This window comes from Cupressus sempervirens, chromosome 7 (assembly GCF_028749045.1).
Source record: "Cupressus sempervirens isolate cs-2001-9-10 chromosome 7, ASM2874904v1, whole genome shotgun sequence".
Classification (NCBI taxonomy): domain Eukaryota; kingdom Viridiplantae; phylum Streptophyta; class Pinopsida; order Cupressales; family Cupressaceae; genus Cupressus; species Cupressus sempervirens.
The window spans coordinates 917018174-917162352 of NC_143124.1; the positions used below are offsets into that span (position 1 = coordinate 917018174).

General features: G+C 34.1%; 1 protein-coding gene across 1 annotated transcript; it reads right to left on the reverse strand.

Moving 5' to 3' along the window:
- Window positions 1–46073: 46073 nt before the first annotated feature.
- Window positions 46074–80033, reverse strand: SFR2 (Glycosyl hydrolase superfamily protein). The gene is made up of 10 exons (XM_089793522.1): window positions 79712–80033; window positions 79298–79589; window positions 78744–78882; window positions 77958–78124; window positions 75280–75501; window positions 74866–75040; window positions 74389–74622; window positions 74133–74282; window positions 73679–73808; window positions 46074–46803 (listed from the first exon to the last, which is right to left on the reverse strand). The coding sequence occupies exons 1-10, from the start codon at window positions 79878–79880 to the stop codon at window positions 46529–46531; spliced, it is 1953 nt and encodes a 650-aa protein (XP_089649648.1). The 5' UTR covers window positions 79881–80033; the 3' UTR covers window positions 46074–46528.
- Between the last annotated feature and the right edge of the window lie 64146 nt (window positions 80034–144179).

The window sequence follows — 144179 nt, forward strand, 5'->3', positions numbered from 1 at the left end:
TTGATAAGAGATGCAAAAGTGTGTGAGAGTGAATACAAAGCTAAAGGAGATTGCTTGCACAGATACTGTTGATATTGATAAGTGAAATCTGAGCAAATGGCTTAAGTTTTGTTGAAAGGAGAAGATTGATTGCTTGAAGGCTTGCCAAGAGAATCTAGAACAAAGATGACAATGTAGAGCTTATCAATGAATCAACACATGAACCAAACAATGATTTGAACTTGCAAAGCGAGTTGTAATCACATAGATTAAAACCCTACTATTTTTTTTCTAATCATTGTGAAAAAATTGTATTGAAATCCTTTTTATAGAGGTTGACCTAACAGTCATTTGAAGGACTTAGCAGTCTATGTAAATACTTTAACAAGGTGACATTCTAAATGGAATGATCAAAGTCCTCTGACAAGGCAACTCCTAACAAGGTGATTAAATCCTCTAACCAGGTTTGATCCAGATTATATAGAAGATCTAATCTTTTTGAAAATATTTTTCATTTTTTTTTATAGTATTCTATATCTTTTTTATTGGCATTTTTGGAGGTCTTCTGCTCAAAATTTCAAGCCAAAACTGCAATCCATCCCTAAAACTAGGTAGTTGTAGGCTCTCTATTTTAGGAACTGAACTAGGTTTTTAGTTCTTCTTTCCAATAGCGTAAGTGGTTTTGAATTCTGAGCTACAGGTCAAAATTTATGACCTCGACAAGTTGGGGTAATTAGACACCTAGTTTTAAATAGTTTAGTTTAATTTGTTCTTTTCTTAATTTTAGCGACATTAACATTTTGAATTCATGGTTATGGTGGCTATTGATATTCTATCATTGTATATATTATTTCAATCTTAATGAATAAGATGGCCTTTGGTTTGCATACAAGTCTTTTGAGTTTTTGCAAGAATCTCCAAAATTTGAACATTGATATCACAGGTAAACAATTCACCAGATATCATGTTTGCAGCCCACTTCTTCAATTTAGATCAGTGGTATCAGAGTGGGAACACTCTTGTATTGCAACTAATACAAGAACCTCGTATCAAAGACAAGGATTTGCTACAAGAAATCTGTCAAAATACCTTCCTTTGCGGTGCACAAAACCAAAGATGTCAGATACTTTGGCAGACTTTGTGAAGAAGATTGTGAAAGAGGCTTTGGCCAAGTAGCAAGAAGATATGATGAGTAATTTTTTAGAAATTTTGAAAACCCAACAAGTGCCAAATTCAGTAGCACCATTTCATGGGAACACCCCTTTTAAAGTATAGGTTAACTTTGATAGCCGAAATTTTGAAGGAAAAGTCAATGCTGATGCTATTGATAATTGGTTATCCAAGTTAGAATGATATTTCTCTGTAAATAATTTTTTTGATGGGGAAAAAATAACATTTTCCCTCTTGAAAGCTGAAATTCATGTCAAACTAGCATGGGAAACAAGAATATTGAATAAAGAAAGTGAGGTAGGAGAAGAGTTGTAAATACTATCATAACAAACCCACTGGGGGGGAATTTTTGGCATACATAAAAGAAGCATACTTGCCTGAAGGTGTATATGAACAGAAATATATAGAATGGCAGTTGCTTTGACAAAAGAGGGACCAATCTATGCAAGATTACACCAATACATTCCATGTACTCTCTGCAAAACTTGGTATAGAAGATTCAGAGAAGCATCAAATTCTAAAATATCGTAGTGGGCTTCATAGATACATTCAAACTAAAATGGAATTCTTGAATATTGAAACATTGGCAACTGCTTACAAATATGCTATAAAAATTGAGTTAAAACAGAAAGGAAAAAGGGATCACTTTTCAAATAATAAGCCAAGGGGTGAAGGCAATAATAAATTTAGGGGGAAAACAATGAGGAAGGACCCTCCCTCAAATCCACCCAAGAATATGTGGTGGGCTACCAAAAAGACACAAACATATACAAGCATGTGGTGTGAGATATATAGGATTCCAACTCATAACATAAATGATTGTCGAAGAATTAAGAATTTGATGATAGAAATACGAGGAGAGGAAGTTGAGCCTAAGTCTACACCAATGGAAACTCTTGAAAATGAGTTGGTAATAGAAACAAAACCATATGCTATTGTTGCATTAGTGAAAGTAGTTCCATGAGAAGATGAGGATAGATTGTCCCATTCACAGATGTGGGTTGATGAAAAGCCTCTACATTTTATTGTTGATAGTGGGAACCAAAAGAACTTAATTTCTATAGAGATAGCCAAGAGATTAAGTTTTAAAATGACAAGACAACCACAACCATACTCTATGGGATGGGTTAGTAAAGGAAAAGATATTTAGATAAATCAACAATGTCACCTATCATACTCAATAAAACCATTCAAGGATGAAATAATCTATAATGTAGCACCTTTAGATGTATGTGATGTTTTGTTGGGACAACCATACATGTATCAAAGGCATCAGGTGCATGAATTCAAACCAGTCAGTGTCACAATAAAGCTTGGTGGAAAAAGATATTGAATACCAGATGTATGCCCAACTCAAGCTACTTCTTTAATTATTGCTAAATAATGTAAACGTTTAATTTCTCAAACCAAAACTTTTGTACTCCTCATGATTCATTCTAAGAAAAAAAAGTCAATTGTTCTTACCACACATACTAAGGTGGTGACCACATTAGACCAAAAAAAGGAGATGGATAAAATCTTACAAGAATACCATAGTGTGTTTAAATCACTAGCAGGGGTCCCAACATACTGCCAACTCAAGCATTCTATTGATCTAATTCTAGAAACACTATTGCCTCATGAACCAATATATAGGAGATCAATTTTGGAAAATGATGAAATTAAGAGATAGATTCAGGAATTGATTGAAAAAGGACATATTAGGCTAAGCTCTTCACCTTGTGGTAGTCCTATAGTTTTGGATAGATAGAGAGATGGGACATGGAGACTTTGAATTGATTACAGAGAACTCAACAAAATGAATGTGAAAAACATATATTCAATTGCTCGAATTGATGACCTTTTGGATCAACTTAAGGGGGCTAAGTTCTTTACAAAAAATGTCTTGAAATTTGGATATCACCAAGTACCAATTAATCAAACAGATGTATGGAAGACTGTATTCAAGTCCAAGGAAGGTTTTTTTGAACGGTTGGTTATGCCTTTTGGCCTAACAAATGCACCGGTCACATTCATGAGGTTGATGAATGATGTTCTTAGACCCTTCATTGATTCTTTTATAGTTGTCTATTTGGATGATATCCTCATATTTAGTAAAACTTGGTCTGAACACTTGCAACATGTTCAACAAGTACTCTTGAGTTTGTAGAAACATAAACTTTATGCCAAAATGGACAAGTGCTCTTTTTATATGTAAAGTATCTAGTACTTAGGGTACATCATTGATCGTGAGGGTTTTCACATAGACCCTATAAATATACAAATAATCATAGATTGGCCACCTCCTTAGAATTTCATAGAACTTTGCAGTTTCTTGGGCCTAGCCAACTTTTATCGCAGATTTGCATTTGGTTTTTCACATTTATCATGGCCTCTTAATTAGTCACTCAAAGGTGGAACACAAGAAAAATTTTAGTGGACAGAAGAAAAACAAAAGGCATTTGAGGATTTAAAACTCAAACTATGTTCAGCTCCAGTTTTGTTTCTTCTAGATTTTCAACAGTCATTTGAAATAGAAATAGATGCATCAGATTATGCTCTTGGTGTTGTAATCATGCAACATGGGAATCCAGTTGCTTATCATAGTCAGACATTTTTTGAAACAATTTGCAGGTACCCCACCTATTATAAGGAGTTGTATTCCATTGTTCACGCCAGACAAACAATGGAAGCACTATATTTTGGGAAAAGAACTATGATACATACAAATCATAAACCTTTGCAATTCCTAAAAACACAAGGGAAGTTGTAGAATGATAGGCATCAGTGGTGGTCAGCTTATTTACAACAATTTCACCTCAACATTTGTCATAAAAAGGGTAGCACTAATAAGGTAGCAAATTGTTTAAGTAGGCCCCCAATCATTGGTTTGACAATGGTGTTTGATTCATTTCTTCCACCAAATAGAAACTTGGGCTCAACTATATGGTAAGGATCTTGATTTTTGTAACATTTACAATGCAGCCTTAGGAGGGAAGAATGTTCCTGACTTTTATATATAGGATGGGTTACTTTTTTATATTAGTCATGTATATGTCCCCAGTGAAGAAAGAAAGAAATTGATATGGGAAGCACACTATAGCTAGGTGGTAGGACATTTTGGTATTGGTAAGACTACTACAATCCTTCAAAAGTATTTCTTTTGCCAAAAATGAAACATGATATCATTTCATATATAAAATCTTGTGTTGCTTGTGCAATGGTAAAGCATGTAAATTGTAAATTGATCCTCTATCTACCATTACCTATTCCTGAGAAACCATGGCATTTTGTTTCAATGGGCTTTATGTCTGGGCTTCCAAGTAGTAGAAGGGGAAATGACTGTATATATGTGGTAGTAGATAGATTTTCTAAGATGGCTATCATGGTGGCTTGTAAAAAAGTGATTTCAGCAGAGGAGACTAGTAAGCTATTTTTTGAACATGTTTGGGTTCATTTTGGGTTGCCAAAAAGCATTATTTTAGACAGGGATAGTAGGTTCCTCAACAATTTTTGGTCTTCATTATGGACTAGAATGGACACCAAGTTGACAAAGTCTACAACATTCCATCCTCAAATAGATGGCCAAAAAGAGGTAGTCAATAGAATGATTATCCACATTCTTTGGATGTACCATTCCAAACATCCACGTACATGGGATGGGAGCTTGCCTTATGTTTAGCATAGCTACAACTGTGCACTCCACACTACTATAGGACATAGTCCATTTGAGGTTTGTCTTGGGTATCAACCATTGGCACCCATAGATGTATCACTACCCATCTTGCAATATAGTCAGCTACTCAATACTAAAAAGGAGGTAGATAAAGTAGAAAAATTTATTGAGAAGGTCAAACAATCACATCAACAAGTTCATGATATTTTAGAATAGAGCAACAAGAAGTATAAGGAAAGACATGATCAGCATAGAACTCCCCATCATTTCAAGGTTGGTGACAAGGTATGGCTACATCTTCAGAAGGAGCACCTCTAAGGACCTTATCAAAATCTTTGTCTTATTCGATATGGGCCATATACCATTAAGAAACAAGTTGGTGAGAATGCTTTTGAACTTGATCTACCACAGTTTTTGGGAATACATCCAATTTTTAATGTGGAATTGTTGCAACCCTATTTTCCTCCATTATTGGACATCTCTCAAGCTGCTAAACATATTCATGCTACTAAATTGAATCCATCCACTACTATGCCATTAGAGTATGATCATGTCACTGAAGTCATGTTGAAATCTTTGAGAAATCAGAAAATTCCGCTATATAGGGTGGTTCCAGTTGGTCAATTCTCTCATCAAGGAAAATGGTTAACCAAGGAATAGGTTGTAGCACAACTCCCTCATTTATTATAGAATATTGATGCAATGGGGCCCATTGCCTCTTAAGTAGGGAGGAATGATCTAGATTATATAGATCTAATCTTTTTGAAAGTATTTTTCATATATATTTTTTATAGTTTTTCTATATCTTATTGTTTGGCCTTTTCGGAGGTCTTCTACTCAAAATTTAAAGCTGAAACTATAATCAGTCCCTAAAATTGGGCAACCATAGACTTTTTGTTTAGGGACTAAACTAGGTTCTTAGTTCTTCTTTCCAACATCATAAGTGGTTTCAAATTCTGAGCTACAGGTCAAAAGTTATGACCTCGACAAGTTGGGGTAATTAGACACCTAGTTTTGAATAGTTTAGTTTAATTTGTTGTTTTTTAAATTTTAGCAACATAAACATTTCAAATTCATGGTTATGGTGGTTGTTGATGTTCCATCATTGAATATATTCTTTCAATCTCAGTGAATAAGATGGCTTTTGGTTTGCATACAACTCTTTCGAGCTTTGGCAAGAATCTCCAAAATTTGAACATTGATATTGCAGGAAAATAATTCACCAGATATTGTGTTTGGTGCCCACTTCATCAATTTAGATCAAGGTGACATTGAACAATGTGTATTGTAAACCTTTAAAAAAGTTGGCTCCTAACATAGCTCACTTTGAAAGAGTGAAAAAGTGGTGACACATTGCTGAAGGCTTTTCCCAAATTGGGTTTCCACATAAAATCCTAGTGTCAAACTTGTGTTGAATGATTTATATGTTTTACATTTGTTAATTTTAATATTAAGCAAAGTATGTTATGTTTGAGACAGTAATTTCATTAGTATAGTAGAGACCCAACAACAAGAAGATAAGTTGAATAGTTAGTGTTTCACGTTTAATTTTCCAAATGGAATGTATGGACCTTGAATAACTAATTCAGCCCCCTTTTTAGTTATTCTAAAAATTTATAACAAATGGTATCAGAGTTTAGTGCTTATAGAGAAAAGTTTGAAGGTACTTAAAGATAAAGATCATGACTCACAAAAGAGACGTATCAAAGTTGAACAAGGAAAATAGTCCTACATGGAAAACCTTGATGAGGTTGAATATATCCAGTATTAGTAATGTTGATATCAACTTTGTGGACAATGAGTATGTGAAGGTAAAAAATACTCCTCAAATAGCTAAACAACTGAAGCAAAACCAAGAACACAATCAAGCAATGTTGGAGATTGCCTCAACACTAAGCTATGTTGAGTTTGATGACTTAAAGGATTGTGATAATACAAAGAAAATGTGGGACAAAATTGAAAAGTATATATGGAGGTGATGAAACTGTCTTGAGAGCCAAATTAGAGAGTCTAAGAGGTAAATTTGAGGACATGGTAATGATGGAAGGTGAGAATACAGTACAATATTGCACAAGAGTCAAAGAAGTATTGAGGATTGTACTCCCTATATGTGCCATTAGAGTGTCTAAAATTCAAGAGTTGAGGTGCACACCAGGTAACACCTTGGAAGGTGTAATTGGTAGACTTACTACTTTTGAGATGTCTAACTTTGATAACTGCCCACATGCTACTATTGAATCTGCCTTGAAGTCATAATTGGTTCTAGAAAAAGGAAAGGAAAACATGTGAAGAGTGGCAGTGATAGTTATGATGATGAGATTGATGAACTTGAAGCCCTTATTGCAAAACAATTTGGAAGAGGAAAAGGCAAATACAAAGGTAAACTACCTATCGTTTGTTTCTCATGCAAGAAAGTCAGTCATGTTGTTGCTAGGTGTGCTAACAAAGAGGATAAGGATGAAAGGAAGGAAAATAAGTACAAAGGAAGAAGAGATGATAGAGACTACAAGAGAAACAAAGATGACAAAAGTAAGAAATCTTGTTATATTACTGAAGAAGAAACTAAGGATGAATCTGAGTGTAATGATGATGAAGTTTTCTATGTTGCTACGAAAGAAGATTCTAATGAAGATGAGAAAATTACATTGGTCTCTTATGTTAAAAAAAAGTGACAGATGGATAATTGAGAGTGGATATTCAAATCATATGACTGGTGACAAAGAAAAATTTGAGGATATTGGTCCATACCAAGGTGGATGTGTTAAATTTGGTAATGATATTCCATGTGTTGTAAAAGGTAAAGGTACTATTCAACTAATTGACAAGATAAAATGTGATAATGTTTACTGGGTTGAGGGACTTAACTATAATATGTTGAGTGTTTCATAGTTGAACAAATTAGATTAAAGAGTCAAATTTCATAATAGAAAGGCCAAGATACATGATGATGATGAGCAGCTGAGATTTATCTAATGAGACATGTTTGTTTGCACAACAAGAAGATGTTTGGTTATGACACAAGAGGTTATATCATGCGAACTTTGAAAATTTGGTGAATATTCGTAAAATGAAGAAAGTAAGAGGGTTGCCTAAACTAAAGAAGCCTACCAATGCTATGTATAAAAAATGTCAATTGGGAAAAACAATCAAGTCTAGTTTTAAGAGAAAAGCATACACTTCTAGTGATATTTTGGAATTGGTTCATACTGACCTATGTAGACCTATTGACATTCAAAGCTATTGTGGAGATAAGTATTTCATTCTATTTATTGATGATTACTCTAGGATGATGATTGTGATGTTCCTTAAAGATAAATATGATGTTTTAAAGTTATTCAAGTGGTATTTAGCCAAAGTTGAAAAAGAAACAAGGAAGAATCTAAAGTGCTTTAGATTTGACAGAGTGGATGAATTCATTTCAAATGAATTCAATACATTCTACAATGATAGAGGAATTAAAAGAAAAATGTCAACACCAAGGACCCCTCCTCAAAATGGGATAGTTGAATGGAGAAACAAATCAATAATGGTCTGTGCAAGAACATTGATGATGGAGAAAAGTGTATCAAAGAAGTATTGGAGAAAATTTGTTAGTACTATTGTCTATACCTTGAATAGATTACAAGTCAAGAAAGGTACAAATGCTACACCTTTTGAACTATGGTATGGATATGCTCCTAATGTGACATATTTCAAAATATTTGAAAGTAGATGCTATATACTTAAAGACAATAGGAATGGAAACTTGATGCAAAGAGTGATGAAGGTATATTCCTAAGATATTCCACCAAGAGAAAAGCTTACAAGTGTTTGAACTCTAACACTAACAAAGTTGTGAAAAGTGCAAATGTGAAAATTGATGAGTTTGCAAAAAGAAGTGACATTGCATGAAAAGAAGAACTTGAAGATTACAATGCATTCATATATATGGATGATGGTGCTTCCAAAACTCCAAATGAACAAGAAAATCAAGCTACAGTTTCCTAGCAAACAGGAAATGATGTAGTGCAACAAATTGTTGAGTAATAGTTAGTGGGTATTGAGCAACAGACTAAAGATGCCAATTCATAAACAAGCAATGTTGATCATCAAATAGAAAATGTTGAGCATGTAGAACATGAATCAAAACCTAAACAATAAAGAGGAAATGAGCTTGAGATTAGTTTCCAAGATGAACCTGTAGAAGAACATAGAAGGAAACCACCTATGCTAGAAAATTGTGTAAGAAGACATCAAAAACCTGAACAAATCATTGGGACTCAAAGATGACACATTCTTACTTTAAGAATTTGGGCCCAAAATAGTAAAAGATGCTTTATACAATGAAGATTGGAATCACTCAATGAATGAGGAAATCAAACAAACTGAGAAGAACAATACTTGGACTCTAGTGCTAAGACCTACAAACAAAAATATCATTGGAACAAAATGGGTTTTTAGAAACAAACACAATGAAAATGGTGAAGTAACAAGAAATAAAGAAAGACTGGTATGCAAAGGATATGCTCAAGAAAGATTTGATTATGGGGAAACTTTTTCTCTTATGGAAAGACTTGAAGGAGTCAGAACTTTGCTTGCATATTTAGCCTACTAGAATTTCAAGTTATATCAAATGGATGTTAAAATGTGCACTTTTTAATGGTATGCTTGAGGAAAAAGTGTACATTGAACAACCTAAAGGATTTATAGGTCCATACAAGAATAATATGGTATGTAAACTAAGAAAAACCCTTTATGGATTGAAATAAGCCCCAAGAGCATGGTATGAAAGACTACATAATTATTTGGTGAAGATTGGTTTTGAAAGGAAAAATGATGATAGTAATCTATATTTGACGAATGGTAAGAAAAATAAAGTACTTATATCTAAAATATTTGTTGATGACATTATATTTGGAGGAAGAAAAGCATTGTGCAAATCATTCACCGATGAAATGAAGAAGGAATTTGAATTGTCTATGTTTAGTGAAATTAAATTCTTTGTTAGATTATAAGTATGTCAAATAAAGTTTGGTATTTTCATTACACAATCCAAATCCATCAAGGAGATACTAAAATCTTTTGGAATGGAAGATTAAATACCAATGAGCACACCTATGTCTATAGGACATAATCTATCTAAGAATAGTGAATCTACTGATGTGAACCAAAAATTGTACAGATCCATGATTGGAAAATTGTAATATATTGTTCATAGTAGACCTGATATTGCATTAGTAGTTGAGATAGTTGGTAGATTTTCAAAAAATCCTAAGGAGAATCACATGATGGTAGTGAAAATGATAATGAAATATTTAAAAGGTACAAAAGACTATGGGTTGTATTATAAGAGAAGCAATAGATTTGAATTGAAGGTATTCACTAACTTAGATTGGGACAAAAATATTGATGACATAAAAAGCACTAGTGGAGGTGCATTCTTTCTAGGAAAGAGATTTATGCCATGGACAAGAAGGAAATAAATTGCATTTCCCAATCAACAGTTGAAGCTAAGTATGTGGTAGTTACAGTGAACTGTTCAAACATTATGTAGATAAAGCAATTACTAAAATGTATGAAAGAAGAAATTATAGATCCAATAGTTATCTATTATGATAACATAAGTGCTATTAACATTTCAAAGAATCCAATGATGCACACTAAGACAAAACACATTGCTATCAAGTATCACTACTTGAGAGAACTAGTTCGAGACAAAAAAGTAAAGTTAGAATATGTGCACACTAAAGAACAAATTGTTGACATCTTCACCAAAGCCTTATCTAAAGATGCTCATGAATATATTAGAGGTAAATTAGGGGTGATTCCCCTAAACAAATATACTTAAGGAGACAAGATGCATTGCATCAAATGTGCTAATCTTAATATCTTACACATTGATGCAACACAATTTTAATCTCAGATTGGTTTTGAGAAGGAAATGAAAAAATACTTAGTCATTATCTATCAATGTTTTAGTGCAAGACAAGTGATCAGAGCAAGTTGAGCAATTAGTGTGAGTTGAGTGATCAAAGCATGATGAGCATCAGTTGCTAGACAATACATTTTGAGCAATATACTTAGTTAGTGTCATGTACCAATATGTACCAAGCAGATAGTATGTGTCAAGTCACTCATAATCCAAGTAATCTATACATGCTGAGTGATTTAGGAGTTGAGTAAATAGTGTATATTGAATCATTTAGAAGTCAAGTTACAATATTGAGAATGTAGTGATGACCAAGCATCAAAGCCCTCAGATGTCAAGTGAATAGTTTTGGACATAGTTGTTTGTAATGGCACAAAATTCTATGTAAACCATTTTTGGGTCGACATAACGATTATTTTATGATTCTAGAAGATAAAGATCAAGTCATAGTGAGAATCCATATGCAATACATGCAACCAATCAGATTAAGGGATGTTTTAAGAAGCAATATGGATCAACCACAACCATTGATTCTAACCTAACCCTAGTCCACCTATGTTTACTTAAGGATTCAAACCCTAAAGAGTTTGTATGTGAGGAGAGAAGGTGTGAGAGATGAATGCTAAGTGTAGAGAGAGCAGTCAAGGTAGCTATGGAGGTTATGACAATGACATGAATTGTAGAATCAGTTAGAGAGAATAGAGGAAAGTAGAGAGAGGATAGAGAAGACATATTTGATCAGAAGGATCAAGGATTTATTAGCAAAGAGAAGATCTGACATCTAGCAACAGAGTGCTAATCGAAGGATCATGGTGCTAAATCATTTTAATAGGTGATGCAAAGAAAATATCCTAACAGAGTAGTCTTAATAGACTTGTGTAAATCTCTTAACTGAGTGCTTGCTTTATTGTAAGTTTAAGTCATCTAATAAAGCACACTTTTAACAGGGTTTTGAAATCCTTTAATAGGATGAGACCTAACAACCTTTGTAAGCCTTTAACAAGGTAGACCCCTCACTAGGTAGATCATAGTTTATGGTCAAACTCATTGTAACAATAATTGGCTACACTTTATAGTTGCAGTGGTGGAGATTTGTGGGTGTCATCCCCACCCTATTTTTACCTTCTCATTGGAGGCTTTCTATGAGAAGGTTTCTAGGTAAAAAAATTATTCTGTCATGTGTTATTTGTTTCATGCTATGGATGAACATGTGTAGTTAGATATTTTAGTTTAAATGCTAAATTATGAGATGGATGTATGGTGAATGTTTTATGGTTAAAGTTTTGAAGTGTCGATTCACCCCCTCCCCTCCCTCCTCTCAAATTTTACTTTCCCATTATTATTTCCAACATACAACTCTACTTTGGGAAATGCCTAAGGTAGATAGTCAAGTACAATATAACAGATCAGTCATAGAGAAATGACAAAAATCAACTAGACATGCAGAATCTACATAATTCAAATGTATGAAGAAATTGAAGCTAAGAAAGCTAAGTGTCTTTGGCATTGTTGTCAAAGATATATATATATATAGAATGGGAGATATACAAAAGTCAAAGAAGGAGAATGAAAAAGAAGAGAGAATATAAATAGAGGGAGAGATATATCCAAGACGGATATCTATTATTTCAGAGGGAGAAAATTAGTAAAGAGAAACAAAATGAAACTAAGGATATTGATCACTCATGACTCATGATAGTGAAATATTTTGGATTGTATGGTAACAAAGTTAGATACATTGAGATATCGAGCTATTGCTAATATTGAGATGTTGCCATCAATGTTAAAGAGGGAGATTGTTGGAAACTTATAATTGGATCAATTTTTGTTTTTTCATTGATCTCAAATATACTGATAAGAAATATTGCTACCTAATATAAATGTAATATATATTTGATTGATGAAGATGATTTGAGAAATTTCTCATAACAATAACACCTAGAGGAAAGGTTGAGTTGTGAAAAAGGAAGCTACACTAGACATTTGATTAGTTATAATTTTATAAGACAAAGTTATTGTTTATAACAAGAAAGTTAAGCTAAGTCGAGCAATAGAGTAAAAGGTTAAGGAATGTCGAGTGATGCTAGTGTCAATCGAGCCATTGTAAGTGCCAAGAAAATCTAGTGTTGACTGATCATTAGTATCGACCGAGAGAAATAGTTGATGTTGAGCTAGAAGAATTATAGTGACTGAGTAATTTAGTGATGATCGAGTGTGAGAATTTAGAGATTTTCAAGTAACAGTGTTGAGAATGAATTTGAAGAAATCGTAATCCCAAGTTAACTCAGTTGATTTCTTGGGAGATGTAAAAAGCATTGAAGATAAGATTGATGAGTTGGATAATTATATTCAAGGTGAGGATTAGGTAAAGACCTAATAGATGGATTCCAAAAAAGTTTCTAGAGGATGATCAAGAAGTTGGATAGATACAATGAATTCTGTTGAACCTAATAGTAAACCCTGAGATTAATGGTGATCATGGAAAATGACAAAGAAAGAATTACCTATTTAAAGAGGTATAGAACCAAACTCAAAGAGAGTGAGAGAGTGATGCACATAAAGAAGAAGGTTGATCAGAGACAGAAAAGTGCATGAAAGTGAATGCGAAGCTAAAGGAGATTTCTTGCACAGATGTTGTTGATATTGATAAGTGAAATATGAGTAGATGACTTAAGTTTTTTGGAAATGAGAAGATTGATTGCTTGAAGGCTTGCAAAGTGAATCAAGAATAGGATTACAATGGAGAGCTTATCAGTGAATCAACACATGAACTAAATAGTGATCTAAACTTGCAAAGTGAGTTGTAATCATACAAATCAAAACCCTACTTCATTCTTTCTAATCATTGTAAACAATTTGTATTAAAATCCTTTTTACAGAGGTTGACTTAACAGTCATTTGAAGGACTTAACAGTCTATGTAAATCCTTTAACAAGGTGACATTCTAAATGGAATGATCAAAGTCCTTTGACAAGGTCACTCCTAATAGGGTGATTAAATCCTCTAACCAGGTTACATTTAACAATGTTTATTGTAAACCTTTAATAGGGTTGGCTCCTAATAGATCTCACTCCAAAAGAGTGAAAACATGGTGACATGTTGTTGATAAATTAAGTTTCCACATAAAATCCTAGTGTCAAACTTGTGTTGAATGATTTATATGTTTTACGTTTGTTAAAGTTAATATTCAACAAAGTATGTTATGTTTAAGACAATAATTTTATCAATATAGTAGAGACCAAGAAACAACAGGATAAGTAGAACAATGAGTGTTTTATGTTTAATTGTTCAAATGGTACTTATGGACCTTGAGTAACTGATCCAACCCCCCCCCCCCCCCCCCCTTCCTCCTCCCCTACAGTTATTCTAAATATTTTTAACAATTCCATCCAAAAGAAAATAAAAACTCTTGACACATTTTACAATAGTAAATTCAAGGTTGTTTCCCCTTGACCCCACCCTATATTAAAATAGGGAGTGTGCCTAGGGTACAACCCCAAAAAATCCACAAGGGGCATTGCCACTTGACCCTAGGCATGGGAGAACTACCCTCAAATCCCTATAGAAAAATATAAGGGGAAGCCACACCAAATAAAGTGGGAAAAAATTAACCTCTCATTTTGATTAGGCTCCAAATAATAAAAATCCCTAGGAGAAAAGTCATATGGGAAAATCCTAGGAATATGATTAAACTCTCTGAGGGAAGATTTCCAGAGCATATAGAGAAATCTTTAAAAGAGGAGGGGAATCTTGTTAGGATTAGACCATAGACAGAAATAAAAATTGCATGCAAATATAACTAATATCAGAAAATAATAAATCACATAGAAAAAACACAAGACACCAAGATTTAACATAGTTCACCCAATCCCTGGGCTATGTCCACCAAACAACAAGTCTAATATTATTATGACTTAGTGATTACAACCTGATTACAATCTATAATCCCTTACAGGTCAATACTGCCACAAGAACCAATTTTTGCATCACAACTATGAAACAATCCCTAACCACAAGCTCTTTTATACAAGTATTTTTACTGCTTTAGGGTTATAATTAATAATTACATGTTGGCCCAAAATCTCAATAAAATAGGGCCCAAAAAAAATTTCTGCGAGCCCCAAAGAATTTATGAAGTATGTACAGTACTTTCTTGATCAATCACCACAATCTAACAAATCTTGAGTTGGCATCACCAACTAACCAGTTAATGGCCAAGTGGGTGCACCTACCACCACCCAACCTAAGGGAGAACCTCATAAAAAAAATTGTGGAAAAGAGGAGACCAATGAGTCCAAGAATGAGAATCACCCCGCTTGTTAGAGCCACTTCTACCACAACATTGACCACAAGAAGCGGAACAAGCACCAGAAGTCGAGGTATCTAGAGGACAAAAAACTTTATCAACCTACACCTGAATTTGTAGCATAATAGAGATATATTAGTATCTTTTCTCCAAATTGAAAATAAATCTATGAAAGTGTGCCAAAGTTGTGGGAATGAGAATTGAGGATTGCCACCTAGGAAAAACATTTTCCAAGAAAATATGGAAAGGTGAAAGGGGGAATGGAAATTGTGAATCCAAACCCAGTGATTGAGGTTGATGACAAAAAGTATAATGAGAATGAAGGCCCAAAGGTAAGCCCTAAAATAGAATACCAACTAAAATGTACAATTTTGGGCTCTCTAATACTAGATTAGATAGTTATAAAATGCAATCTCCAAGTAGAATGAGAAGATGATTCAAAATTTCCATCATTGGAAAATGACAAGAGAGCCATAAATAACATTTCCTTGACCAATACCACTGAATAATTATGTCTTGAAAACATCTCTAGTCCTTCCACCATGGAGCACAATTTATCACCCCCATGAAAAAGAAAAAGGCAAAAAAGTAATTCAAACATGTCTCAATCTTGATGAGTTAGCTTGAATTGGGTTTGAGCATCTTCCCAAGTGCGAAGAGATATTGTGGATCTACAAATGAAGAGGAATCTCTTGCATCTAAATTAAGGGTTTCTACCAAAGATTATGTTGTTTAGAAAAATAAATACCATCTCATCTTACAACAAAAGACCCTTGAATTGCATCAACACTAGTATGCAAAAAAGGGTTAGAAAGCCTATATCTCTCTAGGATGGTTAGTGTAGAGGGTATCCAAAGGAGATGCAATGCCTCAAAATAAATTTACATGCCTCATCTCATGTAATATTATGAACCACCCATTTGACACAAAGATCTTGGCCTTGCCTATTAGTTTGAACCCACCAAAATGGCAAGGGAGACAATAATACTCTCAAGCAACATGACAAAAGCCATGGTTTTGAGTATATGAGGCCTATAAGAAATCCCTAAATAGACATTATAATTTTCATAGGATTATTTGGAAGGAGGCTAGCATGATGAATAGTAAACACGTGTCATTAAAATGATATTTAAACAAACTTGAAATCTGGTTATCTAATAGGCCAACTTGATTGAGCTATTTTGGAGAGAACCAACATTCCATACTTTTGTACTAGATACATGAAAGGAAAAGGGAATTGCCAACATAAAGACTAGTAGTATTAAAGGGTCTTATGCCATTGAATGGTTCAATTAGAAGCAAGACAAGAAGTCTCAAGGAAATTAAGTGCTTGTTGAACAAAATCATCAACAAAGTGGTCATTGACAAGTTAAGAGGGGGAATCAGGCAATGAAATGGCAAAAGCTAACAAGTAACCAAAGTCTCCATTAACTAAAACATACAAATATTGAAATGGACCTATGCAAGCCAAATGTAGTAGAACGATTTTCATTTACAATAATGTAGGAATTGGCATTAGCAAAATGTATATAGGCAACATAACAAGAATAAAAGGCCACTCAATTTGGTATATGTTTTTACAAATAAATATAGTTTGTTCTAGATAAATGATATGGGGAAGAAGATGGAAGATTTTATACGAGACATTAAGCAAAGTGACGGGACACCAATTACAAATATCCTCAAGATCACCAACCTTAGGTATGAAGTGTATGTTTAATCCTAAAGGTTTGACCTTGAAAAACCCCAAAGGCTTCATAAAATCCACATTGGAAACTATCATAGCTAGGCGATTTATCATATGCCATTGAGAAAATTGCCTCCCTAAGGTTTTCTCACAGAAGGCTCTTTGAGAGTTTGTGAGACGCTTGAGGACATGGGCTAAGCAATTCTCTTAAGCCTTTTGAAAGGTTGTGTGGAAGCCTGAGTAAGAAAGACTTGTTTTTAATGAGAACAAAATATCTAGAAGTTTAGTGTATTGTCCCATTCCTGTCCATAAGAATTATAAATATAAGAATTTATTAATTATTAATAATAAATAATAAATTTTATATATATATATAATCTAATGAATCTCATGCATAATGATAATAATAAAGATACTATAATTAATAATTAATAATAACAATTAAAATGTTAAAAATATAATCATAAATTATAGAATCATCAGACAAAATATTGACAGGAAGAAATGAAAGAAATGGCATATAATCGTGAAAGATTTGTATTTTAGTAATACAGACGATAATCCATTTGGGGTATTCTAAAACATGCAATATAGGAGGAAGATTTAAACATCATTTCTAAGCATCCATTCATCAAATGCATATAAACAAGGAAATGGATTCGAACAAGATCGGTGAACAGACTTGAACAACCCCGATTATACAATGATGTACCAACCATGAACATACCAAAAGATACATAAAATATAAATTAAGAGACAAAACATAATTATATATTCTTTTCATATTATCAAACAGATAAAGGAAAATACGATAAGATGAATAATATGGGCATCTACTAAGACTTTTATCAATTATATATGATGAGGAGTAAGTAACAATTTTGGCATCAACCAAGAGTGATTCCCAAATCTGATTTATCCTGTCATGTTTGGAAAAAGTCTTATTGGAGGAATTTATCAATTTGTGAAAGAATTTCAAAATAAACTAGCACATCATCAAATTAAAAAGAACTTGTTTCTTTTAGAAATATGACCAGACAATCAATAGTTTATGTATATGATACAATTAGCTCACAACCCAAATCAATATTTTTTTCACAATTGACTCACAAAATTTAAATATGTAATTAGTATTTTATATAGACACATTCATAAATCATTTGTATCAAAGCAAGACATTATACCAGAAAAATAATGCTATAGGTTGTACCAAGTGAATAGATTGGTGAGTGACGCATGAATTAAAAAGAAATTAAACAAATACGTATATCAAATTTAGAGTGAGGAATTATATACAAAAAGCATTTATAGACTAGTGGAAAGAAGAGTTTGATTGTAAAAATGATTGTGACCTTATTGTGAAAGAGTCAAAACCAAATTATAACATTCTTCATATACTTTAAATCAAAAAATACTAAGAAGATATAAACATTAACACATTTGGGGTCGATTTCTGATGAGAGTTCATTAAAATTTTGATAGGCAATTGTCGACTATCAGCGAGCATCGAAAAAGACACTCATCACTATTCCTTGGTTAGAAGTCTTGACAAATAAACATGTCATAATTTCAATGACATATACACTAGTATAGATATCTTAAATAAATCTATCTAAAGAAATGTTGATAGATATCCACTAAAAAATAACTAGTATAGATATCTTAAATAAATCTATCTAAAGAAATGTCGATAGATATCCACTACAAAATAATTATACTTTATTTTACTACATCTAAAATTATTTATATTTCATTTATCTCCATTTATTTAGATTTTTGCTAACTTAAGCTTTTAATTTTAATTTCTAAAACAAGTCTCCAAATATTATAATTTAAAAAAATGTTTTATGTGGTATTTATTAAATTATTTTTAAAAAGTATATTTTATTTATAATAAGATTTAAACTTTTGACATGTAGATGATTGTCAAATTTAACCTAGAAGAATAAAAGTTAACATTAACATACTCACAACATCCCACTCCACCCATTCTGTCATTGTAGAATGCCTATCGGCATTAATTATAATTTAATTTATTACATCTAAAATTATATATATTTCATTTATCTCCATTTATTTAGTTTTTTACTAACTTAAGCCTTTTATTTTAGTTTCTTAAAAAATGGATGATTTATATCTCCAAATATTATAATTTAAACAAATATTTATGTGGTATTTATTAAATTATTTTTAAAACTATATTATGTTTATAATAAGATTTAAACTTTTGACATGTAGATGTTTATCAAATTTAACCTAAGAGAATAAAAGTTAAATTAACACACTCACACCATCCCACTCCACCCATTTTGCCATTGTAGAATGCATATCGACATTAATAAAGGGCTTTGGTCATCACAAAAGCAACGATGACTTTATGTTTTTCGTCAGAATTCTAACGAGAATCCCAAACACATATGCCAATGAGGTTGTTTTACCTATGACAAAAAGAAAAATTGCAACTACAGAAACCTTGTTGATACTATGACAAGGTTCATTAGAATTTCTACAAACCTAGTTCATCAAAATTGTGTCGAACACCATTTTTTTTATATAGAAAATTTTTGTTTATTTTATTAGCATAGCTTTTCTTGATGAAATTCATCAGCATAACCAATGAGGTTGACATAAAAAAAAATTTATTGTGACAATATAAATTTATACTAATGAAAAAGAAAATATTTCATCGAGTATTGCTACAGGAAAATAAATGTTATTTCAATAATGTTTAGTTTCATTGATAAAATTCATCGCTAGAAGACATCAAATTACCCATTGGATATCAATATAATTTAAAAAATTTAACCTGATTCTGATGAAGTCCATTAGGTATTGACATAGAAAATTAAATATTATTTCGACAATGTAAAGTTATGCCGATGAAGAAAACAAAATATTTCATTGGGTATCTCCATAGGAAAACAAATGTTACTATGATAATGTATAGTTTCACCGATAAAATTCATTAGCATAATGTAACGCCCCACTCGGGATCCGAAAAGAAATAAACCTAATATGTTACAAAGTTTATTGAACTATTTTTTTAATTTCATAAATTAATAATTAATAATTCAATAAACTTTGTAACATATTAGGTTTATATCTTTTGGGTTCTTGAGTGGGGCGCTACATCTGGTATCAGATCCTGAGTTTCAACATTGGGAACTCTGGCATATTTTGTGCCATCAGTTAACAAGTAGTTAAACTTGCAATAAGATTAAACAACAAGACTTATCAACATAAAATATATAAAAAACAAAATTAGAAACAATAGAACTATGAAAATAAAACGTGGATTCATACACATGGTGTTTCAAATGCTATTTTGTGACTATATATTTAATTTTTGTTATCTTAGTAGCGATAGTCAACTTCCAAGAGTGAGCAAGTCTAAAAGGGAGGAGGATGTAATACTCCCAATTTTCTATCATTGTAGACTTAGTTGTTAAATTTCTATATGACTCTTCTAGACATGTGTTAGCCCTTATTTGATATTTGAAATGCAATACTGTCATGCTCTAAATTTAACAAGGTAAAACACAAAAAAAAATTAAATTTTTTTTTAATGTGTATTATAGATTTTATGTATGGGTCTATACTTGTTATGAACGTTCTATTGAATAGTAAGTTGTACGGACAACAATAAATATATCTTCTCGAGGGTGTTGAAAACTTATTAATTCGACCACTAAATTTTGGAGATGATAAGGCTAGTGGATGAAACATAATTTATTTCATTCAAATTATGGATTTTAAGTTTTCTATGAGAGGTCACCCGGTTGCTTAACATTGATTGCAATACTAAGTTATAAGGATGTTATAATTATAATCCTTTCACCTTTTATACTCCAATTAAGACATCCCGTATATGCAAGTGAAGTTCAATTTCTCACCTTAATGTAGTTGCAATGGTTCTAGGGTTTGTGAACACAGAGATGTTTAATAATTGTCCTAAATATTTTGCATACTAGTCACCTTATCACATACATACTTTTCCCGTTTATCACCCATTTTCATTTATTTACATATATATATTACCTTAATGAATTTCTTATGTCCTACCCCTCTTCCAACCTATATCAATATAATACAGTACTAATTAGGTATTTTAGTTATTTATTTGGTTATAATTTAAGTTTATTTATTTATTTATTTATTTATTTATCTGATTTTGGTTAAGATTGAGTATTAAATATATTTATTTGATTTTTTTTTAAAAATAATTCCTTATTTATTTATTAATTATTCAATAGTACCAATAACCCAAAATGACAGAATAAATCAATGCATTTAATTAATTTTGAATAATTATGATATGTCACAAAAGGGCATAAAATTTAAAGACTAACATTGCTAACCATCATAAAAAAAAATTCTCTTTAATTAAAATCCTGGTAATATCCACTAATATAATGAATTCTTAATCATCCCATTAAACAACATACTTTATTAGTTTAATTAACCCTTAATTTCACTTCCATCTATTAAATTCAATATCACAAATTTTCTATACCTAACTTTACCTCTACCTAACCATGACTTGAAATAACAAAACAAATAATATAAACATACTTAAAAAAATTCATTACCTATCTATTTCTATGCCCCATCCAACTTAATAATTCTCTAGTATTCCTTTTCCCCCCAAATAAATTATCAAGAACATAGGGTCATGTGCCCCATCTGGTCTTTTTCCAAGATGTTGACAAGATTACCTTTCTTGCTAATAAAAATAATTCTGACAACAAATAATTTAAAAGCTTTTTACTTGCTAAGGAACACTCCCCAACACCCACCTAATCCTCCACTCTTCCCGAACACATGGGTTCTCCTTTCTAGGCGTGAGGGGATAAAAAAAGTTAATTTGCAAATGTGGTAAGGACTCCTCCTTGCTAGGCACCTAGGGAGAGAAGCAAACCATGTTAGACAAGAAATTATCTTTTCACTTTTTCATACACTTAGGGCTTAACCAATGTGAGGCAGCCTAGTGGGGACCACCCCCAACTTTTTCATGGGTTTTTGTTTTATCTTGTTTGAATATTCTTGGTACGCCTAGGTAATGGAATATAAGTTTGGTAGTTATATACATAACACCTTTATTTATTTTTCTTAGTTCAAATTTGTAATTATGTATAATTTCTCTTGCTTAATATACATATATTTTCCTTTGGTTTTGTGTGAGAGTGACTTGAAAGTCACGTGACTCTTATGAGTCCTTATGTGCAATAGTCATAGGATAGTTATTTGTTGCATTATAGTTTTCCCATAAATGTTCTTTTATTAATATTTTATGGGCTAGATTCTAAGTATATTCTTTTTAATATTTAATTGCTTTGTAATAGGGGAGTGGATTATTTTCACTCCCCTTACATTTTCTAGAGAGGAAAAAGTGTGCCTACAACACTCTTTTTTGATCGATTTTTAAGTCAAATAGTATGAGGACCTATTTTCTCCTACTCTCACCTTAAAAAATTGGGACTATGTGTTGTCCTTGAATTGGTTTGATTTTCCTACTAACTCTTTAATTTGTAAGTTTGTGATTTTTATAGTACCTACCTTATCTAAGGATCTATTAAAATTTGAAGTCCCGATGAACAATTTTTTCATACAAATGCAAGGAATTATCAAAACATAATAAGTTTCCTTTCATTATTTTGAATGCATAACATATAAATTTCAAATGCAATCTTCTATGTATTAAGTATGAGTTAACTATATCAAAAGGATCTAACAACTATGAAATTTTCCACCGATTGATTTATAACATGTCCCATTTACATGATTCTTCCTACTACATCAAATTACAAAATGTGAAAGCTTGAATTGAATATCTCTTACAAGTAACTATATACAATCTCTCAATCCTTTCTTACACATATCAACTTTATACAATTATATACAAATTCTCTTACATCATACTGTAGGAACAATAGAGACTTGATATCACAACACGTTTGAGATGACATGGAACATTGGCTCTCATGATACACTTGATTTTTTTCAACTTTTCAAGGGTGAACCCCTAATATCTTCAAGCAATCCATCTTCACAAAACCTGCATACACACACAAACTAGGAACTATGGAGGCTCACCTCCCATCCTAGGCTTCTATAAATCCACCCATCGAGCAGGGGAAACAAGATACAAACGGGTTACATACATACATCACTTGCCATTGCATGAGCACAACACATAACACAAAATAATTCCCTCTCATGGCTTGCACAATGATTCACCATTGGAATCATCTCACATTGGGTGAAGGTGGACTCTTCAAAGAGGAGATGCGATAACCAAACACAAAAATCATATTACAATTGCATTTTCCTTTCAAGGGCATCATAAAGATCTCCTCCTTCTTACATATAAACCCCTTGTACCTCTCAAAACAACAAGGTATATGGCTTCAATGGAGCCCATACTCCATGAAAGAAAAAAAACTCCTCATCATGAGGTAAATCTTCTCAACTACAATGTTGAGCCCAACTAATCCCTTCACCCAAGGTTTCTCTTCCCTCCCAAGGGTGAGTGAAACCTTCACACCCATAATCACATTCAACATTCAAATCCAACAAAGAAATCAAGGAAAAACCAAGAAATCTCCAAGAACACAATACACATTCCCATTTCCACAACACAATACCAAAGTCCATAATGCAAGATTTACAATACAATGCATGCTCCATTGACAAATCCTCCATACTTGCAGATTTATTTTGCCATACTAAAAGAAAGATAAAAAAGGGACCACGTTTTGATACACCAACCTTGGTCCAAGATAAAGGCAATGAGAGTTGTAGTAGAGCTCCCTTAATCTCCCTCCAAAACCTTAACTATCTCTAAACTTAGAGAGTGGGTGAAGAACCCACTTATTTGACCAAGACTCTCTAATAAGGCCTTCCCACTATCTATTTTAGCAAAAACACCTAGCCACTTCCTCTTAAAAACTTGTCTCCTCTAAATTTGCTATATTTGACTTAGTGGGAACATGGGAGAAAACACATGTGACAACTCCAAATTCGAATTGGTAGAAGAATGTGTAATGGACACCCACCGGTTATAACTTCATGAAAGAATTTGCAAGAAAGCTCTGATACCACTGTAATAGACACCCAGGAATGCTCAAAAGCTGAACCAAGGCTGAAATTATATTAATGCTAAGAATGTTGCAATCAATTACAAAGAGAAGTACTCCAAAGGCCAAACCCTAAGGGAATGACGTCTAGAATGTTACAATAGAGAATGAACGTCCTCTATTGACCAAAAAGGAGTGTGGTTCACACATCCAAGCTCTTATCAAATGCAAGTCATAATCATCCATGATCAGAAATGAGACTTTCAGCCCTATTTATCCTTTTCTTCATCCTTCTGGAAGGAACTAAAACATTAATTAATTTCAAGAGCTAGAAGCTTCCTCCTTCCAATAATTAATGCATACCCTAGAAATTCCTCCCTGGCAATAATTAATTAAATTACGAGAGGCTTTCGTCCTTCCAATAATTAATACATACCCTAGAAGCTATTAATACAAAGTCACATTTTAATTTTAATTGAATGACTTTAATTTTCTTATCCTCCACTTAGACTTTGGAGAACGTGATGGTATCATTACAAAATGCATGGGTAAAGGGGCCCCCTAGGCTGTCTAGGCACTCACATGACCAAAATTAGGTCACTAACTTGATATACTATCACATGGTTAACTTATTTTAACCTAAAAGACACCTTGGGACCACCTAATGACTCCTCAAAACCCTAGCCAAGTCCAAATTCGAATTTCCTTTGGTTGTGACCCATCCTACCCTTTGTCAAGTGGGTTTACTTACTCATTAACAGGGTAATTAGTTTTAGGATAAATTTCCATCATGTTCAAAACCCTAAATGACATGTCAATTACACACAAAATTCACAAGTGTCAAGTGACACATAAATCACACTCCACATCACCATGACATGCCCCTAATGCATCTTAATGATTAAACATTTCCACATGCAAACAAACTCACATTTACGAAGGAAAATACTTTCACAACGAGGCTTTTGAATCTTCCAAAGATTCGCCTTGGTTAAACTGTGTTCACAAAGGTTTGGAACTTGTTTCCCCCAAGAATTTCCATTGTTCCACTTCCTGCACATAAACTTGAGCATCAGTAGTCCAAGGAGAACGTATAAAATGCATATAATTTCATATTTCAAATTCAATTTCCTTCCCTAGTCATTTCAAATAGTTCGTTTGAAATGTTAAAATATCACAACTACATATCATAAGTCATCATAATCAAATTAACATTTATCTACATATCATAATTATTCATCTGCATATCATAAATCATCATAATCAAATTAACATTTATCTACATATCATAAATCATCATAATCAAATGAACATTTCGCATCACATCCAAATCTAATATTATCATGTCATAAAACTGCATCTATATGTGTTCAATCATTTCATACACAATATCAAGTTCTTAGTGCTTATCATAATGTAAAACACTACTGAAGTATCAAAATCAATTGATAAAACAATCCACTATCCATCTAAGTCTCGAATAGCTATCAAAATACCAAGGTTTCAAATATCAAAATGTAAATAAAATATCTATGCTATGACAGGTCGGGGTGAGGCCTCACAAATACTTTGATATGTTGAGTAATTGATTATGTTAGGTTGTAACAATTCTCTACTTGCAGTGATGATGTTTTAGTTACTCTTAGTTAGTTAATAAAATTACTTTTATGATGATGCCATATGGTGTATCTTAGAAAGATGTTTATTATGTCCTCATGATAATGAGATATTCATGTTAGAAAATGATGTTATTTATATTTAGGACTTATTATTATACTTATCCTATACTTGCATGTGTGTGTGTGTGTGTGTGTGTGTGTGTGTGTGTGTGTCTATTTTACATTTATGTTTGACGTGCTTGATATGGTTGAGGGAGGGAGTTGTAGTCACATGCTAGTCAAGAACTACATGATGTACCACTCTCTACCATTGCATGTTTAGCTTAAATATATATGCCCATGTACATGCTCGTCTTTTATACAGATTTGCAACCACCATGCATCAACTTCCCTAAATTGTCAGGATAAGTGTACCTTATTGCAATAACTCAATAGTAAGATTGGGCAGATAAAATTCAAGTCCAATCCTAACCATAGCCTAATTACTTGTCTTGAGAAGGACAATTTACATCTAACTTTTCACCCTTTTTAAACCCATGAGTTTATCTTTGCCTATTTTGTGATATTTGCCTATGTTGTTTAATTTTGAGTTTTGGTAATGTTGCTTTTATGTGGATTTGGCTATGTGATTTATTTGGTAAATGATTTAATTATAATATTTGGGTTAATCATATAATATTGAAAATTATTAAATATTATTTGATTAAAAATAAAATATTGAGAATATTTAATTAATTAAATATGTACTTTAGTTTAAAATATTTCATTTAAAAATATAATTTAAGAAGTTGGGTAAAAAAAGAATTAAAAGATTAAAGATTTAATATAACTTTATTATAATTATTTAATTAATAATAGTTAAATTAGAGTTGTGTGTAAATAATGATCATAAATTATTATTAATAATTTAAATCATAAACTACGCTTTGAATAGTGCTTGCACTAATTAATAAAGTGGAGAAAAAGAAAATAAAAGATTATTATAATTAAAAATCTCTTTAAGTGTGCATAAAAGAATTAAACAATTAAAATATTCATAATTTTAATAAAATTATTGACTTTTAGTAATTGGGAATAGAAACCCTAGTTAGGGCTATGGTTCTTTATTAGAGGGTTTATGGTTCATTTGAGGGCAACATAGGTTTAGGGGAGCAAATTTTGGAATGGAAGCAAAGGAATAATTGGAAACTTCAAAGGTTTTTGATTAGCAAGGGTTTCACCAGATTGTCTAGATTAGTAGCAACACATTAAGGTAGGATTGAAACCCATGGTAATAAATTCATTTGAAAATATTTATATTCTTCATGTTCTCTTGAGTGTTTGCAATTTGGTTGTTTTATTTATTATAGTAACTTGGATGTGCAAATGATAGAAAATTTCATATCTAACTTGGAAGAATTGGAAAACTTGTTATTATCAAACCCAAATTGAAATTTCACCAAAAAAAATTGGAGAGAGAAAAAATACATTGAAGGGAGAGAATAAAATATATTGTTCTTTCATGTTTTTAGAAGATCAAAGGCATGTGAAAATAATAATTGCATGTTTTATTTTTATTTTATAAAAAATATAACTTAATTTTTAGATTTATTTTTAAAAAACCTTATTTTTATGATTAATTATTAATTTTAGAAATTAAAAAATATTATTTATTTATTTTAAAAATTAAATAAATAAATACTACTTACTTTCTTATAAGTGGGTTTATCGTATTAATTTTGGTTAAACTCATAGTGAGTTATAACTTGTTACATATTTATTAAGGCTAGTGGAGTTATAAATTAATAAATATATAATTATGAGATAATTATATTTTAAGAGAAGATATAGTGGAGCTCACTATATAATCATCTAGTTATGAATATTTAAATATTATGAGAGAAATTTAAAATAACTTAATTATTATTATAATTATAACTTCAAGTTTGAGTTGTATATTGAATTAAAGGAAAGTAAATATTAATATTAGACTTAAATCATTCATGATTTAAGATTATTTTAATTAATAACATGATAATATTGCATGGTATCTATGCACAAAGAGATTTGACATTTAAATATTTATTTATTTAAATAAGCATATTAGCATAACAATTTATATTAACATGTATATTATTACCTTATTTTTAAACACATCTTTATGACCCAAACTAAAGAAGAGAAAATGATGGAATTAAATCATATGCTTGAAGACTATGTGTTTTCTTAAATATTCTATTTATAGTCCGATGACGTTTATTTTTATGATAGTTTTCTTTGTGGGCTGTTTAGTTGGCCAAGTTAGGATGTGCACTAGACGTGTTTTTGAGATTTCTTTTATGATTATTTAACTAGATGCCATGATGTATTTTTTTTATTCAAATTGAGACTTATTTTATGAGATGTCTTTTGATGAGCATTTACAAGAACTTGGCTGAATTCGATCAATATTACTTGTGTGGTATGAGACACAATTGTGACTTGGGAGTTTTGTGAAGGGAGTCTAGGTACATGTCTATGGAAGTGGCTTGCAATGGGGATCAAGGCCCAAAGTGGCTGCCAAGATAACTCATTATAAGTTGTGTAACAACTGATAACATAGTAATTAAAAATCTTGCCTCACCCATGCCTTGAGATAAATTAAAAGATAAGTTAGATACTTATCCACATACATGCCTTGAGTGCTTGTATAGGTTAAGGATGGGAATGGGATGACACCTTGAGAGGTATGACTAGTTTCCTCATCTTCACGAGAAGGTATTCTAGTTTCACATAGAGTCACTGGGGGTCGAGGTCCTAAGAGACTACTAGGGTTAGAGTTGGTTCATGTGATGACACTCCATAATATGTAGCCTGAGTCTCGTTCATGATTTCTTTATATTTGCCTCTAGTGGTGTACTTTTTGGATGTTACTTTTGATGGTGTATTTTTGTGAGTTATACTTATTGATTGGATGTCAGTTATTGTTGGCAACTGACTTTTATTGATGAGTGTCAATTATTCATTGGTGGTGTTTTTATTTTTGGAGTTAGTGATTGGTTATTTACTTTTATTGATGACAATTATTTGTTGGTTATTGTGCTTGTGGCACTTGACATCAATTTGGAGGTGACTGTATCTTTTTGGTTTTGATATTTGATCTGTACTTGGATTCTAATGTTGATTTTGGTATGTGATGTTGATTTGGATGAGTGTCTTTTTGACTTTGGTTATCTTTTATTTATTAGTAGTTTATGTACCCTTAAGGTAGATTTGGCTATTAGGATCCCTTGCCTAGGATTGTTTTATGATTTGATTATCTATGTGTGGATCGTACATTATCTCTCCTGGATGGTGAGATCTGGAGCCTGATTAGGTGACCACACAGTCGGGAGGTAGTAACTATTGAAGTTGATAAACGATCAACCCTACAGCTTCCAAGAATCACCTGCATGCAAACACCTATTACAGAAGAGAGAGGCAAAAAGCTATGGAGGCAGGAATTGCCAGATCCATAGATGAGACATACTTGATGAGCAAAAAATAGATTGCTATTATCAAAAGTGAATTCTCAAGTTAAGTTTACAATAAGAGATCATCCTTATAAAGGAGATCAAAACCCTAAAAAAGGTCTAACCTAGGTTGCATCAAAATAATTAATAAAAGAAATTAATTATTAGATGCCTAAAGTTTAGCTTAAGAAACTAGAGTTAATTAGGAAATATCTAATAACTCTAACACCCACCCTTAAGATAAACTTAGGGAGTAGCTAAAAACCTAGAAACTACTGCTAAAAGTAGAAATGGGTCCCAGCAAACAAAGCCTGATGAGGTACCCAAGCACAACCAAATCTCTGAAAAGAGGAGAAATAGAGAAAACCACATGGGAAAAACTCTACTCCAAAAAGAGATGGAAAACATGCTGAAAGAAACTAGTGAAGGACTGAAGAAGCCTCCAAACTAGGGAATGTCCCAGAAGATAGGAACAAAGATGATCATGTAGAACACCACTGAAGCGTGTAGAAGCTGCAAAGCTCTGTCAAAAGTAACTGCTGATCTGAAAGACCTCCACTGAAATAGAACCTGACCAGGTAGAGAAGACTATAATCTGCATCGAATCAGGAGGCACACAAAGGCAAACAACTAGACTCGAAGATACAGATGGCATGAAACACCAAAGCCTGAAGAGCTGATCAATCGAACCAAGGAAGCATGAGAAACAACAGAAGAACCCCCCCTAATGCAGACAAGGGTGAGGTGACAGGCACCTGAAAAGTGGGCCAAAAGAACTGCATGTCAAGGAACCACGATCAAGATGCACAAAATAGTACATGTGTGTGTACTGAGGTGATCAATCTCAGACACGTCATGAGGCTAATGTCACAGAAGGGACACTCACTAGACAAAGGAAGATGGCAAACACAGGCAAAAACATCAACCCCCCATGGCACTTTATCAAAGTAGTGCATGTACAATAAGGCACAAGATATAATGAATCCCAAGAATACAGTAATCTGTATGAGTGTCCTCAGATGAAACTACTCGAATCAGAAGGCAAACAAAGGCAAACAACTGAAACGAAAATACAGATGCAGTATGGCACTTTATCTCAGTGCGTTTGCAATAATGCATACAAATGATGGCTAAAGAGATCAGAAGAGACATAAGACTAATACAGTAGATAGTACAAGTCATGAAGAATCATCTAAAGAAAAGAAATCGATCCTCGGACCTTTCCAACGATATAAAGAATTCTCAAATTGGAGATCGGATGCTCAAGATATGCCTCCCGGAGTGCAAAACTATACCCATGACTTTGACATCATAAAAAGCTATTAAAACAGCATCAAAACTGAAAACTAACTATACCACTATGACGGGCTCGGAACTAGCTTTTCGACAATATCTTGTTTGCAAAAAACGGAGTCCGTTTGCCCAAGATATGAGCAAAAAAGCAAAGGTAGGTTCAAATAGAGGTCGAGGAGGTGACAAGAGTAGTGATGCAGTGCTGATATCAGCAGGTGACGAGCCCAAAGTTGACGGTCAAATGGCCGTCAAGGCAAAAAAAAAATGCCATAAAATGACCCCTGTTGAAAAAAAATTCAACCGCCGGAAACAAAAGCCGAACAAAGGGCCGGTGCCGGATTAAAAACCGGTGGCCAAGAAAAAGAACATGTTTGGAAAATTTGGCAAACCGCCGTTCCAAAAAACATAGCCATCTGCCAAACAAATCAATCATGGCGCACATCAGAAGATGACGTGGGAGCACATGAGGTTGATGAAATAGAGAAGTTCAAAGGCCCAAAAAATGGCGCCAAATCTTCGATCATAAAATGTTTTATCTCCAAGTAAACACGTGAATCATCGAGAACAATGCCAAAACAATGCCTTGTGGCAGTTGGATGGGAGAGCCAAGGAGTCAGCAAAACAACTCATGAAAGAAAAATATCCACCCTTGAAACTGCCAGAATAAACCAAATTATGGCTCATCAGTAAGCCACGTGGACCATGGGCCCAATTTGTCAAGACGCTTGGTCTATGGCTAAAATCGCCAATCCAAAAAATGGGATAAACTGCCCAATGAATGTCGATTATCCACTGATGTCATTTGAAAAGAAAGGCCCAAACCACTGAACAAAACAGTTTCATAAACCAACTCAAGTTTTTCAAAGACTGGGCCATTGGACGAAGATGGAGGCACAGTGCTCAAAATTTGGGAGCGGAGGTCAAGGAGGTAATAAATCTTGAAAATGCCAAAAAATATGCCATTAATCCATATAACCCATAAACTGTCGAAGAACAAGCTGAGATGTTAGATTAGATGGCAAAGTCATAGGAGATTGGCACAAAATGGAGAGGGAAGCTCGAAAAAAGAGCCGTTGATTAAGGCACTGCTCCCAAATAAAAAACATTTGTAGGACCACAATCTATGTGGAAAAACAATCACAAACTCCCACGTGGCCTTACCATGACAAAGGGCGGTGATTGCACACAGAAGCCAAGGCACGAAGGAGATCGATCCTACAAATTTGGCGCTATCTCCAAAGACCAAAAGCAGATGAAGTGTCTTAAGAGATTGCCGTGGGTGACGCCAAAGAGTGGCCGATGAAGAGCCAAAAAAAAAGTCCAAATCTGCTCTATTAATTTGCTAATCTCCCAAGTTCAGATCCATCACTTGATTGGGGTGCCCGAATAGATGTTGATAACCACTTGGAGAGGGAAAGCGCCATCTATGCTGGCAGAAGTTAACGAAAAGCCTAGGATGGGCCTTTGAATGAAGAATACACTGTCAAGGTGGAAAGTTTAGATCAGACCACAAAGCAAGAATGTTCTTTGTAAAGCAGTCTCCCCTAAACACAAGCCAATCTTCCCTTCAACAAATGCAGCCATGAGCAGAGTTTCCATCATCAAAGGTGGTGGCGCCACCCAAACCAAGGGTCATTTCCCAAAAAAATAAAATAAAAAATGCTCTTCCAAAAAACCAAGAACTGCTGGACCATATGCCAATAACCACTAATAAAACCTCCCAAATCCAATACAAAATCTTCTGAAAGCTACAGATCTGAAAAACGATGCCAAATCTCTCACAAACAGAACAGGGGCATGAAGATCTGGAGCTCTGATACCATGTTGAAGTTGATAAACGATCAACCCTACAGCTTCCAAGAATCACCTGCATGCAAACACCTATTACAGAAGAGAGAGGCAAAAAGCTATGGAGGCAGGAATTGCCAGATCCATAGATGAGACATACTTGATGAGCAAAAAATAGATTGCTATTATCAAAAGTGAATTCTCAAGTTAAGTTTACAATAAGAGATCATCCTTATAAAGGAGATCAAAACCCTAAAAAAGGTCTAACCTAGGTTGCATCAAAATAATTAATAAAAGAAATTAATTATTAGATGCCTAAAGTTTAGCTTAAGAAACTAGAGTTAATTAGGAAATATCTAATAACTCTAACTGGTCAGGTTCTATTTCAGTGGAGGTCTTTCAGATCAGCAGTTACTTTTGATAGAGCTTTGCAGCTTCTACATGCTTCAGTGATGTTCTACATGATCATCTTTGTTCCTATCTTCTGGGACATTCCCTAGTTTGGAGGCTTCTTCAGTCCTTCACTAGTTTCTTTCAGCATGTTTTCCATCTCTTTTTGGAGTAGAGTTTTTCCCATGTGGTTTTCTCTATTTCTCCTCTTTTCAGAGATTTGGTTGTGCTTGGGTACCTCATCAGGCTTTGTTTGTCGGGACCCATTTCTACTTTTAGTAGTAGTTTCTAAGTTTTTAGCTACTCCCTAAGTTTATCTTAAGGAGGGGTGTTAGAGTTATTAGATATTTCCTAATTAACTCTAGTTGCTTAAGCTAAACTTTAGGCATCTAATAATTAATTTCTTTTATTAATTATTTTGATGCAACCTAGGTTAGACCTTTTTTAGGGTTTTGATCTCCTTTATAAGGATGATCTCTTATTGTAAACTTAACTTGAGAATTCACTTTTGATAATAGCAATCTATTTTTTGCTCATCAAGTATGTCTCATCTATGGATCTGGCAATTCCTGCCTCCATAGCTTTTTGCCTCTCTCTTCTGTAATAGGTGTTTGCATGCAGGTGATTCTTGGAAGCTGTAGGGTTGATCGTTTATCAACTTCAACAGTAACTTCTTACGATTTGGGTCCCCCTCAAATTGGCAGTTATTAGATGTCCATTGATACAATTGTATCTTCTTATTCTTGTCTTGGAGGCTTCTATTCCTTTGATGTATCTACATATTATGTATCTTGTATTTTGAGATCCTACGAGATGTATTGTCTATTGATGTACTTATATTTATTATTCCATACCCTTCGGCATGTGCAATGGATGATGTTACATGAATGCACTTTATCATATCAATTTTTTTTATTTATGTGTATATTATATTATGTATTTGTTTATTCATTTTATGATTATGAAAATTGTACTTGAGATTTTAACTAATTAACATAAACTTCTCAAATGTGACTCAATGTGAAGGAACCCTTGAGCTATAAAACATATATTATATTTGCATTGTGTAATTGATGTGCATGTGTGTATTGCTTCCGCATTGTTACTTTGATATTGTTTAAACTTTTTTAAAAATAGTTTAGTAAATGTTGTATCGTGTTTTTCTTTTTCTTTTGAGTTTCCCAAGCAGGGCCGTACACATAAGACATATTGAATTACGCATTGCGAATTGGTATAATTTTAATTTTTTTGGAGATTTATTCCAATAAGTCCATTAGGTATCAACAAAGAAATTAAATTTTATCATGACAATGTAAAGTTATGTTGACAAAGAAAACAAAATATTCCATCAAATATCAACAAGCAAACTTAATGTTCCCCAACTTTGTAAGCTATGTTGACGAGTGGCAATTTTTGAAATGAAGATGGGGTTATTATCAACATGAGCGATATGGAATGATGGCTTGGTGAAGAAAGTTTTCTTCATATGAAAATAATGATATTCTAATTCATTATATTAATTTTCACTCACCTCTTAGGTTTCTTTTTCAAAAATTTGATCGTATTTTCACATCAAACTTAATATCAATAGAATAGTATGAGCAACATTGCAAAATCTTACATTTTGCAATGTGCAACAACATGTTTTCAAAGAGTTAGTTGGTCTATTAGGGATCTATAACCATCAAGAAATATTATTGAAAAGGTGATTTTTGTTGAATGAAGGGAATAGTGTCAAGTTAGAGGGTTATTTCTCAAGTTTATCAAAGAAACCTCAAACTATCATCTCTTTAAAGCATGTAGAAAGATAGAAGTAGATGAATTTTTAGGTTTGGATATGCAAGGAAGTAATTGGATCATGTTGGTAAGGAAGGGGCCATAACAAAAATTCCATTGTATTGTATTAGGTTGAATGATTAATAAAAGATTTTATAGTTTGAAGTTGAAAACGTAAGTAGTTATAGTAACAATTATGTTTTTCCTTGCTTTCATGCATTTTGTAATGTGTTAATAGATTTATTGATGTCATGGATCGATTTAGAAACTTAGATTGTTGAATTAGGTTTTTCTTGGATCCATTCTTGTTGGTAGCCATTAAATATATTGAGAGTTTGATTGAGTTTGGCTAAAACTTCTACAAAACCTTTTGTAATAGAGTACCTCATGAGTTTCTGATGATATCTAGAAAGGTCACCGTCCAAAAATTACCAAACTTTGGTATGTTAAAGTAGATTCATGTATCTTTCAATTAAATTTGGTCTTTTACTACAAGATTGTGGCATGTGAGAGAACAGTGATACCCTAGTGGGACAAACACAGTGAATTTATTATTTTTGGAAAGTATTGGTAGCATCGGAATGATTTAATATTTTGGAAGGGCTCTTAAATGTTTTGTAATGATTGGAAAATCTAAGGGCTGTTCTTTAACCTTAAAAGATTATAGAACCAATGATTTCAAAGCAATGTTTTAATTATGATCATAAGTGTTCCTAAAAAACTTGTAAACTGTCACTAAGGAACCATAGAAACTAATTATGAAACCTTGTTTTTTGGGAAGTCTTGAGATCAATACAAAGTATGAATAAACATGTTTGGTCAAAAGGTAAAGAATTATCTTGTTGATAATGTCTTCTATCATGGTGAAGGGGTTTTTACAATAGTTATAGGACTTTGAGCAATGACAATCATGTTTGAAACCTAGTCGCTGGTAAGTAAGAGTTGTATAAGGGAATAAGTGTCTAAAGTGTATAAATGGATATGGTTTAATAGAAATGTGTGTTGTTGTTTATATTTGGGGAAAGGTAGGAAACTAGTAAATTTTTGGTTATGGCAGTGACCTTATGGACAATATTGATTGAATTTCAAGACAATGCAAAGGGAAAGATACATATGTTGATTTATTACTAGAAATGCGAGTGCTTGCGAGATGAATAGGGTTGATGAATATAAGAAGTCCAACCCAAGACCTAAAATACCTTAAGATTGTACTCATAAAAAGGATCAAATAAAACGTCTTTGGAAAAAGGATATAGGAACTAAGGATTGATTGGGCAATGTTATGACAAAACATTCTAATATTGTGATGGGATGATAATGTTTTAACCGATATGATGATTTAAGGTTGAAAATAAGATATATTTTGGTGACTTGAGGTTGTTATTGATGTGTTCATATTATTGAGTAACCTATCATGGTGCCATAAGAGATACTAATAAATTGTGAAGAAGATTGATTTGAACAAGTTGAAAAGCCTCTAATATGTTATTTTATGATGTTTTCCTGATTAGATCAACATGATCCTAGAAGAATGAGTATTTTTCAAGATTCTCTACATCACTTACAATAGAGGGCGTAAATAGAGAAATAATAAATGGAATTGGTACATTGAAATCCCATGGTCTAGCAAAAATATAGGGGATGGTTGCAAAATTCAAGGAACAATGTATTGAATTAGCTCTTATGATTTAGTTCTACCATTGCAACTCCACCCCATATTTGAGATTAAGGTTAAATTTTGAGGAGAATATTAGTTTATTTATAGAGTCTAGAGACATAGGTTTACTATCACAGGCAATTTAACCACCATCAAATCAACTAGGTCTAAACTAGCCATATATTGATATAATAACCAATAAATATCATATTAGTTCACATGAATTCTTCAAAAAGGATTTTCATCATCAAGACTATATTTGGGGTTCAAGTGTTATCACATTCTAACTTCAAGGATAAGTTGTATAATGACCACTACATGGAAAACATGAATATACATACACCAAAATACACAAGGATTTATTATAACCACCATTTTATTTTTATATACTATGAATTAATAAGAAGTGGTAATCCAATCCTTTGGCACACAGATGTGAGCTACAAAGTATTATTTGAATACCATTTTATATTATCAAATACCTTGAAAAAATTACCAACCCTCTTGAATTGAATGAGGTTTACTTAACCTTATGCTTCATAGGGCTATATTAGGTGAAACAACTTAGTCTATTGCTATGAGCATTCCTATAAAGGAAATACTGTGGTTTTTAAAAATCATTGGGATTGGTCTTGTAGTTAAAAATCAAGAATTCATCATGTTAATCCCAATGTACTACTATCCTCATAGAAAAAATCTCATAAATTTATTGATCTCAAATAATCAAAATGTGTGTGTGTGTGTGTGTGTGTGTGTGTGTGTGTGTGTGTGTGTGTGTGTGTGTGTGTGTGTGTGTGTGTGTGTGTGTGTGTGTGTGTGTGTGTGTGTGTGTGTGTGTGTAGAAACTTTCATATGGTGCTCTAGGGAACCAAACCTAGTATTGAAGGTTAACACTTATATCCGTAGGCACATAATTACCTAATGCATTGGTAGCATTTATTTTCTTTAAAAAATTATGAAATTAAGATTCAATGCATATTATTCATTAAGATTAACAATGGAGCATAATAAAATATTGAAAAGTGTGTTACCTTTTTTAGATTCTCTTTGTTTCAAGAATAGTTTAATATTATCTAATTAACATGACCAACTATGTGAAGGTAGAAGCTCAATTGACCCCCTCACCCCATATATCACTCTAAGTTCCTCATTAACATCCAACATTCATTCTTTCTTTCATCAATTAAGAAAACATTACATCTGTTCATTGTCACATAACATTCATTAACACATAACATTCATCAAAACTCAGTAACATATAACATTGATCAACATTCATTACCTCGTATAATTCTTTAACATTTATTAACACATAAAAAAATTATTTGCTAACAAATTAAATATTACAATCATTTTTTAAAAATCTAGGTAAAGACTAAGTTGAGCATCATTGTCTTCATCATTTTTCCCCTTGTCAATTCTTGTACCCTCTACTCGTGATCTTAATGCATGTCTAGCCCTATACTCATGACACAAATTCTTATGCAAAGGGGATACGCTGCAATAACAAATAAATGGGTTCAATTCATAAGATTTATTATTATTATTATTACAAACATTTTATTAATTAAAAGAACATTGTAGGGGTGTTCTCTACATTATATTACCTTGATTAATTATATTATATTCCAACTGCCATAGGCAAGGTTTCATTCTTCATGGTTTTGATGTAGTCTTCTTTCTCTTTGCAAATGTGTTTTTCAATATTTTGGTACTTATGATTTTGTGGAGGAAGTGCCTATACTCATCAAAATTCTACTTCCCTAAACTTTTTGAATGACAAGATTTAATCTTTGGACCACAAACTAGACAAATAAAATGTCCATTTATTTGAAAACCTATAAGATAATGTATTATTGGATTAAATATGTTATTTTTATAATTACAATTATGCACAAGTTGAATATTATAAAATAACATAAAAATGTGTTAGCCTCGAGGCATCATGAATTGTCCATACAAAAATTGCATGGAGTTGAAATTGTCTTTGTCATATTGGTTTAGAGACGTCATACATAGTGACACCACTCCATAACTCCAACAACTCGTCGATAAGAGGCTCAATATATGCATTGGTATCTTTCACTTGGTAGTTACCTAGTTGAATGAACAAAAACATGACATAATTATTATAACAATTTTACTACAATATTTGTAAGTTAATATAGATGAATATTAAAAAAAGGAAATACCTAAAACAATAATTACCAATATTATGTGCTCCTAAATATTGACATCCATAGAGGAATGTTGTTGTTGATAACAAAAACGTGCCAAGCCGAGCAAGTAGATCTCAACTCTCCAAATGGATTGACACTGTCCATTGTCAATGAAAGTTTGAGATTGCAAGGTTCTTTAAATTGTGGTCATTTTTTATTTATGTCCGTAGAAGCAAAACCATCTACAAGCATTTGAATAATGTCATCTCAACTTCTATTGTGTGCATAGTAATCCATAAATTGCACCAAGCTTTCACACATAAGTAATTGTTACAAACATGGAATAATGAGAATATAACACATAACCTTGTAAGATGCCTTTATGTTAGCTAATCTATTTGATATCCAGTGATATGAAATTTAGGCATTTTGTTCCAAATTCACGATGTTTATGATATATAATATGATCATTGGGACATGCATATTTTGTTTGATACTCCAATTCAATATCTTTTATAATGGCATATAATTCTTGGTATGATCGAGGTAGAATATTTGATGTTGGTAACAAAAACTCACTTGACAATCTATAACGAAAAATAATTTGTTAATATAAAGAATATTAATGGTACACATTTGACCCTTTATTTACTATGATGAAATAACACCAAAAATGAATTTAAAAACTGACATATATGACATCCATTTACATACGTGAGATTGTTATGTTGGATAAACCATTCATAAGCTTCAATTTCACTAACAACAATACAATAAATAGAAGATTTTTTTGGAAGACACCATAAAGGGGCTTGTATGCCTTCTCAAGTAGAGGTAAATCATGAACAATATCAAAGTCATCTTGATCATCATGACCATCATGATCAACTATGCCAATACTAAATGTTTCATGGATTAATGTATTTGTACCATCAATTTCAATTGTATTTTCTAATGCACGGTCATCTTCTTCCATAGGATCATTATCTTCAGCTTTGATATTCACACCTCCATGTTGCTCCACTTGGAAAACCACATTCTTTGGGTTGTGGTAGTTCATACCATGTGCCTTAGGGAACCCCAACTATATAAAAATGATCAATATAGATAAATCATGCTTATCAAGTGATTTCTTAAGTATATAAATTAATAAAATGATATAATGAACAACTTACAAATGGAAAATAATTGTGCCCCTCTTCAACGTGACCATGTTGTCTACAATGTTTCTCAGTTGTTGTGATTAAAACTCTTCTAGTCTTTAAGCCCTTAAATTATTGTAGGGACAATAACATTTTCCATCACCTTTTCTTTTCAAGCTAGACCACAATCCAACAATTCTCTCCTTATTTTGTTCTGGTCTGATATTATCTGACATGATTTTTCTTTACAGGCAAAAAAGTTGGTCTATAGAAACTTCATGTCTTCACAAACAAGATAAAATAATGTCACGCATACATAAATCTTCTTAGAATTAGCTATATAGAACTTGAAATGTTACTTGTGAACTGATGTTTCAGTACAATATGCCAAATTGAAATACTTGAACATAGAAAAGTTGCAAAACAAACTAAAATCATTAAACATTCATCACAACAACATAGTAGTCATGCACTCTAGGAGAACCTAAGGTGCAAGGCATACCACGAGTTTGTGAGTTTTAATATGAAAAAGTATAATGTTTTTGATGTATCAAGAGTCATTCAAGTCATAATTTATATATTTGACAAAGCAATGTAATGGTTCGGGAAAACGTTTTTCAAAGTTATCAACTAGGTCCTGATTAAGTCCATGAAGTCAAAATAATGTAAAGGTTTGACGAGGGTACACATATGATGTAAAATGAGTCAATTAGTCCATACTAAGGTGTTAGAAGGGTCAATGTCAAGTTTAAAGTCATTTTGTGCAAGATGTAAAAGTTGCTCTAAAAGTTGCAACATTGCAAGATCTAGATTTTAGCAAGTTGCATTTAGAAGTAGTCAAGAGAATTAGTTGGTCTATGGTGATTGGGAAAGTTGAAAACTATCAAGAATATTATAAGAGGCTTGTTTTGGTCAAATGAAGTCATGGTGTTAGACCAAGAGCATTTGGAGGAAGTGTGTTAAAGGACTTCTATTAGTTCCTTTGATTGACACTCTTGCTGCAACATAAAGGGGACAATTAGGAAGAACCTTGGCATTCAACAAATTAGGAACTCTCATTGTCCCAAGTGAGCAATGAATAATGTACAAGGCTGCACTGGGGAACTCTTGCTCCCACTCGACACTCTGCGCTTTGGCCATGGCCCCTTCTAGCTTTTCCTCGGTGGATCCTCTTATTTTTACGGATGTGTTTGCTCAGTCGACTTCTTCCAGAGTTCATTCAGGGTTTAGGGCTGCTTATGCTACTGGGGGAAAATCTTTTGTGAATGTGGCAGATTTCGAGGCTGCAACCCATGGTTTGGGGATTCTAGCTATGGATTTTCCAGTCTTGTCCTCGGCTGCGAATCGTGTCTCAGTTTGCAGTTTGATCCATTCAGTTTTGGATGACATTATCACCGATGAAATTGCTCTTATGATTGAGGACTTCTCTTAGAGGATCGCTATCTTTAGATTTCGTGGATTTTGGCCTTCATTATAGGCTCTTCATGCTTAGATATCCAAGCACTGGGACCCTTTGATTTCTAAATCTATCAAGATTTTCCTTGTGGCTGGGGGATTTTTCATAGTAAAATTTGATGTTGCTGATGATAGGAGGGCTATTTTATGTAGTCGCTTCAGCTGGGAGGATTGTTACCCTCTATTGACCAAACCCTAGCACGATGGTTTTGATCCTACAATAAATTTTTTTCTCATTTGCCTCTTTGGGTTAGACTCCCTAATCTTCCCTTTCATTTATGGCTAGATTCAATTCTTGAAGCTATGGAGAGATGCCATTGATGACTTCCCAATAATGGACTCCAAATCATCTGATATCTTAAATACTACTTATGTTCATGTCCTTGTGGTGGTGGATATATCGAAGGGACTAACTGGGAAGACCAAACTTGAGATCCCTAATGGTTCTTGGATTCAGACTATAGACTATGAAGGAATTCCTTTCGATTGTAGGGTCTACTCTCGGACTGGTCATGTTGCTACGCGCTATCCTACAGAAGTTAGGAAATCAAAGAAAAGACCTTCTTGGTGGTCTAGGGCTTTGGTTCAGCATTACTCTGTCCTTAAAGATGATGCTCTTAAGGATGCCCCCTAATTATGGATGTAGTTGGTGTCAACCTACACAAGTTGAACCAAATCTTGATCCGATGACTGTTGTGGTTACCCCTCCCTTTGCGATTTAGGTTCTATTGGAGAAAGATTCAGATGTGATCTTGTTTAGTTCTTCGGTTGGGTCAGATGGTGAAGCTTTGGTTTGGGAGAAGGAGGCTTCTTGGATGTAGGAAGGGTGGACAAAGGTTAATGGTAAAAAATACAAATATTCCCAACAGTCCTCGAACCATCTTCTTAGATCTCACTCTTTTGGGAGTAGGAGGTCTTAATTGTTTTGAGTTGTAATTGGTGGCAGAAATGTACTATGACATCTGTAGGTCCACCTTGGTCACCTTTTGTTGGTTGGTGACCTATTTCTCCTTTTGTTTGTGGTATCTTTTGGTCGGACTCCATTGAAAATCTTTTATGTAAAGGGTTTCAGGCAACCTTCAAAACCTGTTTTCCTTAATAAAAAAACAAATTAGGAACTCTTGAAGCAAGGAAGGATGACTGGAAGGGATGGAGTAACACCACCATAAAGGTTTTATAATGTACTATAATGAAGGATGAATAAAGAAATTTGATAGTTGTGTGTAAATTTGGTTCATAATTATGTTAATAGTTCTAATTCCAAATATTATGATGTTTTCTTGCACTTGAATGGATTGTACAGTGTTTTGTTATGATTTGGTTGTGAGGAGTAATGAACCTACTTCATTTTGAACCTATTCCCAAGTCTTCTAAAATTGGAGGTTGATTAGAGAATGGACTAGATAATGTCTGCTAACAATGTAAAATTGTCATAAACTAAGACAACCCATTTCCTAGTACATTAATACAAGATAGACAAAGGAATGGATTGTTCTCATCATGTAATGGAATGATGTTGTTTGTCGAACATTACAATGATCAATGGCAGGGATAAGAACGGAGTTAGTATCTTGTGTCAAAGTTTAAATGTCAAGTATTGACAATAGTATTTCCCTATTTAGATAGAAAAAATTAGAGTTGGAACTTTATGAATATGACATGATCAATGTTGTGATGCAATGATGCATTACAAGGGTGAGATGACCATCCTATATCTTGAAGAAGTGTTTATGATCAATCATGTTGACTAGAGTACCATGAGGACAATAAAGTGTTTGAAGATTGAATGATCTTTTCAAGGGCATTGCAAGGATAGAATAAGATCTTTTGATAAGTTTTTTGTGAAACTAATAGTGTTCTTGTGAAGGTTAATGTATCTTTTGTCGCAGGGAATAGGTTTATGAAAAGGATGGACACCAAGGCCTAAAATAACTTGTTTTATTGAGCTATTGACTAATACAATAAGTCTCTTGGAGTAGTATGTTGAATGTTGATTGTTGAAACCCATTTGTATTAATGTTATGGCTGTTGAGATTTATGTATCATACTAGGGACAATGATCCCCATGATGCGACATAGATTGTTGAGATTTGATAGAGGAACTTGTCATATATGGTTCCATATTAATAGATAATTGAGTTGTTGGAAAGTTGCTTGAAATGCCTCTAACAAGTTGTTTGTATGTAGAAGTTTGGATGGATCAACAAGATCAACATACAAGTTACCCCAACTCCATACCCAATTTGGGGCCTTGACAAACATAAACATTAAAAATTTTACACTATGGATGGTCAATGCATACCCTAAACAAAGGTTTTGATAGTTTTCTTTCAAGCACTGATATCTTTGCTAATATCTAACGAAAAAGGATGCCGCAAAAACCAAAATAATGTTATTCCAGTGCTCTAAGAAATCCTAGCAATGGATGTTCCAAATGATATAATCTAAATTGTAAATCAACATTGAAAAAAAAGCTGTTATTACTGACAGAATAAGAAATATGCAGAAAACTTAGTTTTTATTGATTCTAAATCTTCATGTGATCTTTTTGATGCCTTTGGGTGTTCTTGTATTATGTGTCTGCTAAGTTGGCAGTACACATCAAACACAATGATCAAGATTAGATGATTTTTCAGCCAATGGTGTTTTTTCTTGTCTTCTTGGCCACACACTATTAATCACACATCAATACACTAAATTAATCTACTTATTATGCTTGTATAATGTGGGCCCTGTTTTTGTTGTTATTACACCAGAAGACAATAAAGAAGGAATAGATTATTATTTGTCTTACTAGGTTCATGACGACATGCTTCACATGTATTTGATGGATCAGCAGGTGAGGTAGGATAATATTTGTACTCAGTCGAGTTTTCATATAATAATGGGTATCATAATGCTCTTGTAAACTTTTTCTGCTTCTTTTATACTTTTGAACAAGATGCCAATATTTATTACGATTAGACTTCTGAGCTCATTAATTCTTCCTTTCATTCTTTCTTTCTCAGTTAAATATATTTGTATCTTGTCATTTAAGGCTATTACCTAGACTACATGAGTGGAAGCCAAAGTGGTTATGTGATCATATGCTTTTGATAGTTCAAACGAATGTCATTCACTTTCCTTTATTTTCTTCTCAACATCTTGCATCTCAGAGAATGTTTGGGACATTCTAAGGTGTCCTCAACTCAAAAGGTTTGTGATCCAGAGGTATGCAAGGCATTTTTTAGGTCTTGTAGTTGAAGTTGATGGTGTTCTTAAGGTTTGACAAGCACGATTTTGGCAAATCATATAATTTGGATGGATTAGAGTGTTTTTGTGACCTTCATGATGCCTTTGGGTGTTCTTGGATTATGTGTCTGCTAAGTTGGTAGTGCACATCAATCATGATGATCAAAATTGGAAGATTCTTAGTCAATGGGGGTTTTTCTTGTGTTCTTGGCCAACTTGATTAATAAAACATTTTATGGATGAATAGTAGCTCTACTTTCCTACCTTATATAAAGGGGTACCCACTAAAGATTTCCATTCCCATCCAAGACTAGGATCTCCTAAAGGAATATCAATATAAATTCTAACTGTTGATCCCCATAAATTTGATAAGACTTCTTTAGTTCTAGGAGTACGAATGATACTATCTATCACATGGTACCCCCTCCCAAGAATCTTCCCAAAATAATGTGTGCTCTCCTAAAACTATATCCCAAAAAATAGTGTTTGAAATGATATTTTTGCACTCTAGAATAAAGTTGCATACCCTCAAGCCCCTAGGATGGTTGCATGTCCTAAAGATATTGCATGGTTCATTACTTTGAAGATATCTATTCAGCAAGATTTTAAACCATTTCTTATCATAGTAGTGATATATGTCCCAAACTAACTTACTTCTAATGCTTTATTTTTCATATTCAGATTTATAATTTCTAAATCACAAACTTAAACGGTCCTAAAAATCTCATCCCACCTAATTAGATCTATTTTCTAGTTTTATAAAACCCCTTGTCAGAAGAAAGTTCGCATCTATTTTTCTTCTTTGACTTTAGCTCTTTGAATTAAAGCAGACATGACATTTGATATGCAGAGATAACTATTAATACTACTCTAAGCATAAAGACTTACCTAGGTTTTACAAGATATTGTAGACATATCAGTTAACTCACCTATGACATATCATGATTATCAATTACTTTAAGTATATATCAATAATCTATTCAAGATAGAATGTATCTATAATTTGTAATGCTCATTGGGGCTAAACTTAATTTTGAATTGTTGCCATCAATAAAAATTTATGGTCTAAAAGCAATTTTGAGTATCATGAACATTATAAATTATGGGAATATTTAATCTAGAAGATACAAAAGGATAGTCTTATTATATATTAGATTAATGGTTACAACTAAATATTATAAACTTGACCTTTTTAAACCCATCAATTATTTCCACCTTTGCACTTCTCATTTCTAAGATTCGTCAATAATATTTTTCATCAAGAAAAATATAATATTCTGCCAAAAATTCTTAAGGAACAATTTTGACATCATCTCTTACTCTATCGTATCTTTAAACTTTGCCAAATTTGATTCTAGTGTATTCATTAAAGACCTTTCAACTTCACCAACAGACTAAAAATCCATTAACCTTAATATCTTTTTCAAGAAAATTTCATAAAGTATTCTCTACTTTTAATATCTATTTTATATTGACATAACAATATACAAAACCGCAATTCAATAAAACCAGCAATTCATGCGTAGATAAAAAAATTGTTAAGAGTTTCATTATGGGCAGTCTACCATATCAAAAGAAAATAAACAAAAATTCCTGCCAATAATTGGAAAAGAAGGAAAATAGATATTTATAGATAGAAAGGAAGGATACAAAGAGAGCTAAAAAGAAAGAATGATATTTTATTATAAGGATAAATAAATGTAGAATGATAAGGAGAGTTAAGGGGAATTTTTAGAATATTAAAAAATATATATTATTTTAAAATATATATAAATAATTATTATTATTATATTATATGAATGAACTACTCATTTCTAACAATTCAATTATAAGTTGAAATATTTAATTTAAAAAAATAAATTGTTGATTACTTTTTTCAAATTACTAAAACATCTAGTAAGTTTGAGGGGTAGTATTAGTTTTACAATTTGTAAAATGACATTTGAAAAATAAGTGCAAGATTGTAAAATAATAACTAGGGAAATATCATTTTACAATTGGCAAAAATAAACATCAATGTAAAACTAATAAATATTTTTAAAATAATAAATATAAAATATTTAATTCTATATTTGAACATGGTAATAAACGATAATTAATATTGATTAGACAAAGATAAAAATGATTATTATTTTTAGATTTAATCAACTTGTAATAAATGAAAAATGTGATTTATAAAATAATTAAAAAAATATAAAATTTAAAGTTTCTTTTAATCTTTGAATTCTATGAATTCTATCAATTGATTGGTCAATTGAATATAAGCAATAGTATAGAACTAATAATGCCGGATATCTTCCGCACACATAAGATAATTAAGAACCGGGTGAAGTTTCTGCCCTTATTCTGATAAAAAGGTGAGTTCTCTTAGAAATAAAAATGATTAAGATTGGAGTTGCAGTGGGTAGTATATTACAGGTTTCATGATCAGAACTGTATCTTTTACACCATTGTATACTCAACGTGCTAAACTAGTCTCTCAAATGTTTGGTTTCCGAGTGATTAACATTTATTCCAAAGAATAATTGAAAACTTGAAAATAAGCAGTTTTACATATTGCCATTTTGACTTAACATCGAAGATAACAAGCAATAAGAAATATATAAGATCAGAAAGAGCGCTGTAACCAGTGAACAACCACCAACTGGACTTGTTGTCATGCGGCAGATTGGTTAATGACCATCGAGATTCCTGTCGAACAACTGAGGAACTCCAATTATGTAGTTATTGTAACAGAGCTATTTAGATCTTATGTTTTGCAGAATTATTAAGCGACTGCTGCAGGCAGAAGTTCTTCTCTGAGTTCAGCACTGATGTCTGGGAGAGATTTTTCCTTCGTTGGTACAGTAGAATATTGAAGAGCCAAATTGCCACCCTCAGAGCTCTTGTCCCGTTTTCTCTTCTTTGCTATCTTCAAAAACAAAATAGCCAAGAGGAATCTGCCAAAACGGCTTAGTGGGTCATGAAGATCATCAACTTGATAATGGCCAAATCTCCAGTCACGCTGAATGAACGGCCTGTAAACTGGAATATCCAAACCTCCTGCAGAAGCAAAAGCCACATTTATCTAGGGTCTTAAGCCTGAAATTTCATAAACCATGGAAATCTACATTTGAAATTTCAATTATGGTCCTCGCTGCGTAAATTATATAATATCTTGAATCCTTGGAATCTCTCTTTATTTCTCTATTTACTTGAATTGACATTTTCTTCTTGCCATAAATGTTTTATATATCTATTTATTCATTTCTTGACCCCCAGAAGAGAAGGGATTTTAGTATTTTACAAGCGTCGATCAGATTTTCAAGATCGCCAAGATGTTGCAATGAATATTAAAGATGTAATGATGCAGACCGGCTAGTATAAAAACCTCTAGTTTCAAATAGAAGAAAAGAATTTAATATTCTCTGAATGATAAGAATGATGAGCATACAACGAGAAGAAAAACAATTAAATGCATTGTGATTTGGCAGGTGAATACAGATAGAGATTCGTATAAATATTTAAAACATGGACGGAAAATTGAGTCCAATGAATATCATTTTAAAGGTATTCTTGTCTTGTGCCCGAGAGAGACTGATTACAGCACTGTTGCAAATTATGTGGCCTGAAATGAAAATCAAGACTGTAGCCTTACCATTCAGAAACTTTCATCAAGGTGAGACTCAATGACTCTTGTCTGATTGTATTGATTTTTTTATAGAAATTTTCCAGAGTACAGTTTTACTAAACAATTCTGAGCTCATCCTTGGCCTACACAGTGACAAATATTTATCATACATGATACATATGACCCTACCTAGATTGTTTTTATAAAGATAAAAAGGATTTTATATCATCCATTTTGTTTTGCTATCCAATATGAGAGCACAAGTCTATGTTGATACCTCTTTGACTAAGAGCAAGAACTGAGGGGCATGCATTCTGCCAAAGTTTCCTAGGGCACAATCTAACCTCATACTCTATATCATACCTCCAAGGATTCAAACCTTAGTGACAAGCATAATCAAAGAACATACCATTACCCTCCCCAATTGTGTTCAAACAATTAAGCTACAGTCGTTTGATCCAACTTAGATTGATTTCATCTCAAATGGAAATTATCATTGCCTTACGAGCCAGAAGGGACTTTAATACTGTAAAGGCCAAAAAGCAAACTACTATTGCAAATATCATAATCATATATCATTTTAAATTCAAAGCTTGTGCTTGGTCAGTCGGAAATGATTTAGCCCCATACTGGAGACTTTCCAATTTCTCTATCTTAAACATAGACTGACTTCTCCCATCGCTTCTCCTACCCTCGAAGTGGCGTTAATGCAACCATAAAGTGTCGTTCAAAAGCATTTCACAAGGACCATGACACCCTCCAGGGGTGGTCTAATGCTTTTCCATCTCAAAGACCAGAAAATGGCAGTCAAGGATACTTTCCTACCAAACAAAAAAAAGGATGTGATCTAAAGATGGACGAATGTACGTGGGTGCACTTGGCATTAGAAGAGGAAGTAAACTGGCTCATGTCCAGCCAAGAATAAAGAGTTACAAGTGGGTTTATGGGAGCTTACTTGGCCCCAAAACTTTAGAAACATGTGTTTATGACCGGTGGGAACTGTCAGGCTGAATCAACATCATTATAATGCCCTAAGGCCATTTCATGGCCAGCATTTCCTCTAGTACTGAAAAAAGAACCCATTTTTCAAGAGGGGCCCTGGTATTTGAAGAAAGATGGCTCATTCATGAAATCTTAACCCCAGATTTCAACCCAACAGATGGTCTAACAAGCTGAGTCTCAGTTTAGATGCATATCCCTCTTTGCCAAGTGATTTTTGAGAGGACTTCAGTGAGAAGGATAAAGAACACCATCAGAAAACCATAAATCCCTTGGAACTTTCTGAGTGAATTATGGATTTAGATTATACAGCCCTATCCACATTGGCCTTGGAGAAGCCTCTACCAGACAGAATGTAAACCCCGAGTGGGAAATTTAGAGCTTTACATCTGTTAAATAAACTTGTATAGATTCCTAAATGTTAGAATTCCTATGAGGCTGAAAATAGATATTTTCAACTCTATAATTCAATTTGATTAGCCAGTTGATATAGGAGGCAATATTAATTTTGCGAGTTTACAGCAGTTTGATTTTAAATAAAAAATTGTTTGGTTTTATGTTTAATTGATTGTCTATTTGTGTAGAATTCTTGGCCGTAACAATCCCAAGTTCTAGGTTAAAGTTCAAAGGGAATTTAAATTATTAGCTGCAACATAGGTGCTGGGTATTTATCATTTCATGTTTGTTTGAGATGCGCATAGGTCAGATGGCTCTTCACAACTGATTTTCTTTTTACTACAATTGTTCCACATTTCTTCCTGAAATGATTATTCCAATTTATTTTCCCTTACAAAGAATTAATGTTTCTCCAGCCTGAGCAATCACAAAATCAAAATTTCCTAATGCCATATATATGCCGGAGAAGTATTAGTAGGGAGATATTTCACAAAGTTGTTTGAGTTATCAAGAAGCTACTTATATATAATAGGTTTAGAGTGTCTGTCATTTCCCAATTAAGATGTTATAGTGGGCTCCTCACTGACCCTGTTTTGACTAAGGGCTGTCATACTTTATGATTGTTTATATAGTACTGTAACCTGGGGACATATTTGGTGGGTAAAGTTTTACAGGTCATTAAATTGTTCTTTATCCTCAAGCAATGAAATACATGGATACCTGAATTTGATAAAGTTTTAGTGTCAGATGTATATCTGTGTACAAGCATTTCTCCTAGAATGTTCTCTTTGTTAAGGGTGACAATCATCTATATTGGTTCAAGGTCTGACTGATCTTCTTGAGTGCCTCAAGTCTACTGTCCGGCCTTATGATAGTCATACTATATCACATTTTATATGTTATTTAGAACGATCAATGGGTAATGTCCCCTTCCTAATTTGCCCTAGAAATTTCCTTATATCATAATTGCAACAGATTAGGGTTAGGGTTACATTGTAATGAATAAATCTTTCCTCAATAATACGATCTTAGATTTGGATCCAGCAATCACAACATGAAAGACATATACCATATACATAAAGATACTCTCTCTCTCTCTCTCTCTCTCTCTCTCTCACACACACACACACACACACACACACATATGAGTTAGTCAAACTGCATAATACAGAGTATAAATGCATTTGAGGAAGATACATGATGGGTCCATCTGAAGCCATTTCTACACCAAGCCTATGAGTGGACGTCTACAACAACCCTCTTGCTTGGCGGCTTGTACCTAATTTTCCCGACCATGTCTCATTTCCCTGTAGACAATCACCATCTTGCAGAGTCAAGCAGAAGTTGTAATGGGTTACTTGACCCTATAAATGTCCTCTTTGTCAAGCCGCAATGGTCCTTCTAAGATGGCCTACTTACATGCTTGTTCACCACCCTTCTCTTACACCTCCAGTTCTCTCTCTCACAAGGTGGATATCAGACAGTATGTCTATCTATTCTCTATCATAAAGGCATACACTTAAGCACTAATTTCACACGTAAAGATGCATATATGTATTTATTACAGAATTGGAAGATATGATGTGAGTATTATTTATATCAAGATGTTGAATGTATGGTTAGATTACAATTCCTCAACTGCTATCTGTTAATGGACTGTATTCTCTTGTCTGATCTGATATCATCCATTGATACTGGATGCTATATTAGTGGTCCAATTTGCTTCAGTCATTAATATTTCTTAAGGGTTGCTAAACTGCAAATCCAACACTTGTATTTCTGCAGCTGTTGTCTAATGCTTATATCTTCTGAGATGTGTTTGCTAACTGCTACTGATAATGCTAATATCTAAAGGTTTATTGGATTGATTCATGATGATTGAGAAGAGTGAGACTGATATCAGAAGATGTGTTCATTGATTGACTGAATGAGTTCTTTTGATGGTATGACTTGACGTATTGGCAAGTAATGATTAAGAAATTAGTGATTAGACGATTGATAAGTGATGATGTAACTAGAGCTGGTTTGATTTAGTGATTTTCTGATTGACTGTTTGCTCGATTTGATAATTGCTTGGTGGATTGGGAATGATGAGTGGCAAAAGAGTCTTCAATGCTTAGAATGAATTCTCCTTTATATTTTATTGGTAAAAGAGTCACCATGCTTCATATTAGTGTAAATAATTAATTATTATTACACTTTACTTAAGTTTACTTGGGATGATGCATTTTTATATTAGTTGTCATGTAGACACTTAGGAATATGCATAGACATATGAGTTGTCTTATTGACAACACAAGAGTTAGCAACTTATTTGAGCACATGGTGTCTACAACATCTCTTTATGAGATACACCTATGTAAACTTATCCTCTCATCATCACACAAACTCCTATGCTCAATGGAGGATAATCCACTCTTGGTGGACCTATACTTAGTTGTGATGTTTATCTCTTTGCTGACTCCTAGTCATTCTAGTTGCCTTTATATACAAGGCACTTCTAGTGTGTATTCATCTGATGTCCAATTATCTCATATCCAATTATCAGATATCCATTATCATCTTGATCATTATTGAGATTCTCATTTGATCATCATTAGTCTCTTTTGTGCAATCTATTGAGCTTCTTGATCTTGCCATTGAATTATTGCCATAGGCAAATCCTTACAAGGTATCAGAGATATACCAAATTCTTACATGGTATTAGAGCCACGAGAGCTTCATTGCAGAGCCATTGGAAAGATTTTTTTTGTAGGTCAAGATTGGAGCTTGGTGGTGCAAATCAGATATTGGTATCACATTCAAAAAGTCAAAAAACCTCCAAATCGACTTTTGTTTCATCAAAATCGGACATCTAAGGTGAAATCTAGAGTCAATTGATTTTTGGAGGTGCAATGGCGGCGATTCAGGAAAAATAATTATAGAGGTGATTTTCAAACAGCAATATCTCCATCATACGGACTCCTTTCGAGCAATTTTTTTTGTTTTGGGGTAGAATTTCATGATCTACACAACATTGGTGCAGGTTGTTTGTGATCTCTGTTCCTAAAGTTTTCTGCAAATCGCAAATCTCGATTTTTGCAACTTCAAAGGCTTAGTTCGGGCTCATCTGGACACATATCCAGGTGTTTTTTTTAAAGATTGCATGACTTTTTATCTACTTTCTAGATCTAGTATCAGTTTGGAGTAATTTTGAGTAGACATAGTACTTTCAAATTTTGGTCTCATTTTGGCCTATTGGCACTTGTAATTACTTAGATCCTTGAGAGGTCTTGTGTCTTAACTTGTTGAGTCGATATAGCTTCATATTTGTTGTTGTAACCAGCAAAATAAGAAGTCCACTTAGGCCCTAAATTGGCAAGTGGCCATTGTAATCACACTAAATATAAAGTGTCAAATCATGCATTGGGGCGGTTTGTTTGATTTTTTTTTTCATTTTGGGGATGCATACATTATTTGATCTCATGGAGTCATGTCAAAAGTGTCACTTTGGTTTAAGATTCAAATTGACAAAAAGGAACTATCAGAAATGGAGTGCTTTGAGGATTCATCATCTAAGAGAACATAAGAAAGTGTTTCCTTATCTATATTCGAAGATATTTTCCACCTAATATTAATTAGGGACATCTTTCTCTTCTTCGCTTTATGTATAATAGTATAAGTAAGGAATCTTTTGCTCCTCTTAGTAAGGCAAGTAGTCCTCATGACATTTGGATGTGTCTTTGGGAAGTATATGGAGATCCATGAGTCCCTCCATTACCAGAGGACATTCTACCTCTAGTCACTCTAGTTGTGGTACCTACAACTCCAGTTGAGATCATACCTCCTCATGCTCCTGTTGCTTCTACTGATCTAGTTCCAACCACAGATGCTCCTGATTCAGTGTAGCAGGAAACACCATGTCTTCCTATTTCAGCTTCATGGCATGACTTCCTTCCAAACATTGCAGTGTTGTTTGTGGAGACTTACATTGAAGATGTGGAAGACATTATTGATGACATCCATCTTCTCTTTGTCGAAGAGAATTCTTTTTCACTTGTGGCTAGATTCGGTTCTTGAAGCTATGGGAAATGTCATTGGTGACTTCCAAATGGTGGACTCCAAATCATCTAATATCTTAAATACTACTTATGCTCACATCCTTGTGGTGGTGGATATGTCGAACGGACTAACTGAGAAGATCAAATTTGAGATCCCTAATGGTTCCTAGATTCAGACTCTAGACTATGAAGGAATTCCTTTCCATTGTAGGGTCTGCTCCAAGACTGGTCATGCTATTGCACGCTATCCTACGGAAGTTAGGAAATCAAACAAAAGACCTTCTTGGTGGTCTGGGGCTTTGGTTCAGCATTCCTCTGTCCTTAAAAATGACACTCTTAAGGATGCCCCCCTATTTGTGGATGTAGTTGGTGTCAACCTGCACCGACTGAACCAGAGCTTGATCCGATGACTGTTGTGGTTACCCCTCTGCGTTTCAAGTTTTGTTGGAGAAAGTTTCGGATGTGATCTTGTCTAGTTCTTCGGTTGGGTCAGATGGTGAAGCTTTGGTTTGGGAGGACGCTTCTTGGGTGGAGGAAGGTTGGACAAAGGTTAAAGGTAAAAAATACAAACATTCCCAACAGTCCTTGAACCGTCTTCTTAGATCTCACTCTTTTGGGAGTAGGAGGTCTTAACTGTTGAGTTGTAATTGGTGGTAGAAACGTACTATGACATCTATAGGACCACCTTGGTCACCTTTTGTTGGTTGGTGACCTATTTCTCCTTTTGTCTATGGTATCTTTTGGTTGGGCTCCATTGAAAATCTTTTGTGTAAAGGGTTTCAAGCACCCTTCAAAACCTGTTTTCCTTAATAAAAAACAAATTAGGAACTCTTGAAGCAAGGAAGGATGACTGGAAGGGATGGAGTAACAACACCATAAAGGTTTTGTAATGTACTATTGAAAGATGAATAAAGAAATTTGATAGTTGTATTTAAGTTTGGTTCATAATTATGTTAATAGTTCTAATTCCAAATATTATGATGTTTTCTTGCACTTGAATGGATTGTACAGTGTTTTGTTATGATTTGGTTGTGAGGAGTAATGAACCTACTTCATTTTGAACCTATTCCCAAGTCTTGTAAAATTGGAGGCTGATTAGAGAATGGACTAGATAATGTCTGCTAACAATGTAAAATTGTCATAAACTAAGACGATCAATTTCCTGGTACATTAATACAAGATAGACAAAGGAATGGATTGTTCTCATCATGTAATGGAATGATGTTGTTTGTCGAATATTACAATGATCAATGGCAGGGATAAGAACGGAGTTAGTATCTTGTGTCGGAGTTTAAATGTCAAGTATTGACAATAGTATTTCCCTATTTAGACAGAACAAATTAGAGCTGGAACTTTATGAATATGACATGATCTATGTTGTGATGCAATGATGCATTACGAGGGCGAGATGACCATCCTATATCTTGAAGTAAGTGTTTGTGATCAATCATGTTGACTGGAGTACCATGAGGACAATCAAGTGTTTGAAGATTGAATGATCTTTTCAAGGGCCTTGCAAGGATAGAATAGGATCTTTTGATAAGCTTTTTGTGAAACTAATAGTGTTCTTGTGAAGGTTAATGTATCTCTTGTCGCAGGAATTAGGTTTATGAAAAGGATGGACACCAAGGCCTAAAATAACTTTTTTGTTGAGCTATTGATTAATACAATAAATCTCTTGGAGTAGTATGTTGAATGTTGATTGTTGAAACCCATTTGTTTTAATGTTATGGCATTTGTTGAGATTTATGTATCATACTAGGGACAATGATCCCTATGATGCGACATAGATTGTTGAGATTTGATAGAGGAACTTGTCATATATGGTTCCATATTAATAGATAATTGAGTTGTTGGAAAGTTGCTTGGTGGATTGGGAATGATGAGTGGCAAAAGAGTCTTCAATGCTTAGAATGAATTCTCCTTTATATTTTATTGGTAAAAAAGTCACCATGCTTCATATTAGTGTAAATAATTAATTATTATTACACTTAAGTTTACTTAGGATAATACATTTTTATATTAGTTGTCATGTAGACACTTAGGAATATGCATAGACATATGAGTTGTCGTATTGACAACACAGGAGTTAGCAACTTATTTGAGCACATGGTGTTTACAACATCTCTTTATGAGATACACCTATGTAAACTTATCCTCTTATCATCACACAAACTCCTGTGCTCAATGGAGGATAATCCACTCTTGGTGGACCTGTGCTTAGTTGTGATGTTTATCTCTTTGCTGACTCCTAGTCATTCTAGTTGCCTTTATATACAAGGCACTTCTAGTGTGTATTCATCTAATGTCCAATTATCTCATATCCAATTATCGGATATCCATTATCATCTTGATCATTATTGAGATTTTCATTTGATCATCATTAGTCTCTTTTGTGCTATCTATTGAGCTTCTTGATCTTGGCATTGAATTATTGCCTTAGACAAATTCTTACATGGTATTAGAGCCACGAGAGCTTCATTCCATAGCCACTAGAGAGATTTTTTTTGCAAGTCAAGATTGGAGCTTGGTGGTGCAAATTAGATATTGGTATCACATTCAGAAGGTCAAAAAATCCCCAAATCGACTTTTGTTTCATCAAAATCGGACATCTGAGGTGAAATCTAGAATCAATTGATTTTGGAGGTGCGATGGCAGTGATTCAAGAAAAATAATTACAGAGGTGATTTTCAAACAACGATATCTCCATCATACAGAATCCTTTTTTGGAGCAATTTTTTGTTTTGGGGTAGAATTTCGTGATCTACACATTGGTGTAGGTTGTTTGTGATCTCTGTTCCTAAATTTTTTTGCAAATCGCAAATCTCAATTTTTGCAACTTCAAAGACTTAGTTCGGGCTCATCTAGACACATAATCAGGTGCTTTTTTTTTAGAGTGCATGAGTTTTTGTCTACTTTCCAAATCTGGTATCAGTTTGGAGTAATTTTGAGTAGACATAGTACTTTCAAATTTTGGTCTCATTTTGGCCTATTGGCACTTGTAATTAATTAGATCCTTGAGAGGTCTTGTGTCTTATCTTGTTGAGTCCGATATAGCTTCATATTTGTTGTTGTAACCAGCAAAATCAAAAGTCCATTTAGGCCCTAAATTGGCAAGTGGCCATTGTAATCGCACTAAATATGAAGTGTCAAATTATGCATTAGGGGGGGTTTGATTTTTTTTTCATTTTGGGGATGCATACATTATTTGATCTCATGGAGTCATGTCAAAAGTGTCACTTTGGTTTAAGATTCAAATTGACAAAAAGGAACTATCAGAAATGGAGTGCTTTGATGATTAATCATCTAAGAGAACATAAGGAAGTGTTTCCTTATCTATATTCGAAGATATTTCCACCTAATACTAATTGGGGACATCTTTCTCTTCTTCTTCGCTTTATGTATAATAGTATGAGTAAGGAATCTTTTGCTCCTCTTAGTAAGGAATGTTGTCCTCATGACGTTTGGATGTGTCTTTGGGAAGCATATGGAGATCCACGAGTCCCTCCATTACCAGAGGACATTCTACCTCTAGTCACTCTAGTTGTGGTACCTACAACTCCAGTTGAGATCATACCTCCTAATGCTCCTGTTGCTCCAACTAATCCAGTTCCAGCCATAGATGCTCTTGATTTAGTGCAGTAGGAAACATCATGTCTTCTTATTTCAGCTTCATGGGATGACTTCCTTCCAAACATTGCAGTGTTTTTTGTGGAGTCTTACATTGAAGATATGGGAGACATTATTGATGACATCCATCTTCTCTTTGTTGAGGAGAATTCTTCTTCACTTGTTGCGAGGGAACACTCTGACCCTCAACCACTTGATCTTTCTTTTGAGACTGACATGATTGTGGACATTTCTTTTCAAAAATTGGAGGACCCTTACTTCAAAGGAGACATATCAGTCTTTGGAGATTGTATTCCAGTTTCCTCAGACATCATATCTTTTGAGGATTCTTCCTACTAGTTGGGGAGCATTCTCTACTACACCTATGGCACCACTTCTTCCTACAAGAAGGAACATCATTTAATTTTCATGGTGCAGCTTCTTCAGTCATCAAGGAGCTTCTTTCATGGGTGTGCATTCATCATTGAGGGGAGGCTACATTGCTTCTCTTCCCATATCTTCCTATAAGGATGATTCCTTGTCTTTGGAGTTTGATTCACTTTCATACATGGACACGTTACCTTGTTTGCCACCTTCTTTTGGGCATTCACCAAATTGGCTTGTGGCATCTACATTCATCAAGGACTTGTCAACATATGAGCAAACTTCAGAGGCAGCATCCATAGCATACTACATATGGATTCCTCATCCATCTTCCTATCCACAATGGGAAGTATACTTGCACCTATACTTGGTGTATCTTCTTTCTAAAGGAAGAAATGTCATTTGTAGGCATTGGATACTTTTTTGTCTTCATGACATCCTTGCAAGAGATTATTCAATATGGAGGGATACCATCATGTATTTTTTCTTATGGGGGATATATGCTTGTACATGCATGATGTATGTCATACTAGGGGGGTCTTGGTTACTCCATCCTTGCATGCATCTTGTATTTCTTCATCTCTCTTTTTGGAGGAGGTTTTTCCCACGAGGTTTTCCCTCTTTCTCCGTTTTCAGAGAGATTGCATTGCATAGCATTGTATATAGAGCATTGCATTTGTACATGGGTACCTAACATGGCCTAGTAGTCGGTACCCACATTGCATCTTGCATTTAGCTTTGTGTGCGTAAGTGCATTCCCCTAAGTTGCACTTAAGGGGGTGTGTTAGTGTAAATAATTAATTATTATTACACTTTACTTAAGTTTACTTAGGATAATGCATTTTTATATTGGTTGTAATGTAGACACTTAGGAATATGCATAGACATATGAGTTGTCTTGTTGACAACACAGGAGTTAACAACTTATTTGAGCACATGGTGTCTACAACATCTCTTTATGAGATACACCTATGTAAAATTATCCTCTCATCATCGCACAAACTCCTGTGCTCAATAGAGGATAATCCACTCTTGGTGGACATGTGCTTAGTTGTGATGTTTATCTCTTTGCTAACTCCTAGTCATTCTAGTTACCTTTATATGCAAGGCACTTCTAGTGTATATTCATTTGATATCCAATTATTGGATATCCATTATCATCTTGATCATTATTGAGATTCTCATTTGATCATCATTAGTCTCTCTTGTGCTATCTATTAAGCTTCTTGATCTTGGCATTGAATTATTGCCTTGGGAAAATTCTTACATGGTATCAGAGCTATACCAAATTCTTTCAGAATTGAGTCACCACTTTTCATTGTTGCTTAGAGAATAATATATTATTCTGAAATTGATCTTCCTTAGATGTCCTCAAATGAAACCTTCTCTTCTTTATATCTTCCGATGTGGGGGGAGAGTTGCACCTCTTTATCATGTCTGCCCTCCTGCAATGGTCACAACCTTCCACAATCGCCACCTTTTGGACAAGCATTTTTCTTCATAACTTAATCCTTTTGAACAAGTTACTTCCTTATTTTATTTTCCATTAATTATTTCTTGATTTACACCTTCAAGCTATGTCTTCTCTTTATAAGTCTCCTTTAACTCTGCACATACTTTCCTTATATTCATATCGGCATATTCTTCTATCTCTGCATATACATTTCATTTATGATTGCATCTATTCCTCTTATATATCTGCATATAGTACTCTTCTCACAATTTTGTTAAAATTTCTTCTTACAATTATGCATTCAACCTTTCTCTGAAGATCTTCTCTTCATCTCCAAGTGTAAGTTTGATATAACTATTGCTCCTCTCAAATGCACTCTACAACTTCCTAATATATCTTGCCAAGTGTGATGTGTCTTCCACTTTCTGAATTGCTCCTCAACTAATCTTAATTTTTGTTCTTTATTTCTAATTCATGTTTATTTTTGAATTTTTCTCCAGTTCCAACGTACTCATTCCATATTGTATTTTCCAATTTTCTCTGCTCCATCTATGTCCCCCTTCAAAAATGAGCTATTCTCCCTTTTATATCTTATGTTGAGGGACTAACAACTTTTCCTTACATGCCATTTGACCTTTCATTGAACTTAATCAACTTGTGTGTGTGTTTACGTGACTGGTGATGTTGGCATGGCACGCCCCCTGACTCCATGTGAAAAACTTTGATCCGGAGCTATGAACTAGTGAGACCACAAATGGGGGATGTCATCCCCACACTTCAATTGTTCAAACCCATGAGCTCAATGGAACAGAAAAGGCACAAGGTTTGCGAGCAGAGTAACCTAACAAAAACACAAGGCCTCTGAGCACATTGGCCCAACAAGATTTTGAACCTTGGCGGTTGCTTCACCAACAAAGTGTTTAAACCATGACACTAAATGTCTGAAGACAAATTGTAAGAATAATTTTTTATTATTTGTTTTTCTTTAACTATATATATATATGGACACACACACATCTACAAACTTAAATATTTTAATTTTATTCATTATTATCTATTATTTAATCCTATTTTAGAAAGGGGAAATTACACAACATCTCTAGGTCCAAGAAATTCACACAAAAAACTCCAGTCACCAGAATCATAATGTACATGTTTTTTATTATAGTAGCAAAGAAAGGGCCTTGATCCCTCACAAAGGCAGTTCAATCATTGAGCACCAGTTGTATCCATAACAATTAAAGATTCAATCTAGTTCGTGTTCTTTGTGTTATTCTCACTTTATATGTATTTTGCAATTGTTAAAAGTATGTCCCTAGAATGGAGATGAATTTGAACCCAGAAATTGCTGTTTAGGAATCACTGTGAATCCTCTTGCTGTCTCTAGTGATCTCCAAAGACTGTCTAATTGTAATGTCCCTTTTTTAAGGATTCACATAAATTTAGTCCTGAAACAATGGTTGCAACTTAAGATGAGAACTGCATTATCTTTATGCTATTAACTTATAATAAAATTGCCAACTGTAAGATACGTTTTGCAATAATTCTGGTTTAGGACATACACACCATTAATCACTAGAAACTTATATTAAGGCACTAAATATAAGAAACCATAAGAACATTCAAAACTACATACATATTATCTTATTCAATACAACATATACAAAACTGCTATTTTGATAAAAGCATATTATCTGTAGTCAATCATGCTAGGAATTTATTGGGATATTTGCAAACCATATCCTCAAAGATAGTTGTCCTTTTATTGTGAGAGCATGGGTGGATTCACCATGGTGGTGTACTTGAGAAGATCCTCAAGCCTAGTAGCATGATTGAATCCTTGATTCTCCACACTCTTTGACCCATGAAAATGGCAGGATCTCAGGCCCACTTTGTTCCCATTCCACCTTTGAGGCTAGCCACCCTCCTCGATCAAGCTCAAAATAACTCATTCACCTCCCAACCCACAAGCATGGTATGACCTCCAATCCATCCATCTTGGGGTGTTATGCTTGATGAAAACCCCAAGTGCAGAATCATGATTGGATTCTAGTCTTCAACACCCCTTAGCACACAAGCACGGCCATATCTCTTATCCATCCATTTGAGGGCAGCTTGCTTGATATCTTGTGAGCTTGGAATCCTCCATATTTGCAAGACATTTCTATAAATTCAAAATAGATTACTAAAGGTATTTGCTAGGATATTTCTAATAATATACCTCATGTTATTTCTATTCCAAATAGATGCCTTTCCCAAATCATTTCTTCTCCCTGATATCTTTAAAGTTGGAGGGAGGGACACATCTTTTCATAAAGCCCAATCCATTCACAAGAGTTGAACCTCTTCAAAACTTAGAGCTGCCATATACTTTAATTATAATTTGTTAGTCATTGTGCTTGACTAATTTTAGTCGGCCCTTTTTGAAATAACTAATTTCTCCCTAATACTAGTTAGCCCTCCTCCATTTCTTTGCTGCCACCAATGTTTAATTGCTATTGGCGTGAGTGTGATAGAATTCCGCACTAAAATTACATCCATTACTGCATACAAATTTTAGATTTTCATATTGTAGTAGTCTATAACCTCAAATTTACACCTTCGTGAAGAAAGTAGCTTCTTGCCAAAGACAATTCCTTCATGGTAACCTTCACTGACAAATGACACGTGTCACTACAGCGGACACTTTCCATGCACCTTTTCTTTTGTTACCCAGCCTTCCTCGTTGGGTTGCCACGTGTCTCCCTCTTGCTCACGACGCTCCTGACAAAGCGCGGTCTTAATTGACCTCGATGCATGTCCAACTCGCCAAAAGCCTCTTGGAGGAAAAGGGTGGTCCCCAAAGATAATTCATCCATCCGCCACGTGTCCAATTTCCCACAATAATGACCTTTCAGCACTCGGGCCAAAAGACCGTGCCTTATGTCAAATTCAAAGAATCCCTTGAGTGGCGCACATCTCCAAACAATAGTCACCCTCGGAGTACATCTACACACCATAAGTATTTGTGTTGCATCGATGACAAAAGCATGATTTTAAGGCAAAGGTCGCATTCACTCAGAAGTGGCAGTCACCAAATATGGGAATAGGAATCGACTCCTCAGCGCATAACACAAATCTAAATAGTTCAATCCTATAGGAGCCGATAGTGGAAAGTGACTTATTAGTCCTACTAGGGCGGCATCATCGTTTTCATAACTAAGAATCATTTTCAAAATCACGAGGCTTTCTCCTTTATCGCGCTATATATCCTCACATCTTTGTAAGAAGAACAAGACTCCAATCTCTTAAAGGATCGAAATGTTGAAGTTGTTAGCTGCGATAGAGATCTTTATATTTGCTATTATAAAATGGAAATATGCCTGTTATGACCGTTATGGTCATCTTCCGCTGAAAGAGATATTTTGTGAGAAAGTTTAACTTAATATCTATTATATACAAAAGGCATGTGTTATATGTATGAAAATGTGAAGTGTTGATGTATGGAAATATGACGGGTCTTATTTTTGAGACTCAAAAAGACCTTTGTGTAAGATGAAGGGTCCTATGCAATCTATTTATAGGATTGCTTGGTATGTTGTAAAATAAGTCAAGTGAAAGCCTTGTACTTGAACATTTTTATTATCTATAAAAGAGAATTTTGCTGGTGTGGCTGGGTTTTTCCCTTCAAGTTGAAGGGTTTTCTCAAGATAAAAGTTGTGTTCTTTATTTCTAGTTTTGTTCTTCTTTTGCGCTGTTATCAATTATTTTCTAGGTCAAACTTAACATGGTATCAGAGCCAGGTCGATAATAACTCATAGAAGTATGTTGAAATGTTTTTATTTTGTTGGATTCAATCTTGTTGCATTCAAAGTTCTATCACCTTCATCAAGCAATCAATCTATTCTTCAAGTGGATAGTCATTCTGTATTGTTATGGTTCAAAATGAGGACTTTGTCTTCTTGTTTTGGATCAGAATAGCAATAGGAAGTTTAATTCGTGGAGTCAACTAATCTTTTGGGCATGTCAGAGGAGAGTTATTTCGAAAGCCGAGTATAGCAAGTTTTTATTACTGGATGTGGACATCCATCTTGGGTCAGAACAATACTCCAGAAGGGAAGATTATCATTCTTTCTGAATATTCATGATGAGTTTATGGTATCATGTCATTAGAAAGTGAAATAGGGAGCCGCGGGCAATGAAACCTCTGTCTATCTTAAAAAGCATGCAAGGCAGTGGAAAAGTCAGCAACATTGGTCATATACCATCTTGCACTGCCCTCTATTACCTTGGCATCTTCAGCCAAAGTCGCTCCTCGTAGGGTCAAGTGCAAAGTCATGGTGAAGGAATTAGTGTTGGTCACAACAATCAAATATTGGGTATTGGTGCCCCTCTTTGTGGTTTTTTTTATCGACATCTTATGTTACTTTCTTCTTCTTTTCTTTCTCTGGCATCTTCCTTCGATGACCTAGCATCACATGGGGTGGACTTCCAGTTAAAATGCCAAATATTATTTATTTCCATTAATTGCATCATGTCTGTTTGGACATGTGTTTTTCATCTGTCGATTCTCTTTTACATTGAGAGATGAAGAGGCATTGTCTTCAGTCCTATGCACATATCGTGCAGTAAAAAGGGAATATTTGGTGAGAGTCCATATCGTGTGCATATTTCCACATCAATAAAGCTATGATCTTCTGAACAACAATTTATTTATCAAGTCTCATATTCTGTAGATAAAAAATTAATATTTCTAGTGTTGGGAAAGAAAATTACAAAACTTGTTGGAGTTCCTTGTCAAGGGTGGATACCATTCTTAGGATCGAACAGTTCGAGATCAGTTCAAGGCCCTGGTTAGCCTCAAGGTTATCGAGATACATTATTTCTTGGCAAATATGTTCTACAATCTATAGTTGCAATTAGGAAGTTGTGGCCGTGACTTGTGATCTAGGAGCTTGTTTCTGGGGCATACACCATTCTAGCTGAGATGCTTGTCATTTAGAGCAGGACATAGGTTACTGGTCTTCATAAATCACATATGTGAATTTGCAATGGGGACGCCAGCATATTCAAAAGTGGTAGAACATTATTTATTATAGGATATTATAGCAACTGAAAAAGGAATAACCTTGTTTCGGATTTGTGTGAATGATTGAGTTACTAGCTAACTCGTTTTTATAGATCATTATATTTCTAATCATGCCTTTGTTTTACACAGTTTATCCACAGCTTTGGAGGCCTGCGGTGTTTTCCTTCAAAAGCTAACCTAATAGGTGGATTGTGATGAAGATTGGATGAAAAGTTTTATGATTTTTTTATAGCAAAATTTGTATTTGATGCCATGAGCATTACATTGGTTGTAGAGACACAAGACATAATCTCTTGTGTGTGTTTATTTGTGTGCATGTTGAGATTAGATCTCAAAGAGAAGTATTTATGATTATCTCTTGAATATATATTTTAACATAAATAGTTATGAGTTATTAGTATCTCTCATGGTTGTAGGGTGCAAGAAAGAAGCAATGAGATGAATACTGCCTTGGTGATAGTCTATTCAGCTTCAGAGGGAGATTACGTGACAGAGGGAGATGTCTAACCCTTTGCAAGTTTATGCAATGGTCAGCCATCTTATTATGGTGATTAAAGTTGTCGCCACTGAGAGGGAGTTTCTACTAAGAGAAAATCTCAGTTATTAAAAGTTGTCCTTGCTGAGAAGGAGTCTCTGTTAAGAGAAAATCTCAGTTATTAAAGTTGTCCCTGCTGAGAGGGAGTCTCTGTTAAGAGAAAATCTCAGTTGTCCCTACTGAGAGGGAGTCTCTATTAAGAGAAATCTCATTTTTCCCTATTGAGAAGGAGTCTCTGTAAAGAGAAAATCTCAGTTATTAAAGTTGTCCCTGCTGAGAGGGAGTCTCTATTAAGAGAAAATCTTGGTTATTAATGTATTCTTCTCTAGGAAAAGTTTGAGGTGAAAGCCCTCATTCCACCCTCTGCAAATAGGCACACTAGACCACCCTCTGCAAGTAGGCATGGTGGAAATGTATTCTTCTCTAAGAGAAGTTTGAGGTGAAAGCCCTTGTTCCACCCTCTATGAGTAAGCACGGTGGACCACCTTGTGCAAGTAGGCATGGTGGAAATGTATTCTTCTCAGAGAATTTTGAGGTGAAATCCCTCATTCCACCCTCTGCAAGTAGGCATAGTGGACCACCCTCTACAAGCAGGCATGGTGGAAATGTATTCTTCTCTCAAAGAAGTTTAAGGTGAAAGCCCTCATTCCACCCTCTGTGATTAGGCACAGTGGACCACCATCTACAAGTAGGCATGGTGGAAATGTATTCTTCTCTAAGAGAAGTTTGAGGTGAAAGTCCTCGTTCCACTCTCTATGAGTAAGTATGCTAGACCACCCTCTGCAAGATGGCATGGTGGAAATGTATCCTTCTCTAGAATAAGTTTTGAGAACTTTTTTTTTTAAATATCATTCTACCCTCTGTAAGTAGGCATGGTGAAAGTCATGCATGTGACTCCATTTTTGTGTTTATAAAGTAACTATGGTGAATTATGTTATGCTGAGATAACATTAACATATGTTTTGTGATGAGAATATATATCGTTGACATTTTTGGTTGCAGCTATGTACGCCTACCTCATTGAAGATCTCTCTCTTGCTAAGAGGGAGTGTTGAAGTTGGTAGTTGCGATAAAGATCTTTATCTTTGCTATTATAAAATGGAAATATGTATGTTATGACCATTATAGTCATCTTCGGCTGAAAGAGATATTTTGTGAGAACGTTTAAGTTAATATTATACAAAAAAGACTTGTTATATGTATAAAAATGTAAAGTATTAATGTATGGAAATACGAAGGGTCTTATTTTTGAGACTCAAAAAGACCTTTGTGTGTAAGATGAAGGGTCCTATGCAATATATTTATACTATTGCTTGGTAAATTGTAAAACAAGTCAAGTGAAAGCCTTGTACTTGAACATTTTTATTATCTATAAAAGAGAAATTTTGCTAGTGTGGCTGGGTTTTTCCCTTCAAGTTGAAGGGTTTTCCCAAGATAAAAGTTGTGTTTTTTATTTCTAGTTTTGTTCTTCTTTTGTGCTGTTATCAATTATTTTCTGGGTAAAACTTAACACGAAACTCTTCTTCTCCCTTGGAAGTTCTTTCTAGGAGGAATGGAATTAATGTAATGATTCTTGTATTTGTGTAATCATACATACTACTACTATACCTTTAACTATGCCCCAGAATTATGAATAAGGTTAATCATGCACTCGGCTCTTTGGTTTATTCTATAATTCGATTCACTTTTTGTACTTTTAGTGCTTGCAAAACTTTAGTTTAGATTTTGAAATGCTTGTTTCCAGATATATTATGTCTGCGTTGCTTCTCTTTTCATGAAATCGTCATTCTATGCTTTACTTTATGTTGCCATAGTAGTTATTTATGAGCATATGGGTATCTGAAATGACTAAATCGCATAGGCCTTGTGGTTTCTATTCTGAAATCACATGTGTGATATAGTCTTGGAGAGTCTATAACTTTGGCGAATCGCCTCTTGCAATTTCATCTTTCCAGTCTTTTTGTTACCCCAAGCACAAAGAGTCAGCTTCTAAAATCCTGAAGGTTGCACTGTGGTACAAATTAGGTCCCCAACACCACTACTGCTTCTCATAGATCTATTATGCCCTATCGGAGGCAACTTCGGTTCGGAAGGCAATTCGAGCTGTCAACATAGTGCAATCTTGTATCTCACTTATTCAAATTATAACCTGAAAACAAATCTTTAACATTGATTCATTGGCTAGCAATTAGAAATTTCTCGGCAAACCAATAGCTTCTTGTTTGGTTAAAACTACAATTAGGGTCAAACCCCAAGGATTTTATAATATAGACCTTGAATTTAATTATCTTGATTATATGGTTATATTAATCATGATTGGTTATTTGTAGTTTTGACTTGATGATATTATGTGTGTTTTGACGACAATTGCCATAGTAATAACTAATGTGTTTATTATCCTACGTGAAAATTCCTATTGCAATCATTGATTATTAATCTCCCTATCGAAAATTAATTCACAACTAATAATGAAAAATAACACAACCGCAACTTCACCAATCAAAATACAAAAAAAAAATTTGCAACACAATATTTTTTGGACAAATTGTCCCAGGAAAAACCCCTAAGGAAAAACCAGTTATGCAGATGAGAAATATATTAAACTTCAACAAATTAAGAGATACAAAATTCCTTCTCTCTTACTAGCAAAACTTTGACAATCTCCCAATTCCTCTTGCTGATATTTCCCCACTGCTATCCCCAATGCTATCACTACACCCTTGCTAACATTGCAAGACTATTTGCTATCATTGCAAATTTGTTTGCTAACACTACAAATGCTTCTACAAACTTATGTTCTCCAAATGCCCCCCAACCCCCTTTTATACTACTCTTTGTTGGAAAACCAACGACCAAGATTGATTCTCAATCAACGGTTGAGATTAAAAACATCCCAACAACCAATAAAAAAATTGGTTTCTAGTTGCTTCCAAAAGATGTCAATTAATTAACCAATAATTGTCCCTACTCTTAACTAATTTGTTAGGAAAACAATTATTTACTAAATAATTGCATATGGATGAATAGTTGCCCAAGCTACCAAAACTAACACTCCCTCTTAGCGAGGAGGTTGTTCTGCATGACACCCAACTTATCTCTAAAGAAGAAGAATTTTTCCTTCTAGAATGTCTTAGAATATCTACTACCTCCTCTGTAGGTATGTATTGTAGTTGAACAATCCCTTGTTATACACAATCTTTGATGAAGTGATATCTAATGTCTATATGTTTAGACCTATCATGAAACACTAGATTCTCAGACAATTTGATGCAACTCTGATTGTCACAGTATATCACAGTAGTCTCAACTCTGACCAAACAAGGCTACTAGCAACTTCCAAAGCCATATAGCTTCACACGTCACCATACTAGCTGCTATGTATTTTGCTTCTACTAAACTCAAAGCCAGAGACTTTTGCTTCCTATTGAACCAAGAGACAACTCTTGATCTCAAACAGAAGCAACACCCTGAAGTGCTCCTCTTGTCTATTGTACTTCTTACCCAATCTACATCAGTATAGCCTATCAACTTGATTCCTTCACCTCAAACATATCTGATCCCATACTAAACTGTTCCATGCAAATAGTGCAACACATGCTTAATCATTGTCCAATGCACTCTCTTTGGCTCAACCATGAACTGACTAAGAGAGATTACTACAAATGCTATATCTAGCCTAGTGTTGACCAAATACATGTGCAAACCAATCAACTGCCTATATAAGGTGGGATCTACATCCTTCTCCCTAGATGTATCTACCTTCCTCCAATTCGTGATCGTAGGTGTAGACATGGCTCCATCTTGAACCTCTTCAAGATCTTGACACAATATCTCCCTTGACCAAGGAAAATCTCTACATCTGTCTACCATACCTCCATGCCAAGAAAGTAGTGCATGAGTCCCAAATCCTTCATCTCAAACTCATCTGCAAGGTCCCTCTTGCATTCCTCTATGAGCCCTAGTGAACCTGTAAGAAGCAAGCTGTCCATATATAGAACAGGAATAAGAAACTCACCCCCAACCATCTGCCTCACTCTTCACAAAGCCCATTTCTTGCAAGTATGTATCAATATGTTCATACCATGCCTTAGGAGCCTACTCAAGTTTGTACAAAGCTATCTTCAATCTGCGCGCATGGGTCTCTTTGTTGTGTGTTACAAGGCCTTTTGGTTGTTCTATGTATACCTTCTCCTTCAATTCACTATTAAGTAATGTTGCCTTGCCATCCATTTGATGGATCTGCCATCCCATCTATGACACAAATGAGATCACAGCTTGTATAGAAGTATATCTGGCCATTGAAGCAAATGTCTCCTCATAGTCTATTCCCTCTTCCTGAGAGAACCCCTTTGCCACAAACCTTTCCTTGTGTTTCTCAATGCTACCATTTGCATTGTGACTTATCGGATAGATCCAACATGATCCAACTATTGCCCTATCTGTTGGTCTAAACACTATCTCCCACACACCATTCTGCATTATTGACGTATATTCCTCAACCATAGCATCTCGCCATTCCTGATGTTGTGCAGCCTTCTAATAACTGGAAGGCTCACTATCTACCGATTGACTGACTAATGCAACATAATCATTGAACTTGGGTGCTTGTCTCCTCTGTCTCATACTCTTCTTAGGAGCTCCCACAAACTCCTGAGTATTCGTTTGTACCTCATGGTTCCTGCAACTACAAAGGATGACATATGAACCTCTATGTCTTCTTGATGCATTTCCTATTGCACCAATTGCTCCCTATTCTGTGAATCTTCACCACCTGAGCCTATGCTTGTACTAGTAACTCTACTTGATTTTTTGCCCTTGACTTGGTCTTGGAGCTTCTGTTGGTTGCTCACTTTGATAATCTATTGGCAAATCTCTAGACCTTCTAAATGCCTAGTTCTCCATGAAATTGACATCACGTATGCCTATAATTCTTCTAGTCCTTGGAATAAATATCCTATATGCCTTTGAGGTTCCACTATACCCAATAAAGTACCCCCTCTCTGTAGTCTGATCTAACAAGTGATATGTGTATCACTTGGAATATGACAATATGCCAAACTTCCAAATATCCTGAAGTGACAAACATTTGGCGTCTTCCCTGTCAAAGCTTCCTCTAGTGTCATCTTCCCTAGTACCTTATGTAGAATCCTATTTTGAATATAAACTACAATACTGCACACCTCTACCCACAAGTAGTGTGGCATGTGCTAGTCATGTAACATAGCCATTGTTGCCTCCAATATTCAGCATTTCTTCCACTCAGCAACTTCATTTTGCTGCAAATTGTAAGGAATAGTCCACTCCCTCTTAATTCCTTCCTTGGGTCAAAACTCCTGGAAGTCATTTCCTTTGTAGTTGCCTCCATTATCGGATCAAAGAACCTTTATCTTCCTTCCCGTCGAATTCTCCAAAAGAGCCTTGAACTTTAGGAAGCGACTAAAGACCTTGTCCCTAGTCTTCAAGAAGTATATCCAGGTCTTCTTGGAGAAATCGTCAATAAAAGTAACATAGTATGTCATATCCTCTAAGAGACTTCATCGACGTTGATCCACATACATCTAAATGTACTAGATCAAGAACACCCTCAAATCTGCCGTCACTCCTTGGAAAAGATGCTTTTTTCAAACTTCCCCAACACACATCCCTTGCATATATCATCATGCTCTGTGGTCACCTTTGAAACACCTGTCAGTGTCTCACAAAGCAATTTAAGAGCTCCATGATGAATATCGCCCATCCTCCTATGTCATAGCTCTCTAAGATCTCTAGGATTATTGTTGCTCATGAGAGCCTTAGGAGTATCAAACTGCAACCTATAAAGATGACCACTCCTAACTCCAATAGTTATGGGTGATTTCCACTCCCTATGCTTGATCAACACGTCCCTCTAAAGAGTACATTATACCCTTTATCCTAAAGGACAAATACAAAAATCAGATTAATACCTAAGCCTGGCACATGCAACACATCATGAAGTGGAATTATCTTTCTATTCTCCCTCTGAAACTGAACAGTCCCTTTCCCAACTAGGTTGAGTTTGGACATGTTCCCCATAGAAATCTGGATATTAGTGTCCTTATAACTAGAGAAGTACTCTCTAACTCCTGTCATATGAAATGATGCCCCACTATCTATATAAAAACACACTTTGAGGTTGAGCTAACCATACAAGCTATGAGTGCAAACTCATCTTCCAATCTACTAGAGAGCTCTTCTGCACTTGTCGAAGCTACGACCTGCTTCTTTCCCTTCTTTTGATTCTTCTTCCTTTTAGGGCAATCACTGACATAGTTACCATACTCGTGACAACCAAAGCACTTGATCTTAGATAGGTCCTTCTTCTCACTTTGAGAATTTGATCCTTTGCTAGAACCCTTCCTTTCCCACTAGGGCAACATTTTCCTATTCCACCTCAATTGCTTGACTCTTGTTGGCCCCATTGACAAGACTTAGTCTAAACTCCTTTTGAGTGAAATCACCCCATAGTCGATCCCATCTCGGTAAGGTGTCTCGTCCACTAACAACTTGAACAAAGACATCCCACTGCTTGTAAACCCATTTAGGGCTATTTGTACTAGCTCATCATCACTGGGGCTATCTCCAACAATGGCTAACTTATACTTGACAAGTTTAAGCCTATTGAGGTAACTTGTGACATCTTCTCCCTTGTTCATCTGGTTATTCTTCAACTTTTCTCTGAGAATCAGCTTCCTGTTAGTGGTAGCATTCTTGGTACATATTTAGAATGTCATCCCACATTTTCTTTGCTCTATCTAGCTCCAAGATATGTGGAACAATATGGTCCTTGACACCATCAAGGATTATCCTCCTCGCCTTGGCATCGTCCTTGTATGCTGCATGTTGTGTTGCATTTGTAGGTACAACTACAACACTGGTAACATAATTCTTAATACCATTCTCTTCCAACAATAAATAAAGTTTGGCCTTCCAAACACTAAAATTTGAGGCACCATCTAATTTGTCCTAATCTCTCAAACTAGTTGAAGCCATTTCAAGGGACAAAAGCAATAATAATTCTAAATAGGTCACACTAGGTTTTGTAAACTTTCAATTTTCTTTCCTAGGGCAAATCTTTTCTACCCTCAACACTAGTCTGATACCATGTGAAAATTCCTATTGTAGTCATTGATTATTATTAATCTCCTACATTATAAAGATTATTTAACTGCCAAAAATTAATTCACAACTAATAATGAAAAATAACACAACTGCAACTTCACCAATAAAAATAGGGAAAGAAATTTGCAACATAATGACAAAATATTTTTTGGACATATTGTCCCTCGAAAAACCCCCAAGGGAAAACCAGTTCTGCAGATGAGAAATATATTAAACTTCAACAAATTAAGAGAGAACAAATTCCTTGCCTCTTACTGGCAAAACTTCAACAATCTCCCAATTCCTCTTGCTAATATTTCCCCACTGCTATCCCCAACGCTATCATTGCACCCTTGCTAACACACCAAGACCATTTGTTATTACTACAAATAACACTGCAAATGCTTCTACAAACTTATGTTCTCCAAATGCCCCTTGACCCCCTTTTATACTCAAAGTAACACCAATACTAGGGTACATCGGGACAGCAGGACAAGTTTCTGGGACACGAGGAAAATGGGCCTCATTTTCGGGACAACAACAAGGGGAGGACAGGGTGTGGAGGGGTATTGTATAGTATAGATACAAAACTTGAACTTGAAGTGCTAGTTATGAAATGATGTTTCAATAGAACATACAAAATTATAATGCTTGAACATAACAAAATTGCAACATGAACTAGAACCATTGAACATACAACATAGCAACATATTACATACCCAATAATAACATTCAAAAATCGAAATTCAAATAGAGATTCAAGTACCCATCCCAGCAGCAACATGGTTGCGGAATGGTAGACGTGGGGTACTTGGGTACTCAAGTACCCGGTGCGGGGACATGTTGGGGATGGGTGCTTCAAGGTTTGGGAGGGGGGTGCAAGTCCTCGTGTTACACTGTTTATACTACTCTCATTGGAAGACCAATGGCCGATATTGATTCTCAATCAACAGTTGAGATATAAAACAACCCAACAACCAATAACAAAATCGGTTTCTCATTGCTTCCAAAAGAGATCAATTAATTAACAAATAATTGTACCTCGTCTAACTAATTTGTTAGGAAAACAATTATTTACTAAATAATTGCATATGAACGAACAGCTGTCCAAGCTACCAAAACTAACATGACTAACTCATATTTAAATGCAAAATATTGTCCTTGAAATAATGGTTTTAGAATATTCAATATTGTCTATTTCAGGTTATAATAATGATTCCAACCCTATGTTTAAGATTAAGGCAACCAGAGTTATATTTATTCAGATTCGTGATTATTAAATATAACATGTGACTCAGACTAATTTATCTCAGACATAGATGTAGTTAGAATAATATCCTCAAATAGGTTCCAGATAATTAGATTAATGTTTTGAATCGGAATGTTTTATAGATGCATAATTACGTTTTTAAAAATCCTTGGATTACCATGTAAAACAAGATTTCTTGATAAATTGATAGGAGTGCGCAGACAATTGCTAACACGGACAAGGCTAAATCGAGTAGATTGGGTTACTCTATTTCACAAGAAATCCATTAGTGTCCAGTAAAGGTGCATGCAGGCCAACAAAGGGAAGAACGAAGAAGTCATGTGTCAATTGTGACAACAGCAATAGAATACAGATTGCTTGATATTAATGACAAACAGCAATCAAGGACTGTGTACCCAAACTTGTAAGACTGCAAATCTAGAAAGAATTCTCACAAGAAAAAAGGTGTCTGGAGAATGTTGTGCATTATGAATTGGACCAATAACTTGTCATCATAACAGCCGGCAAATTGAGAATTGGAGGTATTTCAGCTAACAGGCAAAATTGACAACCCAAGCATATCTCTAGACAAAAATCAGTCACATGGTGCCAGAATTGCATGGATCAGAAAGTCTGCGGGATAAAATGATTTTAGGAAAGAAGGAAAATCCGTGACAATTATTCTGAGAAATTAGTATGCCAGTCAAACCAGCCATTGAGATCCTTGAAGAAAGAGTTTAAAGAATTGCTATAAGTATTTAGTGAAACCAATGGAGAAGGCTGCTCAAGTTAGGAGATGTAGATCCAAAGCAAACTGACTTGGAATTTTCTGTTGCCACACAATCTCCAATTTTGAGGAGTCCAATAGCCAACATACTTTTACTGCAAGTAACATTCAAGTTGCTTGTGGTTCTTCTAATCTACCCGCTGCATCTAATATTATTGATGATGATGATGATATTGGTCCAAATAATCTGAGAACTTATAAAAACTAGATGTAGCTTATCATGTTGGTCTTTGTTGGATCCATAATCTTGACTATGCCCAAAGCTCGCTCAGTTGGAGAGAATTTACATAAAATCGCCGACTTCGATTTTTTGAACTTTAGAATGAACAGATGTTGTTGAACATAACTTTCAAATATTTTCCAACGTGGACACAATACATAGCAATTCTGTTGCATTAAAGGCTTATCATTTCAGTTTTCTAAATTCACAAGCACCGATTTACTTTTAGACTTTTAACAACCACTAGTCAAGTAAAGACTTCATCGATCGGCTCTTTTGTATTTTGAATCTACATTTGCACAAGAAGAGAAAATCATAGATCAACAGATTCCTGTATCGATAAAAGATATGTTGCAATAAAACATAGATTTAGTCATTTCCTTTAGTCTCTAATAAAATTTATACTACTTATGATCATTTGAAACAACACACGCTTTCAGAACAATACCAGAATACATAAGACCATGATTGTCAACTGCCCTATAAAAAGGTCGTGTCTTTCCCTGCACAGCAACAATCTGAAGTTCATTCCATGCAATTTCTCTCTGTTGCCGTGTCACTTCCCCTGTTTTAACCACCTGCACAAAATCACAGACTTGGAAAAGATAACACTTGAAATTTTAAAAATAAAAATGAAGATAAATAATGTATCTTTATAGTGCAGTTTTATAAAATGCCAATTGAAGCATTTTGGTGCAACAACAGAAATTCAGTTTTCCACTATAATACCATTTTCCTTACAGCATTTTTGGACCTTCTTTCTGAAGTAAAATCAATGAAATTACTTGCATGAGCAACAGGAGAGACAGGGTATTCACTCCATTATGAATTAATTACAAAGTTTTCAGCCCCTATATATAGTTTTATCTTATTTGTTCACGTACACATTATGAAAAGGATACCTCACTGAAGAGAAAATAAGATGGTCGAGGAATCCGAGAAAGGTTGTTAGCACGATCAACAGCCACCAATCCAAACTTGGGACCATAACCATCTGCCCATTCCCAATTGTCAGATATTGTCCAGAATACATAGCCAAGAACAGGCACACCCTGAAATACGCCAAGAGTAAGTCCCAACAAGAATAGCTTCATTATGTCAACTTTCAAGCAACCTTACGTATAAAGTATAAATTAAATTCCTCGTGCCCATAAGAACCTTGTCCATGGCTGCACGCACAGCCAAAAGATGTTCCAAAATATAAGGTCGACGAATTAAATCAGTTGTATCAGAAACACCATTCTCTGTAATGATGAAAGGAAGATTCAAATGTCTATATCTCTCATGAAATTTAAGCAGCATCCTATACAAGCCATCTGGATAAACACCTCGTCCAGATTCGCTATATTCATCATTCTCCACTAGCTTCAAGCCTGGTGCTGAAACAACTTCCTGAAAACAAATCAAAAGGCATGGAAAATTAGGTGATTTGTAGTCCCAAACATATCAAAACTAAAATTAATTATTTGATATTGTATTCTATTATAGCTACAAGCAACTAGACTCTAAAAAGAACATATGTACCTCACGATAGCAATCAAAATTTGATTCCGAGTAAATCAAGAACTCACCAGTTCAACTAGCTGTTAAAAAAAAGCTAAAAGCAAGCAAATTGCTCTAGAGATCAGGAAATACCTGGCCATAATAGTTTATACCAATAAAATCAAGTTTGTCACAGATGGCATCCACAAATGGAAAGAGAGTCAAATTATTACTCAAAACAACTGCTGAAAGATCAAAAAGCCCATAAGGTCGCATGAATGAAGCATGATGTGCTATACCAACTCTTGCTCCCAAGGATGTAGTTTTGCTGTCAATATCAATATCAGAAATCCTTTTAGAAGATGCCCACAAAAAACTCTAAATTATATTTATATTGAAAAAAAGTGGAAAATTAACCTTCTTTATACACCAGGAAAAAAACATAAATGAGAACTCTGCAAGATGAAATGAATATATAACACTTGGAGAAACTCTACATCTTCCCTGTGACCCACGTGTGTGTCTTTTCAAGCTGCAAGTTAGTATAAGGTAATAGGAGAGAGATACCTAAACTCGTGGATGTGATCAAAAGCTTCTGAATGTGCCACAGCCATCCAGTGCATAACTTGATTAAAAACACCTGTAGGCATGGCAGCAGTGGCAACCTCAATAAAATCAGGGTGACCTCCAGGCCAGGATCCAGCACAGTAAGTCAACATTGCAAACACATGTGGCTCATTAAATGTTATCCAGTAGTCAACTAAACCAGCAAAATTTTCAACTGCTAGCCTGCATTTATAGAATTCATAATAATAGCAACCAATAAGTTAAGCGCATAGACTAATTCTTTACCAAATTTAAAAGGTTGGCCAAGTGAAATTGACCTTATGCATTCAACAAACTATAGTTTGAGTCAATATTATTGATGTCATTAAAAGCTGAATCAATTTTAGTTCAAACAAATAAGAAAGTGATGTCAATCATCTAAAATATTATATTAAGCTTTTACTCCAATTCACATCAAAAACATATTATATTAAGCTTTTCCTTAAATTCACATAAAAAACTTATAAATTAACCATTTCAAAGTTACGAAGACATCAAGATTGAGCAATTATACCTTTATTTTGAGTATGCATATGCTGGTAGTTCAGATTAAGAAATCACCATAGCAAGGCCGGAACTTTTATTCCCAGCTCGTGCTACTATAGTTTTGAGAGTGATTAAAGACCATATAAATCTTAAATTTCCAGAGGATCATTTAAAGAAATTTAATGTAATTGGTGTTCAATGCATGCTTATAGAGTACAAGAGCCTGTACAAAGAAAGCAATAAACAAAATAATGTCCACAGATGACCAAGGTCATGCTGGCTCAACTTCAGTGAACCAGTCGAGGGTGAAATAGAGAGCTAAAAATACCTATCCAAAATTCTTTCTTAAATCCAACCCAGTAAAAACTTTACTCTCATTGTGAACGAGAGATGAGGGTTAGGTGCTCCAGGTGATGGAATGGCAAATGTTGATTGAAGCTCACGAACTATTATAGAAAAGGGAGGGAAGTCCTAGCACCATACTTGTAAATCTATCATGTGCCCTGCCCCCCTGCCCCACTTAATAATAGAAGCTCCACCCTGCCCCCCTTAATACTAGAAGTAAATCTATCACATGCCCTGTCTATATCTGATATCTCTGGTGGAAGGTGGTTCAGTTCGAGCATCATAGTCCACTAACTGCACAGAGTGTCAGGAAAGCCCTACCTCTATCTGGAAGTTCACCATGCCCCTTGTCCCAACCACTCATTATAATTATAAGAACTGGGGAAAGCCCCTACTATAGATAGCTGGGAGTGGACTGCATAGTGAAATAAGAACCAAGAGGTATGCAAGGGAAAGATGGATCAATAATTAAACAGTTCTCTTGTAGGAAGCATTCAGGACTGCCACATCATTGGTTGCCCCTTCATTTACAAAATGAATTGTGTCCTAGTAAGAGGCATTTGTGTCCTTGAAAAAATCAAACTAAAATAATCATGGGAGCATCAATGAAAAGCTATTATAATAAAGATGTATATGCAAGTGGATCTGATTGCTTTTTCCTTAGGAACTGAGTGGATTTCCAAATAACCAGAATCTGATACACTCGGTCACTTTACTGAAAAGATTACAAACATTTATCACTTATAAAATTATAAACAATTATCAGTAATTATTTACAAATGAAACTTACGTGCTTATATATGTTGCATTTAAGTTTCAATACACGGCAGCTCATTATTGTGATCTGAAGTCAATGGTGAGAGATAAAATCAATCTTGTTATGCTTAAAAAGGGGTGACATCTGATAGAGGAAAAATTTAGTATCGAGCATTCCAAATAATATGAATGATAATGCAGCTATATTTATCTTTGACGGGAAAGGAAGAAAAAGCCTAATCATAGGACATATCTATTCATAATCATATGAATATTTAGCCCTTTAGTATTCCAATCAAGCATTATTATCAAACTATTGTTGTCTTCTTGACAAATGTTCTTTGGACACTCAATTTTTATTTTTAAATAAGATATTAACTACTTGAGTAGAATTTGGTGGGTCTCTCTTCCCCCTGGCAAATTGTTCTTAACCATTAATCATTTCTAATAATGTCACTTGCGGAACAAAACCATGATTAAAAAATGTGAGTGGCAATATGAGATGAAAATATCAAATAGCAACAGCTATAGTTAAGGACCAGAGATTTCCACAATTCATGAAATTGGTCATAACTGCTGCTAGAATAGATAATATTTAAGCTTTTTGCATCACCATTTTGGATCACCCCCTGTAACCCATTCTTAGGATCATTGACTGCTAACAAAACTTATTTAGCGCTCTGACATCCTAGTGATGGCTCATATGGGTGATCCAAAATGTTGATGCAATAAACTATCACACGATCTAATCCAGAAGTAGTTATTACCAGCACATACAGTTGTTAAATAAAAATCTCATTATGAAAGAAAATACAAGAATGAATCAAAGACTTAGACAAGAAATAAAGTTTGTAACACAAAAATATTTCAACAGTAAGTCAACAATCACTTTTGATTTTCAAAGATGCACAATGTTTACTCTTTTCTTTCACCGTCTTGGTTTTAAACTCTAGAGACAATTAAGAAAATCTATATACATGAAATCAACTGTTAGCCTCCAAGCATTCAAAACTTATCTAAGTCCGTTAAAAAAAGAACAGAAGAACACTCACTTGGTGAATTCCATGAAATAATTTACAGTCTTCTCAAGCCTCCAGCCTCCATATGCTGCAGCCCAAGGTGGAAGAGAGTGATGGAACAATGTTAACATCACACGCATGCCATAGGAACGAACTCTTTCTATAATCCATTTATAACGTTTCAAGGCATCCCAGTTCACCTGCAATAATTAGGAAGCTTTTCATGTCAAATTGCTTATTACGCACAATCTTAGAGGTGCCATATACATGCCTATTCAAAACTCAAATCTAATCCTGAAGTACAGCAAACAATGGCTAACCCATTAATTCAGAGACGTTGATATGTCTTGTTCCTTGTGATTTTTTGCACCGGGGAATATTTCTTTAACTAAGAAGCCCTCAATTTCTCCGAATTGTTACCCCTCCTCTATGCATGTTATATTATGCCCTTAGCTCTCTTTCTTCTCCTAGTTATTAATAATGTGTATCAGAGATTTGAACAAACTTACCCTACTATAAGCGAAAGGGCTCTATCCAATATCATCTATTAACCCTTGCAGTGCATTCATGGACTGTGAATGCATGCAGTAACCTGACACTTTGCCTTTAAAAACATGACCACCATCTGTCCAACAAATGTCCAATTGTATGGAAGCGTCTATCCAGCAGAAAGAATGGACATTTTATTATTATTTAATATTAAATTAAAATTATAATATAACAGTTTTATAATTTCTAAACTATAAATAAATTCTACTATACATCCATTTTGTTGGCCGGATAGCCAATTCGCAATTCATCTTGTAATTTATGTCCTACCGATTTTTCAATGCCGTCAACGGGCTCCGAAGGCATGATCCTTGTCCAATCAACTCCCATCCGGAAAACAGTTACTCCTGTATCTTTCGCAAGACGGAGTTCTGTATCTGGTTCAGACCAGAAGCGCAAACGTTCTTCCCTGTAAAATCACAAACATTTTTATTTTTATATAATTGGTGTTTCCAGTGCATTATTAATTGATAATATTTCAGGAGCCAGCTATGCTAATCTCCGGTTAATCTTAGTGACACTTTTTAAGTGTCCTGTAAACCAGGGGCAGAATTATTCTTCTCTGCTTAATGACAAAAACCTCAATTTTTCCAGTGCATCATTGCATAATATCATTCAAGAGTCGGCTGCATTAATATTGGGTCAATCTTCATGACCCATATTTCATGAATGGCGGTTCAGAATATCCTTTCAGTCTTCTCTCATTCTTCATGTAGCACTCATTGGATTTAAATCAGTATAGCTTCAGTTAAAGCTCCCGAAGTTAGAGGGAGATGCCACAAAGTAACTCCTCAAGCGAGAGAACTGAAAGTTTGAGTGCTTACGGATGATAAACATTGTGCCACGCAGCAACGTTATGGCTTTCCTCCTCTTCTTCGGATAATTTGTTAAAGTTTCTCATCAGGGCTTCCATGCCCACTTTCAAAAGTTTCTTCCTTTTTCCGGCAGCATCGAGTTGCAACGCTGATTCTTCAACACGTTCCGGCTGCTCTGTAGAAGATTGTGAGTTCGAATCCTGGTTTTCGTCCTGGGCAAATTCAAGCCAGGCATCATCCAGATTGTCTTCAACATGAGCAGGGGCAGTTGCCAAGCCAAAGAAGAAGCCCCCATCTTCTTCTGCAACGCAACAAAAAATTCAAAATGCATCGAGAAGAATACATCTCCTATAGAAATTCAAAATACCACATCCAATTAAGGAAAACTATGTTTGAGCGAAACTTAAGGTTAAGTGTAATTACCAGGTTTATGAATATCAAATGTAGCGAGCACCTCCTTCGACTCGTCAAAGGGATTATCAATTGGGGCAAGAAATTTCTTCCGGTATCTCCTGAAAGCAAAGACATTTGCACCTACTGAAATCGTGGCCAGCAGACCCACAACATTCACTACGACGCTCACGATACCCATTTCTCGTTTTTCTTAATTGTGGACTGCAACTTCAGTCACAGGGACTTATCTCGATAGCTGAAGTGTGGCTCCTAATTTCCATTCATCTCGCATTTCATCGTGCTTCTTGGCCGTAATGCTTACTTCTGCTCCAACTTGCTCTGCCCCTTGCACAAAGAATGAAAAAGCCCATCTGAATTAAAATTCCCGGGAGTTCCGTGTGACTCCAGCCAATGAAGCTTCGCTTGTGGGACCATCCGCATTTTGCTTGCAACAAGTTCACACAGATTGCGTGTAGAAATTTGTTTTAAAATATCAAAATTGTTTGATTGCTTGTAAAAATTGTATTAAAATATCAAATTTGTTTTATAGGATTGAAAGAAAGAAGAAAATTTAGATGGTTCAAGTTTCCACAAAGTGTTAAAAGTGTCTATTTTGAAAATATCCTTATAACTACTATCAATGTTATACTATATGTTACTCTTGTTGTGGTGAGAAGTTTAAGATCTTAAATGTGGGCTTTGGATTTCATAGAGTCAATTCATTTCACCTAACATTCTTAAGGTATCATTTAGGGGAGAGGGACGAGTAGTGGTGAGAGCTAACTTTGTTAACATGTAAAGTAAATTCAGTCACAAGGATTTATCTCGATAGCTGAAGTGTGGCTCCTAATTTCCATTCATCTCACACTTCATCATGCTTCTCAGTCGTAATCCTTACCTTTGCTCCAACTTGCTCTTCCATTGCACTAAGAATGAAAAAGCCCATCTTAATTAAAATTCTTGGGAGTTCTGTGTGACTCCAACCAATGAAGCTTCACTTGTGGGACCATCCACATTTTGCTTGCAACAAGTTCACATAGATTGCGTGTAGAAATTTGTTTTAAAATATCAAATTTGTTTGATTGCTTGTAAAAATTGTATTAGAATATCAAATTTGTTTTATAGGATTGAAAGAAAGAAGAAAATTCGGATGGTTCAAATTTCCACAAAGTGTTAGAAGTGTCTATTTTGAAAATATCCTTATAACTAGTATCAATGTTATACTATATGTTACCCTTGTTGTGGTGAGAAGTTTAAGATCTTAAATGTGGGTTTTGGACTTCATGGAGTCAATTCATTTCACATAACATCCCTAAGATATCATTTAGGGGAGAGGAACAAGTAGTGGTGAGGGCTAACTTTGTCAACATGTAACCATTGCATAGGATATCGTAATACCTTCATTTTTAAGAAATGTAAAGTAAATATTGAACTACCTACAACAGAGGTTTTAAGGTGTGACTCGTCACACAACTTGTTAAAATAACGTACCTAGTGAAATGTGTCCAAAAAATGATTTTTTAAACATTCAACCAAAGCTTAATCTAAAAATCTCTAATAGTTGAATTTAAAAATATCATTTGTTGTGAATAGAATATTGTATAATAACATAAAATATAACATATATGCAACTTAAATGGACCAAATAATTATTACTAATCATAAATATTTGTTATATATGAGTTTTATATTAAATACAAAAGGACAAATACTTCAACACAAAAAAATTAATTGTTGTTATAAAAAATAACACATTATTATATAAAATGCAACCTAGGGGAGAGGATCCAATAGTTGAGCAAGGTCCAATAGTCGATTACCCTCTTGTGAATATTTTATCCAAACTTCCCACACATTTTTACTATATATTATAATTAATTGATCTTTTTGTAAATAAGAAAAAATCCAAATGTTGATTAAAAAATAAATGAATTCATTAATAAGTGTAATAAATAACCTTTTGTTTCAAACAAAATGTTATATCTATCTAATATATGTGTGTCACTTAAAAATAATATGCTCGCTTAATAAAATTAGATGCTCACTTAATAAATATCGATATTTGCACTTTGCTAGGGTTTGTACAGCTTTTATTTAAATCCTTTCATTTCTATCACCTGTCATGACGCATTTACTGTGGGATTTATTTTGGGTTATAATGGCCTCGGCCTTCTCTGGCCTAGCAGTTGATGTTGGTGGTGGAGTTGTTGCTATTGGTGAAAATGGTTCCGCTGAACAACCGCCCTCGCAAATTCGTTTCCAACGTGTTTCTGTAATGCCTCACTCGAGAACCCAAGAGAAATAAACCTAACACATTACAATGTTTACTGAACTATCTTTTTTTTTAATAAGTTCAAACAACATCAAAGTAACAATGTGAAAGCAATATACCCAAACACGATATTTACACAAAAGCAATACAAACACAAATTCCATTCCTCAAAGGTTCCTTTATGTTGCGTCACATTTAAGAAGTTTATATACATTAGTTTAAGTCTCAAGTACATATTCATGATTATAAAGAAATAACAGATACATCATCTCATAAGAAAATGCATGAATACAACTAATACAATGAAAATATATCTAATGAATAACATCCACTGCACATGTCGTAGGGTATGTGAGAATAGATACAAGCACATCAAAATACAAGATACATGATAGCATACATCATCAACTGAATAGAACGATAATGATACAACTGCACCAACGAGCATCCAACATTCGTTAATATGAGGGGGACTCAAATGGTAAGATGACACTACCTCCCGACCACATAGTCACCTAATCAGGTTCCCACTCCCACCATCCAGGAGAGATAATGTACGATCTACACACATATAATCAAATCGTGAAACAATCATAAGCGAGGAATCCTAATAGCCAAATCTTCCTTAAGGGTAACACAAACTACTCAAGAAGAAGAGATAATCAAAATCAAAAGGATGCTCATTACAATACCAACATCACACACCAACGATAAGATAAGAATGATAATGATACAACTGCACCAACGAGCATCCAACATTCGTTAATATGAGGGGGACTCAAATGGTAAGATGACACTACCTCCCGACCAAGTCTTCAGGATAAGATAAGAATGATAATGATACAACTGCACCAACGAGCATCCAACATTCGTTAATATGAGGGGGACTCAAATGGTAAGATGACACTACCTCCCGACCACATAGTCACCTAATCAGGTTCCCACTCCCACCATCTAGGAGAGATAATGTACGATCTACACACATATAATCAAATCATGAAACAATCATAGGCGAGGAATCCTAATAGCCAAATCTTCCTCAAGGGTAACACAAACTACTCAAGAAGAAGAGATAATCAAAATCAAAAGGACACTCATTACAATACCAACATCACGCGCCAAGTCAACATCCATATACCAAATACAATACCATACCAAAATCAAGATAAAGCCAATAAAATATATCCACCTTAAGTCAAAAGTCACACGTCCAAGAACAATAATCAACTAATAATAATCGTCATCAATAAAAAAAAATCGCCAACAATAACACCCAAAAATAAGTACACCACCAATAAATAGTTGTCACTCATCAATAAAAGTCAACTATCAACAATAAATGACATCCAATCAATAAGTAACAACTCACAATAAATACACCATCAAAAGTAACTAGAGGCAAATATAAAAAGCCATGAAGGAGACTCAGACTACATATTAGGGAGTGTCACCACATGGTCAAACTGCTTGAGTTACCCTAGATTGGTCTCTCACTAGACCTCGGACCCTCAAGAGTTGAGTTACCCTAGATTGGTCACTCTGGACCTCAAACCCTCAATGTGACACATGCAGAACCAGAATACCCTCTCATGAAGATGAGGCAAACTAGTCATACCTCTTGCTAGGTATCATCCCCTCCCCATCCTTAGCCTATACAAGTGCTCAAGGCATGGGCAAGGAAAAATATCTAACTTATCTTTTTAATGTTTTCTAAATATTTTAATTACTATGTTATCACTTATTACACAACTTACAATGAGTTACCCTAGCAGCTTCTTTGGGCTCAAACCCCCATTGCAAGCCACTCCCATAGATATGCACATAGACTACCTTCCCAAAATTCACAAAACACATTTGTGTCTCCAAGATAAGATAAGACTACCCACCATGCATGAGAGACAATGTATGATCCATACACAGATAATCAAATCATAAAACAATCCTAGACGAGGAATCCTGAGAGTCAAATCTACCTCAAGGGTAACACAAACTACTCAAGAAGAAGAGATAATCAAAATCAAAAGGACACTCATTCTAATACTAACATCACACACCAAGTCAACATCCATATACCAAATACAGTACCGTATCAAAATCAAGATAAAGTCAATGAAAGATATCCACCATAAGTCAAAAGTCTCATGTTCAAGAACAATAATCAAGAGATAATAATCGTCATCAATAACAGTAAATCACTAATAATAATAACATCCAACAATAAGTACACCACCAATAAATAGATGACACTCATCAATAAAAGTCAACTATTAACAATAAACAACATCCAATCAATAAGTAACAACTCACAATAAATACACCATCAAAAGTAATATCCAACAAGTACACCATTAGAGGAAAATATTGTTAAAAACCACGAAGGAGACTCGGGCTACATACTAGGGAGTGTCATCACATGGTCAAACTATTATTGTGATGTGGAGCCTAATCAAACTTGGAGTTTTATTCAGCGCAATTTTCTCCCCATATTATTTCTACAGGGGTTTGGGGGCAGCGCTCCCAAGATGAGATCAAGGGGCAATACCACAAGTGCACTCCCTGTCGTAGTATAAGGTGGGGTTGAAGAGCAATGCCCTTACAAGGGTTTTCAAAGGCAATGCCCCCGAAGCCAAAAATGACCTTATATTGTAAAAGTTGTGGGCTACTATTTTCCTATTGGACGACTAATTCTAGCCCTAGTTGTGTAAGTGGTAAAGAGCTTGTATAAAAAGACTTAGGGTTAGGGATTTCATAATATAATGGTGATATTGTAGCTTCTTGCAATGATATTGAGCTGTAAGGGATTGCAAACTGTAATCACTGGATAATAATAATAATATTGGACTTGTTGTTGGTGGACGTAGCCCAAGGATTGGGTGAACCACGTTAAATATTGGTGTCTTGTATTCTCTTATGTGTGATTTATTATTTTCCTGATATTGGTTATATTTGCATGTAACTATTATTTCTATCTAAGGTTAATCCTAACAACTACTTGAGTTAACCCTGCACTAGTCTCTCACTAAACCTCGAACCCTCAAGCGTTGAGTTACCTTGAACTAGTCACTCTGGACCTCAGACCCTCAATGTGACACATATGGAACTAGAATAGCCTCTCATGAAGACGAGGCAAACTAGTCATACCTCTCACTAGTTATCATCCCATTCCCATCCCTAGCCTATACAACCGTTCAAGGCATGGGCGAGGCATAATATCTAATTTATATTTTTAATATTTTCTAAATATTTTTTTAACTATGTTATCACTTATTACACAACTTATAATTAGTTACCCTAATAGCCTCTTTGGGCCTTGACCCCATTGCAAGTAAATCCCATAGACATGCACATAGACGACCTTCCCAAATCTCACAAAACACATTTGTGTCCCATACTACAAAAGTGATACTGATCAAATTCGGTTCCTTAATAGGCAACCCAAAAATAACATTAGTTCACAAAACTCAAGTTCTCATAAATACTCATCAAAAGAAATCTTATCAAATACATCTCAATTTGAATCCTAAAATACATCATGACATCCAGTTAAATAATCATAAAAGAAATATGGAAACATCTCTGGTGCACATCCTAGCTTGGCCAACTAAACAACCCACAAAGAAAACCATCACAAAAATAAACATCACAAGACTATAAATAGAATATAAGAAAACACATAGCTTTCATCCATATGATTTAATTCCATCAATATGTTTTTCTTTCAAAATCTACGACATAATTCTTTATTCAAAAATTAATATAGTAAATTAATAAGCATTATGCAAGCACCCAGGAAGACTTGAAGTAGACAAATCTTTCAATAAAATTCTACAATGGGTTTTCAAACCCTACCTCAAAACAATAGCTAAAATCCGAGACAATCTATGAATGTGTGCAAATTCAAACCATCTGAAACTTTCAACAATTCTTTTGATCCAATTCCAAATTTTGCTACCCAAAACCTGTGTCTCTCAAATGAACTACCAACCCCCTTATAAAGAATCATGACCCTAACTAGGGTTTATGTTCTCCAATATTTCAAAAGGCACTAACTTTGTTTAATAATAATTACTTTTATTATTTAATCCTTTCATGCACACTTAGAGAGCTTTTAAATTAAGATATTCTTTTCTTTTCTTTTCCTCCACTTTATTAATTAGTGCAAACACTATTTAAAGCATAGTTTATTATTTAAATTAATAATAATTAAAGCTCATTATTTAAATGCAACTCCAATTTAATTATTATTAATTGTATAATTATAGTATAGCAATATTAAATCTTTAATCTTTTAACTATTTTTCTAATGCAACTTCTTAAATTAGATTTTTTAATTTAATCTTTTAAATTGAAGCACATATTTAATTAATTTCTAAATAATTAAATATTTTCCTATTTTAATATTTTATTTTTAATCAAATAATATTTAATAATTCTCAATATTATATGATTAACTCAAATATTATAACTAAATCATATATATACCAAATAAATCACATAGTCAAATCCACATAAAACAACATTACCAAAACAGACCAAAACTCAAAATTAAACAACATAGGCAAAAATAAACTTGTGGGTTTAAAAAGGGTGGAAAGTCAAATACATGTCCTCCTTCTCAAGGCAAGTAATTAGGCTATGGTTAGGATTGGACCCGACCATTATCTCCCCATTCTTACATTGAGTTATTGCGATAGGGCATGCTCATCCTAACAATTCAGGGAAGTCGATGCCTGATACTTGTATAAAAGATATATATATATAAGCTAAATAGACAATGACATAGAGTGGTACATCATGTAGATCCCGACTAGCAGGTGACTACGACTCCCTCCCTCAACCATATCAAGCACGTCAACATAAATGTAAAACAGACACACACACCATACAGATGCAAGTATGGGGTAAGTATAATAGTAAATTCTAAATATAAATAACATCATATTCTAACATGAACATCTCATCACCATGAGGAAATAATAAACATCTTTCTAAGATACGCCATATGACTTTGTCACAAAAGTAATTTGATTAACTAACTAAGAGAAATTAAAACATCATCACTACAAATACAAATTTGTTACAACCTGACATAATCAATTACTCAACATATCAAAGTATTGCATTTCAAATATCAAATAAGGGATAACACATCTATAGAAGAGTCATATAGAACTTTAATAATTAAGTCTATAATGATAGCAAAGGAGGGGTATTACAGTTTCATGAGGTAATCGCCCTCCTGATATTGTTTTGAATGTCAAGGAATTTGATAGTGCATGTGCATGGTTAGAACAACAAATCTTGATAGGTTATTTTGTGGGTTGCACTCCTTCTGAAAGCATACTACAGGATGGGTTTCCAACGTTTGGATAGCCTTGAGGGGGTCCAAAGCTTTACCAAGGACTTTTTCGTTTGGGCAACCCTAGCCAAGCTGTGCATGTATTTGTTCGAGGCCCCTGGTCTATCAAGTCTTCTATGCTTGTCTTTTAGAGATGGTATCATAATTTTGTCACCTCTGATGACCTCAAACTTAAGGTCCCCATTTGGGTCCAGTTCCTTAGGCTTCTCATTCCATGTTGGTACTTCTTGCAAGCTATTGCACAAATTGTCAAAAAGGTCATTTGCGTTCAACCTGACAAGTTTTTTAATGCTCATCCTCAACATAGGGTTTGTGTTGAGGTTGACCTATCCAGGGCCCTCAAGGAATATGTGGAAATCTAGATAGGTGGTATCACCTTCACCCAGAAGGCACTTTACATGAATCTCTTGAACACTTGCTATAGATGCCACTCTGCAAAACACAATATTAAGGATTGTCCCTTGCTAGAATGCAATCATCAGCATGCCCCAGAAGCCAAACCGGCTCCGAACACCAAAAAGGATGAATGGACTATTGTTGTAATAAATGGAGTATTGTTGTAAAGAAGGGCAAAGGCTTTGCAACATTTAAGGCAAGATCTTTGCCTTCGAATAATGGTTGACCCATCTCAAATTTGGTGCCACCAGTTTCATCAGTCCCTTTGCTCATGCCTTTGCTCATTTCAAACACTGGTGCTCAAGGGGTGGCAGATGTTCATACCCCAAAGTCTCACCCCATGTGGGTTCAAGTGCCACAAGTGCCTTTGATGATTTCATCATGATCCCTTCATCGTTCACATAGCCCAGAAGGCTGAGATGAGGTTTTTGATAATGGAGAAAAGATATGGCAGGTCACCTCTCTTGGTGATCCCTTGTTCGATTCCTCTATGTTTCTACATAACAACTTTTCCTCTCTTAGGGACAAGGATGACATGCAAGCTATGTTACAATGAATTGTCTCTCATAGAATGTGTCAGGGCTAACAAAAATCGTTAGAAAATGCTTTATTTGTGATACCAAGTGTCGGCTTGGTATTCTTGACATTCTTTGCCCTCAAGAGGTTAAAGTTGTTTGGTTTCTTCTCAACTCAACATGTCCTATTATTTGGTTAGATAGTGTCATGTTTGCTTCCCAACATGAGGTTGGCCGAGGTAGTGTAGTCACTCTTCTCTCCCCTCATTTACTTTCTTCTGTTATTTTGCATGGTTCTAACCCCATGCAAATAATTTTTTGGATCTTGTTGTCTTTTCAGAATCATTCTTTTAGTATTGTTAACATTTATGCTCCCATGATGTGGTTTAGCACTCACACCTATGGCACTAGTTGGCAGATCACTTGTCACCTGCCACTTGGGATTTTTGTGGGGACTTTAATATGGTTGAGTTTGCTATTGATAAGGAAGGGATTTTGCCTTTTCAATGGTCAGCTAGCAAAAGAGAAACCTGGTTCTACATATGTAACAAGCTGGTCCTTTTTTATCCCAATGCTAACCACCACCGGTCTGGTGGGGTTTGGCATACTTGGTCCAAATTTTGAGTGGTATCTAACATGGTGTTTAAGAGACTGAACTACGCCATGCTTATGACTCATTCCTTCTTTTCTTTTTCCCAAGAACATGAGTTACTTGTCATCCCTTTACTAGATGTGACATTGTCAGATCATTTCCCCATTCTTTTTTTCTGTTATCTATCACACAACCCAACCCTGTACTTGTAAAACCTAGTTTTATCTCAATACTTCCTTGTTGTCACATGCACCCACTATTGCCCACATTCTTCATGTCTAGAACCTTGAGTCTAGAACCCATACCTCAATTGGGTGGATTACATGGTGGAATGATGCCATTAATCATATTGTGAGATTTCTTTGCATTTGCAGGTGACATTTGACCAAGTACCACAGACAATCTTATGAAGCCACCATAAAATATCTTTGTACGACCTTTGAAGCTCTTTCCATGAATTTGTTTGAAACATAATTATAGGTTCAACTTTCTAATATTCATCACTAAAAACAAGTTGCAAATAGTTATGCAGCTTGGCGAGCTCAGATCAAAGCCAACCTCCATTGGTTGGAGGTTGGAGATTAGGCTTCTAAGAATTTTTCCAATGCCCTACGGCCTTGCCACTCTATTGTTGGCATTAAGCGTATTAGGGAGGACCATCAAATTTTTTCGAATCTTCCTAATATTCTAAAAGCTTTTGTGTACCACTATGAAAAGGTTTTCACTGTGCATGATCCTTTTACTATGTGTGACCAAGCTCTACAAGCCTGTGTTGCTGCCACTCTTAACAGGCTTTCCCCTAAGCAGTATGCCTTTTGTGAGTAGAAGCTTATGCTTGTTGATCTCAAAGAGGTTGTCCTCTCCATGGCTGATGATAAAGCCCTTGGGTTTGATGGCTTCCCTTGTGAATTTTACAAGGTCTTATGGAATGAGATTGGTCCTAATCCACATAAAGTCTATCTTGAAGCCTATAATGCTCATTCCTTAGGAAACATAATTAATAAGGGCAATATTAAGTTCATACGTAAATTTGGGGATTCGAAAGACATATGCAACTAGAGGCCCATCACTCTATTGAAGGTCTCTTACAAAATCATTGCCAAGGCCCTCTCCCTTAAAATCATCCATCTACTACCGTAAATTGTTTGCCCTGAATAAATTGGCTTCATTAAGTCGAGATATATTATGGATAATATTATTGTTGTTTGGGAAGGTATGGAGTGGCCTTGTCAATCTAAGCAATAGGCCTTGTTCCTTAAGATTGACTTTGCTAAAGCCTGTGACCAGATTGAATGGCCTTTGATTTTGGCCATGCTACAAGCCCTGGGGTTCGGTCCTATTTTTCTACAGTCAATTCAAATAATTTTCGAGGATGCTTCTACTTGTATTACCATTAATGGATGATAGTTTGAAGCTTTTTCACTTTACAAATTTATTCATCAAGGATGTCCTTTGGTGCCTTCTCTTTATGTTCTAGTTGCTAAAGGGTTTGACTATCTTCTTGCTAATGTCATTTGTTTGGTCTTTGTGTGTGGCATCTCCCTCCCTAATTCCACTGCGTAGCTTGTGAATGGCCATTTTGTAGATGATTCTTTCTTCACACTTCTGGAAGATGAGCACAATATTGCCAATGTCTTGCAATGCTTGGATACTTTTTGTCTCACCTCAAGGTCCACTATTCAATGGCACGAGATCATTTTATATAGACAATCTTTCTTGTCAAGCCTCCAATGGCTTCAATTCTATGAGCAAAAATGGGTGTAGCATGGAGAAATTTTTCGCTTTCTAGGCATCCCCTTTGGCTTTCAAGCCTCCCCTTTGGAGCTATGGAATGTAGTCCTGGCTCAGATTGAGAAGTTAGATCATTGGATCACCAAACCTTTTTCCCTCACTAGGAAATTTTAGATTTGCTCAAACGTGTTTCCTGCTACACATGTTTATTATTCCTCTTGATGGGCCCTGTCAAAAGCTTCATACCTCAAGCTTGAATGCCTTTTGAGAAACTTCCTTTGGGCCTCTGATGCATCACATCATGGCTTCCACAAAGTGGCTTGCAATTTTTTTTGTTTTCCCAAAGACTCTAGTGGTCTTGGGCTACTTTCTACTCAAAAGCAAGGCATTTCCCTTTGTGCAAAATGGGTCATTCAAGCTCTTACTGGCGATGAGGCTTGGAAAATTTTGTTGTGTCACTGCATTTCTTCAGGCTTTTTGGTTAACCAACTACCCTAGAAGGGGATTGGCTTTCAAACCCTTCTTTTGACTACTAAACTAGTGCAAATTTAGGGTACTTTTTTTGCTAAAAGCATTTGGAAAGCTTGGGAAGCCATTAAGCCTTGGCTTCACTAGGTAGGCAATGGGTTTAGAGATGAGCTCTCTATGAACCGTCAAAACTTGTAGTGGTCACCTTTGTTTTCTATCCAAGGTGCGCCCCTTGCCAAAATTCAAGGAGCTAGCACTTTGTGCTTATTTAGACGGGGAATCAAGACACCCAAAGATATCTTTTTCAGAGTTACCATGAGTCTTTGCTCATGGGAGGACTTGCAAGTGAAGTTCCAACTTAACCATTTGGATCGACAGATAGTTGATCTTCTAGTTTCTATAGTGCCTCTCTCCCCATATGTTGCACAAACTTGACATTCAATCTTCTCGCCCATGGTGGAAGGACTGGAAGTGGTATCCTATCACTCCTTTGTCTAGTTATAAACCGAAGATGGGTTATCGGTGGTTGGATCCCCACCTTCCTATGGTTGAGACCCTCAACCATCGTTGCATTTACTGTCCTCGCACAAGACTTAGAGTCTTAGATTTTCCATGGTTTGGAAAGCTATCACTGAGCTCACTTTTCCTAGTGTATTATCTTCTAGGGGCTACCTTTGGGCCCTCAGCTCTGGCACTTGGGTATCTCAGACCCCAAATGTCCTTTTTGTGGATAGCCAGAAAGCTTCTCGCATATTTTTTGGTTCTATAGGCGAGCCCAAAATTACTATCACTAGATTCATGCTTTCTTCAAACCCTTTTTCCTAGAGGCCTTTTCCAAGCATACGGTTGTTCTGGGAGACCTGACTAGACTCTCATGTAAGTATTCTCAGATTTGACGTGCTTTCAGAATGGAGATTTTGTTTAATATCTGGAAAGATCGCAATGCAATTTTATTCTCTCACAACTTTCTTGATATAAATGTTGCTATGTATGCTACATCGTATACTTGTAATAATGTCATGATGCAGATTCAAGTACAAATTGACAAAATAATGCTAGAGGTGGTCCATCTATAGGAACTTTTTCTCATTAGGGTGATTGCCCTTGCATGGTTGTCAAGGTGTTGCCAAATAGTTTATTTGGTGATTGCTCACTATTGTTGAAGAGGTCGTAATAGCTCATCTTGTCACTCGCATACTCCCAAGTTACAACCTTCATGCCGCTCTCCTAGTGGTGGCTTTGGTGGTCATCACCGCTTGGCCTCACCTCCACAGAGATCAAGTTCGAGTTGGTCCCCGGTGGTTCCTCCTATTGCCCCTAATGTGGGTTGGCCCTCTGTCTACAGGCACCCTAAATGGGATTTTCCCTAGATGGATCTAGCTACCTCTCCTCTTAGGCCGAAGGGAAAAAAGATAAAGATGATGCTACTACCATTGCTGCTAATGGATGGGATCCCCCCAAGCCATCCACTAACCTCGCTAATTTTTTGGGTTCTGATGACAAAGATCCTCCCTCAGCTAGCACCGCTCTTACAACCCAAGGGCTTTGTTCTTGTTTTGTGTTTTGTTGCCCCATCTTTAGTCTTTGGGCTTTTATGTTTTTTAGCGAATAATTGAATTCTTCTGCCACTTGTTGTTTGAACTTGCAGGGTGATCTCGTATCCTCCAACCCTTTTTTTGTGAATATGTAACTTGAATATTTAATTAATAGGAAAGGAACTATTCATAAATTTTTTTTATCGTTATCTTAGTGTACAAATACTATTCTTGTGTGTATAATTATCGGGGTAGCAATGTATATGTATAGAGTAAATCATATTAATAATATGTCTTATCACAAATCTAAAAGGTGAATATTAATAAATGTCTTGTATTTTCTCATGAAATGTGTGAGATTGTCAAAAACTTTTAGTGTTCAACTATTGGTCCCTTTGTGTTAGATATAGGTTGTATTTTATATAATAATATGTTATTTTTATAGCATCAATTAATTTTTTTGTGTTGAAGTATTTGTCCTTTTGTATTAAATATAAAACTCGTATATACCAAATATTTATGATTAGTAATAATAACTTGGTCCATTTAAGTTGCATATATGTTACATTTTATATAGTTATACAATATTCTATTAACAACAAATGCTATTTTTAAATTTAACTATTAGAGATTTTTAAGTTTTGGTTGAATGTTTAAAAAGTCATTTTTGGACACATTTCACTAGATACACTATTTTAATTAGTTGTGTGATGAGTCACACCTTCAAACCTTAGTTTTAGGTAGTTCAATGTCCTCTTTACATTTCTAAAAAAAATGAATGTCTTATGATATACCATGCAATAGTTAAGTGTTGATGAAGTTAACCCTCATGACTACTAGTCCCTCTCCCCTATATCTAACACAAAGAGACCAATAGTTGAACACTGAAAGTTTTTGAAAATCTCACACATTTCATGTGAAAATACAAGACATTTATTAGTATTCACCTTTTATATTTGTGATAAGACATATTATTAAAATGACTTACTATGTACATATACATTGCTAACCCAATAGTTATACACATGAAAATAGTATTTGTACACTAAGATATCGATATTTATTTAAGTGAGCATATTATTTTTTAAGTGATATACATATATTAGATAGATATGATATTTTGTTTGAAACGAAAAGTTATTTATTACACTTATTAATGAATTCATTCATTTATTTTTTCTATAACATTTCTAGGTTTTCATGTGTTCAAGTATTGGTCTACTTTTTATCAACATTTGGATTTTTTCTTATTTACAAATAGATCAATTAATTACAATATTTAGGCCCCATTTGTTTGCTGGAATTAACCTGGAATAGGGAAACGGGAATAGGAAAATTGGAATAAATCTATTCCAATTTTGGCCCAAAATGAGAATAAATCGAATCCCAAAAAAAAATTAGAATTCGATTTATTCTCATTTTGGGCCAAAATTGGAATAGATTTATTCCAATTTTCCTATTCTCGTTTCCCTATTCCAAGTTAATTCCAACAAACAAACGGGGCCTTAGTAAAAATGTGTGGGGAGTTTGGATAAAATATTCACAAGAGGGTGATCAACTATTGGACCCTACTCAACTACTGGGTCCTCTCCCCTATATCTATTGTAAAGATGATTATGTTTCTAGAAAAAAATGTGATGCATATGATATTTATTATGCCCTTCACAATAATCCTCCTTACAAGGAGTTGTAATTATGTTATGGTCTAAAACTTAATATTCTCTCTAAATTAAGATATGGAGGAAAGAATTGTGAGCATGGTGAATAAGGCACCAAAGTCTTGTTAGTGCCTGATATACAAATCTATAACAGGACTTGGATACTACCACATAATGTTTAAGGAAAAATCATTGTTAAATAATCATATTATCTCTTGTGATCTCGTTCTAATTGATTATATTCATCCCATATATGTTGAAAATAATGTGGAATCTAATTAATTTTATCTATATATTTTCTCTTCAAAGGAAGCTCTATAAGACTTTTTAGTAATCTACCATGATCTACCTCATTATCATTGTAAATGTTGATTCTTGTATCACTTGTATAAATGAGCATGTAATGTTGCTTGTACAAAAAGGGAAATTTATGATTATATCGAGAAACTCCATGGGTATAAGCCACATATTACAAAGAATTTCTTCAAAAATTGGATTGAAGAAAGGGTCACTTTGCATGGGGTCACGGTGAATCTATCTAAGGAATTTATAGCTGAGATTAATAGACTTCTCTTGGAGGGACTAAAATTCAGCAACAAGACTAGTATCTCAAATGTGGCCTTTAAGAAATTCCTAAATACGGATGAAGAAGAGAAAAATCTAGAGAAGAGTGGTGACTTCTACAACCTAAGACTAATCAAGGTAATCTAGAGGGACGTGTTGTTGTAAATTCGTGAGTACTCTATCCTTCATGGTAGAGCTAAGAGGGTCCATAAGTTTCACTTTATTTTCCTAAATCATTTTAGGCATAAAGATAGAATCTCTTTCCTGTTTTACTTGAAATACTCTTTGCTACAAAGCCTCCATGCCCATAGGAAGAAGGAGTCCCATCCTATGCTTCATGAGGGTTTAATATTACTAATTGAAAATTTCTATGAAATCAAGGCTATTAAACCTTCTCTAGTTGTGGAGAAGAAAAGGAGAGTGTCTAGCAATGATCCTCATTCTAAGAGAATTAAGGTCAAAAGTGAGGAAGGTACTAGTGACAGTAAGAGTATCAAAAAGGGTAACAAATGGGAGAGTAAAAAGAAAAATGTGGAGGAAGTTACAAAGTCTGAGAACTCTATTGATGATGATAACAAAACAGAAATGGGGGACCTCGACTCCAACCTGGAAGGTTATTCTAGGAGAAAAGGAGTTTTGACTGGCAAGGATAATGTAGAAGGTAGCAAGGACAGAATAACTGAGTCTAATGTTCAGAAGCTTTAGGGGATGATGAGGAGAAACATAATGTTCTTCCTTCTCCTCTTAAGAGGAATGAAAGTGAGGAGAAAATGGAGAAGGTTATTGGAAAGGAAAATGAGGTTACAGTCCTTGTCATGTAGGATAATAGCCAGAGTAAAGAGAAGAAAGAGGAGAGTACAAAGAAGCAAGATGTTAATATTGAGATCTAGATTAATATAGAAACAACTACTATTGATACTACGATTAGGGCTGATGAAGGGTGTAGGGAAGAGTCTCATGAAGTGAAATTATCATTCCTTCATACTACTAAGCTTAAAGCAGAAGCATCCATTTAAGGTGATTCTTGGCTTTACAATGAAATTGTGGTGCTCAAGAAAAAAGTTAAGGTTATTCAGAAAGAGCTAGACCATGAACAAGCTATGAGAGCACAGCTAGAAAGACAATTTGGTAACATTCCTAAAAAGCTCAGGGAGTACTTGTAAAACCTAGTGGTGCTTAATGCTTACTTCTAGCTTTTGTTAAAGAGTTTTAGGTCCCTTCAAAACCTGTTTTTACCCTAATCTAAAATGTTGCTTGTGAATCCTTGGAACATAAGGATAAAACTTGTAATATTTTTTTTTCTTATAATAAATAATCTCACAACGTGATAGAGTAACCAAGTGCAATAATTAATCATCTAAACAAGATATAAAACATAATTTACCTACACAGGTGAAAGTCTTTCTAACACTTGTAAAGATTCCCAAGCTATAAACCACATACTTGGAACCAAGAGCACACCTTCCCAAGATTACTCAAGGAGATCCAAATAACATCCATGAATTGTAACACTCAATACCCATCAATGACAAAGTACCCATCAACATGAACTGGAAACAAATAAATATTGTATGAAGGCATTGATTAATCAGGAATAAACAATGATTGGTAAGCACAAACATTGATATGCAAAGACAAGTTGATTAGTAAATTGATGAAGTTTGATAAAAGACCTAGTCTAGTGAGGTTGAAGACAATGTTGACCAACCATAAACATTGATATGCATGATGCCAATCTATGCAAATGATGATTTACAATTAAATCTTTGCTGGTAAGGCTTGAGACAAAAATATCCTAGACCTAAGATAAATAGATGATGAATGGGGTTTTTTAATTGAATTACACAAAGACTAAGTGAAATACTAAGTTGACACCAATGTACAATTGAAATATGTCTATCACCACATAGGTGATACTAGATACATGTATATCAAGGCTATGGTCACTCAAATGCATCAATTTTTTTGAATAAAAACCATGAACATAAAAAAATAGATGTAACATCTAATACATAATACATCAAATAACTATGCAATTATGAGAGTGAGAATACAAGCTCCAAATCTAGTACCTAGAGGAATTTTTCTATATCCATTGACCCTTAGTAGTGGTATAGTTAGTAATGTCTCCCAACCACATGGTACCCATAAGGAAACATAGAGAGAGCACAAAGGTCCTCATGCATAGATGGAGTTGTACTAGCAGGATAAGGGGAAGAAACAAGATTTGCAGGAGGAGGAAGACCCACAATAGTAGTATAAGCCTGATCTCAATCTATAATAGGGCATCATCAAGATTTTTTGCATGGGCTTGATCTTAATTTTTAGCCTACAAATCTTTAGATGAAGAATCTAAAAGAAAGTCATAAGCATGGACTATAAAATGATCATTACTTGCAGCCTTCCACCAAGTAGAAATGCCTTTTCAACAAAGGAGAGTGTGGTCAATAGCCATGTGACAAGTAGAGAAGCAACATCGACAACCCAAGTAAGGCTCTCATAATCAAGCATTTAAGCCCATGGCCTTTCACCAACCATGAACACTACATCCACCAAAAGTGGTTGAGAGAAGTCTATATCAATTAAAGCATGAGCAAACATAGTGTCCCATAGTAGGCATAGCTTCATCGATCTTTAGGAACTAGCCAAGGAAGTTTCCAATGACCTTAAAGAAAAACATCTCCTAAAAATGGAGTAGGAGATTCAAAAGGAAAGACCACATTGAACACACATTAAATAGTTTAGTAAGAGGGTCAAATATTGTCCAAGGTTTGGAAAAAAGGGAGAGATTCTCCCAAAACCATAACTTTTTCAAAACCACATCATGATCTTTAGAAGCTACGTCTAAGGTAATTTTACCACTAGGCATATATAGGAGAAGGTAGACTTTGGGAGTTGTGTTTTTGTACACTAGAGCTAGTGTATGATAAGATAAATGTTTGCAATAAAAAATACCCTTAGCACAAGGGTAGAAATCAATGTCACCTGAGGCTAATGCTCTCTAGGAGTTTGTAAGCCAACAATGATGATTCAAAAGAGAAATCCAAAGTCTTGTGAATATACCAACCAACTCACAAAAATGGTAAAACTCCACATTGTTCACCACTTTAGGGCCACAAACCACTGTAAGGTATTCACAAAAATAATGAAATACAATGTCACCTTCAAAGGAATGGTAGTAGTAGATTTAGTAGCATGAGTGTAGCTCCTTCCACTAGTTTTTGTTGGAAATTTGGTTAGTGTTCCCCTCAAGATTCATGACAAGGGCTTAACCGACTCCTGTGTATTATAAGTTGAGTGGTTGTATCAAGCATTGACAGATCGATCTTTTGGTGCAATGGCAACCCCAATCTAACAAGTGGTATCAAAGCTTGGTTACAGGTTCAAATCCTTAGACCATCGGGTAACACAGAGGGGGAGATTTTTGGAAATTTTGTCAGCGCTTCCCTCGAGATTTGTGACAAGGGCTCAATCGCCTGTTGTGTACTATAAGTTGAGTGGTTGTATCGAGCATTGATAGATCGGTCTTTTGGTGCAACGAAAACCCCACTCTAATAGTTTTAGTATATCTTGGGAGGGAACCCCTCCCTTTCCAGATCTCATAGCAAAACCACCACCAAAAGAACCCAAAATAGTAGTCTCCAACATAAGAAGGGCACATAATAATATCACACAATGAGGGAAGAAGAGGGAGCTTGAGATGAAGGCCAACATCTAAGACAAAATCTACAATCAAAACACCAATGCACACTTGGAGAGAAGTAACTGTGAAAGAAAAAGAGAGGTCATGAGTATAGGAAGACAACCCATTAGAAAGAACAACAAGACATAACACAAGGGAACATCCATGAAATACAAACTCATTTTAGAGTGGAACTGAAGCACCAACTATAAAGGGATAGAGAATCCAATCCCATTGCATCCAAGGCTAATGCAAAAGTTGTATGGGCAAAAGAAACATAGACAAGTAATCTTTCTAATGAAAAATTCAGTAATGTTCAACATCTAGAAATTACTCATGAAATATGGGAGAAGTTGAAGATTCTCTATGGTAGTGATTCAAATGTGTAGAGGGCTGAGGTGGATATCCTAAAAGGGAAATTTGATGATATGAAGTTGATGGAAAATGAGAACATTGAGTTGTACAATCAAAGGATCAAAGATGTGGTTGTTGCTATCAAAGAAGTTGGTGTAACTCTTGAAGAAGAAGATGTGATAAGAAAAATTTGAGAACTTTGTTACATTAGTATGGTATTAGAGTTTCAACTATTCAAGAAGTAATATCTTTAGGAACTAAAGCTTTTACACTTGGCATTTTAATAGGGAAGTTGACTGCATTTGAGTTGAGTAATTTTGACAATAGTATACCTAAGGTTGATGTTGGAAATATTCAAGACTATGCTAAGTTACTAAGAGGGGAGGAATGAATCCGTAACTTCTAAAACTTCAACAATATCAACTCTTAATCCAACAATCCAATTAGCATTTAATCCATCACATATAATCTTATCTAATTGCATGCATAAGAATCTAAAAACATGAAAGCATTCATAACACTATGACATAAAGATTTGGTGACCCATAAACCTTCCAAATAGAAAGTAAAACTGGGGTGGGGATGATACCCACAAACTTTAGTACTCCAGTATAAAGTTAGCCTGTTAAAGCTTACATTGATCACTTCTGATGATCTACCCTATTAGGAGCAATAAGGACTACTAGGTCCACCTTGTGAAGGATTTATAAACATACGATGAAGTATGCACTCGGTAAAGAGATTTACAAAAGACTGTTAGGTTTACCTTGTTAAAGGATTTGACTGATCCACCTGTTAGGATGAAATAGTAGATGATCTTTGATCTGCAACTTAGTCTGTTGAATGAGATTCCTTTAGGTACAAATCACCTTGCTATGATAGATATGACTTTGCTGCTCCTTATACTGCTGTAGCCTTTGTAATTCGTTCTTCCTGCTCTTCTTTGATTATATTCGCTTACATTGCATTCATATTCACATCTTCATCATACTTGGATATGATACAATACATTACATATATATACCAATCCAATTATACAAATTACAAAGTCGTCCATAGTACAAGTTAACAAAAATATTACAAAGTTGGCCAACATGAAGACACTCAGGTTGTGAAGACTGACTCGGTGAGGTTCTGATACTTGGCATCCACTATAAATGCTTGGCATCATCATACATTTGGTAGACATAGAAGCTCAGTCCATATTGATCACTTCCAAGTAGTCTTCAACTCGGTGTGCACTGGTGACTCAGTAGATACTATGAAACTCATCATATAAACTGAATCACTTCTTTACCATGGTGAGACTCAGTAAACACTATCACCTTGAGCTCAGTATAAATTGAGTCACTTGGTTAACACTAAGAAGCTCGATTAACATTGGACTTGCATCACATACATTGCAAACTCGGTGAATACTACACAGCTCAGCTTGCACTGGTAAACTTGACATACACTGAGATGCACAGTTTACACTATTAATCTTCACTGTACCTATGACTGCTTGGTAACCACTAGGATTTGTCCAAAGGACTCAGTAGTAACTACAGAACTCAGAAACAACTGAAATACTTGGCAAACATTGATAGTTGTACAATAAGCTCGGTAGCTATATACAATCTGAATAAGTGTGTGTCACTAATAACAAACTTGACTGATATGTCAACAGTTGAATATGCATTTAAGTCATCCTTGACTCTTGCACCATCAAAGAAAGGAAAATATGTTTGTTCCTCTAATTTGACCTATTATTCTAATGATTCCAAATTCATTATTTTTAAGTAAAGGAAGGGGAAAAGATGGAATCATTTCATTTTAAGAGGCTTCCTAGAGGAAATGGTAATTACAAGGGTAAACTTCCTTTGAAGTGTTTTTCATGTAGAAGTATTTTTTATGTAAAACAATTGGAAATATAGCTTCCAAATGTCCTAATAATGATATGAAAGATAAGCCAAGGAAATATAAAGAAAAATGGTCAAAAAGGCATGTTATCTAGCTAAAGAAGGTGTCATTGATAAAGATTTTGATGGCAAATGAGATTGTGTGTGTTATAGTCAAGGAGGAACCTTTTGGAGTTAGTTAGAAAGCTCTGGTTTCTGAAATGAACCACAATGGAGATTGGATAATAATAGTGGTTTCTTTCCTCATATGAATGATTATAGAATAAAGTTGATTTAAATAGAGGAATGTGATGGAGGATCGACAATATTTGGTCATAAAGCTCCCTATCTAGGAAAAGGTAAAGGTCATATTGCATTGAATAACAAAACAAAATGTGATGATGTATATTGGGTTGAAGGTCTGAAGTACATTTTTTCAATGTTGCACAGTTGAATAATAAATGATATGTGTTAAAGTTAAAGAGAGGTGTGTGCATGAGTCTTGGTAAATCAGGAGATCTAATTTATGTTCATGAATAGAGCAAAGGTAACTTGTTCCATCTTAAGACTACTATTAGAAGTTGTCTAGTTGCCAAGGTTGAGGATAGTTGGCTATGACATAAAAGTTTCTATCATGTTAAATTTGGCAATATGATTAAAATGAGTAAGATGAAAATTGTAAGGGGATTTATAGATCTAGTCAAACCATATAATATGATGTGTAAAGATTGTTAGTTGGGTAAGTTAACTAGTTCTAGTTTCATCATTAAGTCATACTCTTCTAAAGATAACTTGGATTTGGTACATACTAACTTGTGTAGTCCTATGAGAAATTGAAGCTATCATGGTGATAAGTACTTTATGTTATTTATTGATGACTTTTCTAGAATGATGTGGGTTGTATTTCTTAAGGACAAATTAGAGGCTTTTTGTATGTTAAATATATAGAAAGATAAAGTGTAGAAGGAGACTAGTAAGATCCAAAATGTCTTAGGTTAGATAGAGGATGAAAGTTTACCTCATATGGTCTCATTTCATGTTGAGATGAGAAATAAGTCAAAAGGAAGATGTCTGCACCTAGGAGTCCTAAATATAATGGTATTGCAAAAAGGAGGAACAAATCAGTTTTTGAGTTTGAAAGAATACTAATGATACAAAAAGTTTGGCTAAAGTATTTTGGAGAGAATATGTGAGCACTGCATTGTACACATTAAACCAAGTAAAGGTAAAGAAAAGTAAAAATAAGACTCCTTATGAGTTGTGGTATGGTCATTCACTTGATGGAAGTTATTTCAAAGTGTTTGGAAGTAGGTGCTACATTAAGAAAGATGAGAATACAAGCAATTTTGATCCTAATAGTGATGAAGGGATATTCTTATGATATTCTAGAAATAGAAAATCCTACAAGAATTTGGACAAGAGAACCAACAAGATAGTGGTAATTAAAAGTGTGAGAGATGATGAATTCTCTTAATAGAATGATGAATCCAACAAGAAGGAACAAAAAGACTACAAAGGAATTGTATATGTAAAATTGGTAGAGAAAGTTACTATAGATGCAAATATACAAGACAATGAAGATGAACTAGTACAAGAAGAAGAGGTGGCTCTTAGAACTAAGCCTATGTTTCTAAGGTATGTAAAGTTGAACTATTATGTTTATCAAATTATTGAAGATAAGAGTGTTTGTGTGTTAACAAGAAGGAAGGCAAGAGAAAATACATGTTTTCTTTTTGCATTTTAACCTAGAATAGTAAAAGAAGATCTAAAGGATGATGATTGGGTAAAATAAATGGAAAATGAATTAGAGTAGATTGAGAAAAACAAGACATACAAACTTGTTCCCAAATTGGTGGATAAGAATGTGATCAGTACTAAGTGGGTGTTGAAAAATAAGATGGATGAATTTAGTGAAGTGGTGAGGAACAATATTGGACTTGCTTGTAAATGTTATGCTTAAGACAAAGGATTTGACTATGGTGAAACATTTGCACTGGTGGCTAGAATTGAAGGTGCGAGGATTCTATTTGCATGTGTTGCATACAATAAGTTCAAGGTATATCATATGGACGTTAAGTCTACATTTCTCAATGGTGCTCTAGAAGAAGTATTCATTGAGCAACCTGAAGGGTTTGCTTCATCAGATGGAAAGATATGGTATATAATATAAAGAAAGATCTATATGAATTAAATTAGACACCTAGATTATGGTATGAAATATTGCATCCATATCTTATCAATATTGAACTTTTATCAGAACTAGTGATGATAATAGTGTGTACCTTAAGGTAGATAAATGAGACAAGTAGCTAAATATAAAGATATTTGTGGATGATATCATTTTTGAAGGAAGAAAATGATGAGTTGAGCATTATATTTACTGATGAGATGGAGAAGGAATTTGACATTTTAATGATCGATGAGATCAAGTTCTTCATTGGATTGAAAGTATTACAACTTATAGATAGAATCTACATCATCCCATCTAAATATGTCAGAGGAGTGTTGAAGATATTTGGGTTAGAAGACTCTAAATTGATTGGTATACCTGTGGTGACCAGTTGTAAACTATCTAAAGAAGATGAGTCCAAGGAAGTAGATGAAACTCTTATAGGTCCATGGTAGGGAAGTTGTAGTAAGTTGTGCATAATACACCTAATATAGCAAAAGCAATTGGATTAGTTGCTAAATTTTCTATTAATCCTAAATTATCTAATCTGATGGTAGTAAAGAGGATAATTAGGTACTTGAAAGGGACTAAAGACTATAGTCTTTGGTATGCTCATAAAGATGTTTTCTCCTTCAGTGTATTTTCTAGATGCAAATTGGGTAGGTAATATGGATGATAAGAAGAGCATAAGTAATGGTGAATTATTTCTTGGTGATAGGCTCATGTCTTGGACAAGCAAAAGAATAATAGTATATCTCAATCCATAATTGAAGTTGAATATTTTTCTAGTGCTATCAATTCTACACAAGTGATATTGACCAAGTAGATATTGGAAGGCATCCAAGAGAATTTTACAAAATTGCTAGTTATCTATTATGACAATTTAAGTGTTAAAAACATATCCAAGAATCCAATGATTCTCTTTAAGACCAAGCATATTTTTATCAAGTATCACTTCTTAGAGAATAGGTACATAAAAAAGAGGTGAGGTTGGAATATGTTCTTGCCAATGAGTAGGTAGTTGATCTATTTACAAAGTCATTACCTAAGGAAACATTTGAGTATCTAAGAGGTAGGTTAGGGGTCATTCCCCTATTTGAGTTGACTAGAATAAGATGTAAATGCATTAGTCCATTGTATTTATTGAGTATCTTATGTGTGGATTAATGTTATTGGACAACTCCTTAGCAGGAACAATTAGTGTAGTAAGTCATTCAATCAATACAGTAAAACAATGCATGGGAGTACAAAGAAGTGAAGCAACTTAGTGAAGAAGTCAGTGGTTTATAGATCTATATGACTAGTTAGAAGTGTTATGCATCTTTGAATTTTTCACCAAAGGGGGAGATAAAGAGAAAAAAGAGAGTAGTGAGTGCAAAAGCAAGACCATAATATATATTGAAGGGGGAGAAAATGTGGAGAGTGAATGTACAATAAAGAAGATAGTAAGAAGATAGAAGATTAGTGGAAGCAGGAGTTTCCTATAGATGTCAGAGTATAAATGACTAAGAAGCAGAAATTTAGAGTGTTGAGGTATTGTCATCAATGCAAAAGGGGGAGATTGTTACCATAGCCAATGCAATGGTGGTAGGAGATGTTTGAAGCTATTGTGATACATATTTGATTGCATGATGGTTGGTAATTGTGTTGTCATTGATGTCAAGTATTGATCTAGTATTCCTAGAAATTTGTTGAGTATAATTGTAATAAAAAAGGCTTTGTAGTGAGTGTTAGTGGTTTCTATCCTTATGGGAGACTTAGGGGTGTGTCTTCTAGTCAATTGTATGACCACTAGACTTGATGTGAAATTTTGAGAAAGTTATGATTGGATGAGAAGTGAAAGTGCAACTACTAGAATAGTTAATGACAAATAATAGGTGATTTGATTGTTTTGTCAAATTTATGAAGAATTTAGTTGATGAATCATAGGAATAAGTAGGACACATCTCATAGATATTGTGGTTACGAATGCAACACATTTCATGACTAGTGAGAAGGCATTGTGAATAGAAATAAAGTTTCAAGATAAGTTGTGTGTGTTCTTGAGCTACCAATGGTAGATCAAAGATCAGTGACCAATATGGATGAAGTAGTGAATTTGTTAGAGCTAGACTAAATGTGGTGACATGTCTCAATCATTATAGATTATGATCTAGCATTCCAAAAATTATGCAAGGATTCCATGAATATTCTAGGGTAAAAGTACATATATTTTGTTGGTTTAAAGAATAATTTTGATAGCTGAGTGTCAATACACTTAACCATTTTTCACTATACATGTCGAGTCACAGTTATGTGCCGAGCAATCCAATTTCATCAATTACTGAGCAATCCAGAATGATCAAGTGCTGAGTGATACAGAGTTTATCAAGTGCCGAGTGATATCAAGTGTTGAGTAATATCAGGTGCCGAGTGATACAGTTTTGTTTAGGTGCCGAGCTATCCAGGAAACATCATGTGCCGAGCATCAGTAATGCTTCATGAGCCGAGTAACTCAAAGTATCAGCATAAGAGTTTGTAATTGCACAAACTATGATGTAAACCATTTTTGTAGCCGATACAAGGTAAATCTCAAAAGATCTAGAGATAAGAACAAATCTTTTACATTTCCTATGCAATCTGCATGTAGCCAATTGGAAAATTGGAAAGGCATGCAACCAATCAGCAAAAGGCAAGTATTGAGCGGGAAATTGAGATTCAATGTGGATCGTAGATCCATACCTAACCCTAAGTCTTCAAAGTCTTTTTAAGGAAGACAAAAAGTCTCTCTGTAACAAAGATGAGAGAAGGAGAACAGTGTTAAGGGGAAAACATAGTGGAATTCAATGAAAGGAGACATAGAGGGTAAGAGCAGCAATTTGATAGTCAATTGATCAGAAAAAAGAAAAGAAGACGAATAGAAATTAGATCTCAGAGGATCGACATCAGAGAGAGAGCCAGAACAAGTGCCTGCATTCAGCAATCAAAGATTGCAAACTATCAGGTTTATAATACCTAATACTCTCTTACCATTGTATTAGAAAGGAAACCCTATGTAGATAGGTTGGCTTAACAGCTATTTGTAGATCCTTATCAAAAGGTGATTAAATCCTTTAATAGGGTGACACTTCATGTAAAGTGTTTGTAAATCCTTTAACTAGGTCACTATTGACACAGTGTAAAGCCTTTAACAGGGCAGACCATCAGAAGTGGTTGAACAATATTGCTGCAGTGATTTTGTGGGTATCATCCCCACCCCAGTTTTACCTTCTTATTTTTGGAGGGTTTCTGGGTTAGCAAATTCCAGTGTTATGTGTTGTTGATGCATGTATTAGTTTTATGTTTATTTGATGTGTTTACATGCATGCAATTTACTTTCAGATAAAAAAATTTTATTGGTTAAAGTGTGATACTTCTGATTCACCCGCCCCCCCCCCCCCCCCCCTCTCATAAGTATTCTTTCCATATTTGAATATTCCAAAAATCTTTATCATAGTAGAGGACATTCAAACCTATTTGGCCAAATCTCATTTCTCCATCAAAGCTCAACTTTCTTGAAAAACTAAAAATACTCTTTTATAGATCTTAGTGTTAAGATCATTGTCATATAATTTTCATAGTGCTTTGATTAGTTATAATATGTTATAATTTCAAAATATTACAAGTAGGCATTTTAACATTCAAGAAGATGTTCCTTCAAAAAAGGTAAAAATTAGTAAATTGTATTAAAAAATAATAATTTAAATTTAGCACTAGAGGAGAGAGTCCTTTTTAATAACATGTAATTTTTTTCTCAAAAGGGTGTAGATTTGATAGGGATATTTTGACGAGAGAAAACAACTATTGATTTATGATAAGTTTGACTTTGACTACATATAATAAAGAAAATATACATCAAAAATTAATTAATTTTTTCTGCACTAGCTATACATGTCATCTATAACATATTTTGACATAAGAGAAAACATATTATTTGAATATAGTTGTCGGATGGGAGATACACCCCATATTATCAACAATTAAAAAAACAAACTTCAAAAATTAAAGAATGCATAAATTCTTGCTAAAAAAATTGAAAAATTATAGACATAAACTTCATGCAATTTTACACATTTTATTAGTTTACATCGTCTTCAAAGTCTAAACATAAATGCCACTTTTATGTCGTTAAACTTGAACAATTTGCATGTTGTCAACCTTTTTCTTGGTAAAAGTTTGACACAGGTTTGCACTTTTTCCCTCTAGAAGAAGGGCTTATTTATTCAAAATGTGTTTGACTATAGTTCATGAATTCAAATGTAAAGTTAATTGTGGGACAACATGATATAGGAAATTCATTGTGTGTATTGAGATGTGTGTTTGGGCACATGATATGTCGTCTATGAGTTTGAGATTCAAAGTAAAATGTATTAGGGAAAGTATAATTCAATGGAAAGTTTAGGGTTTTGTAAAAGATTATATATTTGATGAAGGAAAAATAATTGTGTGTTGATCATAGTGTAGTCATAAGTGTGAAGGTGTGATTAAGCGAAAAGATAGTTGGGAATCAAGTGAAGTGTTTGTGTGCAATAAATTAGATTCGATCAAGAAAATAAGGTGTTGTTATATAGATCATTCTATCTATTGTTCTCTAATAGTTGCAATCCCTTAACTAGGTGGATCCTAACAAGTCCTTTATTGTAAATCTTTTAACAGAGTGGTAATTTAACTAGTGGTTTAAATTGTCTAACAAGGATACTCTTGATAGGGTCAAGCTAGTAGGGTTAGAGGTAAAACCCTTGACCAGGTGGAAGTTAGCAATATCTTTGGAACTCCTAACAAGGCATACTTCACAAGAGTGCACAATTTATGGATACTTATTCCCACTGTGAATTTCACCCAAGTTGGTTTTCCATGAGAGAAAAATATGTGTTAAGTGTTGCATTATTTTGTAGATGTTTACATTATTGGAAATCTAATGGGAAAGTAATATGTTGAGAGGGAGGGTGGGGGTGAATCAATATCTCTATAAAATTTTGACCACTTCAAACATAAACCATATAAAACCTATTTCACCACACATCTCATTAACCTTAACCATTCATCATCATGTGATAACATGTAATATCATATCTAACATCTAATATCATGAATAAAACACACAAACAATTGAGCAACACATAACACAATTTTTGGTAATGCAAAAACTTTTTAAGGTGAAGGTAAAACTGCAGTGGGGATAACACCCACAAAATCTTTACTACTGTAGCAATTAAGTGCCTATTAGGGCTACAATTTTAATCACTTATGATGATCTACCCTGTGAGGGATCTACTCTTTTAGGATCTTACAAGACTATTGTGTCTACCTTGAGTAAAGGATTTAAAATTCATAATTAAGTGAGCACTCTGTTAAGAGATTTAAAATAGGCCTACTAGGACCACTCTGTTAAGAGATTCACCTAATACACTTGTTAGAATGTAATAGTACCTTGATCCTTTGGTATGCACTAGTATGATAATAACATATATTCTTTATCTAAACTATAATCACCTATTTGTGACTGATTTGCAATAGCTCTTCAATGCACTGCTTGATTTCCCTACTCCTTCACAACACTGGTTCACCTTCACCTTCACATTCATGCATTCCTCTCACTCACAACAATTCATTCTATCTTGAAAACCATCTTTTATAACCATCTTATGAAGCTTCTAGATCTTGATAAATGATTAGGATTCATCCTTTTTGCAACTTAGTATTTCCTTCTTTTTGATTGGTTGATCATAACACATAGGGATTAATGATGTGTAATCATAGGCATAATTATCTCTTTGATTCTCTCCTCGAACATAGAAATGTAGTGCTTGCCCGTAGGTTGCATTTTTGTTATCATTGTCAAACTCTTTTAAGTCAATTATATGTTGATGATTATTAGTGACATTATTTTGAGATTATCAGATATTGTTTCAGATTCAATTGATATATGATGAGATTACTTGGTACTTTATATTTCATGTATGTATGATGATTATTACAGTGTTTGCAGTTATTAATGATAATTAGTTAGATGATTTATTATCACATGTGTTTTCTTATAGATACTTATGCCATACTTGCATGTTTATGGTGTGCGTGCTTGTTTTCTTTTTGTATAGCGTTTCTAATGTGGTTAAGGAAGGGAGTCGTAGTCACCTGCTAGTCGGGATCTACACGATGCACCACTTCCTGCCATTGCCTGTTTAGCTTAGTATATATTGTATGTACATGCATAGATTTTATGCAGGTTGCAGGTACCGAGTATCGACTTCCCTGAATTGCTAGGATGAGCGTACCCTATCGCATTATCTCAATGGTAAGAGAGGGGAGATAAATTCTCAAGTCCAAATCCCAACCCTTTAAGCTATTTGTCCTAATTGGAAATTAGGACAAGTATCTGAGTTGAGTACCCTCCGAATACGTCAGATGATGTAATTTGTGATATGAACCCTTTTGGTTTGATTTTGTATGTGTTTTGCTATAGTGGGTTTTATGTATTTTATTTTATGAGTCTTTGGTGTATTTTCTATTAATTAAGCCAAATTAAAAGATTTAATTAATGGTTTAATTTAATGGAAAATTAATATGGTATTTTAATATTTATTTTATTTAATTAATTAGGAAATTAATTAAATAAAATAATTAAATTTGAAGATAAAAGTTATAATTTTAAAGTTGGAATGTGATAATATTTATTTAAGTTAATAAATATTTTATCAATTAAGTTTCGAAAATGAATTTAAAAGTGGAAAACATATTAAAATTATTAAAAGATTATAGGTTGCATGATGTGTGCATGTGATTAAAATATAAATATATTGAGATAAAACAAGTGGAATTATTAAAGTGAGTGCATGAGATTTAAAAAAATTAATAAATAAAATTGGAAAGAGTAAAGTGAATATTAAATTAATTAATGTGCATTATTTTAATATTTAGGAGTTTGCGAATTCTCAGGAGTTGTCATGTAGACAACATAGGAGTTTGCACTCTAATTATGCACGTATTGTCAACAACATAGGAGTTAGCGCACAAATTAAGCACATGGTGTCTACAACCTTATGACTCATCTAGAAGGTTGGAAAAAGCTCATGCTTAGTTGTCAACACCTTTTGGTTGTTTCTAGAGACATTCTAGGTGCTTCTTAAGAGTTCTTTATAATGAGGCATTCTTAGAAGCTTAGGGGGAGCGTTTGGAGCATGGTTGGAGGATCGGGAACATGGGAGAAGGAAGGAGCTTACTCTGCAAATTCTGAGGAGAAGGGAATTAGCATTAGTATCCAAGTGCACTCGTGATTTTCGCATATTCTCTTTTTGCACGCCTTCTCTTCCTGTCTTCATCGTGTCTGCTAGATGACTGTTTGGATAATTCTTGTGATGAATGTTTAATTCAGATTTGCATGTTGATTCTCTCCTTGTGCGAAGAAATCATTAGAGAGCTCAAGTAGGATAAACCCTTGTTCCAATTAGGAAAGAAATTAGTTTTAAATCGGGTTTGGGTTCGAATTGTAATAGAATCAAGGATTTGTTTAGACAAGGGTTTGTATTTTAATTCTAAGTTAAAATTTATAATCAAACCTATTAGAAGAGTTAATAGGTAAATCTGGGGAACGATCATTATGAGTAAATTTTCTTTTTGATAGAATTGAAAAGCCTTTCTTATTTTAAAAATTATGTATACCTTCTCTTTAAAAAAAATACTTATATATATATATATGTATGTATGTATGTATGTATGTATGTATGTATGTATGTATGTATGTATGTATACATATGTATATACAGACATATACATATGTACATGTATATATATATGTATGTATATATAGATGTATATATACATACATACATACATATATATACATAAATGTACATATGTATATATATACATATACATATGTATATATACATACATACATATATATGTATATATACATTATATATACATATATATATGTACATTTATGTATATATATGTATGTACATATAATGTATATATATGTACATATGTATATATACATATATATATATGTATATACATACATATATATATGTATATATATACATTATATATACATACACATATATACATATATATATATATATATGTATATATGTGTATGTATATATAATATATATATATATATATATACATATATATATATATATAATGTATATATGTGTATGTATATATATGTATATACATATATATACACACATATATACATATGTATCTATATGTATATATATGTATATACATATATACATATGTATATGTATATATGTATATTTATATATACATATATACATATACATATGTATATGTATACATATACATATGTATATATATGTGTGTGTATATATATATATATATATAAAATGCTATAAAGTTTATTATAATCTGCGAACACACACACACACACACACACACACACACACACACATATGTACATATATACATATATATATTAAATGCTGCTTATTTATTTAAATCGTAGCAGGAAAAAAAAACATTTATAAAAATTCGAATTGGTTTGGAAGAAATGTTTTTATAAAAAAACGTTATAAATTTTTTTTAAAAAAAATTATTATATATATGAGAGGGGTGGATTACACCCCCCCCCATACCCCAGTGCTTTAATGGTCGCAGGGTACCTGAGTACATAGTGTACCTACGATAGAACATTGTATATGCGTAAGTCGTAGGGTACTTGCGTATGCAGAGTACCCGCGACGAAAGTCACAGCGTGACAGTCACTTTATTGACAACGATGTTTTTTATAAATTTTGATTACGTTTTTAAAACGTTTATAATATATGATTTATGAAATCATTTTTAAATATTTGGATTTTCACATATATATTATTATTAAATATTAATAAATTTTAAATATTGAATATTATATATTTTAATAATTATTATTATTAATTATTAGTTTTATTAATTATATACATAATAATTTATGATTATTAATAAGTTGTTAATGATTTTATAAGTAGTGATAAATATGAATTATTAAATTGTTTATAATTTGTTAATTATTATTTAAGAAAAAGAGATATTATAAGTTAGTTAGTTATTAATTAATTTAATTGATTGTAGGAATTAATTAAATTTAATTGATAATTAAGTTATGAAATGGAGATTTTTAATTGAAATGATTATCGATACTATAGATTAAATGGAAAGAGATATTAATATTTATTTGATATTCATTGAAGGGTTGATGAATCCGATTTGAATATTGATCATTATAATTAAATATTGGGATTATTAATGAGTTTATTATTTATTAATAATTGTTAAGTTTAACAAATTATTAATGAATGATAGTATAGTTAATTTTATATGTTAATAATTAATTCAATTAAAATTCAATTTAATTGAGATTAGTTAATAATTGAAGTATAATAATAAGTTATAGATCAATTTAAATAATTGGATTATAGTTGACTTTTAACTTACAAATTATAGTTAGTTATTAATCAACCGATATTCATTGGGTTGTTGATATGGTTATGTAATTATTAATTAAATTGATTAGATTTAATTAAATTTAATTAATAATTAAGTTATGTAATAGAGTTTTAATTGGTATGCTAATATCGATTCTTTTAACAAAGTTGTAAAGTATCTACATCAAAGTTGATAAAGTCTTATTCTAAGGACTTGAATAATGACTCTAGATATTTTAATGGTTGTTAGTGATGATTTAATCAAGAGACTTAAGTTTTAGTGATATTTAATTGAGTTAGAATGATATAGAGTCATGGATTGTGCACGTTATTAATTAATTTAATTATATGATTTAATTAAGATTAATTAATAAAGCATGGCATTAAAGTAAGTTTTAAAGACTAGTCAATTTTGGTTATGTTTGGAGAAGTTGAATTTATATTAAAGAAGAGTTATTCAGTTAGTGACATTGATCTTAGCAAAATTAAGTGACTGATTTTATTAAGTTTCAAATGATTTAATGAGTAAATATTTATCCTTCAGTTATTCTTAGAATGTAATTTTAATAATGGAAGGATAATGATATCAAGGGAACAAACGGGTTGACTTGTAGGTCAAATGATTAATCTTATATACTTGAAGTATACTTGCAAATAGAAACTGAGATCTCCACGCTTAACTATGTAAATTTAGCAAACCAAAACATATGTTTGCATTGTGTTTTCTCTATGCTTCTTGTTTTGGGTTTTCGGTTGACTAGTGTTGACTAGTTATAGGACATCTACCAGAGGCTCGAGGGTTATGATTGTGATGGCATGTTGATGTTATTTGATCTCGATCTTTCTAAACCCAACCATGGTAATGTGATGGTATGCTCTATGAGATGTTTGTATTTACTGATTGTTATTGCTCATCAGTCTTCTTGAGTGAAGCTGAGTTATTTGTATCTGAGACACTTGACTTAACCATTTTTGAGTCATCGATCAGTTATCCTTGGATTACTTTCCAATTGCCATGATGGGATTGAAGTGTTGATTTATTTCTTGATGATGTCATGTTGTGACATGTTTTGACTCAACCATTTCGGAGTATTTGATTAGTATGATTTTGAGATATATTTTAGTTATTGAGAACCAATGGATATTTTTGATTATCAATGATACCTTCAGTTGCCAATAGAGAACTATTGTGGTCATGATTATTATTGGATGCTTTTCACTTGCTCATGGAGATTTGATGCTCTTTTTATGGATTATCTTTTGGTGTTTCTTTCCAATCGCTTGTATAGGACTGTGGTGATTTTGTGATTTATGATTCCATGAGCTTAGGGTAGGTTATCTACTTGTAGTGTCGGGAAGTGGCTTGCAATGGGGGCTGGGGCCCTAAGTGGCTGCCAGGGTAACTCATTGTAAGTTTTATTAATAAGTGAAAACATTTACACTAAATGGGGATTAAATGAACCTAAAAAGATAATTGTTTTGTTCTCGCCCATGCCTTGAGTGCTAGTACAGACTAGGATGGGAGTAGAGAGAATGCTTGGTTGCGACCTTGCATTCTGTAGTATGCCTCATTAGTATGAGAGGATACTAGTGGCCGCATAAGGATCAGTAGGGACCCTGGAGTCCTAAGCTAACTGCCAAGGTAACTTCTACATGATATATGCGATGACACTTGCCTGCTTCTAGAGTAGGTTTCCTACATGTCATTATGTGCCTCTGGGATTAGATGTCAGTTTTGTGATTGAAATTTTTGAGTTAGTATACTTTTAGGATTCCTGGACTTAGAGAGTATTTATGCTATGTGATTTTGATAACCTGTTTGGGACTTGAGATTATCTCCTCAGCATAGTGGGAGTGGACCATTTAGGTTCCACTTGGTCGGGTGGTAGTGCTTTATCACTCTTACCATTTGAGATCCATCCGAGACACCGTGGCTGATGCATTCTTTGTTGACATCTATCTTCATGGATTATGATGGTGGACATGTATCCTTATATTGATGATTTGCATATGTTAGATGATGTTATCTTATGCTTTACTCTGCATGTTAGATTTTTTTTCTGCATATGATGTAGTATGATTTAGGAGTGACATTCCTACTATGATAATATCGATGATCTCTTCGGTAAATTTTGGAATGTTACGCACGAAGGAATGGCTAGGATCCATGATGGTCTAATGATGCTATTTACAGTTGGGAGGAACCATGCACTTAGTTAATTATGTTGTGATAAATGGTTATCTTTTAAGATGGATGTTATATCTTTTATGATGATGTATCATTTATGATTTGTGGTTTCATTTATGTTATTGCATCATGGATTAGAATAGGATGATGTACTTTATTTTCACGGATGTATATTCTTTTAAGCCTATCATACCCTGTGACATGTACAAAGGATGATTGAGCATTCAGAAATGTAATTTATGAACATTGGACTTTTCATTATTATTTCATGTGGATGTAGTATTAGATGGAATCATTAATAGTTAAATAGATGTGAATCAACATTAAGGGATCCTTGAAGAATGTAACCTGTTATGTATGTTTATGTTTATGTTCAGTTGGATAATGTTATTGCTTTCACTATTATGTTATGAATGGTTTTACTTTCATATTTATAAATAATAATAAAAAAATGCTACCAAACTTAGTGAAACTTTAGGTTAATTCTTTGGATCTCTTGGTGGGGCATTACAAGAAACATGTTTCCAACTTAGAAAAATGGTTTACATATGATTTTGTGCTATTCCAAACTCAAATACAAAAACTATATTACTCAACACATATAGGTTACTGATGCTTGGTCATTCTTGGTTCTTCATGCTATCAATTGGCATGAACTTCGCTTAGCTTGAACTATTTTCTCTTCTGAACGGGTCGACTTATATGGCACTCAACAACAACTAGAATGATCAATGACTACAATGTGCTCAGTAACCATATCTACCTTGACACACACTAAACTTGCATACTTCTGCACTTTATGGCTTAGTCCATATTTTGGCTCAGTTGTAGAGTTCAGCGACCAACTCTACCTAGTAAATGAGTAAGTGTTTTACATTAATAGACTATACTAAGATTTCCTTTAGGGTCAAAAATCTCCCCCTTTTGCATTAGTGGAAAAAACACTTATCATGCTTAAAAATCTAACATAATAAAAACTTCAAAACATTAACTCCCCCTTAGGGTGTACTCCATACCTCTAGCTTGGTCATTAATATCGTTGTAACTTGTATTATCAAAATATTTTCCAAAAATATTTTTGTGATAATTATCACTCTTTATTACTCTATTTTTCATATAGCATCAGAGAAATAAACTATGTCTTCTTAGGCATAATATACATATAATTTACATTTCCCCTTTTCAATACCTTCAAAATTCAAAATCTCATTCATTTCCCCCTTGTTCTTGTAACTTATCTAGACTAGTGGCATTCAATTATGGATAAAGGAGTATACCAAACTCTTTCAAAAATGGGTAGTGTCATCTCATAACAATAGACATTGTATTATCCCAATTTATCTTGAGTGTCTCAAGAACTTGTCTTTCAATCTCCAATTTGGCTGCAAGATCCACCATGTTATCTACAATAAACACTTGTAGACTCAACATGAGATCATTTTCAACTTTTAAATGTCTCTGCATTACATCTAAATGAGGTAACAATAGGGTTTATATAGAATTGACCTCATTTTTGGTATTGCGCTCCTCATGCAACAACTCAAATTGTTTGCCTTGCAGAAATCTAATCTTTGAAAAATAAACTGGACTAGAACTAGGATCCAAGTTTAGATATGATCCACACTTCTGTAGATCTACATCTATTTTTTCCATTTTCTCCCTTATCTCCTTTGTGAATCCTAGAATATTTCATATTTTTCCAAACAATGTGTTGACACTAGTAACTAATTTCTCCATGTTGGTAATAAGAGTGGAGAGCTCAACCTTCTTTATTGCAATTTCAGTCGCAACCTTCTCCAATACTCTATTTTTGAATTTCCTCTCTAACCATTGCACAAAGTTTTCTTCAGTATCAATGTTAGGATCATTTAACTTTCAACAATCTTGATTAGTTCCTCAATAATGAGGGCCTTCTCATCCAAATCATCAACAATAATATTATCAAGGAATATATCTTTGATGTCATCTAATACTTTCCTTTGGTGATGCTCTTTTCTCATCTTTTCTTGCTTGGTCTTCCTATCCAAGAAGTCACTCAATGTTCTCATATACTCCACACTCAATTTTGACGTGTCCCAATTAGGAATCACAATATCCTCATCTAGAGTTATAGGCTTTTTGTTCATGGCTTGTGGTGATTGCTTCACCTTCTTCTTCAATCACTTCCCTTAGCCTTCTTAGGCTCCTTGTTATATTTTTCTCCTCTAGTTTACTCTCCCCAATTCCTACATGTTTTATAGATTCATTTTCCTTTTCCTTTTCATCACCAACTTTGAGTTCACTTGTTGATCTTTATTGTTCTGCCTCCTGCAAAGGTCTCGAGGCATGTCCAATCTAGTGCCAATAGAAGATTGATTTGGTCTGTCTTCTTGACTCTTTTAATCCTTCTCTTCCTTTGAATCAACATTAGCATTGCTCTCTTTGACATCATCTTTGTCTTCTAGCATTTGGGTGTTTTCTCTTTCATTAGCTAACTCAACCTATTGCTCAACCTCACTAATATTTACATCACCTAACTATCAACTAGATTCAATGAAATAAAAGGAATAGTTAGAATAATAGGTGTTGAGTCTACATATTATGATCTCACCTATGTGTCAACCTTATGATAATCTTTAACTTGTACAATTAGAAGGGTTAGATCTAACAAAGTCTTATGTGTTGACTTAGAATGTAGAGCTTCCTCCTTCCTCTCTGGATAGGTCAGTGTAGTAATCTTTTTTGGTTCAGTCATTATATTTTATCTCATTTTTCACCTCATTGACTGGAATTGACTCTATTTCATCTTCAATCATGATAGTTTCTATTTGTTCTCCACCTTATTGAATAGTGTCATCATCAAAGTTTTCAATATTAGCCAATTCAACCTTTTTAGATTTGGCTTGCTCATCATCATCCACCAATAAACCATAAATCAATAAATATTCTTCTATATTACTTTGTTATCTTCTACTACATTCTCTACATTGTGTTTTAAAATAAAAAATTCTCTCCTTTTAGGAATAGATTTACTGTTATACTTACTCATGGCTTTGGAAATTTCCTTTTTGCTCAACTTTGGCATGACATTTGCAAGTGTGCCTTCTCTAATCTTCCTTTAAGTCTTCAAGGAATAATTCCATATCTCTTAAATCTTTCCATATAACTCATTAGCCATCAAATTACCTAGCTCTAATGGTGTGTACTTAAATGTAGCCATGATATCCAAAACTACTTCTTCAATGTTGGCTTTATCTACAGTGCCCAATGTATCATACTTCATAAATTAAAAACCTTCCATTCCTACACTCCCCCTAATGTTTTCAAAAATTTCACCTACAGTCTAGGGAATTTTCTACATTGCAATCTTGAATTGGCTAATATATTTTGACCCGGTCCTTTCCCCATCTTCTTCATCATCCTTTGGCATAAAAACCTTTCTTCTTGGTTTCTTTGTAGGATTTCTTGGCTCATCTTTCTCTACAACATTATTCCTCTTTGTTAGCTTCATGTCTTGAGTATGCTTTTTAATCTTTGTAACTCATTTCTTGGATTTGACCACTAGATTAGTAGATTCCATTGTCCTTTGTATAGTTACTCTTGGTGTTATAAGGACTGTCTTGGTGACCCTTTTGGTGCTCTTGCTACTTGAGGCTCAACAATCACTATCTCTTTTCCTTCTCCTTCTACTTCCTCTTCTTCATTATCTTCTTCATCCTCATCACTGGACACATCTTCACCTTTACCCTCAATTATCTTTAATGATGCTTTTTGCTCAACTCCTTCTCCCAACACTCTCTCCAAGTTTTCTATCATTCCTTTCCTTTTCTTATTAATATTAGGAGCATTCATTTGAACAATAATCTTAACCTTTGTTGTTTTATATCTACCGAATGGCTAGGCATCCTTATAAACATACTCATCTAACAAATACGTTATTGCACATATAGATTCATCAATGTTAATCTCATATTCCAATGGCCTCAACCATGCCATCTTGGGAATCACTACCTGAATGTATGTCCAATCAATATACACTAAGAAACATACATCATCATAATATTTTTCCACCAAGGATTGAGGAATCCTTGTCCTATTTTTCATCTATTACTTTCTCAAAATTGTCACCTAATAGATTAATTAACTTATTTATTTGTTGAGTGATATGCTTCTTCTTATTCCATACTACCATTGTATTTACTTTAATCACATCCTTTCTCTGGCAACAAATTGTCTTCAGTTTATTAGTAACAGGTTGTCAAATGACTCGGTGCACGATCTGCTTTGTAATCTTAACAAGTCCACCTTCCAACCATATCTTCATGTCGTGGATTTGACTAAAAAAAATTTAATCTATTCAAATTTGAAAACCCTCAAAAAATTTAGGGCATGAGTTAACCCTTTCTTGACAATGTGTTTATGTTCTTCCTTTAATAATCCATCAACGCACAACTTCTCACAAGAATTCCTCAACTTAAAATCTCCTACCTCATTGAACTTACACGTATAATAATATCTTACATCATGAACCATAATTACCCTTGGTGGGATTGAATATAGAGCACTCAAAAAATCTCCTTTCACTATAATTTTTGGATAAGCTTTAAAGTTTGGTGGCTTAATAACTTCATTTCTAATCAATTGTACACTACTAATCTTTGGTGTAGTCTTCTTCTCTACCATTGATGAACTAGATGCGATTTCTTCAACTAGAATTTGATTTTGAAACTCTTCTTTACTTGTCCACAACAAAAACATTCACAAAGCACTTCAAACACTGATAATATACACACAAATCTTACAGAATCACTTAATAATGCTCACAAATCGCTTGGGCTCAATTTTCTCTTGAAAAAATGAATGTAGTGTGGTCAAAATGAATGATGAAAATTGTTATATAATTTTAAAAATTCAACTTTAGGACCTCATTAATTCTCAATACCTTTGGTGGGTGTGTAACAACTATCTCAGCCAATACTGTGATCCTCGACAATAATACTTCAAAGTTGCTTCAGCTCAACTAATACCACAACTCGGTCACTTAACAATTTACTTGGTCATTTAACACTTTTCATCCTTCAATACTGACACTTGACCATCTCTAACTTAGAAACTTGAGATTCAAGATATTCACTTGATTCAAACCTCAAATCTATCCTTATGCATCTTATATCATGCTAATTTGGACTCTTATGCATTCAATCTTAGGAACTGATGTATGATGTAGCAATTTGAAATACAATTCCATACATACCTCTTTATCTCAGTTTGTAGTGTTGCAATCACCTGATCCATTGGATTGGGTGATCACAACTTCATTATTTGCACTATTGCTTCCATCAAATTTCTTCTTCTAGGTTTGATTCATTTGGCTTCTCACTTCTTCAACATTAACCTTTTCTTTTCCATTATTCTCTTTATTATTGCATGCTGGTGCTCAATTCATACAATCTCTTCTTTGGTGACCAACCTTTTGACAATGAAAACATATTGGACCAAAGTTTTTCTAGTTTCCTGATCTTCCTTTAAGATGTATCCTTGCACAATTTGCTGCAATATATCCATACCTTTCACGTAATTGACAATTGACCCAAGTATTATAATCCCAATTTATTGTATTACCTTGTCTAGTTACATTGCCTTGACCTTTGAGTGTCCAACTTTGTTTTGCATTAGATCTATAATCTTGTGCCTTGTGACCATACTTCTAACATGTATAGCAATAACCTTCAAATCTAGATGTAACTGGTGTCTTACTACTCTTTGATCTACACTCCTATGCTTGTTATCCATGCTTATTGCAATTAAAGCAATAACCATTGAATTTTGGCTTAGGATTGGATTTACCAGTTTTTCTCCTGCAAATGTTTATTGTATGTCTAGGTTTTCCATAGTGATAACATGTAGGCTTCTTGTTCTCTAGTTTTGCATTCCTTTTTTCTCCATGCTTTGATGACTCTCCTTTCTTGGTAGATGACATGAACTCAATATAGCCTAATCTAGTAGTATCATGAGGGGTTCTTTGTGTTCTTACCTATTCATCAAGTTGTCTCATTGCCTCTTTAGATCTATTCATTCTTTCAATGATTTATTTTTCAGCTCTCAATTCACTTTTTATTCGATTATTCTCTAATTTTATATCTACAATCTCTTCCACTTTCTTTTCAATTTCATGATTGACACTTAGTAGTTGATTGACCATGTCAAATTGATTCTGTATCAACCTCTATACTTATTTGATCCTTTCATCAAGTCTTGTATTCATTTGCCTCTTATCTTCATCAGTTATTACCTTATCTTTTTAAACATTTTTATTTTGTTCAATGATTTCACATAGCCTTACTGAGTGTATTTTATGTTCTCTCTTCAATTCTCTTACTTATTCATTCAGATTGTTGTTCTTCTCCAATAGATCTACTATTGTTGCATCAGTTTCACTAGATCTTCCTACATCACATGAGTCCTCAGTGCTTTCTTCTTGATATTGTGTGTCATTTTGGTGGATTTCCATCTCCTTCCTTCTCTTCAAGGATTTCTTCAATTCCTCCTTTGTATCTTTAACTTATCCCAATGCAAGTTGCAAATCAAGTTTATGATACTTAATCACCTTTCCCAACTTGTAGGCTTCCATCTCCAAGGTCTTTGACTCCCAAGTGGTAAGAATTCTTTCTTAGAGAACTCAACAATAATACCAATTATTGGAAATCTAATGGGAAGGTAAGATGTTGAGAGGGGGGAGGGGTGAATTGGGATCTCTATAAAAATTTTACCACTTCAAACATAAACCATATAAAACTTATTTCACCACACACTTCATTAACCTTAACCATTCATCATCATTTGATAACATGTAATATTAGATCTAACATCTAATAACATGAATAAACTACATAAACAAGGGTCAACACATAACATAATATTTGTTAACTCAGAAACCCTCCAAGGTGAAGATAAAATTGCAGTGGAGATGAGACCCACAAAAGCTTTACTACTGCAGCAATAAAGTGCTTGTTAGGGCTATAATTTTGATCACTTCTAATGATCTACGCTATGAGGGGTCTATTCTATTAGGACATTACAAGACTTTTAGGTCTACCTTGACAAAAGTATTTAAACTTCATGATTAAGTGAGCTCTTTGTTAAGAGATTTACATTAGGCCTACTAGGACCACTTTGTTAAGAGATTCACCTAATACACTTGTTATATTGTAGTAGTACCTTGATCCTTCAGTATGCACTGGCATGATGAAAACATATCTTCTCTATCCAAACTATAGTAACCTCTCTATGATTGATGTTCAATAGCTCTTCACTACACTTCTTGGTCTCCTCACTACTTCACAATATTATTCACCTTCAGCTTCACATTCATGCATTCCTCTCACTTGCAACAACTTTTTTTTGTCTTGAAACCCATATTTTATAACCATCTCACAAAGATTATAGATCTTGATCAATGATTAGGACTCATCCTTTTTGCTACTTAATCTTTTCTATTTTGGATTTGGTTGATCATAACACATAGGGATAAATGATGTGTAATCACAGGTGTAATTACATCCTTGATTCTCTCCTCGAACATAGAAACACATTTCTAGCTTGGCAAAAATAGTTTACATGTTATTTTATGCCATTCAAAACTCAAATACAAAACTATATTACTTGACACATATAGCTTACTAACACTTGGTTGTGTTTGGTTCTTCATGTTGTCCCTTAGCATGAACTTCCCTCGGCTTGAACTATTTTCTCTTCTAAATGGCTTAGCTTATATGACACTCAACAACAAATAGAATGATTGGTGACTATAATGTGCTCGACAAATATATATGCTTTGACACATACTAAACTTGCATACTTCTGCACTTTATGGCTCAACCTATAGTGTGGCTCAGTCGCAGTGTTGACCGATCAACTCTGCCTAGTAAGTGACTAAGTATTTTGCACTAATATACAATACTAAGATTTCCTTTAGGGCTAACATAAATGTTTCATGCTTTCATTTATTGTTATAATCTTATACTATAATAAAGGTTTGAGTGGTTGAAAATTTTCTTAATTGGTTGATTGTTGATTCACATCCCTTCTCAGTAATCTGATCCCTTGGGACTAACATGTTGCATAATTTAGAGTCATACAAATTATATCATTTTAACTAAGATGTCACTATTATCAACAATCCAAATTTAGAAACAATTACATTTTCATTTCTTTAAAGAGATACTTATATACTATTTAATTCATTTTTTCATAAATCAAAATACTATTCATATGTTTATATTTAGTGTATGCATTATTTATATGCATACAAGTTCTACTAGTTTTAGTTAGATGTTGATAACCATCATAGAAGTCAAATTTTACAAAGAACATTATTACCATTTCTTTAATCCCTTCATAATTACATATGAATCACCTCCAATACATACACATAGATGCATATTCATGTATAGTTAAAAATTAGGAACAACATGCAATGTTTAGGTGGTGCCTCCACTTGAATTTAACATTTCTATTTTGAATTCAATAGACACACACATAGACATGCATTTGTGCCTGCATGCACGCATGCATATTTTAAAACATGCACACACATATATACATATGTATGTACGTACGTATGTATAAATGTACATATTCAAATACATATATATGTATGCACATACATATGTATTAAGATACATTTGTATGTGTCTATTTGCATACACACATAATATGTCAATAAGTTACTATGCATTCTTCTATTTAAACAAGAAAAACCACACTTATGGTTGAAAACATATGTCTATTAAGGTATTAATTAACTCATTATCATGACACGTTAATAAAAGGTAAGATCAAGTGTAATGCAAACAATCAAAGTCACTTGTGGGGTGTTGGTTCCTCAAATTGTTGGTTGAATTTCCATGAGTCTTTCCCACTTAATGTTGTGAAATCCAACATAATTTTGTTGGAATTACAATAGGAAAGGTAAACTTTGGAGAAGGGGGTTGGGGGAGTGAATCAGTACTTTAAACTTTGACCCATAAAAAAATCACCACACATCCATTGCATACATTCACTGTGTAAACTGAAATACCATGTAAAGCATGTACATCTAAATCATGTAAATATATAAGCATTCCTACATATATGACACAAGATATGATTACCTAGAAACCCTCCAATGAGAAGGTAAAACTAGGGTGGGGATAACACCACAAATCTTCACTACTATAGTAATAACGTGTATCCAATGAAGGTTACAATATTTTGATCATGAGACATGATCTACCCTATGAAAGGTCTGCCCTATTAAAGGCTTACAAAGACTGTTAGGTCTCACCCTGTTAAAGGATTTCAACACCCTATTAGAAGTGTGCCTTGCTAAAGGACTTAAACTCATAATTAAGTAAGCACCTTGTTAAAGAATTTCAGTTTAGCCTATTAGGACTACTTTGTTAAGAGATTTAACTAATTCACCTACTAGAATGACTTAGCATCAATCCTGTGATTAGCACTTGATTGCTTGATGATAGATCACCTCTAAATTGATGTATTCTCAATCCTTCTTGATCAAATGTCTCTTTGTTGTATGCTCTTCTCTTTCTCTGTTCTCCTTTAATTGATTCTGCAATGCAATCTTAGATCATAACTCCTCAAACACCATGAATGTTTTGTTTGTACATGCAAACTTCTCTCTTTTCTCCTTTATGCACACTTGAAAGTTTAGGGTTTTTCCTCCTTAAGAAGACATATGTGACTTAGGGTTGGGTATGAATAAATGGTTGTGATTCGTCCATTTTTCTGCTTAAACCTTCCCTTTTTTTGATTGGCTACATGTAATGCATTGGGAATCCAACTTGAGATTCATTCTTATCTCCAAAATATCATAATTCAATATTTAAGTTGGCTAAAAAATGGTTTACATAGTTGTTTGTGCCATTAAAAACAACTATGACAAAACTATCTTACTCAGCATCTAAAGTCTTTGATGCTCAGCGTATGTTGATTTCTATACTATGACTTGGCATTTGTATCACTCGACATGGAATACTTGCTCAGCTCCTGAATCACTCGGCATACACTGTCTACTTGGCACTTGAGTGACTCGGCACATGAAGGGCTCAACACTCATTGTGGACTTGGAATGCTTTATAATATACATTTTGTGCTCGACATGTACTACTTGTTTGACATGAACTAAGTAAATGACTTAAGTGTGTAGACACTCACTTGTCAAAACCAATCTGAAATCAACAATCTCCCCCTTTGACATGAGTGTCAAAAACACTTGATCATGCATTGATATCCTTGTTCTTACGAGTATAACATATCTCTTATTTGGCTTGTGTACAAAACTTCAAAATTTCAAAATTTTGTAACAACTTATACCTCAAAACTCAATAACTCCCTGAGTTGATAGGTCTATTCTATATTCAAAATTTTTTATTCCTGTTGAGTAGATGTGTCTCAAATGATACTCTTTCACTTTATCTCCCCCTTTTCTCTTATTCTCCTCTCTATCTCCCCCAAATTCTATATCTCCCCCTTTTTGACACTAATGTCAATGGGCTATACACCTATAGTGTGTTTGTCCAAAAAAAGATTTATGGACGTCTAGTATAATCTTGAGAGTTGCATCCCAATTTTCACATGCTACATCCAAAGACTTAATTTGGATGGTGAGCTCGACAGCAAGGTGGACTAGGCCATCTAATGTAGAAAGATTTGGGTCTTTCTTCATAAGAGTTTCAACATAGCCTAATTCCTTGTGCAAAATCTCCATGTGTTGGGTCAATGTTGTTTGGATGCTAACCAGTTTTTCCCTTATATTGGGTTCATCTCAGAAAATGCTACTAACTGACTCTGGGTTTGTAGCAAAGTTTTGAAGTGCTTTTCACTTTGAGCTGATGTCATAGGCAATTTTGTACTTGATGCATTTATTTGACTTTCCAAACTTAAAATGTGACTTCTTGTCTCTTGTGTGAAGAGTGCGGGGTTGCACAATTTAGTGTACAATGAGAAAATGTTCTCAAGTACCTTCTTCACACTTTCTACCTTTGTTGCATTTTCTCATTCACTTTACTTTTAAATTTCCTTTTAGACCATTCTAACAGTTTAGCATTTGTATCAAGGTCTGCATCACTAACCTTTTCCACTATGTTTGTCAGTTGTTAACTGAGTGGCTTTGTCTCATCTGGAGTAGGCAGACTGAATGCATCTAAAAAGTTGTCTTTGATATCCAGCAATGCCTACTTCTTCCTATGCTCCCTTATGAGCAGTTCCTGATGCTTCTTTCTAGCTAGGGCTTCTTGCAAAATACCCATATGCTCTATTGTCATTGTGTCATAATCATACTTTGGTAACATAATCTCTTCATCAAGGCTTACATCTCCATATTGTATGACTTCTTTATCCTTTGATGAGCTTGGACTTTGCACTGAGATATGCAATGGTGTTGCATCTGTGCTTGGCTTCTGAAGAGTATGACTTAAAGGAGTGCCAGGTTTTGGTAAAGTTACTAGGGCTTGAATTGCTACTTGCTCCTTCGCCTTTGGTGTCAACTCGGTATCTTCAAGCTTGTCCTTATTTTCCACAATGCCTTGTGATGCACCTTGTACTTGTGTTGGAGGTGAAGTTGAGAGTATCTGACCTGTTTCACTCTGTCCTTTAGTGGTGCCTTGGGTTTCCACTGTGTCCTTTTCAATTGTATCAACCTTTTTTGATGTGGCTTCTGGTATCTTATCCAAAGGTTGTACATGCGTGACTTGAGGGGTGATGGTAGGTGGTTCTTGTGTATTCACCTCTTCCCTTGTTGTGTTAGTCACTATTTTCTACAATTCATCTACACTCACCAATACAGGATTATTACACAATTTTGCCTATAGTGTAGACTGATCAAGTATCTTTTTCAAATCTTCCTCTATTAGGGGATTTCTGTTCTGAGTAGTTAGATTAGAAACATCCTTTACTATGATTGTTTTAGTATTCTTACTTTTTATTTGTTGAGGGCTAACATCTAGTAATTGTGTATCTTGTACACTCTGTTCTTCTTGCTACTCTACCTCAGTTGCTGCCTTGTCATCCACTTTCATTTTTGTATCTCCCTCAACAGTGTCTTCATTGTTATCATCTTCCTCATCATCTTTAACCTCTGTGAGTTCCTGTTCTCCTTCTTTTACTATAGCAAGCCCATATGTGATCTTCCACATTTGTGTGGACTTCTCACAACATCTTTAATGTTATTTTGTAGTATGTTGAAGGCTCTATATTTTGGAACAAATTTGATAGCATATTTCTTCATAGCCTTAGCAATTTTTGCCTTACTAAGTTTAGGCATAACTTATGCAAGTGATGTCTCCCTTATTTGTCTTTCTAGGTTTAAACAATAATGCCATTTTTTCTCCACTCTCTCATATAAGATTTTAAGCATAGACTTAGGAATCTCTAGTAGGGCTTTCTTAAAAATTTCCATCATGGCATATATAGCCTCCTCCACTTGATTCTTTTCAACTTTGCCAAGGTTATCAAAATCAACATGAGAAAATCCTAACAAATCTTCACTATTCTTAATATTTTCACATAGATTCTCTAGATCTGATAATGGATTGTGACTCCACTTTGAATTGGCTATTGTCATCTGATTTTGTTTTCTCCTTATCAGATTTAACTTGTACAATGTATTTCCTCCTTGGCTTTTTTTGAGCTCCTCCTTCTTGCTCTACTAGTTTGGATTTCTCCTTGCTCTTTTGTGTAGTGACACATGCACTAGCCCTTGTAGTAGGTGCAATTAGTTTGGGTTGGCTTGGTTTGACAGTTTTCTTGATTGGTAACCTGTATATTTTAAAAATCCCTATTCATACTTTTGTATAGAAGTACTAAAGTAATTTTTTATGTATAGAGGGTGAGGGGTCTGTTGAGGATGTGGTCTACAGAGACATGGTACAAGGGGAAGAAGGGATGGCGAGTGGATGATAGTGGGTGAGTTGGTTGTTGATTGTTAACGGGTGTATGCTGATAGCGGGTGATGGGTGTATGATGATAGTGGATAATAGTGCAGGGGTATTTTTTTTGTCACTAGTTGAGCCTTAACCTTTCTTTTCTTTTTATCAGTGGGAGTAGGTGCTTTCTTGGCTTCTTCATCCTTGGTACCTTCTACAACTTCTATCTCCTCCTCTTGTTGATCTTCCCCCATTCCTTGTGTTAATGCAAGTGTTGCTTGGGTTTGGGTGTCTTCTTCCTCTTCATCCTCTTCTTCTTTATTGTCTTCCTACTCAACACCTTCACCAAATTTAGCTTTCAACTTCTTAACCAACTTCTCCCTCTTCTTTATAATAGAGGTAGTCTTGAGTTCCATGGTAATCTTAGATTTTACCATCTCATAGTTTCCAAATGCCTTGGCATTTTTGTTTATCTCTTCTGCAAGTAATGCTTTAATAGCTATAGAGGCCTCATCTACATTGATTTTATATCCTAATGGCCTTAGCCATCTTACCCTTAGAGTTTCTTCTTGAACAAAATGTGTAGCCAACATCAACTAGGAAACAAATATCTTCATATGCTTTTCCACTAGTGATACTGGAATTCTCAATCTTTTCTTCATAGACTACTTAAAGTCCTCAAAGTAGCTGGTCATAACTGACTCAAAGTTCTCACCTAATTATTCAATGAAATCACCAATCTGTACTGCCATTGACCTATTTGTTTTCCATGCAATCATGCCATATGTGGGAAATGTGTTTTGAACATAAAAGAAAATACATATCAAGATTGATCTAAATTTGCATTGAGCACTCTTTGTCTTTCTTATAGCTCCTAGGTTCTCAATCATTTGCTATAATTGTAGCTTGGCTAGATCATATGTGTGGTCCTTTTTCATAATCTTATAACCAACATCTGCTACAATATAGGGCACACTATTCAATCTACTGGATTGGTAAAAATTATGAGCAATAACCCTGACTACAAAGTCTATCAATGGATCTGTAATGGTATCAATTGTCATACCTCTCTTATTCCATACAACTCCTATATTTTTCTCAATAACCTCTTTTGAATTGATCCTTAGAGTCTTATGTTGATCTAGGGTTGGATACCCTGTTACCCTATGGATTATTCTCTTGGTTATTTTAATAGGTCCATTGTCTAACCAAAGTGAACTATCATGAATCATGCTTAGCACAATCCTAATCCATTCAATTTTGAAAACATTTAGGAAATCTAGGGCACAATTTAACACTTTCTTCTCTACAATTTTAAATTCTTCCCTCAGTACACCATTCTCATAGAGTCTATCATATGCTTGCCTGATCTCCATATCACCAAGACTCCCAATTTTGCAATTGTAACATTTCCTAACATCCTGAACCATTAAGACTTTAGGTGGTATCATGGATAATGCACTAGACGGGTCTTGTTTGTAAGCAATGTTGGAATGGCTTTGAATATCGATTGCTTGACCTCATTACTAACTAATTAAACATTCAAATCCTCCTTACCCTCTACATTCTTTGAACTAGATGTCATTATGCAAAACTAGGGTTTACAAAAATATAGATAGTGTAACTCGACACTTGATAAATAACTTGCAAGATTTGACGAAATAGTGTTGAATCACTGCTCAAATCTTCTGCAATCTCTTTTAGTGGAATTTCATTATTGCCTCTTGCTCTCCTTGCTCTTTCTCAATTTCTAAATGATATAAAATGAGTTGAAATTGATCAAATATGCCTTTGGAGTACTGCAATTAATGTTAAGTGCTTACATAGTTGTAAGCTCGACATCAACCAATTTTAGGCTCACTCGGCATCCATTAGCATTTCACTCACTTGGCAACCATTGCGAGCTCGACATCCTCTAGCATTTCACTCAGCACTTATAGGAATCTTTTCATGCTCGACAATAACATAAGAAACTTAGAGATTTTCTTTGATTTCCTAATAATATCTTGCATCTTTAATCATGCTTATGTAATCTTTTCAGTACTAAATCCTTTGGAACTGATGTATTATATAACTTTTGAATATTAGTCCCACATACCTCTTGATTGCTTAGTTTGATGAGGTGTGATCACCTGACCCATTGGGTGAAGTGATCCCTTCTCCACTTGATGTGTTGCAATCCTTCTTTTTCTTCCATGTCTTGCTCATTTCATTTCTAACATTTTAAACATCTACCTTGCCTTTGCCTTTATCAAAATCACAACTTGGTGCCTTTGACCTTATTGGACAATAGCGACTAATGTGAGCAATCTTCAAATAGCTAAAACATGTGGTTTGACTTAACCACTTTTGTAGTCACCTTCGAAGTGTGTTCTAATACGATTCTCAGGAACATGTCCATACTCTTGACAATAATGACAGTTATACCTTGTATTATAATCCCAGTTATAGGAGTTTCTATTGTTCCTTACCTTTGTTTTCCTGTTTGATGACCACATGGGTTTGGATTTGCACTCAAAATCTCTATGTCCATACTTTTGATAGTTATAACAATATCCTTCAAATCTTTGAGTGTGCATGGTCTTGGTTATGCATTCATGTGCCTAATACATTGTTTGTTGTACTTGTGGCCATGAACCATGCTTTTGTGCTTGACATTCTGACTTGTAGTCTTTCTCCTACACACATTAGTAGTATATCCTTTCTTACCACAATAATGACAAGTAGGTTTGGAATTCTTACCTATGTTGCTCCTTTCTTCAGCACTTTTGGATGACTCTCCTTCTTCAGTACTTGTGTATCCCAATCTAGATGTATCATTATTGTATGTAGGGGATCTCAATAATTGCTCAAATTATTTGATGGCTTCATTTGGTTTATTGAAACTTTCAAAAAATTCCTTTTTCCTTTTCAGGTCACTTTGTAATTGCTCATTCTACAACTTCAATGTTGTTATCTCAATGTCCTTGACATGTAGCTCATAGTTGGAATTCATCATTTAACTAAAAGTATCCAATTACATGTTGGAAATCTTGGTTAGCTCTAATGATTTCTCTTCTGGTCTGTTGCTCAAAATTCTTTTATCTTCTTCAATCATGGCTTTGTCTTCCATGACTTTCTTCTTTTGTTCAGTCACCTCACATAGTAGTATGGCTTGTGATTCTTTCTCTAACATTAGATTTATGATTTTCTCAGCTTGGGCTCTATTCTTTTCCATTAGATCTACAACTTTTGCATTAAATTCATTAGAGTCTCCATTAGAAAATAACTTAGCAGTGTCTATCTCTCTGTATTGTGTTTCATTCTCCTCAATAGATATTTCCTTTATTCTCTTCAAAGATTTCCTTATTTCTTCTCTTGCTTCATTTAGTTGATGTAGGACGAGTTGTATTTCAATTCCCTGATTCTCAATGATCTTTCCAAACTTGTAGACTTCCATTTTAAGATCTTTCCTTAAAGCCGTAAAGCTTCTCTTTCAGAGAACAAGGCTTTGATACCAATTTTTGGAATTACAATAGGAAAGGTAAACTTCTGGCGAGGGGTTGGGGTGATGGGGGATGAATTAGTAGTTTAAAATTTGACCCATAAAACATTCACCACACATCCATCTCATAAATTCACTAAGTAAACTGAAATACCAAGTAAAGCATGTACATCTAAATCATGTAAACATATAAGAATTCACACATATATGACACTAGATATGATTACCCAGAAACCCTCCAATGAGAAGGTAAAAATGGGGTGGGGATGACATCCACAAATCTTCACTACTGTAGTAATAAAGTGCATCCAATGAAGGTTACAATATTTTGATCATGATACATGATCTACCCTATGAAAGGTCTACCCTGTTAAATGCTTACAAATACTATTATGTCTCACCCTATTAAAGGATTTTAACACCCTGTTAGAAGTGTGTCTTGCTAAAGGACTTCAATGCACAATAAAGTAAGCATGTTGTTAAAGGGTTTCAATTCAACTTGTAAGGACTACTCTATTAAGAGATTTAACTAATTCACCTGCTAGAATGACTAAACCTTGATCCTATGATTAGCACTTGATTTCTTGATGATAGATCACCTCTAAATTGATGTATTCTTGATCCTTCTTGATCGGATGTCTCTTTGTTATATGCTCTTTTCTTTCTCTATTCTCCTTTAACTGATTCTACAATGCAATCTCAGATCATAACTCCTTAGCCACCATGAATGTTCTATTTTTGCATGAAAACTTATCTCTTTTCTCCTTTACACACACTTGAAAGTTTAGGGTTTGTCCTCCTTAAGAAGACATAGGTAACTTAGGGTTAAGTATGAATCAACGAATGTGATTCATCCATTTTGCCTCTTAAACCTTCCCTTTTCTGATTGGATGCATGTAATGCATCGAGAATCCAACTTGAGATTCGTTATTATCTCCAAAATATCATAATTCAATCTTTGAGTCAACTCAAAAATGGTTTACATAGTTGTTTGTGCCATTACAAACAACTATGACAAAATTATCTTACTCAACATCTAAAGTCTCTGATGCTCGACATATACTAATTTCTATATTGTGACTTGACATCTGTATCACTAGGCATGCACTCCTTGCTCGGATCTTAAATCACTTGGCATATATTTCTCTGCTCGACACTTGAGTGACTCGGCACATGAGTAGCTTGACACTCACTATGGACTTGGCATGCTTTATTATATACATGTGCTCGGCATAGACTACTTGTTCAACATGAACTAAGTAAATGACTTAAGTGTGTAGATACTCACTTGTCAAAACCAATATGAGATTAACAAGTTTGACCAACAAATGGGTTTGATCCTTTGAGAATCAAATATCCTTGTTCTTTAGGCTTTGCAAAACCTAGGCAAGTGAACTTGTATCTTAATTCTTCAAACTAATTTAAGACTTACTTTTGCAAATTTTCTAGGTGATACTCTTGAAACAAGTAACTTTCAAGGAGAAATCACAATTATAAACTAAATTCTTTAAATGATGATTGAAAATATAAATGAGAAAGGATAAATGATATACACATGAACAAGGCAAAGGACCACATCAACTACAATTGTATATCAACTCAAAAAAATCATGTAAGGCTAGTCCTTAATCTAATATTGAGCATATGGAGTCAACCTTGCATGAACTTATCATCAAACTCTTTTGGAGATGACTACGTACACTATCAACTACTCGATGAAGAACTTAAAACATGAAACCCTTGTTTAAATGAATTTAACCCCAACCAAAGGAGACTAATTAGAAAAACATAATATTGCATGTAATATTTCATAATCAAGAGAATATATCAAGTTTGATCTATCAAACAATAGTTTTGAATCTAAGTGGACAATATAGTAAACAAGAAATTGAACATCAATTTCCCAACTTGAGACAAAAACAAAGTTCTTTTATTGATTCAAAATAAGGAAGTACAATTGAGCCATGTTTAGTTGGATAACCTATTCAAATTGCAATAATCATCCATCTCTTATGTATCTGTAATATTCTTTAAAAAACTATATAAACTATATCCTATTGCAAATGATCTTGGTATCCTTTATATAGAATGAAAGGATGACAAGATTTATCATCACGACTATTCCTAGCTAAAAACTAAATACAATTTAACACATTATTTGATCACAACACAAAGTTTAAAATATTAAATTATTAATCCAAAGGATTTGTGCCAACTTTTCCATCTTTATGAAAAGTCATGTCCTTTGGTTTGAAATAAATCTTTGACAATCAAATAATATTTCTTTAATCTCTCTTTGTTTTATTTGGAAAATGCTTCTAGATTCCCTAATTATCCGATAAATAATCCTTGTGCATTTGTGCTTCTCTGTGCAAATGATGAATCTTGCACAAAAATAATTCAATTAGATACCCATTTAAATATTAGAAGAAAAATAATCTTACCTAAAGTCTTTTATGACTTTGTAAAGATTTTCTAGTACCCTAGACAAACTCAAACATTACACATTAGGTTAATCTTACTAGGGAAACATTCATTCAAAGAAAATATTAATATATTAAGCTTCCATGAATAGTTATCTTTTCAAGAAATGACACTTTGTCATTTTACATAAATAATACTTTTGTATAATATGCTTTAGAAATATTATAAATCTAAATCCTTTCCAATGGCATTAAGTAAGATTATATTTTCATAAGATTATACAAGAATATTTCTTCAAACATTATTTGAAAATAATATAATTTTATTTTTATATATAAAAATCCCTAGGGTTCAATTTTGTTTTTATTAAGTTTAAAAAGATTTATCATTGATTTCTAGTTGCCTTGTTTTTTGAAGTAAGTTTCTTCTAATTTCTGTTGTCAATTCCATTTACTCATCTAATGTGCCATAGAACCTACAATAAATCTTGGCTAAGATCAAAAAGTTAGAGCAACGAAAAAGAATTGAATTAGTTAAATTACTATTTACAAACCTTCCATGGGGACTAATTGCAACATATAATTTATTCAAAAAATTAAGTTCATTTAACTATTCATATAAAAATTGAATAAACAAAATTAACTTTTATATTTAAAATTAAAATTTATAGATGTCAATTTGTAAAATCTTATTCCATAAGAAATCATAGGCAATTAATGAGAAAAAGAATTTGACTTTGAAAGATCATCAAAGGGATGCATAGGCTTGATATATTCTAGATTGATGTTCTTGATGTCTTCCCATAATCCTACACAATCTTCTTGCATAAACTTGTTTATCCAGTCAAAACTAGGTGGAAATCTAACATGAAGGAAATATATTAGAAAATCAATGTTTTTTCTTATCATGAATTTCCATTTGTTTAACCTCCTTCAATCTTTTGTAAATACTATAGGAAAGAGTAGGACATTATTTTTTCTCAAGATATTTTTATAGTAGTTGCAGGACCTTGGAATCAAATGTTCTTCATTTATATTGATGATAACTTTTTCTAGGTCTCCTAAGTACATACTCTTGAACAATCATCTATAGAGAAGATCTATCCCAAATTTTTTTGCTTTAACTATGTGCACCATGGCAACAAACATTAAGATTATATTAGACAAGAATCTATATCTATCAGTGTTGAACATAAATTCTTTACCCAAAGTATGATAAATCTCCCTTGTTACTAAGAAATGCGTGGACAATAACATGTCCTTAACCATAAGTCCAATTATCGAACCGTAAGAAGCTATCTGGTTCATTGGCTCACGTAATTTAATTATGGTCTTCATTTAATAGATATTCTCGGTCTATTTGCGAGCTTGATCGAAACTACATACTATCAACCTTTAAATAGGCAATTGCAAATGGATATGAAACAATTTATGTACCTATATGGAGAATCTGAATAGACATAGACTAGAAAGTAATTAAAGAACCTAAACAAGAAAAACAAATAGAAGGGTATAAAAAAAGAAATAAAGAAAATAAAAGGACAACAACTAAGGAGGGAATATGAGAGAGAAAGAACAACAAAAAGAATAGGAAACTAAAAGGCATAGGAAAGGGGAGATGAAGGAAGGACAAAAGAAAAACAACAACATTGTTATGTTTGATGCAACTAGATTAAATACCTGATAGTTATTTCAAACATACTATGTTTCCTGATATGTTCATCTTTGGGAGGAGAAAATATCAAGATAAACAAAAAAAACTCCCTAAAGCTTACAGAAAGATAAAGAGAAAAGAAGCTTAAAATAGAGAAAAAACCACAAAGAGCTATTGATTAGAGGACATGGGGAAAAGAACTTACATGAATTTAAAAGGCTAAAAAAGGGGAGAAGAATAGGGAAGAGACACTGCACAACAAGAAACATGAATACCTACAATGGAGGCTAAAAACCCAAGACTCTAGAAACTAGAAGAAAGGCCAAAGTAGGCTCACCTAAAAATGACATCAATAAGCAAGAAAATCTAAAAAAATTGACCTGGCTAAAAGGAAAGAAGGGAAACCTACCTATGAAAAAAGATAAATGCAATACAAGAGATGAAGGTAAAAAGCCAAAAAATAAGGACAAGGAGAAGAAAAAAGGATCTAAAAGATTGTGGCTAAAATTGAGAAAATCTAAAAAGAAAGGAGTGACGATAAGCTTGCTAGATACTAAATTAATTTATCTATGCAGATTACCTAATCAAACTTATATAGTCAAAATCCATAAATGAAGATAGATAATACAATTAGTTAGAATAGTAGTATGCGTTGTTCAAAATTTAACCAAGATTTTTAAATCAAATGAAACCAATTATTCAAAGAAAAAATTACCTATATTAAATGGGAATGCTTTTGAATTTGGTTGAAACTATTGTTGATTAAATCTGAAGTTTTCTTTTACAAATTAAGATTCTTATTATTTTTCGCTCGTGCAAATCTAATAAACTATCTTATTAAAATTATAAGTGTGTGCTCATAAGGAAAATACGACACTTAAAGATTGATAGTTTCGATTTAATTAACAGATGTAGTTTGACTAAATAATCCATTGATGATTTAAATTTTTCCATGAAAAAATTATAAGCATTATGAATGTTCTTATAAATTGCCTACAAAAGGTATAAAGTATTGAACTTCATTAAGAAGATTTTTTATAAAATTGTCAGATTCAAAAGAAACTACTAAAATATAATAGATGAATTACCTTAACAACTAGAGATAATTAGCACCTAATACACACAAAAAAGGAAGAAACAAGATTCACAACCTAGTCTCATAATAAGCTTTGAAATATAACTTTAAACAATATTAAATCATCCATTGAAGATTATATGAGGAAGCCTAAAACTATTTAGAAGGAAAAAATACATAACAACCCATTATAAATGGGAAAGAATAAGCCAAAGTAGACTGGAATTTAGATACATAACCTTAATATCAAACATATATTTATATAAAGAGTGTAAAGTACTAATATACATAGATTTTGGATGAATATGAGCTACTATACACAAGATTTGTGCTATAATTGAAAATAGCGCAAATAACCCTACTTCTAGTAAGAGTCAAAAAAACAAAAAGACCAAAAATGAGAGACTTGAGAATTTACACTTAGATTTCATGGCGATGAGTGACTATCAGTTCCTCATCTATTTCTTCTCCATCATTCTCTTTACCACAAGCCAAAGGGGCTACATTCGTTCCCCTTTTCGGGTAGTTGGGTCTTTTCAAATGAGGAAGATGAAAGCTAAACATATTATGATCGTCATTAATTAAAATTGGAGAAGGGTTCAATTTAGCTTTCTTAAAGAGGGGGAGAGGCTAGAAATTATTTATTTCTATTATGATATTGCGCCAACAGACAAGGAAATAGATATTGGCATCCATCTCAATCTAGACTTTGTCAAAAGCCAACTGGTCTCTAATGGTTAAGACTTGTCTCTTGGGAACCTTTGCCCATTTGAGGCTGCCAATAGCCAGTCCATGTACAATTCTAGGAAAGGTATATCCATATTATAGTTTATACTAAAAACCACATGATGAAGCCCTTTTAACTAGGTAGGCTCAACACTTGCCTCACTAAGCTTACCTATAATGGATTGGGAAATGTTTGCTTTCAAAGAAATCAATATGAAACATCCTACTATATCACTATTATTTCTCTAGGAATTACTATAGTTAGAATTTTTTTTGCCTTATAAGGCTCTCTCGACGACATACCAGGCCAAATCCTCTTGATTTCACAGAATACCACTCCATCTTTCTAGTTTTACGGAGCTAAAAAATGATATGATCTTATTTTCATACTGATGAAAGAGAAAAATTCATGTATCCATGGTGGTTAATGATCCTAATAGAGAAAGATCAAACCCAAGGATCATAAAACACTTTAAGAACTTAGAAACCGAGGATCTCAATTCACAGAGAAATTAACTTTAAAGGTGCTTCTAGATTTCAAGATAATGAAATTAATGATGATAAATGAAGTACATCAAATATTGCATAATTATTGAATGATCAAATTGTGATGATAGTTTTATCCCACACACAAAAAGAGGAGAGCTCTGATTTATGATATCACACCATTTTATGTTATTTAGTGGAAATGGGTTTAACTCAAAGAGTAGTTAAAAATTCTAAAGGTACAGGTGATCATTATCGACATGGTATTGAATCATTATTAATTGATAGGAGACTACCTAAATCGAAATGATAATAAGAATTAAGAGTTTGATTTACTAGCAAGACCCAGAAGATTAATACATGAAAGAGTCTTAATAAGATATATATGATGCCTAACGATTGGTTTCATGTATAGGAGTTAGCAATATACGATTTTTGTTTTAAATTTATAAAAGACATGTGCTATTATAGAGTGATATAGAAGATTATTAAAAGACCACTAAAGATGTATTATATTCAATTTATACCTTACTAATTAATTTTTTAGAAAATAGGTAATTAATTAAATAGTTTAATAGATCAATGTTATATATTACCTTGCTATAATACTATTATTGGTTAGGTAAAGAGGAATTAGCCCAATACAAATAACCTCTAAGTTTTTTAGGATGGATATAAAAGAAAAATTTGAACAAAGAAGATTTTAATAAACAACTAGATAGAAAGAACCTAAATACATAACTAACTGGACTTATTGGAGAAATGTGAGACCAACAAAGCAAGGACAAGATAGTCCAAGTTTCATGTCTTAACTTCTACAAAGTGATATGCCTAAAAGTTAAAACACTAGGGGAAAAGGAAAAGTAGACGTTGAGGTAAAGACCAATTATAATTAGTAATTTCATTTATAGGAATATTGTTTACTCCTTTATTAGCTAACACATTAGCTTCTTTGTTACCTTCTTGATAAACATGTTTGATATTAATTTCTCAAATGAATCAACTAGAAACAACACATATTCTAATTTAGAATTTAGAACCCAATTAGGGGTTTTTCTTTTTCTTAAGTCATTGAGAATGATTTGAGATTCACCTTCAATTATTAATTTCTTAATACCTAGTTTTTGACATTGAGTTAAACTCTCGATTAATACTTCAATTTTTTGCTAAATTATTTGATAGAAGTCCAAGTGGTTTGACACTTTTTGATAGACAATTACTTTGATTTGAATAAATAATACAACCTATGCCCGCTAAGCCAGGATTCCCTCTAGAAGCCCCATCAAAATTTAACTTAGAACAACCAATAGGGGGTGGTTCCCATTTACACAATATTCTATCTAATTTTCTTGCTTTGGTATACAACAAAGGAATAATAATTAGATTGTTATTAGCAACCTCAGTTATGCTTTCTTCTATCTTGTTTAGAAGTGCTCAGATAGATCCAATGTTTGGTTACAAAAGATTCATTTGTTTCTTTCTTTCCATATCTCCCAAAGAATAATTGAAGGGGAAATCCTCCATAGGTTAGTACATATTTTGAAACTTCCATCTTTTGGCCAACTTTTCATGAAATCTAAAAAATTATTAGGGAAAGTTGTAATCCGCTACTTAACTAGTTCCAACATGATTTTGCAATAGGACAAGAGAATAATATATGTTCTTAGGATTCTGACTCATTTTCACATAGAGGACATCTCGAAGGACCTTCATAACCCATTTTGGTGAACTTGTCTGTGTTAAGAAAAAACCATGGACATAAATAAAAACTACATGCAAATATAACCAACAACAGAAAATAATAGAACACACAGAAATAAACACAAGGCACCAAGATTTAATGTGGTTCACCCAATCCCTGGGCTACATCCACCAAACAGCAAGTCCGATCTTATTACAATCCAGTGACTACAACCTGATTACAATCCGTAATCCCTTACAGCTCAATACAACTACCGCATGGGGCTCCCACTAGATCAAACCACCCTGGACTCTACTGTTCTTTTATTCACATTTAGTCTAAAAGACCAACTGAAGCTGAAGAGGAGTTCAGCTTCTCCCTTGTTACAACCTTTGTCAACATATCTGCTGGATTTTCATTGGTATGTATCTTCTCCAGCTTTAACTGTCCATCCTCCAAAACTGACCAAATGAAATGGTACCGCAACTGTATGTGTTTGGTCTTAGAATGCAGAGCTGAATTCTTAGCAAGATGAATGGCACTCTGACTATCTGTGAACAAATAATTATCCTTCTGAGGATGTCCCAATTCTTCCAAGAAGAACTGAAGCCATATCATCTCTTTGGCTGCCTCTGTAGCAGCAACATACTCTGCCTCTGTAGTTGAGAGAGCATTAATCTTCTGTAGTCTAGAAACCCAGCTCACGGCTGCCCCACCAATAGTAAAGACATAACCTGTAGTACTCCACCTGGTATCAATATCCCCAGCCAAATCTGAGTCAACATAGCCCTGTAAATCAGTAGTAGAGCCCCCAAAGTGTAAACACTTATTGGATGTTCCTCTCAAATATCTGAGAATCCACTTGACAACATTCCAATGCTCAAAACCTGGATGACTCATATACCTGCTAACGACTCCCACTGCATGTGCAATATCTGGCCTAGTGCATACCATAGCATACATCAAACTTCCTACAGCTGAAGCATAGGGTACCTTGGACATCTTATCCTCCTCTTCCTGTGTCTTGGGACACATCTCCTTAGTCAATTTCAAATGACCAGGTAAAGGTGTGCTGACAGCTTTAGCATTCTCCATAGAGACACGTTGCAACACCTTCTCAACATAATCAGCTTGAGATAGCGTCAATGTTCTATTCTTCCTATCTCTGCAAATCTTCATACCAAAGATTTGTTTTGCTGCCCCCAAATCCTTCATAGCAAATGCATGTGCTAATTGGCATTTTAGCCCCTTAATATGATCCATGTTAGACCCAGCTACAAGCATATCATCAACATATAAACATAAAATAATGTAGCTATCATCATCCAACCTCTTAAAATAAACACAGTAATCTGAATGACACCTATTATATCCATGCTCATGCATAAAACTGTCAAATTTCAGATACCATTGCCGAGGTGCTTGCTTCAAGCCATATAAACTTTTCTTCAATTTGCACACTAAGTTCTCCTTACCTTTGACCTCAAAACCCTGTAGCTGAGCCATATATATTTCTTCATCCAAATCACCATGAAGAAAGGCTGTTTTAACATCCATCTGCTCTAAATGCAAGTCTTCAGTAGCCACAAGACTTAAAACAATACGAATAGAAGTCATTTTAACAACAGGAGAAAATATCTCATCAAAATCAATTCCCTTTTTCTGTGCAAATCCTTTTACAACTAACCTGGCCTTAAATCTTTTCTTACCTCCTTCCTCTTCTTTCAACCTGTAAACCCATTTATTCTGTAAAGCCTTTTTACCTGCAGGCAACTTGCACAAATCCCATGTCTTATTTTTCAGCAAAGAGTCCATTTCATCTTTCATTGCAGACTCCCACTGAATCTTAGTATCCACCTGCACAACTTCATCATAACTTTCAGGTTCACCAGCATCAATAAGTAAAATAGAATACAAAGAGGGAGAAAACCTTTGTGGAGGTCTAATTGGCCTTGTTGACCGTCTAACATTCACTAGTGTGTGTGGTATTTGTTGTTGCAGTTGTTGAACATCATGAGGAATGGCTAGAACATCAACTTTTGGAGTATCATCCAACACTACATAATCATCTTCTTTCTTCTCATGTTGCTGCAACAGATCTTTGTACAATTATGACATCCCGGCTTCTTATAATTTTATGATTTTCAAAATCCCAAAGCCTATAGCCAAATTCATTAATGCCATATCCAAAAAAGACACATTTCTTTAATTTAGCTTCTAGCTTGGTTCTATTTTCAGAGTCTATATGAGCAAAAACTTCACAACCGAAGGTCTTGAGAAAAGAATAACTCACCTTCTTACCAGTCCATGCTTCCTCTGGAATACCACAGCCCAAAGGAGTAGAGGGACCTCTATTAATCAAATATACTGCAGTATTGACAGCCTCCGCCCACATGTGTAAGGGCAACCCAGCATGCAACCTCATGCTCCTTGCGCACTCCATTATAGTCCTATTCATGCGTTCAGCCACTCCATTTTCCTGTGGAGTCCTTGGAATAGTTTTTTGTCTACGAATACCATTAGTGGAGCAATAATCTTCAAATTCATGACTGCAATACTCACCACCATTATCAGATCTGAGACATTTTAATTTCTTACCAGTCTCATTTTCAACCAAGCATTTCCATTTCTTAAAAGTTTGAAATACATCAGATTTCTGTCTAAGGAAATAAACCCATACTTTTCTAGTTGCGTCATCAATAAATGTAACATAATAATGAGAGCCACCAAGGGAAGATACCTGAGCCGGTCCCCATACATCTGTATGCACAAGCTCTAATTTCTCCTTTTTGTTTTCCTTCCCTGTCTTTACAAAACTCACTCTCTTTTGTTTTCCATACACACAACTTTCACAGAAATCCATATTCACACATTTTAGACCTGGTAAAGCTTTCCTTGAATGAAGTACTTTCATACCTTTCTCACTCATGTGCCCAAGTCTATTGTGCCACAACACTGTATCAGAATCTACAGCAGCTATTTGTTCTCCCTGCTCAATTGCAGTAATTGTTCCTGAATATTCATTTTTCTCTGAAACAATCAAAGTAGAAGGAACAATATGACCTGTACAAAGATATAAGGTGCCTACTTTCACACCTCTTGCTACTACAAGGTAACCTTTTGAAACCTTCCAATTTTTATCATTAAAAGTAACTACACAACCCTCATCACTGAGTTGCCCTGCTGAAATTAAATTTCTACTTAGTTTTGGAACATGTCTTACCTCATGTAGTAGCCAATGATTCCCATTCTGCAACTTAATCTTAATTTTTCCCTTTCCAACAATCTGACAGGGTTCATTATCCCCCAAATAAACAAGCCCAAAATCCCCTTGGACATAATCAATGAAATAACCTCTATGAGGTGTAGCATGAAAAGAAGCACCAGAATCTAAAACCCATGAATCATCAACATTCTCTAAAGATAGAAGCAAAGCATCCTCTTCGGATTTGTTACTTACCACATTTGCCTCTTTGTCTCCATCTGATTTATCTCCTTCATTTTTCTTTCGAGTCCAACAATCTTTCTTTTTGTGCCCTGGTTTCCCACAGTACCAGCAATCATTTGGTCCTCTCGATTGAGAGCTCCTCCCCTTTGACTTTCCTCTTGATTTCCCACGATTTCCAGAGTTACTTCCTCTTTCAGTCATTCTGCCCCTGCTTTGTGCATTTAAAGCACTTCCTGATGTAGATCCACCTGAGGATTTTCTACGAGTTTCCTCACTTAAAATAACACCGATCACATCATCATATTTTAGGGTACTAGATCCAGGAACAGAATTACTCACCGCCATTACCAAGCCATTCCAGCTTTCAGGCAAAGAACACAAAATCAAGAGAGCCCTAATTTCTTCATCAAAATTGATACCCACAGAAGATAATTGACTAGTAATAGTATTAAACTCATTTAAATGATCTGCAACAGATCCACCTTCTGCCATTTTCATATTAAATAAACGCTTCATGAGAAATACCTTATTTGAAGCGGAGGGCTTTTCATACAATGTCGCTAGGGTTTTCATCAAATCTTCTGTCGTCTTTGCTTTTGTAATATTAAATGCCACCGATGGTGCCAAGCAGAACCGAATGCTTCCGAGTGCCTTTCTGTCCAAAAGATCCCATTCAGCCTCTGACATAGTTCCTTGATTCTTGGGTTTTCCTTCCAACGGCTTCCATAAATCCTTCTGATATAAATAGTCTTCCATTTGCATCTTCCATAACTGGAAGTTCTGCCCATTAAACCTGTCAACCCTCAACTTACCCTCATCTGCCATCGCTCCCACTCAACTGTGAGACTCCCACTTAACCGTGAGACTTTCCTGCAGAGGATAACTGAAAGACAACCTTGCTCTGATACCACTTGTTAGGAAAAAACCATGGACAGAAATAAAAACTACATGCAAATATAACCAATAACAGAAAATAATAGAACACATAGAAATAAACACAAGGCACCAAGATTTAACGTGGTTCACCCAATCCCTGGGCTACGTCCACCAAACAGCAAGTCCGATCTTATTACAATCCAGTGACTACAACCTGATTACAATCCGTAATCCCTTACAGCTCAATACAACTACCGCATGGGGCTCCCACTAGATCAAACCACCCTGGACTCTACTGTTCTTTTATTCACATTTAGTCTAAAAGACCAACTGAAGCTGAAGAGGAGTTCAGCTTCTCCCTTGTTACAACCTTTGTCAACATATCTGCTGGATTTTCATTGGTATGTATCTTCTCCAGCTTTAACTGTCCATCCTCCAAAACTGACCAAATGAAATGGTACCGCAACTGTATGTGTTTGGTCTTAGAATGCAGAGCTGAATTCTTAGCAAGATGAATGGCACTCTGACTATCTGTGAACAAATAATTATCCTTCTGAGGATGTCCCAATTCTTCCAAGAAGAACTGAAGCCATATCATCTCTTTGGCTGCCTCTGTAGCAGCAACATACTCTGCCTCTGTAGTTGAGAGAGCATTAATCTTCTGTAGTCTAGAAACCCAGCTCACGGCTGCCCCACCAATAGTAAAGACATAACCTGTAGTACTCCACCTGGTATCAATATCCCCAGCCAAATCTGAGTCAACATAGCCCTGTAAATCAGTAGTAGAGCCCCCAAAGTGTAAACACTTATTGGATGTTCCTCTCAAATATCTGAGAATCCACTTGACAACATTCCAATGCTCAAAACCTGGATGACTCATATACCTGCTAACGACTCCCACTGCATGTGCAATATCTGGCCTAGTGC

What these genes read in the sequence shown, in the direction of transcription:
- SFR2 (XM_089793522.1), bottom strand. Translation starts at nt 79,880, where the DNA reads ATGGGTATCGTGAGCGTCGTAGTGAATGTTGTGGGTCTGCTGGCCACG. An exon ending in TGGCACAATGTTTATCATCC is followed by an intron (nt 78,883 to 79,297) that starts GTAAGCACTCAA and finishes GTGATTTTACAG; the next exon opens with GGAAGAACGTTTGCGCTTCT. An exon ending in TGCGTGCAGCCATGGACAAG is followed by an intron (nt 74,283 to 74,388) that starts GTTCTTATGGGC and finishes GGCGTATTTCAG; the next exon opens with GGTGTGCCTGTTCTTGGCTA.